This window comes from Peromyscus eremicus, chromosome 3 (genome assembly GCF_949786415.1).
Source record: "Peromyscus eremicus chromosome 3, PerEre_H2_v1, whole genome shotgun sequence".
Lineage (NCBI taxonomy): Eukaryota > Metazoa > Chordata > Mammalia > Rodentia > Cricetidae > Peromyscus > Peromyscus eremicus.
Genome location: NC_081418.1, coordinates 29,545,698 through 29,689,876, shown reverse-complemented (window position 1 = coordinate 29,689,876; position 144,179 = coordinate 29,545,698). Strand labels below are relative to the sequence as shown.

Below are 144,179 nucleotides of genomic sequence, written 5' to 3'. Positions count from 1 at the left end.
GTCAAACAAGGACAAAACTGATTGCTGTCATATTTCTTGGACTGTATCTCTTATTAAAAAGAGTAACTAAAGGAATAATTTTGTCACATAGATAAGGGACAGAGAGAGGCTAGAAATGGGTAAGGAACAGAGATTTTGTAAGCCATTGAATTTAGTTTGGAATTATTTGGTGTTACAATTTCAGAATGGTGTGTGGACTCCTACAATACTCATGAAGAAGTAACTATTGAGTATCCTCTGAAGGCAACAATAAAGGCAGTTAAATGTTTCATTAGATAAAATCAAGCAGTGGAAAGGGGTCAGTGAAGCATGATATAGTGACCAAAGACACACAGGCATGCAGTACAGGTGTGAGTTAGACCAAAGTACTATGATACATGTGCATGAAACATCATGCTAAAAACATAATAAAATTTTAAGTGCAAGAAAAATAAACTTCAAAACGAAAGTGACCTTTTAATTATCACGAATTAAAAATATAAATAGGTTAAAATTTTCTAATCATAGGAAAGAGATTTAGGAAATGAATAAAAGACTCTCTACTCTGGTGCTTTTGATCCGGAGGCACAAATGAAGTGACAATTCTAGGATGGAAAAAGATAGTCTATGCAGATATAGTAAATGAAAGAAATCAGGGGGCAAAGAAGGACATTGTATGTGAATAAAGTATGCGATTCAGCGAAAGGTTAACTGATAATAAACATTTATATCAATGTGCTGATAAAACATCAATATATGAACAAAATGTGATAAGAGGAAGTTGGGACTTCAGTACCCTAGTCCCCATAATGCAGAGAAGAGCCAGACAGAGGTGAGTGATGGGGACTTCATACAAAAAAAACCAGCTGGTCCGAGCATGCATGCAGCTCACTACCAAATAACAGATGGTCCAATCAGTGGTGTTAGCAAAGCAAAACAAGCTTTTAGCTTTCATTCTGAGGTAACTGTCACCACAGGCTTTATTTCATGGTTTCTATTATGTTGAGCTGGTTTTCTTTTCCCAATTTGTTGAGTGTTTTTATAATGAAAGGGTGATGTATTTTGTCAAAAGTTTAATATGTGGGTATTGAAATAGTTATGTGGGTATTTTCCGTCTTCCCATCAATGTGGTATAAAATATTGGTTGGTTTTTCATGCTTTTTACCATCTTTGCATTTCAGAAATAAAGCATGCTCTGTCCTCCTCTCTCATGTCCTGCTGGCTTCATTAGCACAGACTTTGTGGGTAATGCTGAATTAGTATGCAGAGGAATCCTCACCTGCAGGTTCCCATTTTTTAGTACCTCGGTTTCTCCTTACCAGGATAATGCTGGCCTAATGCACTCAATCAAGACGGGCCATTTTCTCTTCAATTTTTTGGGAAACTTAAGGAACAGCTGTTGTTAAGCCTTCTTTAAATGTTTGATGGAATTAGCCTGTGAGGGGCTGGGGAGACGACTCAGTGGTTACGAGCACATGCTGCTTTTTCGGAGTACTGGAGTGTGGATCCTGGCATCCATATTGTCTGTCTCATGGCGGCTTTAACTCTGGATCCAGGAGATCTGATGCCCTCTTTTGGTTCTGTGGACACATGCACACACGTGGCACACACAGAGATACACACAAATAAAAATAAAAATCGATCATTGTTGAAAAAAAGAATTATTCAGTGCAGCCTTCAGGTCCAGAGCTTCCCCCCCCCCCCCCCCGTGGATATTTTAACACTGAAACATTGTCACATGTTGTTGCTCTACTCAGATTCTCTACTTCTTCATGAATTTATCTTGGTAGGTTCTATATTTCTAGGATATTTTTCATTTTGTTTAGATTATCTAATTTTATAGTATAAATATTTCTGCTACCTATGCATTCTTTTTATTTCTGTAAAAAATCAGTGTTAATGTTAATGCTTTTATTTATGACTTGGATAATTTGTGTTTTTTTTCTTTTTCTCTTAGTCCATCTAACTAAATATTTGTCAGTTTTGTTATTCTTTCCAAAGAATCAGCTTTCTGTTTCATTGCCATTTATCTACTGTTTATCTGTTTTTTATTTAATTTACCTCTATTCTGATCTGTATCATTCTCTTTCTTTTGCTAGTTATGGCTTTGATTTACTTTTGGTTTTCTGTTTTTTCAAGTCAGATTGTTGGTCTAAAATCATTCTTTTTTGTTTTTGTGTAAACATATGTAACTATAAATTCCTTTCTGAACAGTGACCTGGGCTTTCTTCTGCAATCATCTCTAAGTAGTTATTTAAATTTCTCTTTAATTGCTTCTCTGGGCTATCCTTTTTTAATGACTATTAATTTCCCCAGTTTTATACATTTTCCCACTTGTCAATTCTTTGTTTATTTATTTATTTTACTTTGTAGGGATCACTAGGCATTTACTATGCAATTTGATTTTAAAATCTATTGAGACTTAATTTTTAGACTAATTGCCCATAGTATTCAGTATAACTATTATTGGTTTGCGGAGTCAGACTTGAATTTCTTGTTTTAGAATCACAAAAAATGATGAACAATGATTAAAAGGCATGTGCCATCTTATTCTGAATAAGACAGTCCCAGTGATTTCTTTTTCCAATTCTAGAGATTGAACCTAGTCTCACAAATACTAGGCAGATGATCTGCCATTGAGATATATCCACAGTTCTGAAAGCATTCATTCTAAATGGGAAGGAGGCAAGGATATTGCTTCTTCCATTTTTCCCCTTCAGTACAATACAGAAAGTTAGAGCTGGATCTTTGGTCAGTAAAGGGAAATAGAAATCATATAAATTCAATGGGAAGAATTTGTTTGCAGATGATATCATCATGCATATAAAAATCTCTAATAAGTACACACACACACATGCACACACATACACATACACATACACACACATATACATACACATACACATACATATATATAGACACACACACACAAGCAAATACATGCCCAGCTAGCTCAGTCGGTAGAGTATGAGACTCTTATTCTCAGGCTTGTGGGTTCAAGCCCATGTTGGGTGCCAGATGAAGCATTTATCTAATTATTCTTTATCAATGAAAACTCTGGAGTCAGAACCTGAATGATCAGAGAAGGAGCAGAGAAGTGACCAGTGACTCCCCCCTCTCTCTCGTTCCTCAATTCAAAAAGGCCGAGACCCTCCCTAAGTCCCATCCTACTACTCCCCATGTCTCTCTTTCTGTCCTCAGTCCTCCAAAACCTCTATGGTTAATTTTGGTTAGCTAGTAGCTAGCTCCAACCTCTGATTCAAAGTAAACTTTGTCAGTCTCAGGAGCATCAGAATGTGATCAAAATATCACACAACAGAATTCATTGAAGCTGTAGGCTATAACATCAACACACAAAAAAAACCCAATGCATTTTAATATGCTTACACTGATCAACCTGAAAACAAACTTATGAAGACAGCTTCTTTTAAAATAAAACATATTAGAATACTTAAGAGTTAACCTGGACAAGGAGGTGAAAGAATAGCAAAAACTATAACATAGCGCTGAAAGAAATGAAAAGAATACATAATCAACTGAAAGCACATCCCCTGTTCATGGAGTAGAAATCCTAATATTGTTAAAATGTCCATACAACCCACAGATTATACAGATTAATGCATTCAAAATCCTTACACATATGATAAAAAAATTTTGACAGAAAAATACCATTCAGTGGTCAAAACTGTATTTTTCATAAATGATATTGGGAAAACTATACATCCATATGCAAAAGAATGAAGCTAAAATATTACCTAATACCATATAAAAAGTAACCCAAAATAGACAGTCCTAAATGTAAGATCTAAACCTTTAAAACCTAGAAGAAAATAGCAAAAGGTTCATGAGATTGAACTTCTCAGTGATTTTTGGATATTACAATAAATGACAGGTCGCAAAAGATAAAAATGAACACATTATCCTCATGAGAATGTTTAAAAAAAAAACACAGTTTCAACCGAATAAAATGACAGTGTTCAGAATGAGAAAACCTAGTTGCAAACCATGAACCTTATAAAAGACTAATTTCCTGCACACAGAGGAAATGCTACTCAACAACAAAACGGGTTTGAAAATAGGTGAAGCACTTGAACACATTCTCCACATGTATATGCATACAAATGGTTAGTAAACACATGAACAGGTGCTCAGTAGCCTAAGCATTTAGAGAAAGAAAAGCAAAGCTATTGAGTCAGTACTTAGTACCCAGTAGAACACTGAGTATCAAACAACAAGGAAAACAAATCAGAAAATGAATGTTTCCAAGGATATAGAATGCTAAGTGGGACAGCCACTGTAAACAACAGTGTGACAGATATTCAAAAGAAAAAAACTAAAGCTAGAGCTGCCGTACAATCCTTCACACTTCTGTATATAAAGCCAAAAACGTTTTAATCTGAGTCTCTCAGATAGCAGAACTATTTACAGTAGTAAAATATTTACAATATTACAATTGTAAAATATTTACAACAGTAAAACACACATGGAAGCAGCCTGGGTGTTTGTGAATCGATGGGAGAGTAAGTGAAGTGTGATCTGGACAACTGAATATTTATTCAGCCTTCAACAAAATTAGTTGGACATTAAAACATAAATGAATCTTGAATATGTTATGCTAATTAAAATAATCTAGTCATGAAAAGACATTACTTCATGATTCTGTTTATTTGAAGTACCAGATTATTCAAAACCATAAAGACAGAAATTAGAATAGTGACACCAGGCATTAGATTAGGCATTTGGGGGAGGAGGGATGGAGTTATGCTTAATGGACATAGAGTTGCAGTTTTACAAGGTATAAGAGTTACAGAGAGGGATGGTGGTGATGGTTGAGCATTTTAAATACATGCTTACTGATGAATTGTAAACATAAAATATTTTATGTTATATATATTTTTTCACTACAGCAAAAATATTAGGAATAATAAAACAGGTTCTAGGAAGTGTAAACAAAGAAACTAGAAAGATGAAAAATCAAAGATCTAACAGAAGAAAATCATCCAGTGTTGAATAAAGACCCAGCCTGCCATTTGAGAAAGCCTATACGGTACTAAATGAGATAAGTGAGAACTAACCCTACCGAGAGTGATTCTAATGAAATTTCAGACATTTGAAGATCACAACAGTATGGCAAGAATGATGTTCGTGTGTGTGTGTGTGTGTGTGTGTGTGTGTGTGTGTGTGTGTGTGTATGGCAGATAAAATTACTAAGTGACATTGTGAACCTTTATTTTCTAGCACCCATGAATCAAGTGCAGACGAGGTTTTAAAAATTACTTCTAGATGTACAGTAACTTGTAAACACCATCAGGTTCCTCCATTAACTCTGGGGTAAGCATTGTTTTCCCATGGGAGCTGTTCTTAAAGGGGGAAGCAGTGCTGTGGCCCTGAGTAGTAAAACACAACCTTGCTTCTGGAAAATTAAGGCTTCTATCGAGAAGAGGCCATGGAATGAGGGTGGGGGCTATTGTGAGACAAGAGAGAAAAAAAAAAAGAGGCTTCATCCATTATTGACCAAAGAAGACAGTAAGCTGTAGAAGAGTTAGAAGAAGGAGATACACACACTCATGAGCACACACAGGAAGCCACATTCAGGAGAGTCATGGACACAGCAGCCATGTGTACACCTAAGCACCTCGAAGTGGAACAAGCAATCCTACTTAAATTTGACTAATCAGAAAATGGAAGAGCAAGTATATCAGTCAGCATGTTAATTAAAGGGGAAAAATGGACACTAATAATAGCACAAACCAGGGAAACAGATAAGTAGGAGAGAGTGGGACAAGGAAGCAACTTCTAATATCATTCCTTTTGAAAATAATAATACTTTAAGTAACTTGCTCTGGGTTTTGCCCACCACATCTTCATTCATTATGGGATTCTGTTGCCTAGTGACGAGAGAACATATGTACACTACCCCCAGAGGAAGCCATCTAGATGACTTCAGGACTGGTATTGTCTGTCTGGATAGGGGCTTAGACATAGGACGCTGTTTTTTATTATGCTTTTGTGGATCATTTATCAATGGACGGCAACCCAGGGCCTGTGTGGCTTGTTTTTCTCTTTGGATATTGGCAAATCCATTTGTCTGATAATTTACTCAACATTTCAAGATCTTTATGCGTTTTGATTCCTTAATAATAGAATATATATATTTTATCTGCGTTTTCCAAAAATTATGTGACAGTTGGGGACAGGCCCATTACTAGTCAACTTCTTTCTCCTATCCCACACTGATTGCTTAGGTGTGGGTGATTGAATGGCATTTTGACACACAGGCAGCTTTGGAAAATGGAAAAAACACATGCCTGAGAGGAAAAGGGAGCCACTACAAACAGGAAGTGCTTGTGAATGCCTCAGCTATAACATTCCTCCCCCGAAACTCTTGTCCAGTTTAAACAATACGTCATCTAAAACACGGACCACAAAAAGAGGCATTGAAAGGAGAACTGCTCAGGGAAAACCAAATCAGAGGAAAAGCAAAATGGCTTCCTTAAACAGAGAGACTTGCCATTCCGGCCGTGCATGGCTGTGTTCTGTGAAGTATCCTAGTCTGAGCCCTGAGCCCTTATACTTACCTGTGCTCAGAAAAGTGTCTGCTGACTTGAAATGTAAGATAGCTTGTAATGGAGACTTTGCAGTCAATATATCCACTGCACTCCTGACACTCATTAACTTTTTGTTCCTATACTGACCATCTGTTTGGACATTACAATACATTGGAGTCAACTGGATGGGGCAATAGAATAGGAAATGTGGCTTATTAAAACGATGTGAACTTTGTACATGAAGACACAGAGGAGACTGGCTAATCCAGATCAATGACCTTTTCCATAATTCTGTCTGATTCCTCTAAGTTTCTAGCCAGATATGGTCTGGCTTTGCACGGGTCTGTGATCCAGCATTTGGAGGCAGAGGCAGAAGAACGATAATTGCGAGGCCACCTTGGGCCATGTAGTGAGACTCTTTCCAAAAACAGAAAGAAAAGGGGGAGCAGGCTGGAGGTATGAATGTTTCATAAACATTCATAAACAGGTATTTCAGAGCACATTTTGTTCCTCTACTAGTGTCAAAAGTGTACAATCACAACAGCACTTTTGACTTCATTTGAACACATTTTTTTTTTCTTTCCTAACAACTCCAGTTTCAGGGTATTCTCCTCCTACTGGCTCACCTGACATAGGTATGAATCTGTGAAGGAACTTGGACACATTTGACTCTTTCCACACAAACTTTCTGTTCACTAGAACAAGGTGGCCTGCCAGGGCTAGTGGACACAATGAGGTGACTCACTCACAGCATTTTTTTCCCATTTATTTCTAAACAAGTTAAGTGCAAAGACATTTGATAGTTGCGATATTAGCAACCGTGTTATCAGCTCATGGAGAGGCAGTCCCTCTTCCTTCCTCCCCTCCCTGGTCTCCCCCCCAAATCACACAACCTTCACCCAAGAGAAACAATCCACAATCTTTTCAAAGATAAGCTTTCGGTTTGAATGTTGCCATTTCGTTTTGAGAAGTATGGGATCTGAAGTGTCTTGCCAAAGTGTTGCTAAAATTCTTTCTTGGCCATTACTATGTAGGAATGGGAAGTTTCTGAGTGTACCCAGCCATAGGAATTCAAATGTAGTTTAAATTAAAGCCTGAACTGATGGTTTTGGTCTCAGTAACACAAGGAAGTGTGTCAGGATCCAGAACCAGCTTAACATTTAGTTGACATGGTAAAATACGTCCAAGTGTGTGCATCAATGAGATGTAAATGAGTAAATGAGAAATCAAGCCTTATTTCTTCCGTAAGTGACTTGAGAAAAGTGGACTACCATAAACTACTGCAATAGAGCACCATAGCTTATTATTATTTTCAAATTACACCAGCAAGATTAATGATACTATCTTTGCAGTTCTGAATGTGACTTTATTAAAAAATATAAACTGAAGGAAAAGGAGAGAAAATAGTACATATTTTCCACATTGGAAATATTTATTTTATGATATTTATTTTAAAAATCCATACAATATAGTCTGATCATGTTTTGCCCCTCCCCCAACTCCTCCCAGTTACCCCCCACATCACCACACGCCCGACTCCATGACCTTGTTTTCTCTCTTGAAACAAACATACAAACAAACCACAGCAACAAAAAAGAAACCCACGTATACACAAACACAAGAATGGAAACCAAAACATATAAGCAAAGACCAATAAGACAAAAAATTCCCAAAGGAAGCAGTTTGAGACACAAAGTCTGCAAAAACACCACTGAGTTCATTTTGTATAGGCTGTCCACCACTGGGCATGGGTCCTACCTGAAGCATGGTTCCCATCCCAGGGAGACCATAGAAGAAAACCAGTATTTCTTTTGCAAGTGGGTACTAATTGCAGATAGCTTCTTGGTTAGGAATGGGAGTCTGTGTCCATTTCCCCCCTTTCAATGTTGGGGTCTAGTCTGGCTTGAACCCTTGCAGGCCCTGTGTATGCTGCCAAAGTCTCTACAAATTCATAAGCATGTCAGTCTTATTGCATCTGGGGGACACTATTTCCTTGATGTTTTCTATCCCCTCTGACACTTAACAATATTTCCACCTTCTCTTCCACATAGATCACTGAGCCTTCAGGGTAGGGTCATTTATATATTCATGTGTGTGTGTGTGTGTGTGTGTGTGTGTGTGTGTGTGTGTGTGTGTGTGTCATGTATGCAAGTACTTGCAGAAGCCAGTAGGGGGCATCAGATCCCCAGAAATTGGAGTGACAGGCACTTATGAGCCATTTAATGTGGGTTCTGGGAACAAAATTCAGTCCTTTGTCAGAGCACCAGTGTTCTGTGAACCAATGAGTCATTCTTCAGCCACATAATGTTTTTTTTAAATGAAAATTCCTTTGTTACATGCTTATGACTCAGATGGCAAGCAATATGCAATTGTTATATATTTCATGGTTTTTACCTTTTATCTGTCCAACTGTTTTAGTATATTTTGTGCAAAATACCCAAAGTTAGGTAAATTACAAATAAGAGAGGCTAGCCGGGCGGTGGTGGCGCACGCCTTTAATCCCAGCACTCGGGAGGCAGAGCCAGGCGGATCTCTGTGAGTTCGAGGCCAGCCTGGGCTACCAAGTGAGTTCCAGGAAAGGCGCAAAGCTACACAGAGAAACCCTGTCTTAAAAAAAACAAAAAAAAAAAAAAAAAAAAAAAAAAAACAAATAAGAGAGGCTTATTGTGGCACTTTGTTGTATGTACTTTGTTGTATCTAAGATTAAAATCGTATTTTACTTGTATCCAGTGATAGACTCAAACTGTGTCATATCACAGCAGAGAAGCAAAAAGAGGAGAGTTTAAGAGATCGGCTGAAGGATAGGATCAATTTAGAACAATTTAGTCATCCAAAAAGCAATTCAGCACAACAGTCTTAACTCACTCATGGTATAGATAACGTAGTTTCAATTGAACTGACTTGGTCTTGTGAGGAAGACATTTATTTGGGCTGGGGATAGGGATGCAGCTCAGTCGACAGTGTGTTTGCCCAGCGTACGGGAAACCTGGTTTAATTGCTTGCACTAAATATACACATTGCGGTGGCAGATGTCTGTCATCCCAGTGTTCTGAGAGTAGAGGCAGGAGGATATGGTGGGAATTTTGATTGGATTGTGACACTCCAAGACTGTTAAATAAAGTTTGCCTTAAATCAAGGAGAGGATCTAGCAATTAGCTGATGAGAATTGGCCATAGAGAAGCCAGTAATTTGGATAGAGAAGACGCACAGGAAGGAAAGGATCGGGACTTGAGTTTCAGTTTGGGGGACTAGTGAAGGGACACATCTCTTGCTGGGTCTTTGGCCAAAAGGCAAAGTCAGCTGGTTGCTTCTTGGCTTTTCTGATCTAGCAGGTTTTCACTCCCACATCTGACTTCGAAGTCAGAATGATAGAGGCTTAGTTTATACCTGCATGTTGTGGACACAGCAGGGCCTGGGCAGTGGGACTGGAAGGTCCTCCTGGCTGTGGCCTAAGTGGCCTGGCAGGGACATTGACTGCTGGGCCATGGGGCCGCAGATGATAATTAAAATATCAGTAGATTCATGTTCAGCCGCTAAGCTGACAGACAACATCAGGAGGAGCAAGTAATTGTCCAAGGTCATCCTCAACTATGTAGTGAGTTTGAGTATGAGACCCCGCCTGTGGTGGGCACTATTAAGAGGTGCGACCTTGTTGGAGTGGGTGTGGCCTTGTTGGAGGAAGTGTGTCAATGGGAGTGAGTAGGCTTTGAGATTTCCGAAGCTCAAACCAGGCCCAGTGGCTCATTCTTTGTTTTTACTGCTACCGATCCAGATAAGAACCTTCAGTTACTTCTCCAGCACCACGTCTGCTTGCAGGCTGCCATGTTTGATAATGGACTGAACCTCTGAACTATAAACCAGCCCCAATGAAATGCTTGCCATTACAGGAGTTGCTGGTGCCATAATGTCTCTTCACAGCAATAGAACACTAAGACACTGTCTCAACAAAACACGAAAGAAAAGAAACATACCTTGACTTGCAGAGTAGGCATGGCAGCTCCCCTCTGTAACTCTATCACTCAAAAGGTTGAAAAGGTTGAGATGGAATTGTCATGAGTTTGAGAATAGCCTAGGCTAGAAATTGAGCTCCAGGCCAGGCTGGGCTACAGCATGACACCATGTCTCAAAAACAAACAAACAAACATACAAACAAGGAACAACAAAGAAAGGAGAGAGACTGACCCACTTTTGAGGGTATCACAACCGAATCCACAGCCTACTTATATCCCAGAGGCCCCGCTCCGAACACTGACACACTGGGAATCAAATTTCAGTGTGAGTTCTAGAAGGGACAATCATATCACAACCACAGCACCAGGCCAAACCAACTTGCCATGTCTACTGGAAGCCAGAGGAGGCTGTGCATGTGAAAAGTGACATCTGTCACTGCTGGGCCAAGGTAGTTAAAGACCTAGCAGAGCTCTTCCTCTCTTCCTACCTTCTCTTTACATTGAATGTTGATACCCAAGGCTGCCTTGAAAGCTGAGGATAGCAGTGCTATTGATTGGCCTAGGTCTGAATGTATGAGAAAGATATGAGACAAGACAGATATCATACATCCCAGCTCCATGGTTGGCTACGTTCAACTGTTAGGATTTGTTGTTATTGTTACAACAGCTGTGTTCCTAAAATGAAGTCCATTTCTTGTTTCTTTCATAGTAACTGTTACTTGTAGAAAGTCTTAACTACCTTTACATTTAGGAAGGTTTAAAAAGATAAAACTTAAATTACAGCTGTGCATAGTTGAAAAGAAAATGTGAAAGTGGCATTAACAAAGTCTTTTTGACATTTGTCTTTTAGTACTTGTAAGCATGTCATGTTTTCAGTGTTTTACTCTTGTAACTCTAGCTAAAATATTGTCTTATGGGTAGATTTAACACATTAGAAGTGTTTCACATGAGGCACCAAAATACATTGGTTTGAACGAATTAATAATAACCTTCCAGTCACCAACAATGTGTCAGTGGTGCATAAAGGACAGAAATCCAAGCGTTTCTCCTCAGGGTCCTTTGACCAAGTGGAAGTTCCGACTTCAGTTCTCTCCTTCACTCCCCCTGTGTCTGTGTCTTCCATTGTCCCTGGCTGCTGTATGAGTCTGAATCTGTGCCTGCCTGATGGCTGCCTTGTGAATCTCTGCCTGTGTCTCTGAGTGTTTGTGTGTCTGTCCCTGTGCTTCTCTAATAAAGGACCTTGTTTATTGAACAGCACAGAAAACGTCACATGGACAAGGGAAGAGGGATACTTTAAAGGCATCTTTAACAGTGTTTTATGAGGGATTAAGTTGCTGACCCCCAACTGACCTAGATAACAAACAAACACCATCAAGCAATATCCAAACACTGTTTCCAGTGTTCATCATGGATATATACTTTATAAGGCTGCTTTTGGCCTATTTCCAGTTTTCAGTAAAAGATTGTCATAACACACATATAAACACACATTCATTGCTCTGGGTTTGGAGCATGGAGGGGTACATAACTTAAGGTTATAGCTATGCATTAGCTTAGGTTATAAAAGTTGATTGCATGAGAAATCCAAGGCAAGTAAAGTTGGTTGTTACATTGTTCTCTTAAAGGCAGGTTAAACAAAGAGTTCGAATACACAGTAGGATACAAGTCCTAAGTCTTAAGTGACCTCAGGGTGTATTACTAACTCTGGCTGTGAAATCCAGCAAACATTCCAGTCTCTTAGAATATGAGATATTTTTATCATAATGCATTCCCACACTTTTATCTTTGTCACACATGAGCACAACATGCTCTTGCCAACTCTGATGAGTGTGAACTAAGTAACATCTCTCCATCAATCGAAAGGCCTTTCACAACTCATTGCTTGCACACATGCAAGAGGACAAATGCATGGGCTCACAGTGAAGTCTCGTCAGTGTGATCCATATGTTTATTTATTAATAGAATCCCACAAAACACACCCTTTAAACGGAAGGAATCTGCATCATTCTTTTCTCACCAAATTTGTCTCAAGTAATTTAAGTAGTTTAGCTACAAATATGGCTGGTGTTCTAGGCAATAATTTGTCAGGTTAACAGTAGAGCTCATTTTCTTATTTTTAAAAATAAGACTTTAAAAAAAACTTATTTTTTTTTTAAAAAAGCCTCATTTTTATCTTAGACATTTGTGTCTTTCGCCTTTGGGCCGGCTGGCTTTTATGTCAATTCGACACAAGTTAGCAGTCTTTATCATAAATGTCCCAAGTATCCCATCAGGTTTTGATTTGGTCTCTAAGCTTTTATACCTACACTTTAAAGACACAGTTATGAAGCAAAAACCCGTGAGTACATTAGCAACTCTACTGAATTTGCACAGAGACACACTTTTACAGGAGTATAAGGTCTAATTTTGGGTGTGGAAGATGATGAGTCACTCCCGTGCCTCCTGATTTTAGGAACTTCAGTGACTGCTGGCTGAAGCCACCAATAGGGAGTGTGGGCAGAACCAGCCTGGGGACGGTGCATGGGGGATTTTACCAACCCATTGGCAGACTTGAGCGTGTAACCTGGGTATACCTGACTTACACTCATTTTATTTTGCCACAGAGGCCTAAGATAAGACCCTGGTTGGGGTTACTAATGTGGCATCACCTGACTCAGGTCTGCAGGCCTCAGCACCTACATCTCCCTTCATTTTTCCAAATGCTGCACAAAGGTCACAATTTTGTGAAAGCTGACCGAAATTAACTGCTGAATGTTAGGTGGAGACTGGCTCAGATGCTGTGTGTAGTAGGAGGTATCACTTCTTCCAAGAGAAAGTTGGCTGGGGTTGCTAATTTATGTGCTTTGAAGCTATTTGGAGAAGCAAAATAAATTTCTTTCATCTTTGGCTCTAAGAGATAAAAACCCATCTGCAAGCTTTCTAGCCTCGTGTGAGAGATGCCATGGTATGGATCTTTCTAGGTTTTGTTTTCATACCTACCTGGCAAATGCTACTATACTTCTGCTGTCATGGTGATGCCTCACTTCTCCTAGTTTTATAGGTTTATCTAATCCAAGCTGGATGGAGATATATTATAAACATGTAGTAGTTTAACTCAATTGTTACCAAATTTCACTAAGGAGAATATGCTTGAGATGCACCCTGTGCCATTTATAACTGCAGGTGATGTCTTCATTAGCTGACTCTCCATCACCTCATATACAACACATCCAAACTCTGGTCAACACCAAAAGCTAATTCCCAGTGAGTCTCAACTTCTGTTTAGTCCTCTTTCCTTAAATGTGGGTAGAATCCATGGCTTGCTAAGAACCAGTAAAATATGGAATAGATGGTGGCATTTCAGACTTTCATGTGAGTTATATATTCAGCCAAGGAAGTGAAGCTCACTATCTTTATAGGGTGTGTGTGTGTGTGTGTGTGTGTGTGTGTGTGTGTGTGTGTGTGTGTGTTGTATCTGTATACCTGTGTATGCAGGTGTACTCCCCTCTGTAAATATGCATGTGGAGGCCAGATTCAAAGTTCTGGTATCTTCCTTCGTCTCTCCTACTTTGTTTTTTGGGACAGGGTATCTCAGACTTAGAGCTCACTGTTTTGGCTAGACTGGTTGACCAGTTAGTCCTCTTGTATCTACCTCCCCAACACAGGGCTATAGGAATATGCCACCATGGCTGTATTTTATGTCAGTGCTGAGGATCTGAGCTCCAGTCTCAAGCTTGTGCAGCAAACTCACTGAGCCATCTCCCTAGCTCCATCACTGTCTTAGTTAGGGGTTCTATTGCTGTGAAGAGACACCATGACAATAGCAACTCTTTTTTTTTTAAATAACTTTTTACTTAAATTTTTTTCTTTTTTTTTTAACATATCAACCCCTGTTCCCCCTCTCTCTTCTTCTCCCGTTCCCCCTCACCTAACCCCATCCCACCCCATCCCCTCCTCATAGAGGGTAAGGCCTCCTTTGGGTAGTCAACACAGGCTGGCATACCAAGTTGGGGCTGGACCTAGCCTCTCCCCCCTGCATCAAGGCTGAGTAAGGTGCCATACCATAGGGAACAGGCTCTAAAAAGCCAGTTCGCATACCTGGGATAAGTCCTGGTCCCATTGCCAGGGGGCCCACAAACACATCAAGCCATGCAACTTTCACCCATATTCAGAGGGCCTAGTTTGATCCCATGCAGGCTCCCCAGCTGTCAGTCATGAGTCCATGAGCTCCCACTACCTTGGATCAGCTATTTCTGTGGTTTTTCCCATCATGATTCTGAATCCCCTTGTTCCTATAATACTTCCTCCATCTCTTCAACTAAACTCCAGGATCTTGGCCAAGTGCTTGGCTGTGGGTCTCTGCATCTGCTTCTATCAGTCACTGGATGTAGGTTCTATGATGACAATTAGGGTAGACACCAATCTGAGTGCAGGAGAAGGCTAGTTCAAGCACCCAGCAACTCTTATAAAGGAAAAATAATTAATTTGGGTGGCTTACATTTTCAGAGGCTCAGTCCATTATCATTATGGTGTGACATAGTGGCATGCAGGCAGACAAGGTGCAGGAGGAGTAGCCAAGTGTCCTACATCTTGGCTTGCAGGCAACAGGAAGTAGACTGACTATCATACTGAGTGAAGCTTGAGCAAAAGAGACTTCAAAGACAACCCCCATGACACATTTCCTCCAACAAAGCCACACCTACTTCAACAAGGCCACACCTACTTCAACAAGGCCACACCTACTTCAACAAGGCCACACCTCCTAATAGTGCTACTCCTTTTGGGAGCCACTTTCTTTCAAACCGTCACAGTTACTGTCTTAAGTGCACAAGACTCAGTGTTAGCAAACTGTGCCTGGAGAGTCTCCTACTGGCCTTGACAAAGAACATCACCGTGTTATATATGAATTCCGATAGCTAGGGGCTAAGTGGTAAGTAACTACATCAAAGACCTAAAGATTTCTTTCAGTCATCAATCAAGTGAGAAATCAAGATCTTTGGTCATACTTCCACAAAGAAATGAATTCTGGGGAATGTTGTTCTTCCTGAGCCAGCCTTCCAGATAAGGTTGCAGCCCAGCTGACACCTTGTTTACAATCTGTGTCCCCACAAAGACCACAGTGGAGCTGCCCCAGACCTTGTTCTGTAGTGTAATGGCAAGACAGGAAAGGCAGAGCATTTTAAACTGCTGCGTTTCTGGTGACAGGTGGCCCAGCACATAAAGCAAACGGACAAACCGAAAGGACATCAATTCTTCGTTGGGTACAACCTTTGTACCACACAGGTTCCTTCCAGTGAAGTTCATTATTTCCCAGAGTCAAGCAGTTACCAAACCCTGCCAGTTCGGCATCTTAGCCATTTCCTGTATGAGTCCACTTTTTTGTGTCTTTTTGCATTTTTCTGGTTTATTTTGTCATCATTTCTCACCTGGACTGCCATAAGTCTTTTCCATCCTGCTCAAATCCTTCTCTTCAGGCAGCAGTCCTACGAAGTAAATGCCACAGAAGACGCTTCATACAAGGAAGGCAGTTTGCTCTTTGGGTCAAACATGCATGATCAATGTATAGTAAACATGTGCTTATGAAGTGCTGAAAGCAGACCAGAATGTTGAAAATTGACTTGAGAATCATAAAAGTCTGCTAAGTTTTGGTTCAGACTATAAAGGGGGTCTAATAAACATTTTTCCATTAAAAGAGTTTTCAAAGTTCATTTCAGTGTGGATTTGGAGTATAAGCAGAGTAATCATGTTTCTCCTTCAAGGTTCCCCTTTAACCTACAAACCATCCTGGCTGAGGCTCTAAATTAAGCTGGGTGCTGGATGCAGTAGTAGTTTATACAGGAGACCGAGAATACTACCTACTAGTTTTCAGGAGACTGAGAACACTACATCAGGCAGGTTTCCTATCTTGAGTCCCTGCCACGTACCTCCCTTTTAAAAGTAATTATCCTAGCTGAGAGTCATCTGAGAGAAGTCTTGATTGAGGAATTGACGAGAGCAGTTTGGCTTGGTGGGAATGCCTGTGGAGGATTATCTGGATTATTACTTGATGTAGGAGGGCCCGATCCACTGTGTGACACCATCTCTGGGCACACAGTCCTGGGCTGCATAAGAAAGCTGGCTGAGCGTAAGTCTGTGAGCAAACCAGAGAAGGAGACATCAGCAGGCTTCCTCCATGGTTCCTGCCTTCAGGTCCCTGCCCCGATTTACCTCCATGGTGGGTTGTGACCTGTAAGTGTAAGCCAGATAAATCATTTCCTCTCCTAGTTGCTTCTGGTCTGAGTGTTTTGTCTTAGCCGCAGAATGAAAAGTAGAACAATAATGAATGGATAGGAAATCTGCTGCTGTGGTTAAACCACGGCAGTTTGCTGTGCCCTTTCACCCTGGCTGTGAATCTTAAAGGGAGCTCAACCCCACGTGTTTCCTGTTAGTTTGCTCATGAAATATCTGAAAGTTTTGCAACAACCATTCAAATCCAAAAACTTACATGCCCCCTTTCCTCCTCCTCCTCCACTTCCCCCTCTCCCAGTCCCCCAACCCCTCTCATAATTGCATGTTAGAAAAGGGAGTTAATGAGATAGGTAAAGAAGTGAAAGGGGGAATTTGGAGTCAGAATCAGGACCGTAGGGACACCTATCAAAAACGGAAAAATTCATAAAACCATCAAACTAAACTGTGTGAAGTCTGTTTTGCATAAATATACATTTTTATTCACAGCACAGCTTAAGGTCTCTTGTTGAAACTCATCTCTCGCTACAAAAAATATCCACATGCTTCATAAGCATAGCACCTTGTAATACTTGATTTTAAATGGCTCGCATTTTATTTCTAGCTTATAGTAGAAATTATTTTAAGTGTTTGGCTACATACCATTAAATATTATAGGATATTTCCCTATTACATGACTCATAATGAACAAATGTTATTTTAAAATATTATTAAACATATACAATAATATCATCTAGTGGACAAAGTTGAAAGCTGATGAGTATATATAAAAATAAAAATTCATAGCATGTTAGAATTGCAGACCAACTGCAAGTGATTTGATTTGTATAGACAGACACACAAACTAATGATGACAGATGATGATCACAAATTATTTTGTACTATTTTGGCTGAGTTCAGCATCTCAAATCACAATGCAGAATGCCAGGGTGCCTAGAGTTCAGGACGTGGTCTTCTCATGCCTCACTGACCCTATTACAGGTTGAATTTGGTTCAGACTTATCCCATTACATGTCATGTCTGAGCAAAATGATAGATTGTATGCACTTTGAGTACTTAAAATGATGAAATGGAATTGTCTCACAAAACATTATTTCTCAGCCCTCCAAAACTGAATGTTAGGCTACACTCAGGATTTGAACATGTACATCTCAGTTCACAGCCTCTGCCCACAGTCTGGAGTATCGCCAACATATTAACTCCTTCTTAACACGGGACAAAGGACCTCAACTCCATCATGGCATAATTAACTTGAAGTCAAATTCATGCTTACTCCATCCTAGGAAGGGCTGGGCTTTTCTAGAATGCTTTCAATTCCTCTGGGAAGTATGTTTATTTTGGGGTTGGAGCAGATGCATTTCTGTAGTTGAAAAACACCTTGCCAAGAAGCTAGAGTCTGAAATCTAGCCATCTTAATAAGAAAATCAAACTAGCGATGTAAGTTATCGACCATCTGTTAGTGCTTTTATGGAGAACATTATTGTCTGGTGTAGGAGGGAAAAAAATAATGAAATTAAAGATGTCACCCAGTACTGAGATCCTGTAATTTTAAACCTCAGATTTATTTGTTTTGTGCAATGTATTGTAGTTTATTTTGGACTAGCTGTGTGTCGTTATGCATATATTTGTGTCACTTGAGCTGCATAGGGCTTTACAAGGCTATTCCTCTAAGCAACACCGTTTCTGACACCAATTCCCAGTGCTCAGCATGTAAGTACATGAGGTGGGAGGGTGCAATGTAGTGAACATGTCTTCCAAGTCAGGTTGTAAACAATGACTACAATAAAAACCTTCAGAGAGTGGAGAGATGGCAGCCTTAATTCCCCCTAAGGTGAAAAGGACGGATCTAAGGGTTTATGCAGTGAGGGAATTGTGACAACAGACACTAGACACCCAAAAGGTGCTTGGGTAGACAGCTTCCGGAAAAAGGCAACCCAGGAAAGAGAAGGTAGGGGATGTTAGCACAAGCTTACAGTTAGTCCCCTACAAGTGGAAAACTCCTCTTGTCACTCCACAGGCTTGGACTTGGTAGTTCCAGATTCCCAATTGCAAGAGTATCCCTGGTTAGCTTGGCTGCTTACTTCTCATTACAGGTCCTGAAGCTGTTTTCATTAGGTAAAAAGATTAACAGATTGTCAAGTTCAGCTCTTAATCCACTCACCCCTGCAGCAAATATAAAGACTTACAAAGGGTAAGAGTCAGTTTCAAATAACACAGAGGAAAATGTTAACCTCGGAAATAAATAGACAGCCTTTCCTTTCCCTTCTTTCTTCTCTCTCTCTCTCTCTCTCTCTCTCTCTCTCTCTCTCTCTCTCTCTCTCTCTCTCTCTCTCTCTCTCTCTCCACATGTGCCTGCATGCACAGGGCAGCCAGAGGTCAACCCTGGGTGTTATTCCTCAGGAGCAGCTCACTCTGTGTGTGTGTGTGTGTGTGTGTGTGTGTGTGTGTGTGTGCATGTTCAGGTGTGTGCTCACATAGATATTAAGGTACAAGTGTGAGTGCATGCGTTTGGAGTCTAAAGGTTGGAGTCAGATGTTTTCCTCAGTCACTTTTTTTTTTTAAAGTCAGAGACTATCACTAAGCATGGAGCTCACTGATTGAGCAAGGTTTGTGGGCCATTGAACTACAGGGGTTTGCCTCACCCCATCTACCAGTGTTGGAATTATAGGCATGTGCTGCAGCATTTAGCTTTTTACATGGGTCCTGGGGGTTCAAACTCAGGTCCTCAAGCTTGCATGGCAAGCTCTATACTGACTGAGCCATTTCTCAAGTCCCCATCTTGATTACTGGAGCAGAGTTCAATAATCTCTGTTTCAGCTGGTGAACCCCAGGGAGTCTCCTCCTCCTCCACCTCCCAGCACTGGGATTGCAAAGCCCACACTATGCTGAGCTTGTACATGATTTAGAGGACCATACTACAGCCCTCAGGGTTCTATGGCAAGCTCTTTACCAACTGAGATATCTCCAAGGCTTCACAAAAATATAATTGCTTTCTTGAATATCGTTTTGTAATCATTGGTACAAGGTAGACTATTGTTTAGTCAGAAAAAAAAATTAAGAGTAGTGCCCACCAGTTTCTCATGTACCTTAGGGGCAAACTGGCTTCTGTGGTTCCAACAGGCCTTGTATGACCCTATTAGGAGATGTTTCAAAGGCGTTTCTTAGCATTTTGAACAAAATATTTGTGCTCCCTACTGAAAATAGTTTAATATTAAGTCCCAAAGGAATTCTGTCTGTCTCATAAAGTTGCTTTCAGAGTTTTCTGCTTTTGGCCCTTCCTCTTCCAAATACTGGATACATAAATTCAAAGTCAAAGTCAAAATTGTGTCTCCAAATTCAAATTGGAAATATGTTGCATTTATCTTTTAAAATAGGAGACTTCTACCTAAATCTTTCATTAGAGAATATTGTACTACATCAAAGCAATCCTTAAACCCAACAATGTATTACCAGTTCATCACTCCACGTTTCCTATGCAGCTTGGTTTCCCTTTTTGTGTGTTCAGACCTCCACAGGCACTCTCTTTACTTCATCAGCTTCCTAGTCAGAGAGAGGTCATGCTCCCTGACTCTCGAGAGTGTGCCCTCCCTCAGATTTCAGCTGCACAGATTTCACCAGCTGTCCAGCAAATCACTTGCCCACCACAGCAGTTTGTAACATAGGCTCACAGTAGCAACTCCCAAACAGAACTACTCGGGTGAATGCATGAGATGCTGAACATGCAACCTGCAGGATAGCACCAGCATGTGCAATGGGTGCAGGAACTGTCAGCAACTCTTACTTTAATTAATTATTTGCATCTTGGTAAGGAAATCATATTTTTCTCTTTTTTTTAACCTGTATTAATATTATTTTCTTGATTTTATAAACTTTATCATAAAAAGCTTGTAAAAAAATAAAAACATCACACACTAAAAATAACCAGACCTAAAGTCTTTACAACCCAATCGACTTCCATACAGTTCAAATAGGCATTCAGAATGGAAGCTGTGGGGCTTCACACTGACTTTTACACCTTCTAAGTCTATCTTAGATTTTGTTTTCAGTGGTGGATAAGTGCATAAGGTATACTGGGTACACATTTTTTAAAATAGCATCTTGCTTTTACTTAATCAGACATAGCTATTATACAAATAGTGATATAGCCCAAATGTCAATTTGTGAGTGAGCTCCAGACACAGTGAGGTCATTGTCTGGTGAGTGCCAGATAATGTTGATGGTAATCTAAGCATGTTAGGGACTTCAAAGTGGAAATAGATAGCATCAGTCAGAACTGGTTGCTATGTAGTATAATATCAAATGTGATCCATAAAATTCTCTGGATAAATGCATGGTTATAGTATATTATGAACTCGAGCACTTCTTTCCATGTATTAACAATTCATTAAGATTGGTAAATATAAACAAGATGGATATTGCAGTTGAGAGTGTTTGACTTTTTTTGACCCTCTGACTAATTCAGAGATTTCATTCATCGTACATTTCATTCATGCACATCACAACTGATGTACATGAAGTGAAGTAGGAACCCTGAGGTTTTCAGTCTTTCCTGGGCCACTCCCATCACTGTTTAGCATATAGCATTGTATCCCAACTCCTACCAATCTTGTCTCCCTTCCTTCCTTCATCAGCTGCTTCATTTCTTTGTCTTCTTTTATGTCTGGACCCTGCCTTTCCTAGGCTGTCCTCTTAGAACAGTTCCGTGGAGAGTTTTCTTGTCAAGTCCACTCTATACATTGCCAAGTTCCAAGTCATTCTTCACCTTTGGCTCAGCTATTGCTGGGTCCTGGTGCAATGATCTGTTTCTCTCCCCCCACCCCATTCTCTCAGTCTCTCTGTATGTCTCTTTCCTAGTCTCCCTCTCTCTCTTTCTCTTCCTCTTTCAGTCTCTCCTTCTCTCTCTTGTTCTCTCAGTTCTCTCTGTGTGTCTCTCCCAGTCTTGCAGTCTCCCTCTCCCTCTCTCTCTCCCATCTTCACCTCTGTTCAGGCCTTTGGTTTTAAATATCTTTATATAGATGACCCTAAACCTTCAACACTGACATTTCCATGAACTTTACATATGTATAGACAACTGATAACATACAATAGCCTTATGTCTAACTAAATACAAAAATTTAGAAAGGAATATCGAACTTACCTTGTGCATAATAGGACTCTCAGTTTTGGGGACATTTCTCTAGCTTAGAATACGTGAATATATTCTCGTTGTCAACAGACCAAATTGACCAATTTGGAGTTAACCTGTTATTTTACTTTTCTTTTATATTTTACATTTTTATCAATTATTACCATCCCTACTTCCTAGATACATACAGAAGTGCTCCCTACCATCTTCACGATTACCACATAAGCCCATGCCATGGTCTCCTTTCACCTAGGTTGTGAAAATAGCCTCTAGATTTCTCTCTATTGGCCTAAATAATACTACGATTCTTATTATCGCTAATTAACTTTGTTATGGTTCTTTAATGTTGATCTGTCACATTGAGAAAGAACACAGGCAAGTTATCAGCAGCTGAATACCAGGAAGTCCAGATAATTATTCTTTAGGAAAAGATAGAGGTGGAATTTTGATGTGAGTTTTGCGTGTGGATAAAAGATGAGATCATGATGTACTTTGGGGTCTCAATTTGCTAATGGGTTAGGTGGATCCAGAGGAATGCTAAGTGAGACCTAATGGCCTGTGAGCTAGCTAGGAGACCCTCTGGTCCCACAGATGGGAGCAGACACTGTTCTGGGGGTTGTGAAAGCTTATCTAGGCACGTGGTATAAATGATATACCTTTTGTCTTTCAGTGCTGGGAATCAAACGTAGGGCTTTAAAACTACTACTGAACACATCCTATTTCACCACCACTGAGCAATACTCACAGGCTAATTGTGTGTGCTCACAGTTTCATGTGCAGGTGTGTGTGTACCTGTGTGCGCATGCGTGTGGAGGTCAGAGCTCAATCTTGGGTGTAGTTCCTTAGGAAACAGCCACCCTAGTTTTTCAGATAATGGGTCTCATTGGTTGGCTTGGAGCTTGCTGGTTAGTCTAGGCCCTCTGCTGATTAGTCTAGGCTGGCTCACTAGTGAGTCCCAAGGATCTGAGTGTCTCCACCTCCCCAGTGCTGAGATCACAAGTGTGGCGTTATGTCTAGCCTTTTTTTTTTTATGTGAGTTTTGGGGATTAAGCTCAAGTCTCGTGCTGTGTGACAGGAGTTTTGGATACCAAGCCACCTCTCCAGCCCTTGCATATCTTTTATTGCACACGTTATCTTCAATTTCTATAAAAGTTTTGTATACATATTTTGTTGAGTTTATCCCTCTTTAGTATTTTTATTTTCTATTTTCTCATACATTCATTCCATGATAGCTTCCTACATAAAAAAAAAATGTACTTGGGTCATTTAAGTCTAAATGGAGCTATTTTAAACTTCTAATTTTTCATCAGAGAGCACCAGAATTGAAAGCTATGATTGACATGTACACAGTGAGCTTTTATAGTGAAAGTTTGCTTAAGTCATTTGCTGGTTCTTAGGACTCTTGCAGATCCTTTGGGGTATTTTGTACTTGGAGAGTCTAGGGACAGACAGACAGCGGCATCCTTGTTTGGTGTTTGCTCACGTGTTTACTCATTTTCCTTTTGACTTCCTGCCCTCCCACTCTGCTCCAGATACCCATGCTGCTCTCCAGTCTCAAGGCATAGCATTTCACTAAGTCAGGTGACCAACAGACTTCTGTGCCTTGTTGTTAACAGATTCCTTGATAGGATTAAGGAACTTTACTTTTGTCCTAGATTGCCAGAATGGGTGCCTCCTACCATGAAGAGATGCAGGCTTTGACCAGTTTTGTTTCCATGTTTAGATGACCATGTTTTAAAAATATGACGTTGCATTGATTTTTAATCTTTTAAATGTATTTACTCTTATTTGAATTATTTTTTCTTTAAACCACACTTAAATTGATTTTTAGATTTTTCTACCTTACCCACATTTCTGTAACAAACTTCATTTACTCATGATGTGATATTCTTTCTATTCACTGTTCGATTCTATTTGCTAAGGGTTTCGCAGTGGTTTGTCAAACTCATCAATAGAGGCAGGGCTCTTCCAGCTGTCTGGTTTACTCCGAGAGTCCTCACTCTCACTGCCCCAGCCCTCCTTCTCTGCCACAAAACTTGACTGCTCCAGGTCCTAGAAGACGGAACAGCTCATTTCTCACTTGCTCCAAGTTCTCCCTGCAGTTGTCTCCTCCTTCCAAGATTTTCTCCCCTGTTCTCTCATTATTCTGTAGATGTGCGTCACTGATTGCATTACCCTGTGTTAGAATTTCCCCTTTGTAGATCATGTTTTCCCAAGAGACAATGGAAAGATCAATGTTTTTCTTGCTGGGCACAGCGGCATATGTCTGTATGCTCAACACATGGAAGACCAAGAGAGGAGGGCCTCAAGTTGGAGGCCAGACTGGGCTACATAGTCAGAGACCTTGTCTCAGAAAAATAATACAACTTTGTTTTGCTTACTAACATATCTTGGTACTGGTACAAAGAAAGCATAGATTTTTATATGTGTACACCCATTATGCACATATACATTTTAGTTATTTAAATATGCATGCACATATCTATATATACATATTTATGTTATATATTCATACATTTACATATATACATACACTTTACACATATAAGCATTAGTCTATTTTTATCAGTCTATGTTTATTACTGTCTGGGCTTAACCTTCAGAGATTGAGAAAACATTTGGAAAATCTTTTTTGAGCTCATGAAGTTAACTGCTTCGAGGAAAGCCGTGCTGAGATTGATGCCAGTGTCACGTTTTTCTAGGACTTAGTTGCCTACTGCAAAGCAAGAGACTTATTAAGCTTGTTGGAATGATAGTGCCATCTGTACACTCGTGCACAAGTGTCTTGTTTTCTTCCTTATTTCTCTGGGTCGCCTCTAGAATCTGTCTTTATAAAAAACAGGCTATATTCCTGGGCACATTTTAACACCACAATTAGTCATGGACCTGGTGACTCATCAGGTTGGCTTCTAAAGCAAAGGCAGCCTTGCCCTTCCTAAGCATTGACTGTTGGCAAGTGTCTTTCCTTCTCTGAATCAGATGTGTATTTGTTTGAGTAATCAAGAAAGAACTGTCTGTCTTGTGACCTTAGAGGTTGGTGAAAGGGAGCAACTGAGTGTTTTTGGCATAGGCAAGTTAGCAGAACAATGCAAATCTGTAAAGCAGAAAGCTTCTCTGTTAGCTGCTTCCTCTGGGTAGACGTGAATGTCACACAAGCCTCTGATTGCCAGCAGGCTTTTTCATCCTCGAAGAAAACTATTTTAATATAAGCAAAAATGGATTTCAGATCTTATAAAAAAGCCATTCTCAAGCGCTCTCTGTGCTCATTTGTTAAGTGCTCTGTCTTCTATGAGGAAAGGCAGGTCTTTGCCAAATGAGCGTTTTGAATCCTACTGTGATAATAGTCAGTGAGATGCAGCTTCACAGCATGGATCCCGCTGGGGAAAAGCTCACCCTCTAACCTAGCTAGGGAATGAATGAATCAGACCAATGCAAATTAGGTGAGGCCAGGAGAGATGGTTGCTGAAGCCATTTCAAAGACAAGTGAGTCCAGGAACTTTGAATGAGATGACAGATCTGAGAACAATAGAGCAAAGGGACTCTGGCAAAAGCAAAGGATTCACTTTACAATGAATTCCCTCCTTCTATTTGTCAGTTAGTCAACGGGTTACAGAAGCCATCATTTGAAGAAAGTTCAAAGGTTGAATTTTAAGGATGTTTTACTAGATTAGTTACAAGATGGTCTCTGTCTCTCATATACATACACACAGAGAGACACACTTGTGCACATACACAGAGACACATGTGTACACACACACCAAGATAGAAAGAGAAAGAATTTTTTATCATTATAACTATGTAGACTGTCATGAAAAGATTAAATAGAGGTACAAATCATAATGCAGAGAAACAGATAAGCAGATTCCTCTCCCTTGGATGGATATCTTTTGATTTGGTGCCTTTTATTTTGAAATCTCTAGAACAAATCTCCATTTTTTTTTTCTCATGCCTGGTTAAGTCAGCTCTATGATTATACACCTTCTTCAACTCCTCTTCCCAAGTGATCCCACTCTAGATATGACTTAGGGTTAGTTATGTGTGGCACTCTGATGTCTTCTTAAAGGAAATTTATTTTGAAAGTAAAGTCTCTCATAAAAAAAAAATAAACAGGATAATGCACTATGCAAATATGAGAGTCTGAGCAATATTGGACACCACCAATGTCAAATGTCAAATGACAGATGAATTTTCTCACTGCATAGAGAGATATTGGTTAATACATATGGGTGACTGCTGGTTTGGATTAAGTTCCTACACTGGCCAAGAAGATCAGACTACACCAGAGTTGAGGACTTCTGCTAGATAATGAAGTTGAAAGAGAACTAATTTTCAAAATAAACAAGCAACCCCAGAGCTTCCTAGCATCCAATCAGAAGATTCTAGCCAACCATGAGTGTAGGACACTCCCCTCTTTACCAACCCAAAAAGGAAAACAACCATTCCTGTTACTGTTTCTTTCAGCCATTTCTGCCAAAAAAGCTTCCTTCTTCTGCTGAACTCATTGGAACACCTACATCTCCAGGAAGGGTTGAGCCTAATTCATGAGTTACCAATAATAGCAGAAGAGATTCCCAACTCAATCTGAGAAAAGTCAGACTAAGAGTTTTAAATAATTAAGTTCAGGACTACTAACTACTTGAGTGGGTACTTAGAAATTCCTCATGGAAAAGAAAACACAAATGGCCAATGTTGGAAACAGAAGTTAATGTTATAAAAGAAACCAACAAAAATCAAGTTTCTTTGTGGTGATATTGTGTTCCCCAAAATATTGTGCACCCTAATAAACTTATCTGGGGTCAGAGAACAGAACAACCATTAGATACAGAGGCCAGAAAATGGTGGCACACACGCCTTTAATCCTAGCATTCCAGAGGCAGAGATCCGTCTGGATCTCTGTGATTTCAAAGCCACAATGGAAATAGCCAGGCATGATAACAAGAGCCTTTAATACCAGGAAGTGATGGCAGGAAGCAGAAAGGTATTTAAGGTGTGAGGATGAGGAAGTAGGCCTGGTTAAGCTTTTAGGCTTTTGAGCAGCAGTTCAGCTGAGATCCATTCGGATGAGGACACAGAGGCTTCCAGTCTGAGGAAACAGGATCAGTTGAGGAATTGGCAGAGTGAGGTAGCTGTGGCTTGTTCTGCTTCTCTGCTCATTCAGCATTCACCCCAATAACTAGCACTGGGTTTGTTTTTATTAATAAGCCCTTTTAAGATTTGTGCTACATTTCTTTCTACCCCCCAACATGAGAGACTCTCCTTTGTTCAGGCCTCCTGATCCTATGAGATCAGGTCAGCCTCAGCTCCAGTCACCAGGTATCCTTTGTCTCTGTAGGGACTGCCTCGGGAAATCTTGGGACTCTTTGACACCGTGGATCTCTGCCTGGGACCTACTACATTGACTATCTTATGGGGAGTGGGGGTTAGAGGGCAATATGGTTGCCACTTGAAGGTCACATTTTTCCTTTTATAAGGTGACTGATTGAACTCACCTTCTAAACTTCAATAGCTTCTGAGCTCAGATATGAAAGAGGATATTTACTCGTGGATTCTGCTAAGGCTCCAGTGGTTGACTAAGACATAAAACTGGAGAGCTGAAAGAAGTATGCCTAAGTACCCATTACATAGATCTATTAAATAGAATCTGATTTCTGGACAGGGAGATAAACCAACTAATTTTAAACGTATTTGTTTGCATTGATGTGTGGGCCAGACTCAGCACAGAGGGAGCACAGGGCTCCACTGCATGAGTATTGCCCAACCAGAAAAGAACTAGCACTTCCAGAAAATGCCCAAAGAAGAAAAGAATTCTGAATTATGTTCCTCTCACTCCTGCACACAGTGGGCATTATGAAGCAGAGGTAGATTAGTTAGGTGTAGGAAAAGGGCAAACTGCACAAGGGGTGGACTTCCATGCCACACTGAAATGTAGTACAGGAGGACACCATTTGGTGGCCCAAACAGTAAACAAGTGCCAACCCAAAATGAGAGGAGCCCAATTAAGCCTGTGGAGACAATTGCTCATTGTCCTTTGCTTAAAGACAATGGCAGCTCCATATCACTAGCCTTGTAGAATTGCTACTCCCATGATGCATCTGATGCCATGACACCCAGAAAACCCAATACAAAAACAAGGGGGAGTGGACCCTATTCTGGGGAAGGTCTGACCCATTCCTGGAATCATTGGCCATTTTTCCTGCTTTAAGTCTGTTAAGCTTACCCATAAAACATCCCAGTAGTCGCCCCACAAAATCCCAGTAGTCTCTCTCTTTTGGCAAGTCTTAACTCACTCCATGAGTGTTTGCCATCCCTCTGCAAAAAGCATCCAATTCTTAGTTTGCCTGATCTTTGAAATGTCTCCCTGATGGTGACAAGAACCTAGGTAGAAATCTCAGCCTGCTCTTTCTCTAAGACCTCCCAAGCCATTATCACCAGCAACAAAGCTGTAGAGTGAAATACGATTCTAGACTATGAGTAATTAATTCCAAGATCTAAATCAGGACCAATCACTCCACATCATGACAATGTAATGAGGCTATGCTTGAAAAGATTCCCAGTGATCCATAGGAGAGAAGGTTCTCTATGGGAGCAAGAGAGTTTCCAATAGGGAAGAAAGAGGGTAAATATAAGACCTAGAGGATCCCAACATCCACATATTCATATATATCTGCACACATGAGCACGTGCATGCACACACACACACACACACACACACACACACAAATGGCAAGTGACAAATTCAAATTCTTCCATAGGTTTTGTGGTAAGCATGAATCCTCCTCCCACAACCCATAGAACTGGCCAGTTCTGACTTGGCTCCTGCTGAGGGCTTTCTGTAACTCCCTAATTTCCCATTCCTCAGTAGTCTTGCATGATCTCCTCCCAAATTTGGAGTGGGTCAATGTTTAATTACTTGGATCTCTGTAGATAGACCTGTGTTTGAAAACCATCTCACCAATATAGTATTTCAGCTATTTTGTCTAAGTCTCTCCTAATCTTATTTTTTTCATGGATAATACCTAGTAAATGATTGTACACAATCCATAGGCTTGTTGGGAACAGGAACCAGGCAAAATAACATACGCAGTACCATTGGCACATCAAAATCACACAGTGAAGGGTGGTTATGATTAGCGGGCCAGTGGTTCTCGTGCTCTAGCACAGTCCCACCTCCTGCATCTCAAATGCATGTCTGGGTCTGTTTTAGTGTAGGCTTATGACCTGGAAGTTGAGTGTCCAATGCCTTGCACCTGTCACGAAGCCCCATCCGTGTTTGTTGAATCACTTCAAGGAGTAAGCTTACTCAGTTCTCCACTACAAATGGTCTGTGGTCAAACTCAGGAGACTGTGTGCTAGAGAAGAAACTGCCCAAGTTGAACTGCCACTGCTTTTTCTGTAAAAACATCTAAAATAGGAGAGCCTGTGATCTCCCCTGAGAACAGCCTGCTGTCAACATTCCCACAAAATCAAATGCACACCTCTTCTTTAAAATAGAAGCCTACACCGAATGTTTTGTAGCAGTGGAGAGAGAAGACTTCTGCTTTATGTAAAATCTCCTCACGTGTACACAAGCATTTGCACCAGCTGGGCTTCCACCCTTCTCTTAGCAAAACAAAGTTACTTCCTAAACCATTTAAAATGGCCTTTGCTCTCAAATGTCTAATAGTTGTGGTCCTATTAACATACAGAGTCACAAAAAATGAAAATAGTTAATCAAATATGTAAGTCTCAGAGCTAGTATATTTAACAGGTGAAGGATGACCATCTAAAAATAGCCTAATATTTCTGAGGAGTTACAATTATTCAAAAATAGTGCTTTAAAACAATATTTTGTAGGGAAGTAAAATCTTAGCATTTTATCCAAATGTGCTAGTTAGTCTTTCTTAATAAAATAATGTTTTTTCCAAGTGGTTGAAACATTCATTAAAGTGAGTAATAACTTTATTTTTTTTTTACTTTGACACATATACGAATTACATTTCTAAAGATATGGCCCAAGAAGAATTATCAGTAGTTTTATCATAACATGATGTCAGGTAGTGAGAAGCTGGAGATAGCCTGAACTTTAGCATTATGGAAAAGGTTGTAAGGTGATTTATCTTAGAAAATTCTTCTACAAAAATCCATAAACAGGAATACATGTATAAATTTTGAATACACACATAAAATATTATTTTAAACATTATTTTTGGTATGATAAAATATTCATGATATAATAGAAAATGTTAAGTAAATTATCAGATTGAATATTAAAATTAAAAAGATTCATGAGATTCTAAAATAACATTTCAATAAATATACTGCTGTAGGCATTTGTCATGTATGTAATTTTGTGTGGTGGAAGATTAAGATTTAATGGTACATACTGCACTGATACCCAGTAAAATCCAGACTTTCTAAAAAGCTCTGGTGGTAAGGTTCCGAACCTGAGTGACCCTCCTTATCATAGGCATCAGGCAAAATGCATGCTGATCCCTGAAGAATCAGTGCTTTCAGAATCCTGAATCCAGAAGAATCCCTGCTTCAGTTCTCTGACATCCCATCAGATAATCAAACATGTTGAGCCAGCCCCCCCATAAGAAGGAATACCACCTCTCTTTGGGTACTACAAATCCTACCTCCCACAGCCTCTACTTGCTCACTCTGCTTGCAGGTGCAGCCCACCACATGGTCTCTGGGGTGTGCTGGCTCCCTTCACCCAGCTCTTCTCTGTGCCCAGGTATTTTATAAACTGCTGTTATTTCAGTCTCCCTAAAGCAGAAGTGATAGGAATCCCTCTGTCACTAGTGAGAAGATGGGAGGCCACCAGGAACCACTCTAAGTCAGTAAATTCCCTCTTTATATTTGGTGAACTTCTCACCAAGATATAAAGCATCACAGTCCAAGGACTTGCCTGCCTTCAAAAAGTGTTTTCCCGAGAACAAGGTCCCTTTGCAAGCAGCTCCAATAGGAGACAGTCAACCGCCACTGTCCTCAGGAGTGTTCCTCGAAGGTCTTGGGTGGTAGTGGTTTTACAGGGGGGCAACAGTTATTCTATTTTGCCCCTAAATCATGGTGGAAACACATCTGTGAAAGCTGTGATGTGGTTGATATATTGTGCACCCCAATAAACTTATCTGGGGTCAGAGAACAGAACAGCTACTAGATATAGAGGCCAGAAAATGGTGGCACACATGCCTTTAATCCTAGCATTCCAGATCAGAGATCCTGTGAGTTCAAGGCCACATTGGAAACAGCTAGGCATGATAACAAGAGCCTTTAATCCAGGAAGTGATGGCAGGAAGCCAGAAAGTTATATGAGGCGTGAAAACTAGAAAACTAGTCGGTTAAGCTTTCAGGCTTCCGAGAAGCAGTTCAGCTGAGATCCATCTGGATGAGGACACAGAGGCTTCCAGTCTGAGGAAACAGGATCAGTTGAGGAATTGCGAAGTGAGGTGGCTGTGGCTTGTTCTGCTTCTCTGATCTTCCAGCGTTGACCCCAGTACCTGGCTCCAGGTTTGTTTTTATTAATAAGACCTGTTAAGTAAGATACTTGCTACACTGTGATGCCATAATGGAGATGTGGTGGCTCTTCTGACTTGACAGTGTTTGGAACTAGCAAGCTTCTCACACTGGATCTTTGACCTACACAGATCCTGGGAAGCCCAGGATGCATTTCTGGATTCAAGTCCCTATGTGAAGTCGTGTGAACTGGTTCTGTTGTCTACAGTTTAGTACTCGGATGAAAATCACAAATGATATCAGAAGTATCAAGCATTTAGACTCGTAAAGAAACAGAAATCTTCCCTTATCTGCCCAGCTTCTGCCTGAGAGTCTAGAGAATTAAACTGTTACCAGATAAGACATTTTGCCAGCCCATGTGAAGAGCAGCAAAACAGTAAGTTAAGGCTTAACTTGAGTGGTTCTCAATCTTTGGGTAGTGATCCCTTTGGCATTTCCATTTCTATCTCCAGAAATATTTACATTATGATTCATAGCAGTAACAAAATTACAGCTATGAAGTAGCAAAGAAAATAATGTTTTGGTCGGGGGTCACCACCTGTATTAAACATGCGGAAGTGTATTAAAGGGCCACAGCATTAGGGAGGTTGAGAACCACTGCTGTAGCAGGCTAAAGAACAGAGCAAAGGCCAGTGCTCTGAATCAGTAGGGTGTGCGTGGGGAATGTAAGTCTGTGGGGTCAGCTGCTTGGTTCCAGGTGCACTAAAGACTTCACAGAAAGACAACACACCCAACCCTAGCATGCCTACAGGAGCAGGTATTTCCTGGATCCTACGAAAAGGACTTAGAAAATGCCAAATTTGAACTGGAACAGGAATAGTTGAATATTAAACTGAAAACTGTGTCCTCTGAGTCAACAAACTGAGAAAGTCAATTGAACTCGGACTTCTCGTGCTCATGTGACAAATCAGGGCGTCCTTTGAGCAAGGGGAGGAGTCTGTGCATGAAATGGCCCATGAAACCCCAGTTGTTCAGAGTTCCCACCGTCATCCCTGTCTCGAGCCTCTCTTGCCCCCCAGTTGGCCTGGAGGTTTATAATCTCAGCTTGGGAAAGGCAAAGGAAACCTCTCTCCATGCCGGCCCACACCATCTCTCCCGGCTGTCAGTGTGAGCAGAGTTATACGATAGCATACCTCTGTTAATAAAACAGGGGAGTAAAAGCTTACAGAACAGAGGGTTTGAGATGTTTGTTGACTTGTGGCAAAGGCCTAGGTAACATATGAAGGAATATATTCCGGAGGTGAAAGATAGAATGAAGAGACAGAATTTTAGATGAAGCTGAGTAGCCTGATTTAAAACACTAATTGACTTTCTCTAACCCGACATCCTAACCCAAATATGTGGAGATGGTATTAACTATGAAGATAATGAGAGTTACCCAGGACCTACATTCTAAATTAATATGGAAGGTCGTAGCTCAGCCCCTCGCTGTAATGTAGAGGTTGAGTGTTGATGTTAGGCAGCAAAGAGTTAATTGCTCACTCATTTTTAATTTTCTTCCTAATTCCTTGTGTGTGTGTGTGTGTGTGTGTGTGTGTGTGTGTGTGTGTGTGTGTGTGGTTTCTAACCTATATTTGAGGCTGACCTATATTTGCAGAATGCCTTTTCTATATTTTGGGAACCCATACCTGTGTTTTTGAGTCTTCCTTCAGGTAGAGTTTAGATAGGCTGTAGGAGTTGATGTATGAAAATCATTAGCTCAATTTAAGCATTACTTTGAGAAAAGATGTAATATCGAGAGTCTTCCCCGCCTTGTGTATGGATTTACTCTCATTTGAGAATATGATTTGAAATCTGCGGTTTTCTTTATAAATCAAAAGATTAAATGGAGCTAGCAGAAGAGGAATGTAAATTGTTCGTAAAGTTGGGTCAGCTTTTGAGAAAATAGTGGATAGGACAGGTATGGGGATGACAGGATGAGAAATGGTTATTGGAGACACAACTACCTCTACATAGGTTCAACTAAGTTTTAAAATTTTATTTCTATTGGCACTTCTTTTTCTTAGAATTTTATAATACTATCAGTTTATCTTAGCATTCCTGTATAGAAGCAGCTGAAGGGACTTTGTTTATTCTGTAGCCAGATGTAAAAAGTTGGGAGTTAGTGGTGTTAGTAGCAATCCATAAACTAGATGGCTAAGAGGGCTGGAGCCCTGAGAGGGAGTGGAGGCTTATGTAACTCAATGCCCTTTCAAGCTCGCTTCTGCTCAGACCTTGGAAGGAATCATTTTGTTTTAATTAGAGAAGCCAACACCTATAAAAGGAGATGAATTTAATTAATGTTCGTCAGAAAGTATCCAGACAGTGTGTATAAAAGGTAAGCACAAAAGTTCCTGGTGAGTCATGTGCAGGCTACAAAACCAGACTGAAGGGGTCAGTGAGTGGGATGTCCAAATTTGACTGAGCATGGGACTGCATCAGGAGAAACCTTAGTTAATAAATGAGCAAACTTGTGAGGTTTTACAAAGTGAGGATGCAGGGATGACACCCAAAATGAAAACCAGCTCTGGCTGCGTCCGGCCACCTGTGTTTACCCCTCTCGTCATCACAGATCCCCTCATTCATAACCACAATCTCAAGATCCATTTCATCAGGGTTGTGATCACATAGTATGGAAATCATATTAATTTTGACTCTTTTCAACTGGATCTGAAGGGAACCAAACATTATATGTTCTTAGGTGTCTGCCTCCTTCAATTCAATGTATTTTGTGAAATTTGTCTATAGTATTGCTTGAAATCGCAATCATTTATTTTAGTTCCTGTAATGTTTTGAAATGTGCACTATTGGATTGTGTATCCTACCGTTGATTTTCATTTTCTGCAGTTCTCTGCAATCTGGCGTATTCTGCATCATGCTGCCACAAGCATGCTACAAACACATTTCTGTTAAGGATGTGTGTAGGAAGAGACTTGTTTGTTCAAATGCAAGTTAAGCTTTATTAGGAATTCTGTGTTTAATTTTTAAGTGTTATATTTCAAGCAAGATATGTGAACATATATATTCTCTCAGACTGCAAAGGAAAGCAATTTGGGTATTTTCCAAAGTGATAGTATGATGTTATTCATGATTAAAGTACTTCTTAATAAAGTTGGTTTTATATAGCTTATCTATTATGAGCAGTTTAAAATATTTTCCTTTGTCTTTTGATTTACACAACCTTTGGTAGCTTCAGTTACCATAAGGTGACATATGGATGACTACATTCTTAACAGACACAAAAATTGATTTAAAAAAGACCTCCCATAATCCTTTCATAATTTGGAGATCTCACTCATTAACTAGACACATGTTATATAGTGAGGTTGACTAGACAGTAAGGTATATGGTTGTGTGACCCGATTTTATTGGCTAGCAAATGTGTATATTTGAACACTTCCAAAGTGAAAAGTTTCATTTTGGGTTTTGATTTGTGCCAAAAGGGATGAATTTTGTGTATTATTTCTCAGTCAAGAGCCATTATTTAAAACGCAAGCTTGTTTCTTTTCATCCGTATTGCATGGCTTTTTTATGGGGTTGTTTCTCCTAGGCATTTCTTTCTCACCCTCATCACTCGGCATGGTGTTTATTAAACTCTCCCAGCATGTATGTGCTGTCATGTGATGCACAGCAGAGGATCCCTGTTTTCAAAGAGCAGGTGCACAGCTGAAGTGTGCTTGCAGCCAGAGCTGAATGTCTTACTTGGACCACTTTGTCCCCATTTTTTTTTTTCAGCAGAATTCTGTGTTCAGGAAATTTATTCCGTAACCCCACCTTCCTTCTAGAGACAGGTTAGGTACCAACTTTTAAATCCCATGCTCTTAAGGTTTATTTAGCGTATCCCTTACCATCCAGTGTGTGCTCCCTACACTGTAGATCTCTTCATGTTTTCGTCCTCCTCATTCCACTACCACACTCAGCCTTTTTTGACCCAAATTAAAACCTATTTCTTAGACTTTCTCCCGCAGGGACTCTTACATGGGTCCTTTGCTAGCACTCACTGGCCATGATATTGACTTGCCACCCGGACTTGTCCTACATTGTGTTAGTAGTCCTTATCCATGTATCATCCCAAATACATTACAGGTGTAATTAGTGCAAAATATAGGCCTTGTTTATAGACCTGCGTCTTCTATATCCCCTACTGCCAGCAGTAAAGTTTCATTGAGGGTTGCTCTATTCTTATTTTTAAAAGAACACAAATATGTCCGCACAGTCGCCGTATTGTTACCATGTATTTATATGTATATATGTATATATGGATTTAGTAGCAGTTGTAGTTTATATTCCATGATACTGAGCTAAGATAAGGGAATATGGGATAGGGGTATCCCATCCTGGAGATAGAAAATGTTTTGGGTATGACATAACAATTGATATGAGGGGAAAATACATTTTCCTAATGTGTGAATTCAAAATTCCACAGTCTCTTGCCAGGTGTTACCAAACTTTGGTTCAGTTTCAATAGTTCTGTTAGAGCCAAATTCTCAGTGCACACTAAGATAAGAGTAATACAAGACCTAACTGTATAATTACAGCAACCACACAGGCTTCTTAAACAAAACAAGTGAGGTGCCCAAGGAGTCACATTCATGGTCGGGATAAAACTTGGTGCTGTGATAAATTACAATCTCACCTTGACTCTGAGTAACAGACGATCACAGATTATTTCAAAGTCAGTGAACTTTATATAAGATGGCATTTTGCTTAAAATCAAATTTTATGGTTAAATATTTGTGACCCTCAGACCTTTAAAAGTGCATACTCATTTCCTAGATTTTAAGAGGCACATTATTTTCTTTCTTTTCAGTACAGATGTGGGGAGGACTGGAGGCTCTTAATATTAAGAATAGAAGGTAAGTTTTAGTTAAAGTAAGTTCAGTCTTAACTACATGGAGAGACACAGCCATGGTTCTGCTAGCTTCCCACCTTGTCATGCACTTCCAACGAGATTCATGAGCTAATAAAAGATTCTGAGAAAAAAATCTCTACCATTTGTTCTGATTTTCCCACGGATCAGAGGGGCCTGTTTGCTTCATGGTTATACTTAAACAAAAATTATGGAAAGGCCTTGTTCTGGACTGAACTCCTGTACTGTATGCCAACAGACCAGACCAAAAGGAGTCACTCTTGAGAAATGTCACATCAAACTAAAACCTCAAGGAAGCAGATAGATGAGAGGGAATGCTTTTTCAGGAAGCTGGAAACTGGAGTCTAATAAAGAAGTGATCGCTGATTTTAGCCCTACAGGAAAGCGTCATCAGAACCTGACCCCATTGATATTTTCTTACTGTACTGTTGCATTGCTTACGTCTTACACACATACTGTTCAGTTATTGGCAGTGGACCTCCCATTCTATTGTATAGTATGGAGACTACCGTAATTAATTAGTCTTCAATAAGCTTACAGCTGGATCCAATTGGGAAGGTGTTTGCTGAGTATCCAGGACCTATGTCAAAAACAAACAACAGAAACAGGCACAGTGACACTGAAGTGACTTCAGTGCTGAGGTCACAGATACAGAAAGATCCTGGGAACTTGCTGGCCAGCTAGTCTAATCAAATAACTGAGCTTCCTGTCCTGTGAGTGACAATGTCTCAAAAAATAGAAGGTGGAGAGTGATCAGGTAAGAACTATAGCATTGATCTCTGGTTTTCACATACACTCAACATACAAATGTGTGCACAAACATGAACCACCCCCGACACACTAAAATCTATTAGAGATAAAATTGAATTTGTTATATTTTCTTCAGATGTTACTCTGGGTTACAAGTAAAACATTCTATAACATGGATTTTAAAGGATTCAAGAAACTTGACAAAATAATCCATTTCTACATGATCCACACATTTCTTTTTACTATATACAGTAGTTTCTTTACACATCCCTGCATCAGAATACCAGGCAGAAACAAAGTACATGGGGAAGAACTTAACTTTGCCCGGAGTTTCATCCCATCATGGAGGAGAAGGCATGGCAGAGCAGAGCCCTTCATGTCATGAAAGACAAGCAGAGAGAGGGAGAATGTCAGTGCTCTAACGATCTTTCCCTTTTTTTTCCCTTTCAGCCACACCTGTCCCGAAGATCTTCTACCCATATTCAGGGTGGATCGCTTCAATTTAGTTAATTCTCTCTGAGAACACCCTCACAGACACACCCCTGGGTGTGCCTCACCAATCTCTTAGGAACTAGGTGATTGTAAATCCAATCATGCTGGCAATGATGATTAGCTTCCTACTTTGGCAATAAGGTCAGAGAGAAGCCTACAGGTATCCATTCATGTATTACCTACTGACCAAGAGAAGCTTCTGAGATGGTCAGTGGTATATATACCAAAGGCTGGAGTTGTAGACTAATCGTCTAAATGAGAAGAGTACTCTGTGCTACTTTATGTGACACCTCCAGACCTTCACAAAAAATGGAAAGTGCTGCAGAGAATTCAGGGTTCTGAGCCCTTATTGGTAGTACTAGGGAAAACCAGTTTTGATCTATTAATTGTGTATCTTTAGTGTGAAGTGCAATAGTCTATCCATTTTAGACCAGGCTTGCTATTAATGCTGAAATACTAAAATCTACTATTATCTACTACTAGTTACTTTTCTCATTGCTTTGACAAACTACCTGACACAATCAGCTTAAGGGAGCAGAGGGTTACCTTGGCTAACAGTTTCAGAGGTAACAGTGCATCATGGGAAGGAAGGTACAGCATTGGCTAAGTCTATCCTTGTGGTAACTTCAGCCAGTTTGTCACATTATGGCAGCTAACCAAGAAGTAGAGACTACAGACCAGAACCAGAGACAAATAGAACCTGCACATTACACTTCCACTGACCCACTTCCGCTGGGGAGGCCATGTATTTCACAGATTCCACCATCTCATCCAACTGCACCATGAGTTGGGAAACAAGAATTCAAATGGATGGACTTCATGGGACTTTTCAGAGTCAAGCCATAACACATACTTATACTACATTTTTATCTTCTGGACAACATATCTCACTGTCTGCCCCAATTATCTAATAACTACTGTCCTTAATCTGGTCTTTTGTTGCTAACTCAACACCTGGCTACCCAGGGTGGGCTGTTTGAAGTCTGACTCATTCAACTAATATTTCCTGAGCAACTGGAAGAAGCCAGCCCCTGGCTGGTTGCTAAGGTTATAGAGCTAAATAGCATTGCCTCTCCCCAGTAGTATTTACAGTCTATTAGTTTGGAAATGGCACTCTGTTCCTTTTTCTTTACACATTTCTTAATACTTAAAAATGATACTTTTAGCAATGAAGTGAAGTCAGGCACAGAAAATGCAGAACATTCGACCTGAACAAGACAAGACAGAATGACATCACACGTCACATTCAAATTTGTCTGGATTTAAAAAAACAAACTTTAGTTTGCATTAGATTTTGGTCAGCAATTTCTGAGATTCTATGGGATTCTCAGTTCCACCTTAAAAGTGGGACAAGTCCTATCATGTATTGCCCACCTTCCCCTCAGGGACGCTGTATTTGTCTATTAGTCCTACTTTCCAGTATGAAGAAAGCATTCTCTTAGGTCTCTAAACACTTCTTTGTTGAGTTTGATGCTATATTGACTGACCCCGTTTTAGTTTCTTATTCCTTCCCGTCACCTCCCACAGTTCCATGTTTTGTTCTGGTTTTTTTTTGTTTTGTTTTGTTTTTTTATCATTTGTCTCCTACTTTTTTACCATTCTCCAATAAAGTTGGACTTTTCTACTGACTGCTTCCAGGCTATAGTTTTTAAAACATCAACCACTACTTCCTTATTTATGTTTTCTTCTGGAAAGAAAAGTAAAGTTAATAAAAACTCCCAGAGGAGGCAGGTCCATTATCTTGTAGACTGTGACAACAGAGTGTATAATCTTGGGACGCTGACCCGAAGTCACCCCAGTATCTGGGATTCACATGTACATAGTATGGTCATTCAGCGTCCAGGCTGGAATCAAAGCCACAGTGAACCCAAACCATGTCCTACTGATTAGCTTTGCATCACTACAATGGAATACTTGGCACAAGAAATGTGAGAACAGCAAGAGTGATATTTAGCTTACAGTTTTGGAAGTTCAAAGTCCAAATGGCATGGGGCAGGCTGTAGAGCAAGGCTCAGCCTTTGCTCAATCATCTCATGGCTTGGATAACACTTGTGGAGAAAGTGTGTAAAACAAACAAGTACTTCTGGGTTGAACTAGAATCAGATGGGCTAGGAAAAGCCAAAGGCTTGATCCTTTGATCACAATTGCCTCATACAAACTCAAGTCACCAGATGAAAACTACATTCCATGGCCCTAATGACCTAAAGATTTCCCACTAGGCCCTTTTGAAATTGCTAGTGGTGGCTGTTTATGTATTTATATGCATACGAGTGTGTACAAGTATTTGTGCATGTTCATGTGTGTGCATTTGCATCTGAAGGCCAGAGGTCAGCTTTAGGAGTCATTCCTCAGGAGACATCCACCTTGCACTTTGTTTTTTGCTTGTTTGTTCTTGGAGAGGATCTCTCACTGGGACTGGGCTCACTGATTAGGCTAGAGTGGCTGGCCAGAAAGATCCAGGGATCTGCCTGTCTCAGGCTCTGAGCACTGGGATTATGAGTACATGCCACCACCCCCAGCTTTTCACATGGGTTCCTCAAACTCTAGACTAGAGTGCCTCAGACCCTAGTCCTTGTGGTCTCATGGCAATCATTTCACTGAGCTATCTCCTCAGCCCTGAGGTTCCACCTTTTAAATGGCCCACATTACCTGCCAATGCCTACGCTGTGGAAACCATGTCTCTAGTCACAATGGTCTTGGAAAACAGCCAAGCCATATCCATATGAAAACTAAAGTAGTGAGGGGCTGTCACTTTGAAGAGACCAAGTAAAAGTCATAATGGAGAGTTTTTTTTAATTTCTAGAAAAAAGCAAAATAGAACATGGGAAGTAGAAGGGAGCTACGTTTTCTTATGAATTAACAAGCACTGGTGAAAAGTTTGAGTAGGAATCACGTGGTTTCGACTGCCAGCTTTTCCTTGACTACAGGATCATTTGTTCCTTTATCCTCTGAGCCCTTTCCAGGGGACTTGGAAGAAAATAAAATGTAATCCACGGAAATATAACTGTAGATTTCTATTTATACTTCTAAGTGCTAAAATAAGTCCATATTTCATGAAATTAAATGGGAATGTTTCCCCATTGAATATAAGGATGATCCTAGCAATATTCAGCTTATTCCAGATGGCTGTTTAATGAGGTAGAAACCGGGGGAGTTGCTCAACATCCCTTTACTTGTACGGGGGGGGGGGGGGGGGGGGCATACATGTATTGTTCGGGTCTGTGGTTGGATTGACGTGATCACATGTATAAGCTGATACTTAGCGGTGTTTTGCACTTAGTTTTAAGTACACTTTACACGTACTCATTAGTGGCAGTGATCTTGTAAATATCCTTTGGCAATGGAGTCATCTTCTACTGAGAGTTCTTCACATCTTGTCTCTAAGCCTCCTACAGCTAAGGGAGGACATCAGGACAGCTCTCCCATACAGTATCCAAGTGCTAAAATATCCTCCTCCATCATCATTTCACTCTCCCCCACCTTCTGCCTATCATTTGCAACACCCTTTATTGAGATTCTAGTTGGAGTATAAGATAGAAGCAATCCAATTAAATTAACTCATGTGAAAGCTTGAAGTACTCAGAAATACTTGTCTCTTTCAAAGAATATGTGTTAAATGTAACTCAAATTTGGAAAAATCAGAAAGTATAAAGAAAGAATGAACTGTTTCTAGGGGGTAGTCAAGAAACAAGACAGACTAGAATCAGAATTTTTTTTTTTTAAAGTTGAAATATTCAGACTGGGTGATTTCACAGCATGTCAGACCTGTGCTATCTTAGCCAGGGAAATTAACACTTCTGGTAACTCTTTCAGTTCTAAAACTTACAAAATAAAATGGAGGATTTGTGTGTGTGTGTGTGTGTGTGTGTGTGTGTGTGGTGTATGTACTTGCTCATGTGTGTGCAAGCTTTCACTAAGATTTCCATTCATGGTGCTCATGCACACTTGTGTGGAGGCTGATGCTAGTGTTAGGAGTCCTTGTCAGTTACTCTCACTCTATTTTTTTTTATTTTTTTATTTTTATTTTTTATTTTTTTTTATTTTTTATTTTTTGGTTTTTCGAGACAGGGTTTCTCTGTGTAGCTTTGCGCCTTTCCTGGAACTCACTTGGTAGTCCAGGCTGGCCTCGAACTCACAGAGATCCGCCTGGCTCTGCCTCCCGAGTGCTGGGATTAAAGGCGTGCGCCACCACCGCCCGGCTCACTTTATTTTTTTTTTGAGATGAGGTCTCTCGCTGAATCCACAATTTGACTGGCTATAAGTTTTTATGGCTTCTCTTTGATGGTCTTTTTACCTATCCAGAAATTCCCTTGTGTAGGGTTTTTGCAGCTTCCCAAGTAGGATCATGAGAAATTCAACACTTTCACTGGCCTCTGTGGAACGCACAGTTCTATGGACAGAAAGCAGCAGCTGTAGCCACTGGAAATCTCCAAGGGATGTCTGAAGTCTAGCTCCAGAGGATATGACAGGGTTCTGCTCTGATACTCTGAAAGCCTTTCTTGCCCAACTAAGGTGACAGGGAAACTCTCCCTCATAGTTGGAGGATAAGAGCGGAGGGCTGTAGGCATACAAAGTCTGGAGGGCAAACTCTGAGGTTTCCAGGTTCTTCTACCCAGGAACAGGGAATTGGACCAGGGACATAGAAACAGTGATAGAAATAGATACCTTTATTGAGAAAAGGAACATTCTAGTGTAGAAGCAGGCTATGGAGCTGGGGAAGGTTAGAAATTCTAATGATCCTCAGCCACAAGAGCACTAAGTCTTTATGAGTCAACTACATAGGACCTTCATTCTCTCCTATTAGGAGATCACAGAGTTTTGATTCCTTTGCTTTTGTTTTTGTTTTTCCTCATTCTCTTAATCTTCCTTGTTGCACAATGAGAAGAGTTTCCATTCTTTGGGCCAGCTAGCATGTTGCCCATGTTCATCCTGATCCCCTGCTCTGCTGACCCTCCTGATACAGAAATGGAGACACACATTGGTTTAACAACTTCTGCAGCCTCTTTATTCATCAGACTCATGTGCACTTACATTGAGGTGAGTAAATGAAAAACCACTTTCCTTTTAAATGTTCCCACATACATCATCACTTTCCTTCATCACTGAAGTTATGCGACCTAAGGGGAAACACCTACCTTTCGCAATGCTTGAGGCTGATGGTAGACAACTGTAATCCTGTTAGGAATCCAAAGTAACAAATGCCAAATTAGAAGTAAAAATAAATGTATAATAAGAAAATTAAAAGGGAATAAGAACTAGCTACAAACTTTAAGAGCTTAGAAACATTATGAACTTTAGAAAACTACGAGAACATAATACTTTCATTTGCTAACTCTCTGACACTCCTACTTTTTCTCATAATTTTTGTTTGCCCATTTTTTTTTACCTCTTCATGGGCTAGTGATTTAGAAACGTAGAAATGGTAGCTGTAATAGATATATGAAGAAAAAAATTCAATTTTTCTCTGATATAGTGAATGAAAATGTTGCTTCTCTCATTACTTTGGAAACTCTTTCTTCCTTTCCACCTTGCTATTTGGACTACAGCGTAAACCTTTGAGATTATTGTAAAATTTTGGGAAATAGCTATTAAAATTCTTCCATATGCAAGCCATAATATCGCAAGATGTTTCAAGTTACTCAGTGACTCTTATTAAGCTTGAATTTAATTGACATGTGTAGACTTAGAGACAATAAAAAAAAACCCTCAGGGACAGGCTTGCAATACTTCTCAGTAGAAACTTTAAATAACATTAACTTAAAAGAATAACAGATAACAGTTGAGTTCTTGTGTGCCTGATACCTTCTTTTTAAAGATTTTTACTTCAGATGGGCAGAGATAAGAGAGACACAGGAATGCTGGTTAGTATTTGCTTCTTCATTTTCGATTGGCATAGTAATTTGGGGGCTCTTTTCTTTTTCTTTCCTTATCTTACACAAAGGTCTTTGGTGGGCCTATTTCAAGTAGGTCAAGTCCAGATCTCTGACTGGACTCATAAGCTCGTTATAAAAAATGCACCCTGCACACACAAATGTGTTCCAAAAAGTATCCTTGTAGACAGAGACTGCTTCCCAACCCTTCTCTCTCTCCAGCCAAACCAGGGAATTGTGAGTATGGGCTTTGAAAACTACTCATAAGTAGTGGGTAGAACCTTGGAACAACCTTTAAGTAGTTGTCAAGAGTTCATCAAATAGAGAACATATTGGAAAATATTTTGAGAAAAACCATCATGCTACAACAGATTATATATATATATAGTATGTAGACAAGAAGCCTTTGATACTATAAATAATACATTTTATGTGGCTATTAGTGGTTTAGAGTTTTTCCCATGTTTATCTTCCAAAAACTCACCTTGTCTCTGCCACAGCCAACAGCTCTATTATGAGTAAGGATGAATTTATTGGTCACATTTTAGCCAGTTAATGTCTTATCCCTTTTTAACTCCTGCTCTACAGATAGTTCATAACACCACATACTCTTTACATCCAGCACAACAATCCAAATAGCACTGAACCATATTGAAGTGAGTCCCGATATAGTTCATTCTGCTAGGGTCAATTATTTCCAACCTCAGATTCCAAATTCTTGGACATATTCATGAGGAGAATTTAGAGGTGTGTGTGTGTGTGTGTGTGTGTGTGTGTGTGTGTGTGTGTGTGTGAATGCACTTGTGCAAATGTGGAAGCCAGAGGTTGATGTCCTCTCCTATCACTCTCCACTTTATTGTTTTAGACAGGCTCTCTATGGTTCTACTGAGCTGTCCATCTAATGAGCTGACTAGTGATCTCCAGGGATCCCTGCCTCCTCTCGCACCCACACCCCTTTCAGGCCTTTGATACTGGGCCCAGCTTTCAGAATTCCTTTCATCCTTTTACTGAAACAAATACATTTGAAGTCTCCCAGTAAATTTTTATATAAAGCCATCTTTTTATTCTCCAGATATTCAAGAAACTTCGTGTCCATGCTCAGTAGCTAAGATAATTCCTTGACAGTTTTTTTGTTTGTTTGTTTTGGTTTTTTTGGGTGTTTTGTTTTGTTTTGTTTTGTTTTGTTTTGTTTTGAGACAGGGTTTCTCTGTGTAGTTTTGGTGCCTGTTCTGGATCTTGCTCTGTAGACCAAGGAGGCCTCAAACTCACAGAGATCCATCCGCCTGGCCCTGCCTCCCAAGTGCTGGGATTAAAGGCATGGACCACTACCACCTGGCCTTTGCTAGTTTTAAAGGCTTGAATTCCTTCCCTTGATGTCAATGAAACATTGCTTTGCAAATCTACCATCGTTTTTCTCCTGTGAAAGACAATTGAAGATATGATATATAATGATTTTATTTTGCCTTTTTATGTGTCACATGCACGTGCACATGTGTGTGTATGTGTGTGCGCACATGGAAGTAAGAAGAAAAATGGTCAGACTCTTGTTCTCCTTCCATGACATGGGCCCTGTGGAATAGGGAACAACTCAGGTCCAACTCAAGTCATCTGGCTTCTACCTTCTGAGAGATCTCACCAGCCTGATATCTCTGTTGTAATCTTTAAAAATAAATCTACAACTATTTCTTACACACATTTCCAACTCTGCAAAAGGTTAGTGCTAAACAAAGAACCATGCAGCTGTGAATGATACAGTCAAACAAAGGGAGCTGTGAAGCCCTACCATGCAGGTTCCCACTGCCAGGATCCTGGAAGCCAAGGCTCCAGAAACTGCAACTGGGCTAGTGTGTCTTTGAGCTGTGCTGTAGAGGCACAGGGCACAACCCACTGTGACAAAGACCGGAAGGTGACTGTGAGTGAGGCCCTTCCTGAGAGCCACCAAAATGAGAGCACAGTGGAAATAAAAATCATTGTCCCCTAGGTGGAGGAGGAAGAGAGGGCTGGAACCCACGGGAATAGCTTTAACTTCTCCTAACACCTAACAAAACGAAAGAGGAAGAAGAAACTCCCCAGCAGCCACATAACAAGAGGATGACGGTACAACCTCTGTCCATCAAGTTGAAAAGTGATAGTGTAAGAGACAATAATTCTAAAAATAAATCCTCTCAGAAAATAGCCATCACTCCTCCGTCTGTTAACACAACCATAGATGGTTTCTTCTAGTCCTCCAAGTCGAAGCTCAGGGCCTCAGAAATTCCTGCCTGGGCCTCTGTGTTCTGGCTTCTACACCTCTGACCTTAGTGCCGTCCATTCTTCTCATCTACTCCTCACTAGTCACCTTGGCCTGTTCACTCTGAACTCTCACAGTCTGGGTCTTATGTATGCTCTGTTCCTCATTCATTATAGTCTTATCTCCCCAAAAGCTGATACACATGGGTTCCGTCTTGGGTCTGTGCTGTTTGCTGCTCTAAACTGAACAGAGTGGGTGATACCAACTGAGACTCTACTGAATGAGTGAATGGATTCTGTTGTGGCACTGTGTTATAGCCCTAATCTTATCTTTCAGAAAAGCTTAACCAGTGTAGCAGTTCCACAAATGATGACTGACACCCTTCAGTAACATGTCCCAGAAAGAGATGTGGACTGACAAGATACCCCAGGAGAGTTTTGCTAGGGCCTCATGCCAACACATGCAGAGCTGGAGAAGTTTGCAAGAGTTGAATATACAACAAATCCATCTCCCTAAAGAGCTCTATAGATGAGGACCATGGCAAACAGAAGATGAAATGAAGAACTCAGTCTGGAAGAAGATAATTTTACGACAGTGGTTTAAATTTTATTATTTGTAAAATATAATTAAAAAAAGAATATGGCATAAAATAATAGACTAACATTAAGAAGAAAATTACAAAGCCAAATAAGCAAAGTTTTAAGCAGAACAATATTGTATAAAAAGGTGAGAAAAGCAAAATCAAGAATGTATATAGTACAAAAACTCAACTCTGGTATGCTGGAACAGTTTTGGATAACCAGAATGCCCATAGGCTTAAAACAATGGAGCAATGATAATAGGTGTGGAGACTGCACAGATACCTTAGCAACTTGACATGTAATCTCTGTCTCTCTGCCTCTCTGTCTCTCTGTCTCTCTCTGTCTCTCTCTGTCTCTCTCTGTCTCTCTCTGTCTCTCTCTCCCCCCCCCCCCCCCGCTGAACTACATCCTTAGCACTGAGCTTAATAATATTGAGTCTCTGACATAGTTCTTTTTGAGAATCAACAAGCGTTTTGAGAAATTTCCTGCAGTCCACGGAAGTGACCGTTGGCTCTCTATGGTTCCTTCCTCTGAGCTCTATGAGCCAGCACTCAATTATTGACCCCTTGTCTCCACAATCTCTCTTTCCTGAACATGCCCTTGGAGTTGTTATCTCCTGTAAGATATAACTGGATGTAAAACTAAGTATACATATTTTATTTGGTTCAGAGAGATCACATTGGCCATCTAAATGGGTAGTCTTCCAAGATCATGCTAAGATGGACTTGTATTACCTGGTCTTCTGGTAAGAGCTGCTTCTTAGGTGACCTCTGTTCGGTTAAAATTGTTCAGAAGAGGCCATACTGGGAAACGACACTTCCTCAAAGCTTTGTTGCAAATCACACACACTGAACATTTTAACACACTGTACAGAGTGAACTTTTCTGCTGTATGGTTTTAATTTGGATTGGATGGTGGTGTGCATGGATCTGCACACTATGTCATATCCATACGTAGCATAAGCATTCTTGACTTCAGCTTACACATTCAAGGAACCAAGGGAAGGATTTTTTTCAGAGGAAGACCTGTAGTCATAAGGTATTGAAAACTGTTACAAAGAAAATACTAAAATATACAGTTGATATTTTAAAATTAGGTAGTAAACAGCTTTTTCAAAAACTCTTGAACTACAATGATGGCTGGCATATGGATTCCACTGGTCTTGAAACAGATCAGGAGATGATGACACAGTTTTCCTGGGTGGATGGAGTTAGTTTTCTTCTTCATAAGGCACATGCCAACATATGACAAAATTCAAGATGTTTTCATTGCTCCATTTTATAGATGGATAAGCAAGGCTCAAAAGGAATAGGACCTCATCCAAGATCATTTCTAAAGAAGCAGTCATAATCAAACCCAGGCAGCACAGCCAGATACTCATCTTGATATAATTTGATCAGCATCTAAATTCAGTAAAGACAGCAGAAGAGTTGCTCTGCTTTACTCCAATAATTGCTCCAAGAAGTGGAAATAAATTGTGCATGAGATGTTTACATGCTAATGTGAGTCACAGACGGGTGGTAAGGTATCTCTGGCATTTTGCAACAAATGATTCATGCAAGAATATCCACCACTTGGCCTTGGAAAAAGTGGAAACTGCCTATGTACACAAGATAGAGATAATATTTATTTCAACAAAACACTTCGAGTCTGTTCAATTTTGTACCCAGGGAGTTTGGAAAATCGGACATTTGCTTAGCTTAGCTAGTGCAATCTACTTTGGCATTAATGCTCACTCCCTTTCTAATGAAATTAGTTTTAGGTAAAAGGGCAGTCTGTATTAAATCAAGTGTTTTCAGTGTAGTGTTGTTTATCTTAATCAAACTTGTATCCAAATTGGCTCCTGGAGTAAAAGTCCTTGTAGATCACGAAGTTTAGGAAAGTTGAAAAAATAAGGGTGATTTTTCTCAGAGAATTTTAAATCCTAACCTGATAAGTTATCACTTTCAATTGATGTTGAGACCACATACTAACTTCCCTTCCCTTCCATTTGTGTCTAGAACAGCAAATTGTAGTTATTGGACCCTAATAACCACTGCATTGAGAATAAGTTTCTTAATAGATTGGAATATTTTATACAAATAAATACGTGTCTCTTGTGTCAGCTCCGTTTTCAGGAGAGGCTAGCTCATTTTTAAAAGTGTAGTAAAGCCATATGCCCCATGGAGCCTTGACTAAGACTGGCGGTTTGTTGTGGAAGGCAGTTTGAACGAAAAGATGCCATCTCATTAAAACCATTAGCAAGGAGAGGGTATCAATGTAAAGATGTCTGTGAAAATCTCAGACTTCAACACCCCTTCTTTCATGAACTCTGGCCATGCTTTCCCGGCATGCCTCCCTCAGTACGACATGGCACTCAGAAGAAACACATCCAGACACAGCTAGTTTTCCCCCCTCAGATTCATGTCTCCAGGCCTGTCCACTTTGTTTCTGAACCCAGCACTGCAAGTGGAAGTGACAGAATCATCATGTTTTGTACTTGTTGATTTAATTCTTAAATAAATCTTAGGGCTGGAGAGATGGCTCTGAAGTTAAGAGCACTTACTGTCTCGTGAAGGACCAGTTCCCAGAGCCCATATCAGGTGGCCAGCTCATACCATGAGTAACTCCAGGTGTAGGAGATCTGATACTTTCTGGCTTCCACAGACACTTGCATGTGTGTAGTACACATCTCGTACAGGCAAAAATGCATACACACATAAAATAAACATTTAAAAAAGATAAACACCTACAATGTCACAATGGGGTTGCTCAGTTACTCTTTTTTTTTTAAAGAAATGCCAAAAGTGTAGAAAAATTACAGAAGAAAAAAAAAGCATACTAAAATTTTCCATTCAACTCTCACCAAAAATTGTCACTTGTTATTTATTTATTTGAGACAGGGGCTCATGTGTAACCCTGGCTGGCCTGGAACTCTCTATTTAGACCAGGCTGGCCTCAAACACAAAGACCTGCATACCTCTGTGTGGTAATGCAATATTACAAAAATATCTCTTATTCTAAGAAACTGGAACTTTTGCTGAATATCACAGCCATAGTTAGTAATACAACTTGAGGTCACTTCAGACTTGAGACTGCTACCCTACTATGTACTCAGCTTGAGTTTTTAACCTGACTTTAAGAGAACAATGTAGCAACCAACCTCAGTTGCCTTGTATTTCTCATGTAATAAACTTTTACAACTTAAGTTAATTTCTTAGATAAAACCTTAAATTATATATTCTTCCATATGCTGTGGGATAATGCCCTTGTATACTGGTTTAATAAAATGCTGATTGGCCAGTAGCCAGGCAGGAAGTATAGATGGGGCAAACAGATGAGGAGAATTCTGGGAAGAGGAATGGCTGAGTCAGGAGTCTCCAGCCAGACACAGAGGAAGCAAGATGATAAGGCAGAGTTGAGAAAAGGTACCAAGCCATGTGGCTATACATAGATAAAAATCATGGGTTCATTTAAGTGTAAGAGCTAGTTAGTAATAAGCCTGAGCTAATGGCCAAGCAGCTCTAATTAATATAAGCCTCTGTGTGTTTACTTGGGGGATGCAAGTGGGAGAGATTTGTCCTGACCACCGGCCAGCTGGAACACAGGAAAACTTCCAACTACATCCATGCCCAACCCAGAGTAAAAATGCATGTGTATCATTTGCTAAAAGCAGCAAATACAGAGGTGGAAAGCAATCTTTTAAAATGGATGTCCACCATATGTGTTGAACACAACATTAGATATTGGCTGATAAATACTGGTGTTTGTAATACTGCTCATTATCTAGGTCAGTTGGAGGCAGTGACTTAATCCCTTGTAAAAACTCTGTTAAACATTTCTGTGAAGTGTTCCATTCTTTTTCCATGTGATACTTTCTATATCATTCAACAAAGACCTTTGTTAGGAACAGACACACAGAGACATATAGAGACAAACACAGAGGCAGATATAAGGACAGGGACAGAGAGATTCACAAGACAGCCTTCTTCAGGAAGGCACAGATTCAGACTCATATAACAGAAAAAGGACAGAAGACACAGGGAACATGAAGTAGATAATTCAAATCTGGACTTTCTCTTAGTTAAATGATTCCAAGAGGAAGTTCTTTTATTTCTTTTCCTTAATGTGACATTGATGCATTACTGGTGACTCAGAGTTAATCACTAATGTGATTAATTTATCCACCTCTGTCTCCTGAGTGCTGGGATTAAAGGCAGGACCACAAATCCTGGTCTTAACCAGATTTTAAAATTCCATGTTTTAACATACCATGTTTACCTTATTATTGTCTTTCTCTCTTCCTGGAAATTTGCCACATGAAATATGTAGTATACATTTATATGTGTATATATTGCACATTTCTGTTCTGTTTGAGAGATTTTATAAACTTTATGCTCCACTTATTACTTAACTCTTTTGTTGCTACTTTCCAAGAATAACAACATCCTCTAAAATTAATATAGTAAAACGACTGTAATATAAAACTGACATTATCAAACTCATACGACCTATTTTAAAATATTATAATCTTCTTCAATGTCTACTGCAGCACATATTTTGCAGGTGTAAGATGCCATGAAGAACCACACCTGTACTTAGTTTTCCCATTTCTTTGTCCCCCTACTTCTTGAACCTTCCTTGGCTTTCACTACATCAATATTTCTTAAGAGTATAACCCATTGAATTCTTTTTTTTTTTTTCAGAATGCTTTCCAAGTAAATGTTAGCTTACACCTATAGTTCATAGTTTGTAGTGGTGTGATGACCTTGTCAATGCACCATATTGAGAGCTCCTTTGCCATCAGTTTGTCTCAGTACCACAATGATGTTATTTTTGATGACTTCATTACTTCATCACTTATATTCCCATTCAACTCTCCATTCTCCATTAATTAACCATTTAGTCCTATGAATTCTGAAAATGTATCAAATTCAGACTTTCTATGCCATTCACATGGGCTTTCCCTAGACTTCCACTTCCCAACTTAGTCTTCCAAGTCCCCTTTTAGCCTTGCCAAACTTGAATTTCTGAAATTCAAACCTTCCTGAGACTTTCCTCTCCCTTTAGTGAATATGATCTTCAGTTTTACTCTGTTGTTTACAGTACCATACATGCTACACTAATGCTTCATGATAACCTGTACAGGAAGGTCAATTAAGCATGGGGAGCTGTCATTATTATAATACCTTGCATTACATATTAGACACAGAAATAATATGGACAATACACTCAGAATTTCTTAAACGAGCTTGAGAAAAAAACTTTCCTTGTCAGTTTACTGTAAGTAACTTAGAAATAAGTCAATCAGTGAAGCCTTTGTAAAGTAAAGCCATTCTGTGAAGGACCCTTTGGAAAGCACAACTATGCAGCTGCACTGCCGACGATGTCTTCCTCATGCATTCTCTTCTTCACCAGCTCAAAGGCTGTTCCTCTCCCTGCATTGCTCCTTCTCTTCCTTCAGTCAAATTACTCCTCCTCTTGGGTTACATGCACACTCAAGTCTTGTTACTGAACACATAATGCTTCTGTTTGCATGACTGTGATGCCAGCATGTCCACTGTGCTGCGTCCTTCCTTCTGGTCACTCAGACTCCTGTTTATGGATCCAGTTCCAACATTGTTTTTCCATTTGATGTCTCTTTCTTTCTTTCTTTTTTTTTCTTTCTTCCTTCCTTCCTTCCTTTCTTTCTTTCTTTCTTTTTTTCTTTCTTTCTTTCTTTCTTTCTTTCTTTCTTCCTTCCTTCCTTCCTTCCTTCCTTCCTTTCTTTCTTTCTTTCTTTCTTTCTTTCTTTCTTTCTTTCTTTTTTCGTCCTTTCTTCCTTCCTTCCTTCCTTTCTTTCCTTTTCATTCTTTCTTTCCTTCTTCTGAGGATTCATGTGTTGTCTAAGTCTATTGAGACTAATATAACTAAATGTCATAGACTGGTAGGCTTATAAAACATGGAAATTTAGTTCTCACAGTTCTGAAGCTGAAAGCACAAAATTAAGGTGCCAGAAGTCTCCAAGTCTGATAAGGGTCTACTTCCTCATTGACAGCCAACTTTCCTACTCAGTAGCAGATGACCTCTTAGGTCTCCTTTGTAAGAATGATGAAGTCTGCATTCCCATAACCTCTTACTCCTCTAGGAGAGACAATGTTAGCACAAGAATTAGACAGGATAGAAGCAGTAAGACAATATTCCATGATGATTAATTGATTATATATCTGCTTCTTTCACCAAATGCTAAGTGTCTTGAGCTCATAAGCTTGGTGTACACCATACAAATGTTTATAGCTAAAGTTTTCCTGGTTCTGTTCAGGTCCTGCGGCTCTGCAGCTGGCCACTTGGACCCAAGTAAACACACAGAGACTTATATTACTTATAAACTGTATGGCCATGGAAGGCTTCTTGCTACTTGTTCTTATATCTTAAATAACCCATTTCTATTAATCTATAAGTTGCCACATGGCTTGTGGCTTACCAGTACTTTTACATCTCACTTCCTCTGTTTCTGGCTGGCGACTCCTCTGACTCAGCCTTCCTGTTCCCAGAATTCTCCTCTCTGCTTATCCTGCCTATACTATACTTCCTGCCTGCCAACTAGCCAATCAGCATTTTATTTATCAATCAATCAGAGCAACACATTCACAGCATACAGAAAGACATCCCAAGCATATGTTATCACAGTTCTTAAAACTCTGAGAGCCCTGTTGGTTAAAGAAATGAATAAACACAGAGCTGATATTTTCTACTTGCCATCAGAGTGCTATCTGATGGGTCTGTTGATATCAGTTATACCTGGTGATGTCACATTATTGGCTCTGAAGGGATGTTCTAATAAAGTCAGCATTATAATTACGTGAAGATTGCTTTTCATGTCTCTCTTCACATACCACTTGGGTACCTTTTGAAATATTTGTTACAAGTGAGGAGAGGGAAAGAACTTGACTTTTTCCTTTGAATAATAACCCAAACCAGTAGGCATCATGCATACTTCCTTCTCAAAAACATTGTAAAATTCATAAATTAAGAGGGCATGTTCACAAGGTGTGGTGGCACATGACGTTAATCCCATCACTTGTGAGGCAGAGACAGGCAGGTCTCTATAAGTCCAGGCCAGCCTGCTCTACAGAGCAAGTTCCAGAACAGCCAAGGCTACACAGAGAAACCCTGTCTTAAAAAACAAATAGAAAAAAAAGAAAAGAAAGAAAAAAGGGGGTATGTTTATATTATTGCTTGACAATGAGAGAGAAATTTATGGCATGTGTACATTCTACATTTCTGAAAAACTAGTAATTCTCTATGATTTGGTAGAATATGTGACTTCATTGCACTTATCTTTTTAGAGAAACTTTTAATGTTATAGCCACAAATTTTCTGCTTTCTTGCTCATTCAAAATGCCTTCATTATGTATTTTTAAACTTTCAGACATGTTAGTATTCATGAAATTCAAAAGCGAAAATAGCAACATTCGAAAAGCACAATGTTTCTATTTCCTCTGAAATGAAATTTCAAACATGATGGCTAGTCATAATTGACTTTGCTGCATAAGGGCACGTTGCTGATCAACAAACTGGCATTTCCAGCTTAGGGAAACCTGTAAAGAACTTGGTTGGGAACGATGTTCTCACATCTGTCTATGACTTTCATAAACAGCCCTCATCTTGTAAGAGTCTTAGCTTTTTGCTGTTGAAGCTATGATTCATTTGACCTTTAGATTTGTTCAAGAAAATTAGCTTAAAGTTTTGTCTATGGTACCTGTGTGTTCTCATGGCACATCTTTCCACTTTAATGCACCACTGACCTGTTTCTATTGTCTCTGTCAGAAAGCTAGATCATTTAAAGGGGTCAAAAATTAGCTATTTTCTAATCAGTAACCTCAGAGCATTAGCTTAGCAGCTCAGTTCCTGCCCTGTCTCCAGACAATGTTTGAGGAACGGACTTTTCCACAGCATATTTTTTTTTATTGCCCTCTATTCTTAAAAATGACTTTGAGCCGGGTGGTGGTGGCACACGCCTTTAATCCTAGCACTTGGGAAGCAGAGCCAGGCAGATCTTTGTGAGTTCGAGGCCAGCCTGGTTTACAGAGCGAGATCTAGGAAAGGCGCAAAGCTACACAGAGAAACCCTGTCTTGAAAAACCAAAAAAAAAAAGACTTTGACATCAACTGTTGAACTAAACTTTAGGTTTGTCTTCTATTTAAATGCATCTCATATAGATTATGGGGCATGGCTAGGGTATATTATGCAACCTCCTTGTCAACTGTAATTCATAAGAAAAGCCCTTTCACTGGCTGCCAACAACTGAGGACCTTGACATACCAAGATATGAGGGATCACAGATCTAGAGTGAGCTTGGACCTGGCAGGAATACAGTGCGCATTCCAGGTCGGCAAAAAAAGCAGTTTACAGTTGCAAGGCAAAGAGAAGCTCTTGTTACCAAAGAACAGTTGGGAAGGTTGATAAATGTGTGATAAAAGCATCCCCAAATGCAACACTCCACTTGGTGTGTGTGTGTGTGTGTGTGTGTGTGTGTGTGTGTGTGTGTTTGTATCTGTCTGTCTATCTCTTTCCTTCCCAAACCCTTTCTTTCATTTTCTTCCTTTCTCTTTCTCTAAAATTTGAAGCACTTCACTGTTCTGAAACTCCTTGCCCCTTGTTAAATGACAAGCCAGTGAAATTCTCTGCAGCACCATACTACTGATCCAACACTCCAATCTCAGTTCAATTTAGGATGCCGAAGTATGTGGTGGCTTGAATCAGCATTACCATACAAGGCAGCTTTGAATTCCTCATGGTAACCTTTTATTACTGTTTTTAAGTCTCCAAGCACTGCCAAACATCTTGAGCTTTGTGGAATGATTATAAACTTTATAAAGATAAACCTTTGATTCCACTTCGAAATGCTGCTGCAGGATGCCAAAATTATATAAAATTGCATATATTTCAAAATCAAAGACCTGTAAAACTATTTGGATCGTTCCGTCTTAGAAAAAAATGTCGGTGCCATTGGGCAGTTGACGGACGGGCATCGCTGCCACAGTCGTGCCGGCTTTCAGATTAAAAAAAAAAAGAATGGCAACTCTCTGGAACTTCTTGGGCTGCAGAGCTAGCTTGCAGTCCAGGCTGGCTTCTTTCAGATTCCTTGGCTATTTAGAAAACTTCCCGTTTACAATCTCTGAAACATTTGTTAGAAACACTTCATAATTCGAGTGTTTTCCTTGGCACCTCAGCAGAGGGCTTCTTGCTTTCAGCTCACAATCGGAGGAGTTTTGCTGGAACGGCAGGCATTCTGTCTGTAGCAAGCTGCTGACCTCCCCACCGGGAATGAACCCACAGTGCAGCAAATCCTCAAGGATGTGGACTTTCCCCATGAGGGCCGGTTAAAGGTTCTTAGAGGAGACTGTCGATGAGAGGGAAATGAGCAAACCCCACTGCTTTTACGTGGTGCTGACACAGTGTTCTTCTGTAGTGTCTGTGAAAGGGAAGAAGTTGGCCATGGATGCTCAGCAAGCCACTATGGCATGGTGAGCAGGGCTCAGGCTTTGGGGCTGGTTGCTACAGTCCCAATTCTAGCCGTTTAGTTTGCAGGCCTGGCTGTGGCCAAATGGTATCATCCCTTTATCCCCAGTTACTTTCTTGTAAAAGGATGTGACGAAAAGACTTATCTCAAAGCCTTCTTGTGAGGATTAAGTGGTCAGTTCAAAGAACAGTCTGGAACTTCTGCTCAAAAGAACATTAAGGCCTCAACAATTCTCGCTCATATAAACCCTCCTCATTCTCGCTAATTGGACTCCCAGAGATCCACCCGGGGCCTAGTCATGGATCTCTGCATCCAGATCCCTCAGTAGTTGGATGGGGTTTCTAGCACGACAATTAGGGTGTTTGGCCATCCCATCACCAGAGTAGGTCAGTTCGGGCTGTCTCTCGACCATTGCCAGCAGTCTGTTGTGGGGGTATCTTTGTGGATTTCTGTGGGCCTCACTAGCACTTTGCTTCTTCCTATTCTCATGTGGTCTTCATTTACCATGGTCTCCTATTCCTTGTTCTCCCTCTCTGTTGTTGATCCAGCTGGGATCTCCCACTCACCCAAGCTCTCTTTCCCTCGACCCTCGCCCTTCACTACCCCCACTCATGTCCAGGCTGTTCATGGAGATCTCATTCCATTTCTCTGTCATTGGGCGATCCCCGTGTCTTTCTTAGGGTCCTGTTTTCCAGGTAGCCTCCCTGGTGATGTGAGTAGCAGTCCAGTCATCCTCGTTCCACATCTAGTATCCTGCTATGAGTGAGTACATACCATGTTTGTCTTTCTGAGTCTGGGTTACCTCACTCAGGATGATTTTTTCTAGATCCATCCATTTGTCTGCAAACCTCATGGTGTCATTGTTTTTCTCTGCTGAGTAGTATTCCATTGTGTATATGTACCACATTTTGTTTATCCATTCTTCAGTTGAAGGGCATCAAGGTTGGATAAAGCACAGGGACAAATAGCCAAATGAACGGAAACACATGAACTATGAACCAATGGCTGAGGGGTCACCAACTGGATCAGGCCCTCTGAGTGGGTGAGACAGTTGATTGGCCTGATCTGTTTGGGAGGCATCCAGGCAGTGGGACCAGGTCTTGTGCTCATTGCATGAGTCGGCTGTTTGAAACATGGGGCCTATGCAGGATCGCTTGGTTCGGCCTGGGAGGAGGGGACTGGACCTACCTGGACTGAGTCTACCAGGTTGATCTCAGTCTGCGGGGAAGGCTTTGCCCTGGAGGAGATGGGAATGGGGGGCAGACTGGTGGGAAGGTGAGGGGGGCGGGAGGGGGAAGAACAACGAAATCCGTGGCTGATATGTAGAACTAAATTGTATTGCAAAATAAAAATTTAAAAAAAAAAAGAACATTAAGACAATTTCAGAAAGGAAAGAAAGACTTAAAGTGAATTTTGTTCATGAAAAGTTTGGTCAAATTTGCTTTCATAGGATATACCATGCTCCAAATCTCACACACACACACACACACACACACACACACACACACACGCCAATGTATACATGCCCACACTTGCATACACACTAGCACAAACACATATACAAATGCATGTACCCAGGCACATGTACACACATGTGTTCATACATACAGGCATACATATGCATGAACATACACACACACATGCATAGACGCATACACACAAATACAGACACACACAACCACCTGTACCCATGTATACGTTTACAAATACACACATGGGCAAATATGCACATAAGTACATAAAAAGTCATTCTAATGCTATTCACGCACCCTTTGTTAAAATCTATAAGTCTTGTGCTCACTTTGGCAGCACATAAACTAAAATTGAAATAATACAAGGAAGATTAGCATGGCCCCTGCGCAAGGAGGACAAGCAAATTCATAAAGCATTCCATATTTTTTAAAATCTAAAAGAAATGGACAATTTCTAAGTAGATACCACTTACCAAAGTCAAAACAAGATCAGATAAACAATTTAAACAGACCTATAACCCCCAAGACAATAGAAGCAGTCATTAAAAGTCTCCCAACCGATAAAAGCCCCAGGGCCAAGTGGTTTTAACTCAGAATTCTACCAGAATTTCAAAAAAGAGCTAATACCAACACTCCTCAAATTATTCCACAAAATAGAAACAGAAGGAACATTGCCAAATTCTTTTTATGAGGCCACAATTACCTTGATACCCAAACCATGCAAAGACTCAACAAAGAAAGAGAATTACAGACCAATCTCCCTCATGAACATTGATGCAAAAATACTCAATAAAATACTGGCAGATTGAATCCAAGAACATATTTAAAAAAATCATTCACCATGATCAAGTAGGCTTCATCCCAGAGATGCAGGGATGGCTCAGTTTACAATAAATAAACAAACAAACAAACAAATAAATAAATAAATAAATAAACTGTCAGTATAATCCATCATATAAACAAACTGGAAAAAAAAGTATGATCATCTCACTAGATGCTGAAAAAGCCTTTGAAAAAAATCCAGCACCCCTTCATGGTAAAGGTCTTGGAGAGATCAGGGATACAAGGACATACCTAAACATAATAGAGGCAATTTACAGCAAGCTAATATCAAATTAAATGGAGAGAAACTTAAAGTAATTCCAAATCAGGAATAAGACAAGACTGTCCACTCTCCCCATATCTATTCAATATAGTACTTGAAGTTTTAGCTAGAGCAATAAAACATCTAAAGTAGATCAAGGGGATACAAATTGGAAAGGAAGAAGTCCAAGTATTGCTATTTGCAGATGGTAAGATAATATACATAAGTGACCCCAAAAATTCTACTGGAGAACTCTTACAGTTAATAAACACCTTTAGCAAAGAAGCTGGGTACAAAATTATCTTTAAAAAATCAGTAGCCCGCCGGGCAGTGGTGGCACACGTCTCTAATCCCAGCAGTCGGGAGGCAGAGCCAGGTGGATCTCTGTGAGTTTGAGGCCAGCCTGGTCTACAGAACAAGATCCAAGACAGGCACCAAAACTACACAGAGAAACCTTGTCTTGAAAAACAAAACAAAACAAAACAAAACAAAAAATCAGTACCCTACTATACACAAACAATAAATGGGTTGAGAAAAAAATATCAACACCCTTCACGATAGCCACGAACAATATAAAGTATCTTAGGTTAACTCTAACCAAGCAAGTGAAAGACCTGTATGAAAGAATTTCGTCTTTGAAGAAAGAAATTAGAAAAGATATCAGAAGATGGAAAGATTGTCCCATACTCATGGATCCATAGGATTAATAAAGAAAAAATGACCATATTACCAAAAGCAATCTGCAGATTCAATACTGTTGTTGGTTGTGTTTTTATTCTTATACTCTTTGAGGGGCCTGTCACCCAGCTCCCAAATAATCACATGGAGGCTTATTCTTACTTATGAATGCCCAGCGTTAGCTTGGCTTATTTCTAGCCAGCTTTTCTTAACTTAAATTATCCTATCTATCTTTTGCCTCTGGGCTTTTGTCTTTCTCTATGCTAAATATCTTTCTTTACTTCTTACTCCATGGCTGGCTGTATAGCTGTGTAGCTGGGTGGCTGGCCCCTGATGATCTCCTCTCCTCCTTTTACACCCTGAACTTCTCTTCCCAGATTTGTTTTCCTATTTATTCTCTGTACCTGCCAGCCCTGCCTATCTTTTCTCCTGCCTGAGCTGTTAAGCTCTTTATTAGATCAATCAGGTGTTTTATACAGGCAAAGTAATGTAGCTTCACAGAGTTAAACAAATGCAACATAAAAGAATGCAACCCATCTTTGCATCATTAAACAAATGCTCCACAATATAAACAAATGTAATATATGTTCAACAAATATAACATAAAACATTACAATTCCCATCAAAATTTCATCACATTTCTTTACAGACCTTGAAAGAACAATACTCAACTTCATATGGAAAAACAAAAAACCCAGGACAGCTAAAATGGTCCTATACAATAAAAGAACTGGAGGTCTCATCATCTGCCATCCTCTATTTCAAGCTGCAATAGTAATAAAAACTATATAGTGCCGGGCGGTGGTGGCGCGCGCCTTTAATCTCAGCACTTGGGAGGCAGAGCCAGGCGGATCTCTGTGAGTTCGAGGCCAGCCTGGACTACCAAGTGAGTCCCAGGAAAGGCGCAAAGCTACACAGAGAAACCCTGTCTCGAAAAACCAAAAAAAAAAAAAAAACCAAAAAAAAAAAAAAACAACTATATAGTATTGGCATAAAATAGACAGGTTGATCAATGTAATTGAGTTGAACACCCACGTGTAAATCCACACACCTATGAACACCTGATTTTTGACAAAGAAGCCAAAATTATACAACATAAAAAAGAAAATATCTTCAACAAATGGTGCTGGTCTAATTGGATACCAGCATGTCGAAGAATGCAAATGAATCCATATCTATCACTCTTTACAAAACTCAAGTCCGAGTGGATCAAAGACCTCAACATACATCTAGTTACACTGAACCTGGTAGAAGAGAAAGTGGGGAACAGCCTCTAATACATTGGTACAGGAGACACCTTCCTGAACAGAACACCAATAGTGCTGAGACTAAGGTTGACAGTTAATAAATGGGACCTCATGAAACTGAAGAGCTTCTGTAAGGCAAAAGACATTATCAAATGGACAAAATGACAGCCTACAGAATGGGAAAAGGTCTTCACCAAACCCACATCTGACAGAAGTCTGATATCCAAAATACATAAAGAACTCAAGAAACTAGACATCAAAAAACCAAATAAGCCAGTTTAAAAATGGAGTACAGATTTAAACAGAGAGTTCTTAGGAATCTCAAATGGATGAGAAGCACTTAAGGAGATGTTCATCATCTTTAGCCATCAGAGAAATGCATATCAAAATGACTCTTTCAGAATGGCTGAGATCAAAACCACAAATGACAGCTCATGCTGGCCAGGATATGGAGCAAAGAGAACACTTCTCCATTGCTGGTGGGAGTACAAACATGTATAGCCACTTTGGAAGTAAATAATATAGGTTTCTCAGAAAACTGGGAATTGATCTACCTCAAGACCTAGCTATACCACTCTTGGGCATATACCCAAAAGGTGCTCCATCATACCACAAGGACTCTTGCCCAGCTATGTTCATAGTAGCTTTATTCATTGTCTTAGGGTTTCTATTGCCGCAACAAAACACTGTGAACAAAAGGCAACTTGGGAAAGAAATGTTTTATTTAGCTTATACTTCCATACTGCTATTCATCATGGAAGGAAGTCAAGGACAAAAATTCAAACAGGGCAGGAACCTGGAGGCAGAAGCTGAATCACAGGCCATGGAGGGGAGCTGGCTTGCTTCTCCTGGCTTGTTCAGCCTGCTTTCTTATAAAACCCAGAATCACTATCCCAGGGATAGCACCACCCACCAAGGGCTGGGTTCTCCCCCTTTGATCACTAATTGAGAAAATACCTTACAGCTGGATCTCATGGAGGCATTTTCTTAACTGAGGCTCCTTTCTCTCTGATGACTCTAGCTTGTGTCAAGTTGACATACAAAATCAGCCAGTACAACTGACCCCTATCAATTTGACACAAACACACACATCAGTATTAAGCCACAACCCTTCCTTTCTTATTTATCCCACAGGATCTTAGATAACCTTAAAAGTACCAGAGTCTTTACAAATTCAAACATATTCAAATTTCAGTCCCTTTAAAATAGCCAATCTCTTTAAAAATCCAAGTCTCTCAACTATAGGCTTCAGTTAAAAAACTCTCTTACTTCAAGAGGGAAAAATCAGGGCACAGTCACAATTACATCAAAGCAAAACAAAATTTCACCATCCACTGTCTGGGATTCACTCATGATCTTCTGGATCCCTCCAAAGAACTTGGGTTCTCTGTGCTCTCAGGAAACACTGCCCAGAAGATTTCACCTCAATAATGCTGGTCTCTTCTAATTTCTTAGCTCTAACCGACCAGTATTGCAAAGCAAAATTTTGCTTTAATAGTTCTTGTATCTTGTTAATCACTGGTTAGCTGATTCTTCAGCCCCAGCTAATCAGAACCACAGGATCTTAATTCAAAATAACAAATGGCCCCGATAGAATCATTAAATTTCCCTCTGAAACTTCACAAGCCAGGCTTCCTATATTGCTCTCAACATTTCTTATCTTCCAAGCTCCCACAGAATATCCCACAGATCTTTTAACACTCAATGGTTCTTCTAGCCCAAAGTTCTTAAACAATCCTCCCCAAAACAAGGTTAGGTCTGTCACAGCAATATCCCACTATACTGGTACCAATTTCTGTCTTAGTTAGGGTTTCTATTGCTATGAAGAGACATCATGGCCACGCCAACTCTAATAAAGGAAAACATTTAATTGGGGTGGCTCACTTACAGTTCAGAGGTTCAGACCATTATTATCATGGTGGGACATGGCAGCATGCAGACAGACATGGTACTGGAGAAGTATCTGAGAGTCCTATATCTTGCAGGCAACAGGAAGTGATCTGAGACACTTGGTGTGGCTTGAGCATATATGAGACCTCAAAGCCCACCTCCACAGTGACACACTTCCTCCAACAAGGCCACACCCACTCCAACAAAGCCATACCTCCTAATAGTGTCACTCCCTTTGGGATCCATTTTCTTCCAACATACCACATTCTACTCTCTGGCCCCCAAAGGCTTGCAGCCATATTATAATACAAAAATACATTCAGTCCAACTTCAAAAGTCTCCATAAGCTATCACAGTCTCATCAATTTTTAAAAATCCAAAGTCCAAAGTCTCTTCTAAGATTTATGCAACCTTTTAACTGTAATACCCTACAAAATCAAAATCAAAAAGCAGATCACATACTTCCAACATATAATGGCACAGGGTATATATTACCATTCCAAAACATAGGGAAAGGACCATAGCAAGGAAATACTGGACCAAAGCAAGACTGAAAACCAGCTAGGCAAACTCCAAACTCTACAGCTCCAGGTCTGATGTCAAAATACTTTTCAGATCTCCAACTCCTTTCAGCTTTGTTGAAGACAACATACTTCTTTCTCTTGGGCTATTTCCACTCCTTGTTAGCAGCTTTCCTCGGCAGGTATCCCATGATTCTGGCATCTCTAACATCTCAGGGTCCTCAAGGCATTCCAGGCTTCACCTTCACAGCTTCACATAATGGCCTCTCTAGGCCTCCATCAGGGACGCCTCTGACGCAGCAGCTTTCCTTAATCACAGGGTAAATTCCATAACCCCTTTCTTCTATCCTTAACTCGAAAGCCAGAACCACAGGGCTGAAGCTGCCAAGTTCTGCTGCTTGCTGGGGCTAGAACATGGCCCCCTTGTTCAATTACATCTTCACAGGCTTTCTGTTTTCCACCTTCCCTGCCTAAGCCTGGTTGTCCTGAAATTGAATCTGTAGACCAGGCTGGCCTCAAACTCAAAGATCCACCAGCCTCTGCCTTCCAAGTACTGGGATTAAAGGCATGCTTCACCACATCAGACTCTAAGCTTTTCTTTAGTTCCTTTTCACAAGTTGGAAATTTATCTGGGTAGGATCTTGCCCTGAGGTCACCACTCCCTTGACTCCATTTCTTATTCTGTTTGTCTCCTCAAATACAGGACTTAGCGCCATTCTACTCCCTGGAGCTCCCTTTCTCCTCAAATATTTTTCTTTGCTCAGCTTGCTCCTTTTTATTATGTCTTCATTAGAGTTAACACTAGTAACCACACAATAGAGTCTATACTAAGCTGTTTTGAGATTTCCTCTGCCAAAGGAATTAATCCAAAACTCTTCACTTAGCCCCAGGTACACTTTTTGGACAAGAGTAAAAGGCAGCCATATTCATCACCAAAATATCACAAGAATGATTTCTAGGCAACATATTAAAACTCTTCTCCTCTGAAATCTAATGAGTCACCACCACCCACCCAGTTCAAATCACCCTCAGCACCACTACCTTCCATACTCCTACTGGTATGCCAATTAGCAGTGTTTAGAGCATCCCACTGCTTTCCTAACCCAAACTTCCGAAATTCAAATTCCTCTAAACAAAAACATGGTCAGGTCTGTCACAGCAATACTCAACTTCTGGTACCAATTTGTCTTAGGGTTTCAGTTGCTGTGACAAAACACCATGACCAAAAGTCAAGATGGGGAGGAAAGGGTTTATTTGGCTTACACTTCCACACTGCTGTTCATCACTGAAAGAAGTCAAGGACAAAAATTCAAACAGGGCAGGAACCTGGAGGCAGGAGCTGATGCAGAGGGCATGGAGGAGTGCTGCTTCCCCTGGCTTACTCAGCCTGCTTTCTTATAAAACCCAGGACCACTGTCCCAGAGATGGCACCACCCCCATGGGCTGAGCCCTTCCCCTTTGATCACTAATTGAGAAAATACCTTACAGCTGGATCTCATGGAGGCATTCTCTAAACTGAGGTTCCTTCCTCTGATGATTCTAGCTTGTGTCATATTGACACACAAAACCAGCCAGTATATCCATAATAGCCAGAACCTGGGAACAATCTAGATGTCCCTCAACTGAATAATGGATAAAGAAAACATAATAATTTGAGTATTACTCAGCTGTTAAAAACAATGACATTGGGCTGGAGAGATGGTTAAGAGCACTGGCTGCTCCTCCAGAGGACTGGGTTCAATTCCCAGCACCCACGTGGCAGCTCAAAACTGTCTGTAACTCTGGTTCCAGGGGTTCTGACACCCCCACACAGACATACATGCAGGCAAGAGAAAAAGATAAAAAAATAAAGAAACAAAAACAAAACAAAACAAAGAAAAACAACCAATGACATCATGAAATTTGCTGGGAAATGGATGGAACCAGAAAAGATTAAACTGAATGAGGTAACCCAGACCCAGAAAGACAAACTTGGTATGTACTCACTCATGAGTGGATATTAGCTGTAAAGTAAAGGAGAATCAGGCTATAATCCACAGCCCCAGGGAAGCTAAGTAACAAGGGGGGCTTAAGCGGTAGGGGTGGGGAGGTAGGGGGTGGAGGGTAGAGTGGGGGGGGGTGCATGAATCTCCCTGGGAAGGAAAATAGAGTGGACATTGGCAGTGCATGTGGGGGAGTGGAGATCTGAGATGGGGTGAGGTAGGAATGGGGACAGGAGAGATTAAGTGTGGGGAGGATGGAGGGAGAGAGGACTGGAATCTGGGAGCGTCTCTGTAAGGAGCTGGAAACCTAGTGTAATGGAAACTCCCAGGAATCTGTGAGGATGACCCTAGCTGAGACTTCTAGCAAGAAGGGATTCAGAGCCTGCCCTGGCCTTCTCCTGAACCAGGCAAGACTCCAGGGGAGGGACTGGGACACCCACGGAACCACAAACCTTTTGACCTACAATTTGTCCTGCCTACAAGATGTGCTGGGATAAAGATGGTACAGAAATTGTGGGAGTGACCAATTAATGACTGGGACAGCTGGAGACCCTTACCCTGAGAGAGAGTTCACCCCTGAAGGCTAAGATCCAGAGGTGGCATACCCCAGAGACCTAGGATAGAATCAACCAGGACTGGCAAAAAATAAAACAAGTCAGTGAAATGATTCTTAATGATATGCTGCTATACACATAGATTGGTGCCTAGCCCAATTGTCATCAGAGAGGCTTCATCCACCAACTGATGGAAACAGATGCAGAGACCCACAGACAAACATTAGGCAGACCTCAGAATCCTTTGGAAAGGAAGGAGGAAGGATTGTAGGAGCCAGACGGCTCAAGAACACCACAAGAAAACCCACAGACTCAACTAACCTGGGCTTATAGGAGCTCACAGAGACTGAACTGACAATCAGGGAGCCTTCATGGGACTGACCTAGGCCCTCTGCATGTATGTTACAGTTGTGTAGTCTTTATAAGTCTTCTTATAATACTCCCAACAGTAGAAGAAGAGGCTGTCTCTGGCTTGGTTGCCTGCTTTTGAGACCCTTCCCTCCTATTGGATTGTCTCATCCAGCCTTAATAGAAGAGGAGGAGCCTAGTCTCACTGCAAATTGATATGCCTGGCTGGCTGATAGCCACAGGAGGCCTGCCTGTATCTGAAGAGAAAAAGAGGAGAAGGAGTGGATGAGGACGGGATAGGTGAGTGGTGGAGACTGGGAGGAGAGAAGGGAGGGAAACTTTTGTTGGGATGTAAAAACAAAAACAACAACAAATCTATAAGTCTTCTAAGAAGGTTTGTAAGACTTTCCAAAAAAAAAAAAAATCACTTGATGCCCAAGTGATAGTTTTATTTATAAGAAAAAAGGGTTGTCTTCAACCATGAAGAGATAGCAGTCCCAAACGAGATAGCAATCCCAAACTTGGCGAGTGAAGAGGTGTCATAGATTACCTTTCCGAAAGTGCCAAGTTTTACAAAGTCATGGAGATATAAAGGATGTAAGTATTTAGGAATGTAGATGACAATGTGTATGTATGGAAGGGTTGGAGGAGGCTGGATTGTGCTTGATGCTCCAAGAAGGGGTATAGAAATGCTATTTTCTTCCTGTACTTTGGCCAAGTAGCAAAGATTGGATCAGAACAAGAGCTCCTAAACTGTGGATTCATAGCATCAGCGCCAGCTTCTTCCAGAAGCTTGTTAGGATGTGAATCCTTGGGCCATATGCAAGATTTACTGGATCAGAAAGTTTGAGAAATGGGATCCAGTTATTCATATTTTAGGAATCCTCCAAGTAGTTTTGATGCTTACTCTAGTTAGAGAACCATTGGATTAGATCAAGAGTGAAAGTGAGCACAGGAAGCCCAGAAAGGGATTTACAGTGAACCTCACGAGAGCTGTTGGTTCAGAAATGATGTGCTGGCTATGCTGATGGAGACCTTAGGCACAAGCAAATACAAATAAGTGTTTCAGATAGCAAGGTAGTCCACATGGTAAGAACGCCTGGGAACAGGTTGCACTGTTTTGTGGGTATAGGGTGTAGGGTGTGATAAAATAGCAATGGCCTGTGGCTTAGAAACTGACTTAGAAAAGACTCAAGAAGGAGGAATGAGATAGTGGGAAGAGCAAGCCAGAGTCCAGTAACTAACCACCTTGAAGATGTCACAATGTCTCTTATTCTGAAGTCACATATTTGCTGTCCATTTAAGTGAATTCTTGCCTAAGAATTGTGTTCCCAAATGATGTTGCTGCCTTATCCTACAAGCCAACACAGTCCTCAAACTTCAGAAACATGTATGCAAGCACACCTTCTAGATGAAGACTTAATCTAAATAATTACCATAGCCATCTCTGTGGATTGAAAATGCAAGAGTCTGGCCCTGTCCCTCAAAGTGTGGCCCCGCCCCTTGCCTGCTGCTGCACCTGGAGAGAGGGGAGGTCCAGCCAAGATTGGGCTGACCAACTTCCCTACCACCCAGGTCCAGATCCAGGGCCTTGGGTTGGCACACTCCAACACCTACCCCACCTATGAGCTGCTGGAGCACTGTGAAGGGGCTGGCCCTGTGGAACTATAGCCACAGGATCTCCATGGCTCAGGGCAACAGCAGGATATCCAAGAGGAGTCTTGGTGAGGGTCTACTATGGATGGCATAGCAAAAGCCAGAGGCTCTGAACCAGACCAATGACTCATTGAAATGAAAGCTGTTAGGGCAAAAGGGCGTACTGCATGGTGCTACATCCATACCGCAACACCCAATGCCACTAAGACAAATGAGTATGTGATGGAGAGGCAGGGAAGATGGTGGAGCATAATGGTACAAGCACAGCAGTAGCTGTGACTAGTATGAGAGAAGACTGCGATTGATAGAGAAGAGGTTGATGCCAGAGGGGTCAGCGAGATGTACTTTTTTATTCAATCTTAATTTTATTTATTTATTTATTTATTTATTTATTTATTTACTTACTTACTTACTTACTTACTTACTTACTTACTTACTTATTGTTTTCTTTTGCGGGAGAGATTACAAGGGTGGAGTCCCGATATGGAAGGACTGGGAAATGGGTAGGATTGGGGTGCATGATGGGAAATTCCCAAAGAATCAATACAAAAGTTATGTTAAAGAAAAAATTTTAAAAAAGATGCAACAGCCTTTTCTCTTCTTCCTGCTTCAGAAAACTACTTTTGTTGTGGTTGACTATAGACCTAGCCCTCCAGGTATAAATCACGACAGGCTAAGTTAGTCATGAATGTTCTACTTACACTTACCTCTGATGGGATAAACACATGAATCATTTGTAGCCAGGGGAACAGAAAGGTAGGCAAGCCTGCTGGGGAGTTCTGGAAACGATTTTTCCTCTGGTCCAGTGTGTAAAGCATTCATGTTCCCCTTTTCCTCCTTATCATTCATGCTGGTGTCGGGGGACTGGTGCTGAAGAAGTGACAGATCCTCGGATGGAAGGCACCATGGACCACAGCAGAGTGGGCAGATGGCACAGACTTGTCTGAGCCACGTCTGGTTAGCTGACGGTCTCCTGTAGAGATGACTCAGTTGTTCTTAGTTGCTGTCTATGGCATTCCCGATTACTCACCTTTCTCTAGGAAACCACTGGGGAGAACATCAGCAGACCTCTAGCCCTTTTACCCCAGGCATCCAGAGCTTTCAGGCTCATTTGGAAAGCAGACACCCATTCTGCTCTGTTAGTCTCCTCATCTGACCCTCTCCCTTCCTGAACTCTTCCCTCTTGATATTCTAACTGCTGTGAACTGGAGATTCCCATCTACTCAAAACTTCTTCAGTTCTTGGCTGCAATAAACTCCTAGTTATATCTCAATGTCTCTGTTTTACATTTAAATTTTACCTTTATAATACTTTCGAGTAGAGACTATTTTTTTTTCTCCCATGTAGGCAGGTTGGTTGCAGTGCCTGTGAGGTAGGTAGGTAGGTAGGTGCCTTCCTCATGCATTCTCTCTAATTTGTACTTACTCCCTTTTGTTTTTGACAGTCACAGTCTTTGAAAGTGTGGTACAGAGCCTCAGGCTTTAACATCTGTTTCTTTTCCAATCATTCAAATCCATTTTGTTTTGAATGTTTAAAAATTATTATTGTTGCCTGGTGGTGGTGCATGCCTTTAATCCCTGCACTGAGGAGGAAGAGGCAGGTGGATCTCCATGAGTCCGAGGCCAGCCTGGTCTACAGAGTGAGTCCTAGGACAGTCAGGGCTACACAGAGAAACTCTGTCTCAGGAAAAAGAAATGTGTTAAATAAGAGTTCCAATGATATGCTCCCAGTGAAAGGGTGAACTGATTAGATAAAGCTCTTTAAGCATTTTATAAGTGCATGAGACAGAAAAAGACTCTTCATCAAGCTAGAATGTTTGTTAGATTGTGTGATATAAACCCCATTTAACTGAGAGAAGTGGTTCTTGGCATATGTGTTTCCATTTTTTATCAAATTCCAGAACATTCCTTCATAGTCTTTGATAACTTTTGTTCCTAGCTTATTCTTTCTTGCTTTTTTGTTGTTGTTGTTGTTGTTGTTGTCAGTGATGACCTCAATATACTCAGGGATGTTCAAGCAACAATTGTGCCTGTTTTTTTTGTTTTTCCTGTCTTCCTAAAAATCCAATACTCCTGCCCTCCATCCTATCCACCTGTAACAGGAGACGATATTCAATGGTTTTTTGCCAGGTGTCTGTTTTGACTCCTAAACCTAGATTTCTTTTGCACTATACCATGGCATCCCAGTTCTCGGTCAGACGGTATTTATGGAGATTGATTCCAACATGTCTACATACAATAGTGGCTGACTCTAGCAACGGTGACTGGGTATAAGGTGCTTTTGTTATTGGGTGAAGGTCAAGATATCCTGGGGAAATGCAGCATTGAGGAAAAATCAATAGCAGCCTTTATAAATGTCATTTAAAATGCCATTCAAAACAAGTAGAAAGGTTAATGGTATTTTGTTTTGAGTGTTTCAAAATATATTATCAGATTAAATAGAAGCTACAATGACATGCTCCCCATGAAAGGACAGAATAATTAGCCACAGGTATTTAGGCATCTGGTAAATATATGAATAAAAAAAAAGATTCTATTAATCAAATCAGAATGCCTGTGAGGTTGTGTGCTAAAACCCTTATCTATATAACCCAGGGAAACGGGCCTTTTTCATATGTGGGAGCACTCAGTTAAGTCAAGATTTAACATTGAGCACTTGGATCAGCAGTGCTCAGGACAGGCAGAGGGTAACAGATAAGAAATGGCTACCAAGTAATTTTTTTTTTATGGAGCCAGGGACAGTGATAAGTTCTCTAAGGAGTTAAGGACAAACTCAGAAGACAAGTTCAGATATGCCAGGGCATTTTGAAACAAGGGCTTAAAACTGTTCTTGGGTGGTGGTGTATCTTTGGTAACCATGGTGAAGTTGGAAGAGCTCAAACACTACGTGTTACAAATTGCTTAAGGATGACTCAATATTGAATCTCTTGCCTCTGGTGAAATTCATCTGAGACACTTGAGTCAATTTGGAAATATATGCTTAGAGACTTCAGTCACTGGGGTTCAGTTAGAGCTTATGAAAGAAAAGACAGTCTGAACTGGGCAGTGGTGGTGCACGCCTTTAATTCCAGCACTTAGGAGGCAGAGGCAGGTGGAGCTCCGTGAGTTCGAGGCCAGCCTGGTCTACAGAACTAGTTCTGGGACAGCTAGGACTGTTACACAGAGAAACTGTCTCGGAAAAACCATAAAAGGTAAAAATGACATGTCTCAAATGTGAAGACCAACATGCCACTAGAGCAACTTGGATGTCTTAAGTGGAATTGAATAACAAAATTCCATCAGTTTCTCAAAATCACAATTTTATCCAAGGTTACGTGGATGTGTGGATTCCGTGAAGGAGTTTGTGATCAACTCCTTTTGGGTGGTCTGAGCCTCCAGGGAGAGTATTAAGTGTATCATTTGACTATCCTTCATAAACTGATGCTGCTATTTCAGCATCTTCTTTTGAATTTCCTGGACCTCAAGAAGTTTCTCCCTTCTCTTCCCTCATTGAACCCTCTGCTCCCGAGTTCCTACTGCTGTTTAGGGGACTAGAAAACAAGGGTCACTGTCATGTCTTTTAATAACCAACATAGTGGCTTCTGTGGAGCATGAGGACATCTCTGGTTGTACCCTAAGTATCAGCAATGATTCTATGCTCTTTTCTAGTGAGGATTTTGCTACTGTTAACAGCAGTGATGTGGTTGTTAAATTCATGCCATATCAGAAATAAAAAAAAAAAATCTAAGTTCTGTGTCGGAGAAATGAATTCATATGAGGTTCTAATGAGAAAATTTTTATTATTTTACCAATAAGTAGATAATTAGAATAAAAAATATTCTATATTGTTCACATTTGGAAAAAGAAATGCGCAAATCTATATAAAACTTTTTTTTTTCAGCTTCCAGGGAAGGGCTTAGTGTTGGCATTTGTAGCAAGAGAACTGATAGTTAATGTTCTATTGCTCCAATGGTGATCTTAGGTGACCCCTGTGAAAGGGTCCTAGGGCTCCAGTAGGCCCAAGTGTGGCAAACGTGGCCATGGCAGGCATTGCTCTTCTCCCCCATTCTCTCTTCCTTGTTAAAAACTGTTAGATTACATCTCTAGCCACCAATGTCTATTCCCTATGGCCACTGCCTCCCCTGAGGCTGACTACCAAGGTCCAGCTATCAAAGTATTGAAGTCCAGCAATTAAAAGCCTCTTGTGGCTACCCTAATTAACATGCCCAATCAAAACATACTAACTTAACATGGAGTTTCTCCTTTTACCTTTAGAAACTGCCATTTGCCTATGGACCATGTCTGTCTACTCTCCATCCAGAGGCAGTCCTTTGCCCGTCCAGGCCAAATACCTCCCTTGTTCCTTTCCCCTTCTCCCTCGTCCTCTATCTCCTCTCTCTGTCTCTTATTCCCTTCCCCTCTGTTCCTCTGAGGCAAACCAATCTCCTTTGTGCTGAGAACTTGGTCTTATGGTATCTTGTGCTGATGCTGGTCCTTTCAGGGTGGTGACCCACAGGTTGAGAACCACTGTTCTAGAACATCGGGAAAGGCCCTGGTAAATCTCATTTCAGCTTTCTCAGACTTGTGAGATTTGTTCACTTCTTGAGTTATAGGGTCTTCCCCTCCTTCCTTAAGGGAGTGCTTCTATTCAGAGGAAACGGTTGTGCAGCAGGAAGGGAGCTCATTCCTGAGCACTAGAGGAAAACTAATCTCATAGAATTAGCATCTTATTCTGATAGGATAAAGTACTTTGAACAGCTATTTCTTATAGTCACTTAGGAAGAAGAAACAATTGAAAAACTGCCTCTATAGAATTGGCTGGTGGGCATGTCTCTGAGACGTTTTAATATTCCTATTTTTCTTTTTTTGTGTGTGAGACATTTTGTTAATTGCTAATCGATGTAAAGGGGCCCAGCCCACTGTGGGCAGTGTCCTTCCTAGGCAAGTGTGTCTGAGCTGTATACGAAAGCTAACTGAGCAAGCAAAAGGGAACAAGCCAGCGGGAAGCATTCCTCCATGGTCTGTTTCAGTTCCTGACTCTCGATCCCGGCCTTGGTTTCCCTCAGTAAGGGACTGTAACCTATGCCCCACGGAAGCTGCTTTTAGCCATGGTGTTCCATAGCAACAGAGGTAAACTAACAAGAATGTCCAGGCACCTTGAGAACCTCTTAGCCAAGGAGTCCATGACCTTGTGTTGCAAGGGCAAACTACAACTGTTCTGGGAAGAGCCAGGCTAGTGGATCTTTACTCTTCATTCGTTCCATGAACGACAGGTAATCATTCTCTTAGTGAATGACATGTTAGTGCCAGCCCTATTCTGCCTTAGCTGGAGGCACAGGGACAGCAGGGTAGATTTGGGAACAGTCTGCTGTGATTGTGTGAAGGGGGTTCCATTCAACTTTATTCTCACTCTGCTAATGTCTGGGGAAAGTATTAAACTTTAGAAACAAAATGGACTGGAAAATATGTTACTATTTGAGACAAACCAAGGGGAAGGTAAGTGTAAAGGGCTGGTTACAGGATATTGAATGTAGGGTTGGATTGCTCCTTTCAACACTGTTCTATGTGTTCAAACTCCAAAAGGTACTTTTCATTGTTGGAGACAGCACAATGCAGAGGGAATACAGCGTACTTGTTAAGTACTTATGTACATACTGTGTGTGTGTGTGTGTGTGTGTGTGTATGTGTGTGCGCGCGCAACACATAGAGCAGTGGTATCCAATAGAAAAATAGTAACTGAAAACAAAACAAAGCAAAACAGAAATCAACAAATAAACAAAAACACAAACCAACTGTCGTGAGTATATGTCAGAAAAATTAAAACTACTAAGACAGAAATACTTCAGACTTTGGGGAGGTGGGGGAAGGAGGCAGAATGTGTTTGTGCAGCATGCACAAAATTCTTGAGTTTGGTCAACAGCACAACAGAAACCGGGTTCAGGGTACACTGCTATATAATCCTAGTACTTGGACAAAGAGGCAAAAAGATCAGAAGTTCAAGGTCATCTTTGGCTACATAGTGATTTTGAGGTCATCCTAAGATACATGAGACCCTGTCTCAAAATAAGTTTCAGACTGCAGAAACACACACACACACACACACACACACACACACACACACACACACACACACAAAGTCTGATACCAATCTAGAATCTAGAAAAAAATCTCTAGGAAATTTTAAAAGATCGTATTTATAGCTAGGCATAATGGAGTACACTTGAAATCTTAATGCTTGGGAGGCTAATTAATGCAGGAGAATGGAGAGTCTGAAGCAGGGAGTGGGGATCCTAGTGATATCCCATCTAAAAAGCAAAAAAACAAGAGAAAGAAAGAAGAAAAAAAGAAAATGACCTTCCCAAACAACTGAAAATGCAATACTTGGTGCTCTTTCTAAAGTTTAACTAAAATAACGACACCTTTAATAAAAACGCCTGCATGTCCTCAGAGTTACGATTACAAACAAGTCCTGACTGAGGGCTTCCTGAAACTCGCTCTTTCTCTGCACTGAGAAACCCGGGTCTGTTCTGCGCTGTCAGAAGCGGCCTTTCCTTTTGTCAGGGTTCTTTTTACTCTTGGAGACATCGCCCCCTGCTGTACCAGATACTTAACTGCAAAAAGGATGTGGAAAAAGACTATTGTTAAAGTGAAAGAGACTTTATTTTGAATAACATATATAATTGTCATTCCATTCAATATTTATAGTGCATAGTTATGTATGAAAGCATACAAGGGAAAATGTTAAAAACACCCAGTGATGGGAGTGTACAGGTAAGAAGACAGTCTGTGTCTATAGCAAGCTCAGAGGTAGCGCAAGGGAGTTTCCATCAGATGAGGCTGAAAATCATGCAAAAAATTGAGCCAAAGCATGGCAGGCAAGTGACATCAGCACAAGTTATAATTCCCTGGGTAGGAAATCCATGCATACTCTTTGGATTTCAAAAAAAGCTAAATGAATAGCCTGGTTCTATGTTCTAGACAAAAAAAAAATCTCTAACAGCAAAGTGCACATATTGCTTCACCACATACATATAAAATATTCAAGGCCATAAATGGAAGTCACTAGATGGCAAAGAGAACTCGGAGAGGTAAATACAAGGAAATGCAGTAAGAAAGAGTCCCCTTTGTCTCAAGGAGGAGATGCGAAGGTTTAGGCAGCGGAACACCCACTATGCACCACATGGAGTGTCTGCCAGAAGGACCTCACCGAGCATCACCACACAGTTCCATGAGACAGGCTAAGTGTGGAGTGTCGCGTCAGGCAACATCTAATTAATTTCCTTTACATTTTCCATGTCAAACAAAGTATAGGAGTCAAAACGTTCATCTGTCCCAGGACACTAACTTTCAAGTGACTATATATATAATTTGGCACTAGGGGTAGGCAATTACAAAGATTGATTAAATTCAAGCTTCCAACTCAAAGATTTCATGTGTGGAAATAAAAGCTACAATTCTTTACTGTTTTATTATTATTTTTTAAATCACATGCTTAAAGCAGTAATTTAAAATTAAGACAGACAAAATTCATAAGGTCAAAAAAAAAAAAAAGGAAAATTTTGGACAAAATCTTCTGGTTTGCTCTATAGTTTTTTTTCCTTTTATTATTATTGTTTTTGAATTGCATTTTATTGTGAAATGCAGGCCACTTTGGACAGCTATGGCTCAAGACTGCTCAGTGCTCTTCTCCTAGGACATCATCTTCTTACACTCCATGGAACAGAAAACCATCCCTTCGACAGGCATGAACTTCTGCCCGATAAGACACTTGCTGCAGCAGGAACATAGGAAGCACTCTGTGGACGCATGCCAGCTGAAGTTATTGTAGGTCACTCTCTGCACTTCCGGGTCGATGGCGTTGTGGCATCCTTGACACACCTGTTTGGGAACAGAGCAGGTGGAAGAGGGTTAGAGACCAACCACGTCAGCCACACTGGCCCCCGGGAGCAAACTGAAGCCGAGTCTTCGGATGGTAAGTTTGAAAATGATCTAAAAAATCCACAAGTGACAGTGACATCTTTGTGAATCACTTGAGGCAGCAGGGACCTATATATGTCAAGCAAGGTGAGAAACAGCAGGTAGAGGGCAACAGGGGGAAGATGCTCCTAAGATGTCCCGAGGGTGTTCTAAATTCTGACAGCAAATCCCGAAGCCCTGCATTTGGCTCCAGTCCATGTTACTGGATTTTACAAAAGCAATTAAAAGGAAGTTTATAAGACTGTTTTTCCTCACTCATTAAAGCTCTGAAGGGGCAACATCATATCTATGACACGAACATGTCGTACCTATGACATGGACCCATATGACTACTAATGGCACTAATTTCTAGAGAATAGTAAATTAAAATCATTTTCAAATACTTAAGGATTCCATTAAAAACACTGACATTATTTGAGAATAATGAGTTCACACCATAAACATAACTTCTGGTTAATTAGCCTCCACTCCATCATAAGATCAGTCATTACTCATCTGCCATCTATGCCATGAACGTTAATACTTTCATCCTCTGCACCACTCAGCTTGTGTTTTATGGACAACGTCTCAGGCTGGACTCCAATTCCCAACACTTCTTCCTCCCCCTCCCAGGTGCGGTGGTAGTGGGTGGACACCACCATGCCTGATCCATGCAGTGCTGGGGATCAAGTCCAGGGCTTCATGCATACTACGCAGTCCTGTTCTAACTGAACTCTACTCCCAGGCCACCATTCAGTGCCCTATCGGTGTTATACTCAAATATACAAAGGATGCAAACACATGCACGCATACATACACAGCACAATATTCTTCTAACTGAACAGACACATGAAGAGATCAAACCACCTTCCCCACTGTAGCAGGAATTCACTGACATTTCCAAAGCACTAGAGAGTCCATTTGCACTCTTGTTCATATATGATCTGAATAGATGGGAGACTTCTAAAATCTATATTTTAAAGGAAGTGAAGAACACCATATGACCCTGACCAATCTTAAGCGCCACTTGATTCTTGCTCAGGAGTTACTGGTAGGGGTGGATTTCAATTCTTTGGATGAAAAGCTATCAAAGCATATTTGTGAGTCGATGGGTAAACTGGCTGGGCAGTGAAGTGATCCATATTACATACAAAGCCTCTGAAGTATACTTTCTGTACACTTTAGAGCAACATAGCCTCTTATTAGAGAGACTATAATCTACAGGACATATCACTGCCTCTTGGCTGGGAAACAGGGGCATACTTTCTTTGCACAATCCTGATAGGATTCCTGGATACAACAAACATCAGTGTGAAAACTATAAGTGCACTCCGAGCCCACTGATGCACCATGTAAACAATTGCTTTTGCGTGGACTTTCTGTAGTATAATAACTTGCACAGAATGTTCTAGTTTTCTGTATTTCATATTAGTCTTTCAACACTTTAAAATTGTGTTATAGAGCAGCCACTTCAAAGAGAATGTTTTATTTCCTTATGATCTGCCTCTCCCCCCAGTTTTATAATATTATTTGTGGATACTTTTAATATTAGTTAAAACATACTTTTTCATTTTTAGCATACAGAAGAAGACAAAACAACTATTCAATTATATGCGGAATTAAGGAAATTATGTAGGTCAAAAACTATCAAATGGATGTATGAATGGCATGTTGATTTAGAGCCTATGATTTCATACAGTTTAGTTCCACTAACTCATTTAATCACCACTCACCCTAGAATCTTATATATGACTCCAGATAACACCAGCAGTTCCCTGCTTATTCCAAAAGCTCAAAGCTACATGTGCAGCCAGGGCCTTCAAGGGGACGATACCCTTTACCACAGTGTGCCTGGCAGTGCATTTCCTGTGTTCATAAACCTCATGAAGCACAAAGAGCTATTTCCTTCCATCCCCCTTGCTTCTTTTATTTGTAATGGGCTGTTTGGCAGGTGGGTCCTGTGATCCTCCCAGATGTAAATCCTTGGGAGGCCATGGAATTCTGGGGAGCACATGGAGGTGAACTAGGTATCTGGCCATCTCACACCTCCTTCCAGTTGACATTTATCTCAGAAATCCCTGTTTAGATTGAGAACATTTCTTCAGGTCTAAAAATAATTGTTTTCTCTGTCACTTTTTAAAAAATATTAAAATATCTATCCAAATCAACACTGTAAGTTAAATGAGCTCCAAAGATTTACATCATATTGCATGTAGCATGCTGCGTGTACAACCATTTTTCCTGTTCAGATGAGATAAAGACATCTTGTTTTAATATTAGGTAAAGCCAATGGTTTACTTTACTGAAAAAGTAACTCTTCCAAAAGAAACAGTGGCGTATTATAAAATTAAATGATTTGATATTCTTTTTCAAAACTGTTCCTTTGTTAAATAGATTTACGTGTCTTTACTGATTAGATACAATAATATGGAGGGGGGCTTCAAAAACTGAAAAAACCCTTGACTAAGCAAATAATTATGGGCATCTGTGATGCTGTTCAAATGTTGGGAAGAAAAAAAATCCTTGCCCTCATGGATTTATATTTAATTAAAAAAAAGATCACAATTCTATATAAACTGCACATTATGCTATCATTTTTCTGTAGAGAAAGCTCCCAATATTTTAGGTTATATAATATATTAATACACATAATTATTTAATATCATGTTCCTAAGAGAAGGAGAGTCTAGGGTTAGTCCCAAACAAATGAGAAGTAAGAAAAAAAAAAAGTCAGGTATTCAAGTATTTCCCAAGTGGAGATACTGGAGATAAAGAGATAAAAAGGGAAGCTCTACTTTCCAGCTGCTACACACACACACACACACACACACACACGCACGCACGCACGCACGCACGCACGCACGCACGTGCGCAGGAACATGGAGAGGTTAGCCAGAGAGAAAGGGGCGGAGTAGGGAACCAGAGAAGGTGCTGTGAAAATGAGTCTGGAGAAACACACAGGTAACATATAAAACAAGGAACAGGTGAGAGTGAGCAAAGACAGACATGTAAGAACTGACACAGAAAGTCACAGGCCTTGGGAACGTGTCATCGGGTTAGGTGACTGCAGCAGGCAGGAGACCAGTCAGGAGGGGTGGGTGCACTAAACCACAGCCTGGGGTCCTGTCTGCGTTTTGGGAAGACCATCGGGCATTGTCACGGGAGATGGCTTGTAGAAAGACGACGGTTGATGCAGGGTCTAGTCTGTGATGACAATAACTAAATTTACAAATAAGGAAGTCTGAAGCAGCAGTGGTGAGGATCTGAGGTGGCCTGACAAGGGAAAGTGGACAGAAAATTCATCAGGCAATGAGTCAGACTGAAGATGGGCAGACATCTACACGTGCCTTTTGTCAAAAAACTGTACTTTTAGAACTACATATAGGTACATTTTTCCCCTTACCCAGGAGTTTCCCCTATGTAATAGCTTAGGGGGACCTTAAACTAAAAAACAAAAAAAAAGTAGGAGCCTATCCTTCTCATAAGCCTAAGTCTTCTTCCTGGCTTATGAGCACGACTATATATGGTCATCTTTTCACCCTGTATCTACATTACCATCTCTTGGCCAGCATGAAGCAGCAGCTCTGTGTAACACAATGGATGCAATAAAAAATACACCCCCACAGTAAGCACCTGAATGGTCCACACAATAAATCTAAATATACAGGCCAATTTTTGTTATACTAGATCAATTCCATGAAGGCTTAAGAAACAGTCACTGAAAAATTTCCAGGGAGCAAAACAAGGTCCTAGTGGGTGATTTAGTAATATATACAGAAACCATTTTTTTATTTATTCATTTTAGTATTTTATGTGCATGAGTGCTTTGCTTGCAATATATGTCTGTGCATCATGTCTGAAGAGGCCAGAAGAGGAATCGGAACCCCTGGGACTGGAGGTACAGATGATTGTGAGCTGCCATGTGGGTGCTTAGAATCGAACCTGGGTCCTCTGGAAGAGCAACTCTCCAACTCTCTCTCCTCTCTCTCTCTCTCTCTCTCTCTCTCTCTCTCTGTCTGTCTCTCTCTCTCTGGTTTTTCGAGACAGGGTTTCTCTGTGTAGCTTTGGAGCCTGTCCTGGAGCTCACTTTATAGACCAGGCTGGCCTCAAACTCACAGAGATCCGCCTGCCTCTGCCTCCCGAGTGCTGGGATTAAAGGCGTGTGCCACCACCCGGCGCAACAAGCTCTCTTAATCGCTAAACCAACTCTAAAGCCCCCAGAAACCATTTTAAATGGAATCTGATCTGTAACAATAAAAATAAATCCGTTCCTATTAGGGATTTTTTTAAAGATAGGAATTTATTAGCAAGCATTATGTGAAATCTCCACAGCAAACACAGAGGTAGAATGAGCCGTCTTGAGGTCCTGGCGGTCAACGCACTGACAGCGTTTGAACAGCCTGGTGTTAACAGCCTATGCAGGAACCACATGCTTTCTTTACACAAGGTCGGCTCTTGGCTTCCCACTTTGAGGAAATCCAAAGAGAGGCAGAAACTGAAGTCACCACACAGCCTGAGGCAAGTGGGTCCCCGTGCTTACCACAGCATGGTTCTTCACATAGCAGGGCTTGCACACAGGCTTGTTGTTGACCATCACGTATATTTCTCCCGCCAGGATGTTGTCACAGTCAAAGCAGCAAAAGTGTTTCAGGTGCCAGTTCTGGTTCTCTGCTTGGGTGTACTCATTGCTGAATATCAGCTGGCCAGAGGAGAAAGAACCATCCATTAGGCATCTCTCCTTTATGCACAGTGACAAACCCAGGTTCTTCAGACAGGCATTTAAATCAACAAGAGCAAATGCCTTCTTGGGGCTCAACACTTGAAAATGGTAACATCAGGTTTGAGTTTATTATCAAACGATTATTAACCTTTTGTTTCCAAAAAGTCTTTCATGAGTTTACTCAGGACACCCAGAGTGAAAAGTAACCAGGTTAGTAACCAAGGTAGTGCCTATTGTCTCCTGGATGACTGAGCCACGTGGGGCAGAGGGAGAGGCTACACATGGGTGGCCCTGGAGAACATACCTCATCACAGCCAGCACAGCGGGGCTTCTCACTGTCACAGTAATGTCTGCCACAGTACAGCTTCCCATTCTTCCAGAAGTAAATCATGTCGACCAGGAGCTCACCACAGACGCTACAGATGAAACAAGCCGGGTGCCAGAGTTTATCGTAGCCAGCCCTTTCCGCGTAGATGGCTGGGTCTCCTTCCTTCATGGTCAGTCTGCAGCAGTAACAGGACTAGGGGAGAGAGCCCAGACAACAACCATCAGAGCACTGGCGTCCCAGACCCTTCTTCAGGGCATACCAAGCACCAGCTTCAGGAGAAGCCATTTTTCCAGACATGACAATATGGAATGGACACTTCCGTGAAATGGAAATCCTCAGCTTCTTTCTATCCAACCAATGTCTTTCACCCTATGTACAACACAACACTGTTTCCTGCATGGAAGTCATTCAGGGAAAATAATAGTAGTTTTAACCTTATTTTATGTCAGTTCCCTCAAAAGCAATTATCTAAGAGCTGTTAGTAAACTTTTTGAGGATTAAACTGTATTAATTGATGTGCTAACTGTATCTATGAGAAATGCATTACAGTCAGCTCAGGCCTGATGCTCTATTTCTCTGCATCCTGATTCTTCATTACCTTCAAGTCATTACAAAAGAACTCTCTGAAAGACCTTTAGAAACTCTTGCCAATACAGCTACATAGATCAAGTCTGAATCGAAGTATGGGCTCACAAGCAAAATTAGATTAACCTAAGCATAAGTTCTTCTTATTTATGGGTAAAGATAAGCTCTCTGATGGGATTTGCCGCCTGCTCTGTAAGAGGGAATTCATACTTGTTACTATAAACCCAGTCAAAACCCATGGCTGAGGTCTTAGGGAGGAACTTCCTACCGTTGTTCAGCTGTATGGGTACAGCAGAGGCTACCCTCAGCCTTAATCATGATGAATGCAGAGACTGCTCAGGGAGCTGAGGATACGCGATGATTAGTAAGCGGCTCTAAAGAGATCATTTATAACACTCAGGGACTATCTCAGAAGAGGGGATAGAAAGACTGTAAGAACTGGAAGATAGGGAGAGAAGAGCTGTCTTCAGGGAGTGACTCGGCCATTGCAACCAGGATCTCACAGCAGCAGAGGCTGTATGCACTGGGTCTGTACAAGATTGGGCTAGTCAACAGTCAGTCATGCATTGGGGCGGGCCTCACAGGGCCTCCTTGCTGAGCTATTGGTTACTGATGGATTCTGGGGACGGGCAATCATTGTCTTCATCTGTGTACCCCTGGTGAGACTACTAGGCTCCAGTGCATAGTTCCAATCCCGTGGCCACATAGTCTTGGTTAAACTCAGATCATAAAACAGAAATACATGAATGTGACAAAGAGACAAGGGGGCTTAACAGGAATGGGAGGAAGACAAGAGAGGGATGGGAGCAATCAGTATTATCTACATCTGTGAAATTGTCAAAGCACAAACTGACTCAAATCTGAGAAAGAAACAAAAGCTTCACTAATATGGGGGTTAATAAAAAGTTCAACAGGAGTTGATAGATGCTCCCTTACTCTGATCTACATGTATCACGGTAAGGTACAAAGACTCAATGTATTCTTTGCTAAAGTCAGTTAAAGAAGATGTTAGTGATGTCATCAACATTCAGTGGTACATTGATATTAGTCAATGTTAGGCAATGTAATAAACTAGAGAAACATTAGATATATAAAAGATAACCAGTTAACACAAAAATTATGTTTAAAAACAAATGCTAGGGCTAGAGAGATGTCTCAGCAGTTAAGAGCACCAGGCTGTTCTTCCTGAGGACCTGGGTTCGAGTCCCAGCACCCACATGGTAACTCACAACTGTCTGTATCTCCAGCCCCCGGGCATCTCTTTTAGTCCCCATGGGCAATGCCTGCATGTGGTACACAGACATATGTGCAGGTAAAAATAATTCATACACATAACAAAAACTAAAACACTCAAAAATTTTTTTATAGAAACAGGTGCTAGATTGGTATGCTATATTCAAGTAAGAGGCCAAAATCTAGTGCCAACTACTGTGAACACATAAATTCAAAATTATTCTTCATAATAATCAGAAAATTTGGCTTCAGATAGACATCCCAAACATAGTAACTCTCTAAGGTAAGCTAAACTGAATTTTCACTCTTTTTTTTTTTTTTTTTTGCCCTTACCTGATCCTTTTAGAAATGGAAGAGTGCCCCTCCCCACAAAAAAAAGTTGTAAGAAAGCAAACGATTCACAAACACAACGCAAGCCAACAGTGTAGCTACTCACATATTGGGTCTTCTTGGGCTCGGCAGACTTGTCCTTGGCGACCACAGCTGCTGGGGTGTTTCTATCCCCAGCAGGGCTGTGCATCTTGTCGCCCTGAGCATTCATCTCCGAGGGGAGCTTCACGTCACCGACTCCCAGCGCCTCGCTCTTGTATTTCTTCACGAACTGCTCCATCTCCTTCACCTCTCCAGGCGACAACGCGTGGCACCTCGAAGGGTCCTGGTCGTGCGCAGGGAGCTGCTTCGCCAGCTGCTTCTTCCGGTACTGCGCCCCCTCTGAGCCTGCCACGGGCTGCTTCTCCTCAGGCAGCATCTGCATGTACTGTCTGGCCTGGAGCACAGGGGGACCCGTGTTAAAGAGCGTTATTCAGTCTTTCATAACGCACACCAGAAACAAGTTTACTCAAGAAAGAAGGGAGCTCCATCCTTTTACTGTAAACGTCTAGAGATAGTAAAACATAAAAAATAGGTTTCTCTGAATATAATGAACACATTCTTCTCCATGGAATTTACCCCCTCTGTCCAGTTTTGAAGAACATTTAGATGACTCCTATTTAGTTGTGTGAAATCAACAGATGCGTGGCTGTAAGGAAGATTTTGGGTAAACCATCATGAGTACGGGTGGATCAGGGGCTTTTCCTTCATATACAAACATGATGTGCGAGATTTACTATAAAGACGACGACCTAACTGACCTTCCAATGCTTCATCTTGTTGTCATAATAATGGAAGGAGCTTGATGCAAAAATCACATTTTTTGCCTTTTATAGTAAAAGAAATATAATGTTGGAACATTTTTGTTCAGCTCTAAATAAGTCAGAAATTCTATTATTTATTCTTTCTCATAGACTCTTAGAAAAAGTCTTGAGACTGTACCAGAAAATTGGTTAGATTGATATAAACACCCAACTGTTTTTCCTGATTTTCACAGAATCACTAAAATTGTTAGAACATTTCCTTAAAACATAAGGTAAATTAGACAGTCAAAAAAGTCTATGAGTCATCTAGACTCATATTTTAAAATGTAGTAATAGGAACCTTGCTGTGGGATGTTCTGTATGACAAATGTGTTGCTAATTAGTCAATAAATAAAACACTGATTGGCCATTGGCTAGGCAGGAAGTGTAGGCAGGACAAGGAGGAGAATAAAGCTGGGAAGTGGAAGGCTGAGTCAGAGAGACACTGCCAGCCGCCACGATGAGAAACAGCTTGTGAAGATGCCGGTAAGCCACGAGCCATGTGGCAAGGTATACATTAATGGAAATGGATTAATTTAAGATATAAGCACAGTTAGCAAGAAGCCTGCCACGGCCATACAGTTTGTAACCAATATAAGTCTCTGTGTTTACTTGGTTGGGTCTGAGTGGCTGTGGGACTGGCAGGTGAGAGAGATTTGCCCTGACCGTGGGCCAGGCAGGAAAACTCTAGCTACAGAACCTAAAGTCAGTATAATGAGAACTCAAGAAAAACAAGAGCTGTGTAATGGTTGACTATATCACAAAAGGAACTGCCCTAAATAAATAGTCTAGTAACAACAATAACAACAAAAAGCCTCCTCCTTCATTCTCCCCCCCCCCCCAGTACTTACCAATGCCTGGTTCTGGACGGGGGGAGCCCACTCATAGGTAACAGTGTTGATGGAGACATTCTTCTTGGCAGCAACTGGATTGGTCAATATCATAACATTGCGTTTATACATGGGAATTCCATCTGACTTCAGCTTGGCAATCAGGGTGGTGTACTTGGTGTCTTCAAAGAGTCTTCCCACTTTCCGATCTTCCTCAGTGCTCAAGAGGACATCATGTTCTTCTTGCCCACATTTGCAGTTACGGCATATTTTTCTATAATTTGTGAGAAAGCAGAAAATGACCAACTACACTTAATTGGTGAGAACTATGCATGTGCAGTCCCTTGTGGGTCATAAAATACTTTAAAAGTATTAAATATTATAATATAAAAAAGCAAGTACTTTCTTTCATGGGGAGAAGTGAGTATTCATAAACTTAAGAAAGAAAGACATGTGAAAACACACCCTTTGAAAAATTAGGTTATAACTAAAAAGTGCATGTTTGAGGATAACCCATTTGGTGTTTGTTCCTCACACCTCATTCTCTCAACAAAATAAAAAGAATATATAAAGCTGCCCAAACTATCACAGCAAGAGACTCCATATTCCATTCTTCTTCCGGTAAGCGCCTGAGGGTGACCTGTGAAGATGGTTCGCTACTCTCTTGACCCAAAAAAACCTTACAAACTCATGCAAATTAAGAGGTTCAAATCTTCGTGTTCACTTTAAGAACACCCATGAAACTGCCCAGGCCATCAAGAGTATGCATATCCGGAAAGCCACCAAGTATCTGAAAGATCACTTTAAAGAAGTCTGCCCCTCTGGTGGTATAATGGTGGAGTTGGTAGGTGCGCGCAGGCCCAACAGTGGGGCTGGACACAGGGCCAGTGGCCTAAAAAGAGTGCTAAATTTTTGCCACACATGCTTAAAAATGCAGAGTGATGCCGAACTGAAGGGTTTAGATGCAGCTTTCTCTAGTCATTGAACACATCCAGGGAACAAAGAACGAAAAACGTGCTCACGAATTTACAGAGCTCATGGCCAGATTAACCTATACATGTGCTGCCTGTACCACATGGAGAAGATCCTCACTGAAAAGGAACAAACTGTTCCAAACCAGAAGAGGAGGGTACACAGAAGAAAAATGTATCCCAGAAGAAACTGAAGAAACAAAAACATAGGGCACAGGACTAAATTCAGCATGAAATAAATGCAGATAAAAATAAGACACACAGAGAGAGAGAGAGAGAGAGAGAGAGAGAGAGAGAGAGAGAGAGAGACCCACATTCCATTCATTAACTGTTAATATTTCATTGCCTTTCCCCAAGTTTTTTTTTTTTGTTTGTTTGTTTTTTTGTTTTTGTTTTTTGGGTTTTTTTTTTGTTTTTTTGTTTTTGTTTTTTTTTGTTTTTTTTTGTTTTTTTCGAGACAGGGTTTCTCTGTGTAGCTTTGCGCCTTTTCCTGGAACTCACTTGGTAGCCCAGGCTGGCCTCGAACTCACAGAGATCCGCCTGGCTCTGTCTCCCGAGTGCTGGGATTAAAGGCGTGCGCCACCACCGCCCAGCTCCCCAAGTTTTTTTTAAGTGAGTAGGAGATTCATATACTTGCCCCATAAAAGACCATAATCCTACATTTAGATCTATATAGCCTTCCTCAGTTTCCCTTTCTGCTTCAGGTTCAATTTCCTTTCCTCTAAATCCTCTCTCTTTCCTTTCCATTTTCATATTTTCTTTCCCCATTCCTTCCTTTTATCCCTCTTATTTTTTCAAACACTTGCCCACTAACTGCCATGTATTCTTTTATGTATAAGAGAAAAATGGCCTGGTGTTAGTTTCTGGCCAGCCAAGGCTATATATTGACACCACGACTCCAAAATAAGACAAATAAGTCAATGATCCTCTGTTTGTGGGAGTTTAAGAACACAACCCTGTTCCACCCATCTCTCTAGCATCAGACATTCACTCATGCAACCTACATGCCTGTCCACGTGTGAAGCAGTGTGCTTGAGACCAGGACCCAATGAAAGCCACAGATCTAACCTTTTTGTTTTTGTTTTTGTTTTTTTGTCTTTCGAGACAGGGTTTCTCTGTGTAACAGCCCTGGATGTCCTAGAACTCAGTCTGTAGACCAGCCTGGCCTCAAACTCACAGAGATCCACGTTCCTCTGCCTCCCCAGTGCTGGAATTGACCTAAAATCTACTTCCTGGTGAGATGATTACACAGACACACACAGACATATTTTAAATTGCATTTGTGTTAGGAACGAAAAAAACAGGCTACCAGGACAGTAGAATTTTTACTTCAACCTGGTAAGGAAAGGATTCCCAAAGAAAGTGGTATTTAAGTTTAGACCTGAAAGCTGCCTAAACCATAAGTGTGGGGGTGTGTAAGTATGTGTTTGTGGATGGGGAAAGGAGAAGAAAAGGCTCCCAACATATGAATAGAAGGAGGACTATTTGCAGTGGCACTAAATTAGGAAAGAGATATTCACATAGGTCCCATACCAGATAAAGCTGGTAGTGAGTGAGAATTGATGAGGCTAGAGAGCAAGAAAGGCATGAGACACCTGCAGACACATCATGCAGAGTCTGACCTTCAGTATAATAGCATTTATGAGTCACTGAATCATAGAAAATTAGAAATGTGAACAGATCTACTGTTTTAAATATCACACAGCCTACCATGCAGAGACCGGCTTAGGGATGAAACATACTTGAAGATTACATATTAATTATGTGTCAAGTTAGCAGGGTGTGGTTTTTAATAGCAGTGGCACTATGGCTACTTTTAATGTAATTCGCATGTTTGGTGGTCTGTGCTGCGGTCCGGGTAAGATATACTACAGGTGGAATTAGGGCATTAGACAGTGGACTCAAAAAGGAGAGATTTCAGATCTTCTCACAAGCAAATCTAACTAAGCTTTGTGACTTAGGCTTAGTGATACACTCCCAAACAAACAAACAAACAAACAAATAAACAAACACATGTATTTTGGTAATGAACAAGGTAGTAAGATGAAGGTTTAATTTATCAAGATTAAAAATACAAGAGAAATAGATTTGAGGTAAGGGGTGGGGAAAGTTGAAATGATGGATGTCTTCAAAAATAAACTATTGTGGTATTTGGATTGCCTGTGATATGAGATAATGATATCAAGTAGACTGGAAGACACGACAATGTGGTGACAACTATTCCCGTAAAACAAAACACAACAAAACCCTCAAATCTTGAGATTCAGGGAGCAATACTTAATAATGAGTTGTGTCAACCACCTTCATCTCCTGGGGAAAGCATGGCATGAAAGGCTGAGGACCAGAGGGTGTCTGGCAAAGGACCAAATTGGGAAGGGTGACAGAGAAGGAAAGAGACAGGGGACTCTGTGATATTAAAGTTTTAAGCTCGGATGGAAACACAGGGCAATGGAGTTGAGCACTTCAAAAAGCATTCTGTAACCTTTGATTGCTCAGGAGGTCAACACAGATGCAAATTAGCATTAGATACTATTAAATGTGAGCTAAATTACATAGATCACTAACAAAACAACTTTAGAGCTTTGATGCTCATAACAGAAAGGACAAAAGGACATTTACTGGGTAAAGTATTCCACCCAGGAAATTGTGGGAAAAGGTCAAATAACTCTAAACCACAAGGAATAAAAGTAAGAATGACAGGGGAAACTAATCATGTGAATGCCCACTTTTCATTACTGGAAGCACTCAACATCTCTCTTGATCACTACTGGTGACTCAGGGGCTGATGCTGCCCCTTTCCCCTCACAATCCGATATTTATGAGAGGGAATGAGGTGAGCTGGGAAAGGAGTGTGCTGTAGGGATGTGAACCACAGCTTGTTTTCATTCTCTTAACAAGGTCTTTCTGTTGTTTGTTTGTTTTTAATAATACGTAGCATGACTGTCAAAAAAAAAAAAAAAAAAGAAAGAAGAAGAATCAGGAGGAAAACCACAAAACACCCAACTCCAATTCACCAAACACTGAGCATACATTTTATAGTTAGTATATTAATTTTAAGATTTGAAGCTAGAAACTAACCCTGCTCTCTCCACTTCTATTCATACTTTCCTGTAGGCACTGTTCAGAGCAGTAAGAAAGAAAAAAAAAATCAATGAAAATACAATAAGGATTCACCAGAAAGAAAGCATTCTGGGGTGATGTCCTGATGTGATTACTGGTCACATAAAGGCTCAAAGCATTAGCATGAAGAAGATTTTAGCAGGTTTTCTGATTTAAAGTTAATATTTTACACTAGAACCAGAAAAAATGAAGCACTAAAAGTTAAATGGATATCTTTGCCAAATAACAAATTCTTAAATAATATGTTTTATTATTATTAAATAATAATAAAACTCTTTCTAGTACATAAACTGAAAACACTAGGTATCCCGTGGAGAAAAGAAGAGATGAAGAGAGGAAGAAGAAAGGGAGGGGAGAGGGAGGGGCGAGAGAAAAAGAGGGGGCAGCTATGGGGGATGAACATGCACATCGCTTTTCTTGTACACATACTGGCCAGGAAACTTTATTTGGTAAAAATCTGTGGAGAATTAATGTATTTTATTATAGCTATAAAAGATCCTTTCTTCTATCTGGTTATCTCATACCCCCATCTAGTGGAAAGGATTAGATCACCCTTCTACAGTGTGGCCTTTACTGGCCTGCAGTTACCCAAGGAAATTATCTACAAAACTATCACATGGTACTTAGATCAAGGTTACAATTATACCTTCTGGAGAGGGAATGAGGTAGGGGAAGAATTTAGTCCTCAAGACAGGTAAACAGACCTTTATAAGGCCAGGGACTATGGTGTGCATCCTAGCAATCAGCAAGGTGGCTGCTTACAGGAACACGCACAGAAGGTGACTCTGAGTTTAGATTTGGTGACCTAGGTTTGCACTGGTAAATATGTGTACCATAAAATAAGGAGTTTGGTTTTTTTGTTTTTAATGACAATAAAAGTCATAATAAGGGAAATGAAACTTGATGGTTTGTAAACATGAGTTTTAGCAAACTGTCGGTACAGTTACATTTACTATGAAAATCCTAAGTACAAAGGCTCAGTGACCAATAACACTAGACCTATGTCTATAGTAGTTTTATTACATGGCTTGGTCATCCTTTGGAGGATTCCTTTTATAGTGAAGGCTTCTTCCTACCAACCCCTTTACCTACCCACTATACCTCTAACAAGCAAATCACATCAGGTTAAACGACATGCCAACAGCCATGCTGAACAAGGAAAGAAATCAAGTGTTGCATTATCCCAGCTCCTCAGCTTTCTAAGTGGAGAAATCCTATTATTGATTTATGAACAGTTTTAAATTGTGACGGTGTCTAGCTCTTCTGTATTCCCACTCCCACAGGGATCAGTTTGGGACTGAACACCTTCTCCGCTGAACCACCATCACCACAGCCGTGGGAGTGAGCACATCCTCCCAGCGCTCTCCTCAACACCAGCAAGCCACCTTCACTTATAAAACCTGGGCAGCTGCCAGGATCTGGACATTGTGGAGGTCTGTGCTGCACTAGTTAAAAATTATTCTTAAATCATTTCGTAATAATTCTTATAACTTAGCCTACAGTGTCAGATACACACACCCACCCACACACACACACACTAATATATAGAACAAACCCAGACTCCAGATTTAATATTTCATGGAATAACTTAAGAGTTCTTTACTTAAGTCCAAGGAAGAAAGAATGAAATTTCTAAAGGCTTAACAAAGAAAAACACAGAAATTTACTGTTTCAAGAGGAAAGCAGTCAAGAAACTCCAATTCTCCCTCCTGGGAGAGAAATGGTTTTTGTATCACGATTCATAAAAATGATTATTTTTCCATCGCAAGTAGCGGAATCTGGAGAGCTCTGGCGTACTGCCAGCTGTCCTGGTGATCTAAAACAAGGCTATGCCACTGCTACAAACTGTAATTTAAAAGGCTGGAAGCTACCTTTTGTAACAGGGATATACATATATGGGCAGGAGTGTGGGCCTCTATTACAGAATTCAACACAAGGGTTACTCCATTTATGTTGGGGAGTCTTCAAGTTTCTACCAGCTTTAAATCAATCAGAAATTCTGCAACATGTCCATGACGATGAAGTAATTTCATCTTTTATGAAATGTAACTATTTTAACATAGGTAAGGCAAGAGTGTAATTCCATTGCTTATATGATGAGTGAGTGGTTATGGTTGTAATGGTCTTACTATGTATTCAGTATGAAAAAAAAATTGGCTACAAATGTTTTAAAATCTTGGAATTGCACCAGACATTTCATAAACACTTCTATCTGCATTTTACTGAAAGTGTGTCTCATAAACAGTTCTAGTTGGATAGATGGCAGCTTTCTTAACCTCTGATTTTCCTCTAGTCTTGGAATCTCCAGCACACTGAAGAAGGGACGAGATCTCAGAAAAAGGACGTCATTGTTCTCAGGGATATCTGTGCCACTAAAATCACACTTCAGAGCAGACAGCCTGGTGAAGCTCACTTGTCTGGTTGTGAAAGTGAGCAAGTGTTCCACTTTCTAACGTGGCCTGAGGAAAGATGGTTAGGAGGACTTTGCCAAGCTTTGGGTTCAAGGTCAGCTCCGCCTCTGTAAGCCTTGACGTTGGTGAGATATTTATTTACTTTCCTAAGAATGCTTCCTCACATAAAACAATGGGTGTTAGAGACATTAAGAAGACTCAGGACCATAAAATGCTGTGATAGGCAGAATCTAAGGTTGCCCCTATGACTTTCACACGTTGTATGTGTCTCATAAATAAGATTTATAGTTGGTAAATGGGGGGAGTGGTATCCACATGGACTTACTTTAATCACTCAAGCCCTTGAAAAGGAATGGAAAGAGAAGTCAGAGAGACTAGAGACCCAGCAAGGGTTCTAAGTACTGTTGATTGAAGATGGAAGTGACTGTGTGTCAAGGTATGTGTGTGGCTTCCAAAGACAGCAGCGATCTCATTGGAAAGGCAGAGAGAAGACAGGGACCTCAGTTATCCAACAGCAACGAAAATCAGATTCTGCAGACAGCAGGAATGAGCAAATAGATTAACACACACACACACACACACACACACACACACACACACACACACACACGCCAACACTTTGATATTGGCCTTCTGAGATGCCATGAACAGAGTCGGCTGGGTTGCCCCTTCTCCCTCCTCCTAAATGTAAGAACAGAGGCTCAGTTAACTCATAGACAGTGTTTCTACCTGCTCAGTTTGTAGTGTAAGAACAGAGGCTCAGTTAACTCATAGATAGTGTTTCTACCTGCTCAGTTTGTAGTAAGCGCTTTCACAGAAAAGAAAACCACCACATGTGTGGTATATAGAAATGTTTCATAAATTATATATATATTAAAAACTCATTGGCACTCATGAGTCATTATAACGTTTTTCAAATTTTGCTATTTAAATGAGGTTTTATAAGCGGACCTGGAAGTTTCCCTCTGAACTTCTATAAGTACAAAAATTTATTTTTTAGTTTTCTATAACTTTTGTGACACATTCCCAACTTCCATCCACCTCTCTGGATCCACGCTCCACCCGCAGCCCTCTGTGCTGTGCCAAGATGCTGCCTATAAAAGGTGGGCTCCCTCGTCCTCAGCAATGGGGCAATGGGAGGCACTAGCCAGAGGCTTAAGGGTGAAGCAGAGGGAAGCTGGAATGCTCTGCAGTATTCCAGAGAAATGATCTCTAACTTAGGAATGTGTGGAAGCACAGGAAGAAGGGGCCCCAGATCACATTGCCCCCCTCTAATCCATATGCTGAGCTCCCATTGCCCCACAGAAGCATGGTTAAAAATTAAAGCATCCAGGGGGTAACTAAGGATCAATGAGGTCATATAGAAAGAGTCCTAATCTGATAGGATTGGAGGCCATACATAATACATGGATAACCCTATCCCATGTGTGTGTGTGTGGGGGGGGTGCACGCACATGCACAGGCCATGAGAATGCACAGTGAGGACGTGATTGCCTACAACTCAGAAAGCAGACCCTTGACAGACTTTGCAGCTTTCACAACGGCTGCAGAAATGCATTTGTACTTAACCCACTAAATCTGAGGTGTTTTGTTATAGCAGTTGGAGTTAACTAATACAGTGGACAACAGTAGTGCATGATCTAAGAATTCCTGTTTCTAGTGCTAGGAGGTAGTATCTTCTCGTGTGGTAAGAAATTCAGAGAATTTTGGGAAATAACATGGAACGGAGTACATGATGCTTAGAAGGAGAGAGAGAAAGGCTGGATAAAAAGTGAAGACCAACAAAGACCAACAGAGGTCTGCCAACAAAGGCCAAAGAATGTGATGAGAGGAACAGGTCCAGTGTGCATGGAGGGGTTTTAAACAGTTAAGAAGTACCTATCAAAAACCGTTTTCAACATACTATGGCTACGGGGAGGCTGCACTGGTGAAGAGGTATAGACTCTGAATCCTAAATGTCAAGATTGACTTGTGAGGTGATTCAGTAGCTGGGGAGCCCATGACTCTGGTCTGCAGATGGCGTCTTTGTTTGTACTTAGGACCGTGGGTCTGAAATATGTTATTATGACTATACCAAAAGGGGGCTAGAGAGATGACTCAGTGGTTAAGAGCAGTAGCTGCTCTTCCAGAGGGCAAAGGTTCAGTTCCCAGCATCCACATGGTCGCTAACAATTGTCTGTAACCCCTAACAACCTTACACCCTCGTCAGGCTTCGGAGGGCACCAACCACACATGTGGCATACAGACATACATGCGGGCAAAATATCCACACACATAAAAAAAATAAAACATTTAAACATACATTTAAAAATACTGAAAACTAGCTGCACCCAGAGGTCAATGGCATCTGCCTCTGGTCTTCCAGTTATGGAAGTTGGGGAATGATGAGAGATCCTAGCGGAGAAATGTGTCTGGAACCCTGCCAGGAGGATGACAGCATTACTAAGAAATATCATCTGGAGGGACCATACAAGCACCAGCTGGGTTGGAGGCCAACTACTAATATTTACGATGCTTGGACTCCAAGACTGTGGCTAGTTTATCAAAGCAGCCTGTGTGATAAAACTAAAGAAAGAACGGGTTTTCATGCCATGAAGGTCGGCTCTTGCCTGGCCAATGTTTTAACAATTTGAAAATACCAGATGATAACAACCTGCAGGAGAGAAATGATGCAGACAAAGAAGTTACTCTAAACTAACCTGATTTACAGGAAAGAAAATATCTCTTAGGTATGAGTTTGAAAAATCTCAAGAGCAGTTTATAGAACTGCATAGCTAAAAGGATTATTTTAAGATTGAAAACACTGTGTCCAGCAGAGGGCGATATGTCCCTCTACAAAGTCAACTGGAGACTCACAGGAAAGTGGTGATGGCAGTAAGGAGAAATGGTCACCCCAGTAACTTCTGGTTCCTCATCCTCGGGTTCACTAAAGGGACAATGTCAAACAAACAAACAAACAAACAAACAAACAAACAAACATCTGTTGTTCTTCCCCAAACAATACAGCAGAGCAACTAGTCACAGAATTTACCGTGTGTTTAGATACTGTAAGAAATCTGAAGAAGCGTATGGATAGAACGCAAGCAAACACCAGAGGTTTATGATGAGATCTGAGCATGTGTGATTCTGGCTCTCCAGTGGTACCAGGAGATAACCTCTAATCCTGAGAAACTGTTTTCTGTTCAATGATATTACCTTGTATTTCCATACAGGCATGACAGCTATTAAAGTCTGGGATTTACAAACTCAATAGAAAATTCTAAACTCTTTGAAAATGAACAACAAAAATAAAGAACCAAACCAATGCATCTGAAAATAGTGAGGTTTCTGTTGCCATCACTTTTTAAGACATTTTTTCTATTACCTATGGCTTATTAAATATGCAAGCCTTTAAAGGAGACAAATATGCCAGATTTTATTATGTCTCTCTTCAGCTTACACTGTATACAGACATAATGGATGCTGGAATTTTTTATTCGAGTGTTCTATGGCAATCTGAAGCATGGAAGTAGTCGTTAAATGAAATTCAGTATGGACTGGGCCTACAGCTCAATGGGAGAATGTTTGCCTTGCATACCCGAGGCTCTGGGCTCAATCCTCAGTACTTAAAAAGAAAAAACTGCCACAGGACAACCATTATCCACTGTATAACTGGTTTTTATTTCTCTTGACACTATTATGCTGACTCTAGCTTCCTGCATGCATGTGGAAGAACTTTTATGTTCTTTGAAAGAACAGGTTTCCGTTTTTAGATTTATAGGCTACAAATAAGATCTACCCAAAGAAACATTTTTGATCCATTACTTCTATCCTGCAGATACCTGGCACTTCATTCAAAAATTGGCAACAAATTACTTCTTTTAAAAGTTTCAAGTTCCTGAAAGTTTCTCAGTAAGAAATTTACCCCTGAGGGAGGGTTTTAAGAACTAAACTTAGTGTCATTTCCTGACAACTAGAATATGAACATGTAAGTGATGCACAGAGACTGCCTTGCAAAGGCAGGTAGGAGCTGTGTGGAATTAACAATTAGTAACAAGTTAATTAGCAGTCCTGGGGGGAGGGAGTACCACAAACTCCTCTGCACTCAGAGAGGGTGTATTCAGTATTGGGGGGGTGGTGCATAAAACACCTGAAAGATAGCAAATAAATCAAGCATCTCTACGTACAGCTATTATCGCCCAACCCACTCTGCCACACTTCATGATAGGAACGTCGAAGAGTTTCCCTCTTATTAGCGCCTTAGGGAACGGAAGCCCCACAACTGCAGACAGAAGCAGCTGCTAAAGAGCTTGTCGGAGAGCGCCAGCACGCTGTCCAAGGGGCCCTGCCCGAGAGCCTAAAAGGCTGACGACACTGAGGTTTCCAGAGCTCACCTCCAGAAGTGCAGTTCAAACCCTTCACAGTTCTCTTTGCATCTTAGACAGGGGGCTCCAAATCCTTGTTCATGACCCAAGCCCATCTGTGAAGGGGGAGAAACAAACGGAATCTATTATTATGACATTTTCAAAAACTTAAAAATTCAATCAACCACACTTTTAATTCCGCTTAACACTCTTGCTGATGCAAGTCTTTTTTTTTTTTTTTTAAAGATTTATTTATTATGTATACAGTGTTCTGCCTGCATGTACACCTGCAGGCCAGATGGGGGCACCAGATCTCATTATAGATGGTCGTGAGCCACCATGTGGTTGCTGGGAATCGAACTCAGGACCTCTGGAAGAGCAGTTAGTGCTCTTAACCGCTGAGCCATCTCTCCAGCCCCGATGCAAGTCTTAAACAAATCTTTTATGAGCTTCACATTGTTTAGCCAACAAAGGCAGCGGATCCGTAAATGGAAGCTGCAAGTACACACAGAGCATACTTTATATTCTCATTGCTTTTATCACGAAAGGAAAAGAGGCAAATACAACTTTATGGAAGACTACAAATACCGAAAGTCACAGACATCATAAATTTATGTCTCTGCCCATTATGTGCCCTGCATACCTCAAGTACAGGGAGCACTCAAAGGGCAGAGACTAGACAGCAAACAACTGTGCGAAAGAGTTTAATTATAACATTATTTTATATTGAGAAAATGCAATCAAAGCAACTGCAAATATTTATTGAATACCAGAAACAGTATTCTAGTATATTTATTATCTAATTAAAATCTTACAAAACCTCATAAAACACTTATGACGCAGACACTACTGTACTCTGTTCTTTTTCTTTCCTTATTTTTTTTTCCTTTTTGGTTTTTCAAGGGAAGGTTTCCTTGTGTAGGCTTGGCTGTCCTGGAACTTGCTCTGTAGACCAGGCTGGCCTTGAACTCACAGAGATCTCCCGGCCTCTGAGGAGTGCTGGCATGAAAGGTCTGAGTCACTACCACCCCGCTGGCTATCTGTTCTTTAAAGATTTCATTGAAACCCAAAAAGGTTTTAGAACTTGCTCAGGATCAAAATGTTAATACATTGTGGAACTGACCTGGAAACCTCCTCGTTGGAGGACTCGCTCTCATAGTACCCCAAAGTGTTATGAAGGCTGCCAAGGGAGAAAAGCAATCAGTGGGCTTATCCAACCATAAATCTAGATTTCGCAATGACCAGCCTGGTGAGATAACCGTGATGGTGCAGTAATGGTACTTTCATTTGAGGGGTAATGAACAGCTGTCTACTTGGACTTAAGACCTGCCCAGTGGGTAGAGATTTATGCCTGGTACTGTAAACCGAACAATTATCTACAGCTAAGAGGTCATGGATGCTAGAGAAGAACCTATACTGCCAGTTTCCTAGACCAGTATAATATCTAACTGTAGTCTAAACACATAACCTTATACCTGTGGACAATGTATCTCTAACGCCTCATCAAAGAAATGTCTTCTTGTAGTAGATAAAAAACTATTATGGAAAGCCACAACTGGTCAAAATGTAGAGAACAACTGACTATGGGGTACCCAAGTCCAGCGATACATCTACAAAACGGCTCAGGGATCATCGCAGGAGGGATGGGATACCATAAGAGCCAGAGGACCAGATGCTTGCTGCTAGTTAGTACCATTTCGATATGAACGGGAAGCTGCATCCATGAATGCTCAAAAATATGGTTTCCCAAACAAGACATGCTAAACAAGAGACCCTTGGACTCATAAGAACACTAAGTTACCTGTGCTCACATGTAGTAGTAATGAAGCCCTTATCTGGGATTCATCTAAATAATGACAGAACTGAATTGGACTGACACTAACTTCTTTTTCTGAACACACATACTTTCATCTTTTGTGAGTGCCCAGACTAAGTGAAAGCACCAAAAAATGTCACTGACAAGGAATTAAGTAAATCAGAGTGGGAAGAGGTCACACCAGCATATATTGTGTCCTTCTGTGATCCAAGGGAAGAAGTCCTAATTAAAAACAAAACACAAATAAAGACACCACCTAGTTTTCAAAATCATTGCTATCGACTGAAGCCACAAGACAGAATTTCGAGCTGGCATTGAACTTTTTTTGCCTATGACAGCAATTATTTTACATTTCCACATGTTGGGCTACAAAACTTAAACCTCACTGACACCCAGATGAAGATCTCTATCTTATGCTACATCATTGGGTAGAAATTTCTATAGTCGAACCCTCTTTTTCAACCTCGATTGTGATAAACAAACACAATACCACTCCAAGAAAAGGCATCACTGAGTCACACTCTCATCCCCTGTTCAGTAGATGCACCCGCTTCTAGACTGAGTTCTAATCTGGAATACAGTTCTAAAACCCAATACAATAACATCGTCTAGAGAAGACATAGCTCTACATGTGTGTGCCAAATTTCTTCTGCTCTGCTCCTAACTGAGGCTTCTGGTAATCTGTCAGTCTCCTCTCCAGAGTCAAGCATATCCCAGAAGAAGGAAAGCATACTGATTCTACTTTGTAGAGCCAGACACACACAACCCAACCCTGAGCTCTTTAAGGTTCATTCCCATATCTTTTAACACACAGTGTCAGAGGACCTGGGGTTCCCCAACTCCTTTGAATTTCAGTTCAACAGTCCTAGTTGTTCTAAATCTCCAGCAATTTCTCTCTCTCCTTTACTCCATGGTCGGGATTCCCTGAAATCTAAGACCCAGAATCCTCACCACACTTCTTCCCTTCTCTTTACCCCCAGCATGGACCACCCCAATTAGGCAGACTCCTTTTCATAAAAGAAATGATGGTTATTTTTGGACACCCAAGTCTTACAAGCTATTTTCTGTACAGTTCTCTGTTCTTGAGAACTCTTGGTGAGGAATTGTAGGGAAGGTGATATCTATTACTAGGGATGCAGGGCTATGTAGGATGGGGTAGAAGAGTAGAAAGGGAGGCCTAGGTGGTGTTAACTCCTTGTCAGCCAAGGCAAACTGGCTGCTTAGACAATTGAAAGCCAGACCCTTGGACTCATATGAACTCTAAGATTCGTGTGATTATAAATGGTAGTGACATAAGAGTTCGCTTCACCAGTTAATAGGAAAAAGATGAAAACTGCATTGTTATAAATGTTAGAGAACTAACAAAACAGAGAACTGTGAACCTGAAGAAAGACCATCGAAGAAGAGTCAAGAAAATTGTGATCTGGTCCCAGTGTCAGCTACATTTAAGGATTTTTGAAATCAATTTTCTCCTTTGGGTTTTGTCTCGATAAGGAAAGAATTGAATCAGACTGACTCCAACTTTTTTTTAATTCTAAAATTATGATTGTAAATCATATGTTGGGTAACTTTATCTTCTTTTATCCACTTGTCAACCTGTCAAAGCTAGACTGCTAAATATAAAATGACCACTTGAGAAAGGCAGTGTATTATCAGCTCATACGAGCCAGTCATTTGAACCTCAGTCTGTAACGTGTGCATAGGGCACAAGCAACTCTGGTTGTGAATGACTCTGCCCAGATCTGTTGTGCATTGTTATTTCACCAGCTGTGTGTGATGGCCTTCTCTGCAGATCAACAACTGGTACCTAAAAAACACATGGTTTTCATAAGCACCCAAGTTCTGACGCTGTCTACTTCATATAATTTTAGCAACACATTCTGGCCATTGTCAATAGAAGGATATGACAGATTAATTTTTCTTCTTTATTGTGCAAGAAAACAGGTCGTCTGGATTGACTATATTTGGAGAAATCATAGCTGGGCTTTGAGAATACCCATCAAGGTCCCCTGAAAGAATAATAGTCACTCTATAGTCATTATCTTGAAATACTAGTCCCAAAATGTCTTTTTACATAAACATAACTGTAGGCTCCAGAAACTCAGCTTACAGTTCCATGACCTGAGTCTCCAAGCCCCTCTTCGCTCTGTTTATTTTAGAGTTAGAAATGGAAACGGCATCATTTCTTCATCATCATAATGTCAAGAAACCAGATATGTTGGCAACGTTTCAGGTGACCCTCTCGATCCAGAGCAGAGGGATCACATGTCAGATACTTGAAAGAGAATGGGGGGAAAGAGGAAGGGGAATAAAACATCTGGTATTTCAAACACGGTCTGAGCTGATCTGGAGACAATTTGGATCTGGACGATATTATACAGTATTCAGGGTGAGATCATGGGAGTTGTGCCGACTTATAACCAAATTTCCCTGTGGAGCAAGTATTACTGAGATGGTTTAATCACCTTGGAATGAAGTTTCCTGAGGAAAATGATATGAGATGCACTTATTCTGTATTCTCTTCTGTGTGTGCATATATTCACTCTCATATAGGACACATACGTGCAAGTGTATACAGACACACATCTATATATGTGTATGTATTTACATATAATCACAGACAAATGAATACCATTTCTAAACAACGCTTCTCATAGAAATGAAGTAGTTTCTGTGAAGTTCCCCCCGCTTCCAATCAATAAGTCTTGACTCATCTCTGATACAGGTCTTAAAATGGAATTGTTCAGATCATTGCCTGCTCCCCAATCTCTACCAAGATATGTATGTATGCATATATATGTGTGTATGTATATATATATATACACAAAAGAAAGGGGAAGAGGTGAGTTTAGTCAAAGGCTGACCTAAAACAGGAAGAGAAACACCCTTCAACATTTATATACTTTGCCAACTTTCAAAGGTAAGAAAACAGATGAATTATCTCTAGTAAAACCTCTAGGTTTACCTTTTTTTTTTTTATTTAGAAGATCAAAACTTCCTCTCTCACCCATTTCAAAATAGATGAGAGAGAGACTAAAGAGAAGGTTGTGACCATTTGCCTCATCACCTCACTGAGGGCCCGAAGTCTTCTCGATCCTTGGCAGGTATGCTTATTGGGTGCCGCGCCCTAAACACGCCAGGTAGCTCCCTCATCTGCAGCCAGTGTTCCTGTTCAGACTCTCCTCATGGCCATGGAGACCCACACTCTAACGGGTCCCTCCCCTGTGTGTCATCCTGCTGTTTCAAAAATTAATTCACCATTCATGCTCCCCTTGCCAGACACTTTTAATGAGATAATGAATTCCTCTTTTCTCCGATGTCAGAGGAGTTACTTCCAAACCCGCCACTGCCTCCTTTCTCCCATTTCCTCTCCGGTTTCCCCCCTGTAGCTGTGATCCCAGGAGCGCTGCCCCTTGTCTAGGTCTCCATTCTTTCTCTACATCTGTCCACATCTCTCTCCCCCGAGTCTACAGGCCCAATGTTAATGTCTGTTACTCAGAGAAGCTTTCTTCAACTATTCCCTGTTTATTCTCCCCTGATTCCTACATGTCTTGGTAGAAATCTTCCTATTTAGTGCTTCACTGTACTGTGACTATTGACACATCAATTTACTGTGAGCTGCTGACCATGACCCTGAAATTCTAGCAATGCCAGAAGGTTTTACTTATTTAATTGCTTTAATCAAGTGCTCTTTAACACAGCATCTTGTTGCAGGGATTTTGATCGCTCTGTGACACTGAGGCTGTTAAATAAAGTTTACCTGGATTCGGGGGCGGAGCTAGCGACTAGATCACTGGAATTGGCCTTAGAGAAGCCAGTAATTTGGATAGAGAAGCCACACAGCAAGGGAAGGGCGGGGACGAGGTTGGCGGTCTTTTTGGTTTTGGGGTTAGTGAAGGGGCACTTCTCTTGCTGGGTCTCCAGCTAAAAGGCAAGGTCAGCTGGTTGCTTCTTTGTTTCTCTGATCTAGCAGGTTTTCACCCCCACATCTGACTTCCCAGTCTTTGTTAGTAAATAGAAAGATACTTAATTTAAATCTACATATTGCCACCTGAATGGAAGGCCCCCACAAGCCACAGCCTGAGTGCCCTGGCAGGACACTGACTGCCAGGCCTTGTGGCCGCAGACAATAATTAAAGTATCAGTAGATACATGTGCAGCTGCTAAGCTGACAGAAAAACATCAGTATCTTACCCCCTACAAACTTCCACCATTTTCAAAAGAATGGCCCTGGAAGGGATTGTCCCAGTAACAGCAACAGCCCATGCTTACTGAATGCTCATACTGCCCGGCATGGTTCTGTCTCCCACGAATCAACTTGTTTGATCCTTGTAACAGTCTTAAAGAGTATGTTCAGTAGAACTGATGCCCACATTTACATCCAAATGACAAAGTGCTTTGTGATGGAGGCATACTATAAATATGGGTACAAGGAGTGATTATTGGCACCATGCTTCCTTTTTACTGACTTATTTTGTGTTTTGTATCAAATCTCTTTAGTCAAATGGTCACACTAAAACAGAATTTTGTTTCTCCCTTACAAATAATTTCCTTCTCAATATGTTAGTAATTCACTTTGTCAGGACCAGGAAAATCTTTCCAAAGTCAGAACAGATGATAACTGTTTTTTTTTTTTTTTTTTGAATTCTGAAAATCCCATTCTCCTTCTCAAACATATACAAGCTTATACAATTGTACATATACATACACACATAGTTATAAACATTTATAAAATACTATATAAAATACCAGGCTTGATTGGTAGGAAACTACAGTGACATATTTATGAGAAAATCTCCACAATTCTATATATAAAACACATGAGGGTTTTCTTTTAAGAACACAAAGAAAAAGGGTCTCTATAGACTTTCTCACAGAAAAAAGAAACAGACACAGGACCTCAGTCCTTTGAGGATGTTACTACGTGACTAAAATTAGGGACTACTTATGGCCAATCATTCTTATATGTAGAGTGTTAATTGAGCATTCAAAAGCCAGTTTAGCCATTAGTATAGTATTATGGACAATGTAATTTAGGTTTTACCTATTTCAGGTGAACAGTTAATAGAAAAATTGTAATCTATCTCCTTAGTTTAAGCAGGTTCCTTAGGAACACGGTGAGTGACGACTGTTCCTCTTTGAGTAAGCTTCACCAGGAAAAAGCCTCCCCTGAATCTGTTACTTCGAGAAAACCCAATGCAAGCTGTAAAGATGTCACAGTTAATAGGCTACGATTGTTGCTGAAATTACTTCTTAATTAAGACTGGTTTCACTGAAGGACTCTGCAGTGACATGAGCTTAAGCAACATGTCCTCAAAACCTCCTCTTTCTTCGCTATAAAAGGGAGTTTCAGAACCTGAGTCCCAAAGGTATCTGTGGGAGTTCCTTTAAAGAATGTGATTGTAGCAAACATTCCTAATTTGGCCTTGTGTCAGGCACTACCTTCACAGCTGGGTCCAAAGAGGGGTCACATAGACAGAAGTACACTAAGACACTCTGAAGACACTGTACCCCAGAATCGGAAGTGCCACCATTCTTGGCATGTGCAAGGTCTGGAGCATAACTGCTCCAGGAGTACTCCACCAAAACACATTAGTAGAGCAGGGGAAGGTGACCACACAGTCAACGGACTTACTGACCCTTGTTCCCTGCTCGTCTGGTTGGAGTGTATGTAGGAATAAGGAAAGTACAGGCATGTTTTCACAGTAATGAAAGGCTTGCAGAAATGGCCGAGAAAGCTGTAGGGGACGCTGCCCAAGGAAGCTGGGAAATCTGAAGTCAGAGTAAGGCCCAGAGGAGAAGGTACAAGGAATAGGGGGAGGGACTGACATGCAGAAGAAGAATATGCTCTCACAGAAGTCAGGGAACTCAGACAGCAGGAGAGGAGAGGACTGACTGAAGAAGGCTTCCCACTGGCAGTCCTCGTGGCTGCTAATTTACTTAGTGCCCAGACTTTCCACAGCATCCCTTACTCTGGAAAACAAATCAAAACTGAATACAGTGTGCCACAACTAATGTAGACCTGTTATCTAACTTTTGATGGGTTAGAGAACTGTTTGAGGTTTGGGGCATGGCTCAGTGGTAGTGTGGGAGTTAAGCTCTGAGTTTCTTCCTAATGCAAGAGCAAAGGGAATGAGCGAGAAGGCTTTGGCTCACCATGTACTGTATTCAGTATTTAAATACTGTTGCAGGAGGACTTCTCCACTAAAGAAAACACATAGGCAGCATTCACGTTGCTTAATGGTTCAAGAAAATTAGGACATTTTTAAAGCATTCATATACTTTCTATTTATAACTACAATCAAATTTCAATTGCATGCTATTTCAATTTCCCTTTGTCTTGGGAGAACAAGCAAAGAAACTAAGGTTAAGTAATTAGTGGGCCCATTCCCAAGTCACCAAGGTTACAGAAGCTATGGTCCACTCACTTTGACTCTTTCCTACGTACAAAACTACAGACTGAAAGGCACTTCAGAATGAGGGAAGCCACGAAGACGCTTGTCACTACAGGACAGTGACAAGACTCCATTCCAGCAATAAACAGGTGCCATGATGTGGTGTCTAAAAACCTAAAAATCCACCCACCCCCGTAAAGACAGTTGTTTATTCTGTCCTTTCTGACCATGATACTCTATTCATGCTTCAACATTTGTCTGAGCTGGGGTCAGCTGGCTGCACCAGTAGCCAGCCATGCTTCTGTTCAGTTCTGGACAAGTGGCTCAGGGTAGCATCTCATTTTCCTCCAGGCTGGCCTGGGCTACTTCCCAGATAGGAGTAGGGCTCCAAGGAATCAGGGAGAGACAGGCAAGGTCCCTTGAAGTCCAAGCCCGGAACTGACATGCACATGCAATATACCTTATTGGGCCAAAGAAGTCACATGACAGTACAGACTGAAGGGGGGACGGGCAGATTGAATTTACGGGAAGGAACTGCAAAGTGCTATGGAATTCTTACAAGTAACCGAAGAAACTGAAGATCCTAATTAAAAAGACATGCCATTTCCCTATCCTGACACTTGACACTGTGGAATCAATGGTTCATTTTGAGAACTTAACCTAGCTTTGAAAAGAAAAACAATTCAGTTCAGAAATGTGACATATCCCAGGTTACTAGCTTTAACGGAGTCTTTCTTCGCATTCAGGAAAGCGCCACCTCGCAGTAATTTGCTGTGAGCACGTCATCACAGAATTCTTGATGATCCCATCGGGTGTTTATTAAACGGTGTGATGATTTCTGTGTGGTTTTCATCCCTCTAGATTGGAATTTTTTACGATGGTGATGATGATATAATTGTTTGTTTTCTACGTGTAGGTTCCAGACATAGTGCTTCAAATGTTCGTTTCACTTATGCTGGCATCCTCAGTAACTGAGAGACTTGAGGATGAGGCTACAGTAGGGTGTAGAGGGTTAAGTAACATTGCCAGCGACATACAGTTGGAGGGAATTAGCACCAAGAATTGATGCCAGGATACACTACGAGCACTGATACAACTCTGGCTCTCTAGACCTTTACTTATTAGCGCTAAGAGCCATCTAAGCATCCTTATCAAAGAATTTTGGACTACTAGCAGTTCACAGAGTAATCAAAACCAAAGAAGTTAAAAAACAAACAAACAAACAACAACAACAACAAAAACCTGTCCAGATTAAGAGGCAAGTATCAAAGCTGGGATTCAAATGTCCCAGTGGGAACAGCAAGCTCTGAGGGGCTTCCTTCAAAGCCCCCATGTTCGAGAAGAGCATGGTGGTGGGCAATGTTCTGACTGAATTCTGACTGAATTCATTTGGTCCACAGAAGTCACAAGAAAACATTCTACTGCCTTATCTGTGATGTCTTGAAGAATGTGGAGGTGGGGTAAATGTGTCTAGCTTCCTTCCCCCCACCCCTTACCTTGGGCCTCTTTCTCTTTGGACAACTTTGCATCCTATCGGCACTGACATATTCTAATCCTTGCACCACAGCTTGAACATTTCTGTAGCATACTTTGAATTTGTTGTTATATTTAAAAGGTCAGACTTTGTAACCTCTCTTAAAAACCTCAGGCAATTTGGCATTTTCCACAGAAATAAGTTCTGCATTTCCTCAGGCAATGTAGAAGTAACATAGCCTGGCTGAGAGGAATTTGGAGGGATCTGTGTCTCAAAGCCAGCAGAAAAGTGGGAGGATTAAACACAGGCCCTCTGAAGATCAAGTAAAACACACTGCAACATTCCTCATTTTTTCACAGCCTTTTAGCAGGCCCAAAGACTACCTGCCCTCTACTGTTCCAACCCTTTGCTACAAGTACTCGATTTAAGTGAGATAGATCAGAAGGTGCCAACCCTCTTTAAGGATATTTAGTCAGAAGTTAAGGATTGTTAGATAAAGTTCACTGAAAAAGAAGATTAATTTTGTGTAAGATCTTTGTTATGCATAGTCCCTCATGTTCTTCCTCATTATGAGTAAGGCTGTTGGGCAACTCTGTTCCTTGATGGCTACTTGGCTGACAGCTGTCACATACTTTCCATACCTCTAGCCTCACTGGTGGCGGGTACAGAACTGAGTGAGTAACCCAGGTGGGATAGAGGTGAAGGCCAGCTAGGGATGTGTGGCCGCGCTTTCCATTGTTCCCGAGCCTGCCTGGACTGTGGATGAGCTTGCTGGTGTTCCAGGAGCTCCGCAGCAGAGGGCAGCCCCATCATGCTCAGGGGACAGCGGAGGTATTCAACTCCCATTCAAACCCATGGGAAGTTCCTTGAATGACTGTCATGATGGGTGTGGCTATTTTGAAAGCTAGACATAGCATGGTAGAGGACATCTGTGACTCCAGGACATGGAAAGTAGAGGCAGGAGGTTGTGTGTATTCCTGTTATTGCAGTCCTCTTCAAAATGTGGCAGTTGGCAAACCATGACTCACCAGCCCATCTGAGACATAGACGGAAGAGAGCGTGAGGTCATCATTGTTAACACAGGAAGCTCAAGGCCAGCTCGGGCTACATAAGACTGTCTCAAAAAAAATATGCATAGTGGTTCATATCTGTAATCCTAGAACTTGGAAGGCTAAAGCAGGTTGACTACCACAAGTTCAAGGCTAGTTTGGGCTATGTAAGTCATTTTTAGGCTAGTTTGCACTAGAGCGAGACCCTATCTCATAAAAACTAGACATATATACAAACACATATCCTCATGGCCTCTCACCAAGACTGCAATGATAACACAGAGAAATCAAACCTATCAAGGCAAACACACATGTTATTCTAAATACATGGGGCATTGCAACTCTCATGGCTGCCTGTCAACTTCACCTTTGTTTCAGGAGACTTTGATTATGTCATGAAAGCTTCCAGTGAGCCTGCTGTGAATCCTGGGTATCCCCCCGTAAGTTCCTCCTTTGCCTGGGCAGAGAACCTAGCCCATCCATGACAGTGCATGTGCAGGATTTGCTCACTTTTTCCTTCCCCTGCAGCAGGCCAGGAGCAATCCAGGAGAACGTCCGTACATTACCCACTGATGCAGCAGCCCTGACTCCAATAAAGCCACATTAAGAGTGTTTGGTGGCCACTCACTCGTGGTCTTTACTACAGGTAAAATGCACTACATTAGCAACTCAACCAGCTTGTGGCCCCAGGCATCCCCAGCAACAATTTGAGAGCGGCTCAAGGGTTACAGACAAGGAGAGAGAAAAAACACAAAGAACCCAGCCTAAGAAGAGCCACAGAGAGCTGTGGCTATGGAGGTGAGGGAATTGTAAAGAGCTAAAAGTGTAGAAGAGCTATAGCCACCGGGAAAGTTCTAGAAAGCCCCTGGAAGTTACTACGTTGGCTGCTGAGGAGCTGTTAGGCTCCTTCCTAGATGTTTGCTCCATGTCATTGCTGGACCCGTGGCAGAGCTCTCATACTCACGTGTAAGGTTGAGGATCCTAACATCCCAGGGTCAGAGATGCTGACCCTAAGTCCCACTTTGGGCATTCATCTTTGCAGAGCAAACAAACCCTTAGTTGACTGGAGGTATCACGAAGACAAAAGCTTGTGGTAGGCTGATGCCAACCCACAGCGGTGAGCCGAGTCCCGCCAACACCAGCTAGCCCACAATGTGGAATGTCCTCCTTTTACAAGCAGATTGAAAGAACTTACCCAACATGAATCAGGGTTAAAGCAAAGGGACAGAGATCCACAGCAGTGGGCGGGGCTGCTTCAGTAGCTCAGCTTCCCATTTCCTCAATTAAAACCTGACCTTGGGAAAACTACCAACTGCTGAGGCTGTCATGCTCTTGGCTTAGCTTCAGAAGGGTCAAAGAGGAGCTGGGAACGTGTGAACTCCAAGCAAGGATGTACCTACCGACTTTTCACCACCCAGCACCTTGGTTTCATGCCATGTAGCCTGCCTGTGAGATGCCTTGTTTGCCTAGTGAAGTTTTGTTTCTTGTCCAGGAATTGGTTCCTCCATAGACCACTCCCAGTCTACCCAATTAAAGTGCATTACTAAGCCGGGCGGTGGTGGCGCACGCCTTTAATCCCAGCACTCGGGAGGCAGAGCCAGGCGGATCTCTGTGAGTTTGAGGCCAGCCTGGACTACCAAGTGAGTGCCAGGAAAGGCGCAAAACTACACAGAGAAACCCTGTCTCAAAAAGTTCATTACTTTTGCCCAGGGACTCAATAACGGTTGCTTGCATTCCTATTACTGCAAGGCTCTTCAAAAATATGGCAGTTGGCAAACCATGACTCACCAGTCCAGACCGAGACATATAAAGAAGCAAGTGTGAGCAACAGGAGCCATTATAAGCCTTTGACAACTTAAAAAAAAAACCACCAAAAAAAACCCTCAGTTTTTTTGTTTGTTTGTTTTTTTATTTTAGTAACTCATTTTTGCTGTTTTCAGGAAATTAGCCTATGGTAGATTTTTTAAGTTGTTCCTTACCAGATGAAAAGAAACAATATTATTAAATTTACATGTCTGTCTTGCCTCCTTCCTTCTCATTCCAGCCACCCCGCTCCTTTTTTTTCTTACCAATGCTGACACCATAGTATTCTAGACGACATAAGCTCAAAGCAATATGGGTAGAAATCCAGTTTGGAGTCTGTCATCCTAAATGTAAACCACTTTAAATATTCTTTATGTAAAACAAAGCATAACTTTCTGCTGAGTCCCAGTTACTTTTATTGCAGGCCAGAACCTCATAAAAGGAAAAAAACCAGACATCCTACCATTGTGACTCATTGTACCAGGCTGCCACGATGATGTGCCCATATAAAACCAAAAGTCTACCTTAATATCTGCATCACCATTTTGCAATGAAACCGTATCACGGTCGCATCAGACACAGCAAAAAAAAAGTTCCCGTGGCTTTGTCTTATTAGTGACCTCCTCACCAAAGCATTCTAGGCTTCCAGCCCAGTTTTCTGTGTTCAGCTCACCACTGTTCAGATAAGAAGAGGCAATAAACTCCCGGAAACTCCTTTTTATAGTTTTCTTAAGGTAGTCAGAATGTTACTATGGTAAATACACGCTCAATCACTCCAGGTCTGAGGATGAGTCAGAGTGCTTCAGCGACAAAGAATTCCTCCAGTAGTAGCCTTACCTCACTGAGCAGGCAGATCTCTGCAGCCCCCAAGGGCTGGCTTCTGGCCAAACACTCTCTACCCTTAAGTCTCACCCCAGCCCAGCCCAACCCCATCCTCAGCAGACTGGGGGAGGATCAGAGAAACTGGAGATGGTAAACTATCCCTTTTACTTTGGGGACCAAATAAAAGCAGCAAGAGCTAGAACATTGTGATCTCATATACCCTTTTATCTTGCTAGGCAATTATTTAAACAGGAAGTTAGGTGAGTGTGAAACTCAGAAAATAAAAAGATGCACCTCCTTCGGATCAGACTCTGGTTGTTTTATAGGACAAGCTAAAGCTGGGTGGTTGGAAAAACTTAATCTTTGTTTCGGCCTCTAACACAGGGCATAAGTGCATATTTATTCTAAGACCAGTGACACTCTTTTCTTTAAAATCTTGCAAATGCTGCTTTTCAACCTGTTTTAAATTTGATTATTCTTGTTTCTCCATTTTTGTGTTTTTTTTTGAGGTTTCTTTAATCACAACCAATATAATTTCCCTGAACATTTCACTATCTTATAAAAATGAGTTTCCTATATGCTTTGAACATTAATGATCTAATAAAATCATTAAAAAAAAAATCAAAGTATCGCTGCGCAGTGGTGGTGCACCCTTTCAGTCCCAGCACATGGAGGGGGGTGGAATCTCTGAGTTTGAGGCTAGCCTGATCTACAGAGTGAGTTCCAGGATAGCCAGGGCTACACAAAGAAACCCTGTCTTAAAACAAAGCAAAACAAAACAAAACAAAAAATAAAAAAAACATAGTATTAGTTACCATGGCAGTAGTTGCTAAACAAAACTTTCTGAGCACAGCAAGCAGGAATCCAAGGCTGACTTCTGCAGGGCGTTTGTAATCATGAAGACTAAGTGTGGCCACTTGAGAGGTCCAAGGATGCAATGACCATTGCTTCATTTTATCATGGTTAGTTCCACACTTCAGTATATAAAATCGCTTTTGCATTTTCTCCCCCGGTGGCCATTATTGAAGATAAAGGAAATGAGAATTCCAAAGTTGGCAAGATTAATGATGCTGAAGACTCACCACCCAAACTTCCCACCAGGTTAGAAATCCAGTATACTGCTAACCTGCCAAGGTACCTCTGGATGTTGTAATCTTAGCTCTGCTGATTTTCATCTATCATTTACTTTTAGGTATTTGTTTCTGTTCTAACACTCTATTCTTTTCATTACTATAGTACCACATCCTGCACCAGTCATAGATAGATAGATACATCTTTCTTTCCTTATTTATTTATTTATTTATTTATTTATTTATTTATTTATTTATTTATTTATTTATTTATCCTGAGACAGGGTTTCCCTGTGCAACAGTCCTGGAACTCGGTCTGTAGATCAGGCTTGCCTTGACCTCACTGAGACCTGCCTGCCTCTGCCTCCCAAATGTTGGGATTAAAGGCGTGCATCACCACAGCCTAGCCAGATATCTTTTTTTTTTTTTTGGGGGGGGGGGTGCGTTTCAAGTCAGGATTTCTCTGTGTAGCTTTGGAGCCTATCCTGGAACTCGCTCTGTAGACCAGGCTGGCCTCGAACTCACAGAGATCCGCCTGCCTCTGTTTCCCGAGTGCTGGAATTAAAGGCGTGCACCACCGCCGCCTGGCCAGATAACATTTAAAGAAGAGCTTTTAAGAGGCAAGTCTTGTTTGAGAGACATGACAATTAAAAACAGTGAGTGATCCTTTGCTTTTCATTTCTCCATACACTAAGGAAAACAACACTTCACATGTGAGCTCAATTGTCCCATGCAACTAGCTTCCCTGTGGAATTCACAGATGTATAAAACAGTTATACACTATACCACTTCCTGTGTACATGTGTATATGTATTTACATGCACATTTGTGGTCTGTGTGATTTATAAGGGCCATGGGACACTGTACTTGGTAGACTGTTACCATAACTTTTTATAGTCAGAGCCATGGGACTCAGAACCTTCGGAATAATCTCTTTCACTTACTGAGTTTTTTTCAAACATGGAAATTGAGATCCAAGGTGGCCAACATAATAAAAATAGTAGAACTACTACAGCCTAGTATGATGTGAAAGGATGCTGATAAAAATAAGGGAGAAAGTATGGATACATGGGTGATCTGTCCAGACACAGACATGTCCTGAACATTACTGACCTTTCCGAAATTCTAAGCAAACTGTGCAGTTCGCTTTGTATAAAGAACTTGTATTCCAATTATCAGGTAGCCAATTACTATTCTATTCTCAGAGAAAGAACACCAAGAGTAGCACTAAGAGAGCCCTACTAAGTAATCTTTGCCACACAGTGATGGCCCCTAATATTAATTCCATTCTGATAATTTCCATAACAAGTTCAAGAGACAGCTCACCATTTTGATGTTTCTCACTGCTTTTTAACGCAAGTTTTTGTAAGCAGGAGGGAAATGAACATTAATAGCTTCCTCAGCATGAGGAGTGCCCTGGTATGCTCATTTGTTTTGGTTTCTGCTCTGCTGTTACCTGTTTGGTCCACTATGTCTGTGAAACTCGGGGCATTTGCCATTGGAAAAAGCATTTCCAACCCACAGAGTGTGGAGACTTCTACTACATGTGAAGTTCAGAAGGCAGAACACTTCCAGAGCTCACCAGGACCCCTGCAGATCCAGATGCTATGACTGACAACCTAAAGCAGAGACTCCAACACAGGCTCGAGACTGCTCGGGATCACATTACTCTTAGCTCCCAAAACAAACTGAGAAGTTGGAAGAATTCTAAAGGATATGGTAAGGAATGCTATTGGAGTTTTTTTGCCTGTAAAAGTCTCCCAGAAATTCCTTTTCATGAGCTTTTTACTTGCGTAGACTTCTATCTGGCAACCAGCACTAATGGGTATGCAGCAAACATGAACTTAAGCACATAACCTGAAAACCAGTGGGACAGATGGTAATTTTATTGGTATAGAAATCACTTCTTCAAATATAATTGTTTTTCCCCCAAGAGACAGAGTTTCTTTGTGTAAACCTTACTGTCCTCGAACTGGCTCTGTAGACTATGCTGGCCTCGAACTCAAAGAGATCTTCCTGCCTCTACCTCCCGAGTGCTAGAATTAAAGGCGTGTGCCACTGCTGCCAAGCCAAATATAATTTTTTTAAATAAGCAAGTAAAATTGTTCAAATGCATCATACTTTATTTGTATGATATAATTACTTCAACACAGTGAATAAATTGGGTAACAGAAGACTCACAAGGTAGGTGGTATAATAAAAGAAACATGAATTCTCAGGATTATGGTTCAAGTTCTTAGTAAGGTTCTTCAGTTGCAGATTAAGTAATCTGTGCTGAGGTTTCTTAGTCCTCAAAGTGGGACTATGGCCCTCATAAGACTTTTGAACAACAATCAAAGTAGTCAAGTATTATAAAATGTAAATGTGTCTCTCAAGCTTAAAATCTAGGTGAAAAGGTGAAGCTCCAAATGTATTTGCAATCTACAGTGACTATCTTAAGAGTTACAGAAACAATCTTTGGGAATTTAGAGTCAATGCTTTTCTTTGTAGGTAGGAACACGGGGGTGGGGGTGGGGGGCATGTTTCTAGAAGAGGGTGGGTTAGTTACAATAAGACAGACCTTGAAGAATGCATAAGATTTAGTATTGGACTTGGAATATGACCACTGTACAAGCAATATTATTCAGTATGGAGTACATAATTGTGACTATTAGTGTTCACTGTCTTGTTCCCACCTTGACACACCATTTCCCTATGCTTGTATCTAGACTGTATAAATGCAAAGAGGAGCTGAACAGCAGTGTGTATTCATGGCTCTGTTTCCTGATTGTGGATTTACTATAACCAACTCCATCAAGCTCCAAATACCTTGACTTCCCCGCCACGATGAATTGTACTCTTGTGCTATGAGCTAGAATAAATCCTTTCTGCTATATTACTTTTGTTGGAGCATTTTACCACAGCAAGAGGAAAAGAAACAAGAGCTTAGCGGGAGCACTTTCCTTTCTTCTGTGGGTTCTGAGTCAAAGCATCTCCCTTTAAAGACAAGCTCTCTCTTCACAAAGACTCTTGAAGAAAATGTCTTTCCAGTGCTTCGTGAACAAAAACTCCTGGAAACAAGTTGTGTCTGCAGAAAGTGATGGTCTGAGGAGAATGCTGGTACTATGGAGAGATTGGAATGGTGAAGGCCCAGAAGCTAATTAATTACCTTATCTTGGGCTAGTTCTAGCCTTCTGGAACAGTCAGTCCCAGCCCATCTGAGTCTGCACTAACGTCTATTAGACAGAAACCTCTTGGAATCTATTAACTTAGCAGATGACTAGCTTCCACCAGCCCAAAATCTAGGAATGTCATCAGACGGCATCTTGCATGTTGGGCCGACAGAAACCTCCCAACATCATGAAATCAGATGGCATCTTGCATGTGGGGCCTACAGAAAACCTCCCAACATCGTGAAATCAGATGGCATCTTGCATGTTGGGCCTACAGAAACCTCCCAACATCATGAAATCAGACAGCATCTTGCATGTTGGGCCGACAGAAACCTCCCCCATCTTGACATGATTGCATCTCTGATGTATTTTAAACTTGCCTCGATTCATGACTTTCTTTGCACTGTAAAGTTATAAAATGTCATGAAACTGCTCCCACGGTGGAACATGACATATAGGATAACTTACATCTGTGTTCCTGGGCCATGGTCACTCAAAATGGCTCCAGAATAAACTCACTCTCTCCCCCCTCCCCCCACTCCTTTCTTTCTGGGTGAGGGGTAGTTTTTCTGTCAACAGTTTCCTACACCAAGAAAGGCTTCATGCAGAAAAGTTAGATTTGAGGACCCAGATTCCCACATACTTGCTTTTTTCACTTAACTAAGGGGCTACCTAGGAGAAAACGCTCATTCTCATTTCCAATGCAATAATCTTTGTGATGCTGAATCTTTTCCAACTCCAGTCACTTGAACTTACTATCCACTTTTGGGTAATAATTAAAGTTTTTTAAACAAATCTGAATGCAGAGAAAGACTTTCTTGTTGTTGTTGTTAATGGCCTTCCACATTTAAGATGCATCTCGTTCTTTTTAAAGTAAAGTTAAAAAACAAAGAATTTCAAGAAAAGTATGTAAGATGTTAGGATAGAGTTTCAAAATGAGATCTACAAAACACAGTAAAATAAAGCCTGGCAGCAATTCTAGGCAGTACAATGGAAGTCACTGGAGTCTCTGTCTTCAGTATATTTTGAAGAACAAAAGTTGATTTTCTCAGAGAGAGGAGCGCCAAGGGAAAACATCTGGTGATGGGCCATGATTTACCATGAAAACGAGACTGTTTCTACCTCTCAGAGCCAGTGTTTACTTTTGCAATCAGATGCAGATTTTTACTCACACAAAGTAAAAGGGATGCAAGACGCAGGAGCAGGGTCCAGCTGAGTGCTTCAGGACAGGGCATGAACATAAAAGTCAAATTCTCATCTAAAATATTGTTAAGACAAAACTCTGTGTAGACAGACCAGCTTCCACATCCTAGCAACAGCTCACTTGCTTCAAACAAAACAAAATACAGCAAAACAGCAATTATGAAACCCAGAGTGCCTGTGATAGTGGTGTGCAACTGTTAATCAACCCAAGGGCAAGTTCATGAAGAAATCTCTCCCTTTATAAACCAAAGACTCTTAGAATAGTACAACCCAAATAGGTCACTGAAAGGTAAAGACTGCCCTCTTTAATCCTTTTTACAGGAAATGGTAATGGGAAATAAATAACATTTTTCCAACTGCCTGGGGAAAATTCTTTTTGTAGTCAGCAATGAAATGGAAGGGCTTTGAGAGGGAAAAATACCACACTTCTTAAGCTACTACAAGTCAAGTTGATTTTTACTTAAATGCCTCTATTTCCATTTCCAAACTGCCTTTGCTTTGGAAGTACATTCAAACAATGGCTTTTCTTGTGTAACTGAAGAAGATCTGACAATTATCTAGACAATGAGGGGACAAGCCTTCATGATGAGTCAGAGAATCTTGTAATACTTCTTTAAGTGTGTTAGGAAGAGATTTCTAAATAAAGCAATTCTTAAACATCTGTTTCTTTTGAGATAATGGCTTCAAGGGTAAAATGGACTCCCAGAATCTTTAAAGTGTTTTGCACTGGGGAACCTTTCAGCCAATCCACTACAAGGAACAGCTTAGGAAAGTAAATCCCATGGTTGGCAGTCAAATGAGACACTGTTGGGGTGTCTGAGTCATCTACTGACAGAGGACCCTCTGAGCATCACCGGGAGTGACAACATCGTAAAATAGGATTTATTGATGTTACTTCATTTTCTTTAAATTTCTGAAATCTTTGTTCTTGAGATGGGATGCAAAGGAGTAAGCTAACAGACGGTTAAGGAACTTGGGTGGAAAGATGTCCTTTTAAAGTAAAAGGAGAATGGAGGAGGATAGTTATGCCACATTTCAAAAGAATTATTTATTATAACCCAGACATCAGGAAAGTGCTTATAAATATCTGCATTTGTTAAATCCCTTGCTAGCAGAAATCACTCTTAACTTTAGACTTTCCTTCAAGAATTATTGTCTCAAAGAGGTTTGTTTTTTTTAATAGAATAGCTTAAAAAATAGTCTTTCGGTCCACAGTAAAACTGAGCAGAAGCACAGTTCCCCCATGGTCTTTGTCTCCACATGCCCAGCACGCCCCCTCATTATCAACCTTGTGCTTCAGAAATGGCCACTTATGAGACACACTGGCACAATACTATTGCCAAAGTTCAGATTCCACAGTAGGGGTCACTTCTGGTATCTTATATCCTGTGGGGTTTGACAAATATATACCAGGGCAGTATTACACACACCAGGATCATTATCCTAGCAGTCCTCTGATTTGCCTATGCATCCTTCTCTACCTTCAAAGAATTCCCACTTTTGAATATTTGAAAAGAATAATTTTCAAATCAGTATTTCTAAACAAAAACAAATGCCTGAAGTAGTTCTTACATTAAAACTCAATGAGTTCAGTGTTAAGACTACACAGCCCATAAATGTTTGCTAAGTGGGAAGCATGGTTAACCAGAAAACATGTTGAGAGAATCAGTATCAAACAGGAAGAGACAAGAACGTATTTTATATTTCCTGTTCTTGACTTCCCTTCTGGGAGCTGATTTTAATCAGAAGGGACCAAGGAGTGCTTCCTAGGTTCAAAGGTTCAAATTTTTATTCGTCAACCGCTTCCTACCCTCATACTTCATATTTGCATACAATTTTAGAAATTCAATTCTGGACACAAAATAGAAATTCCCTTTTAGAAGATGAACCAGCAAATGTAAGGAAGCAAGAGAAGAAAGTTTTCTCAACTTTTCTTTCTTACTCTGCACAACTTCCTTCCCTATTTGATAAATGACCACTAGCTGAAATTTACTTCAAAGTAAACAGCCGCAATTCCCAGGAACAAGACCTTTAAGGTCGAATGTTACAATAGAACGTGACGTCAGCGTTCTTTTGAGTCATAGTCTGGTCCCCACCCCTTTCTCCCAGGCGACCTGAGAGACTCCCCAGAATCTCAGAGCTCCTCAGGTAGGGCTATTAGCCCGGACACCAGGAACAGTGGTGATGAGGGTGTTCCCCAGCACCCGCAACAGCCGCTGCTGGCCGCTGGCTGCAAACATTTTGAGAACCATCTCCGCAAGGAGACAGTTATTTTGGCACTCAGGCCATCAGTGAAACACACACACTCCCCTCAAAGTCATCACTTCAGAAGTTATCAGCAGGCGCGGGTGTGAAGGAAGTGTCACTAGTCAGCAGCCACTTTAGAGAGCCTGGGGCAGCCAGGCTGAGGGGTTGGAGATCGGGACTGTCAGAGCCACAGCACTGAACCACACCGGCTCCCCAGAGCGCAGCTTCCCCAGACAGGAAGCGGTGTCAGTCACCGTCTCGCCCAGACCTCACCCTGGGCTTTGGAGAAGGCGTGGCTGAAAGGTTTTCCGGAAAGTTTCAGGCGCGGTGACAACGGGTCGCAGGGTCCCGCCCCACCGCGACAGTCACTCAAGGGTCCGGGGTCCGCGGGGTCGTCCTCTCCCGGCACCTACCGGGATGTGGGCCGCGAACACAGGGCAGCTCCCGCGCCCAGGTGAGGCGACCGCGCCCGCCGCCCGCGCCACTCACCTTCTTCATTTTGGTTTCCAGGTCCATGCTGGGCGTCGGAGGGACTCGGTCCCGCGTCCGCGATCTCCGCTGCGGGGACACGGGCGCCGACGCCGCAGCCGCTCACCCCGCGCCCTCGAACTTCCGCAGCCCGGTTCGGCTGCGGCTGGGACCTGGAACAAAGAGGCCCCGGCAGCCAATGGCAGCGGGGCAGCGCCGGGAAGCCACCAATCAGCGCGCGCCGCACGCACCTTCGCGGCCAGAGCACGGCGCTGGCAAGGTGAGGGGCGGGGCCGCGAGGGGGCGGGGCCCTGCCGAGTGCCCCAGGGTACGTGGACTCAGTTTCTCCAAAGCCTTAGCCCCAGGGCTGGTGTGGCAGGTTTGATTCCAGGTGAAGGCCAGGTCCAGACCTTTCCATTTCGGTGGGTTGTACTTGTGTGTCGCCGGGACTTTTGATTCAGGTCAAGAGGAGTGGTCCTCCCAATACCAACTTCTTGGGTGGTTGTTAGGGCAAAGAGGAGCCATGGAACTCCTTAGGCATCCTAGGGATGAACTTCAAGTCCTGATTTCACTATGGAATTGTGGAGATGTCCGTTTCTCAAATGCTTTTCTCCAGAGTCCCGAACACTGCCAAAGAATCTTCTCTGACATCCTTAATGCCAATGGAGACTGCTACATTGTTTTGTGAGCCAAGTGAGGCTCACAGGAACTTCTGCAGAAGTAAGTGCTCTATTTGTTTGGGAAACAGAAACTTGCCTTTTGTGCCAAGTGTAATAAGGCAAGGCAGCTCTTGCTTCTCAGTGAAGTCGTGTTACAAATACCAGTCTCATAGAAGCCTGGGCCACCGGAACCCAGTCCATTTCATACCCTCATTCAAGAGCAATTGCAATGAAGATCCTCAGGTTGGAGAGACGTGGGTTGGGGGGTAGAGGCATCTAGGGATCAATCCACTTCACATTTTGCAGGAAACTGAAGGCCCCCAAATGCAGCCATAGCATGTTGGGGACAGAGCTCGCTCTTAAGTCACAGTAACTTCTCCAGGATGTGGAACTGAGGAAAAGAAGCGTTTTGATTTCGGCAAATAAGCGTTTTCTTTTGGGGGGGGAAAAGTGGGTCTGTGTGTGAGCATGTGCACTTGTAAGTGCAGGTTCACTTAGAGTCCAGAAGAATGGGTAGGATCTTCTGGGGTTGGAGTTACAGGCCGCTGTGAGCCTCCTGAGTTGAGCTTTGGACACTGAAATCAGGTCCTCTGCAAGAGCAGGAGGAGCCTTAACAACTGAACCTTCTCTCCAGCCCCAAGCAAATTTCTTCAGTTCCTACTCATAGTAGAAAGTGTTAATGGTTAGGTGTCAGATAGTCCCCTAACCTGGCATCTACAACACACACACACACACACACACACACACACACACACACACACACCTACCTCTCTAAATGGACATTCGATATTAAATATAAAATCTCCATACAATGCAGGCACTTGGGTCCAGATGTCATTTCATTTTACCTCTGGAAATTTGGCAACTATAACACTTCAAAATTCACTTTAGCTAACACTCTCTACGCTTTGTTTTACTTGACAACTTGCTAATAGTTCTTAGCAGAGCACTGAGGTAACAGAGTATGTTTTCCGTATCTGGAAACGGAATGGCCAAAATAGATTGTGATCACTTTTTTCTTTTTATTCAGTCGAAGTAAAGCATTCTAAGTCATTTTCCCAAACTACAAAACAGATGTGGGCCTGGAAAAGTCTGCCCCTTGTAAGTGCTAACGCACTCTGATGAGGTCTAGCAATAATAACGTCTCTGCTTTTCCAGAAAGCTTAACAGATAGAAGATGTCCAGTAGACCAGTTTAAAAGAAGGCACTAAGCAAATGTTGTGACATAAACTTGGGGCCCATTTTTGTGAAATAACAGAGATGACACCAAGAAAAATGATATGGAAGTGTTTTTTTAATTATTACTATTATTTTTAACCATCAAATTTTGGCTTTCTCCTTCTCTTCCTTGCAAGCCCTCATGGTGTCACTATGCGTGGATAGCATTAGCAAGGATGGCACTGGAGTTCAGTGCTTTCTGACGGGACTTTCCATCCTGCCAACTCTAGATTATTGTAAATCATTGGTAGGTGGTTTATAGAAAACAAAATGAGGTAGATCAATGTTAGGAGAATTGGACTGAAGTCTGTAATCGGTTCTTTGAGTGTTAAACAGCAGAAATGTCAAGGAGCTGGAACTGGCATGGTTTGATGAATGGTACAGTTGGTGGCCGAGGACAGGCATTTCTAGCATGATCATCTCCGTGGAAAATTCAGAGAAAAAGAATATACAGGACAGGGCAGGGCTTTACATACCTGTGCATTTCTCACTGAAGAGATGGACAGGTAAAAGGTATGGAAATTGGGATGTTGAAGTGGAGCACCAAAATATAAAGTTTAGAGTTAAGGCCTGTGCTGGAATGGTGACTAAGGTAAGTAACATCCTGTCTGGGTTAATTAAAAGCCGTAGGTGGAAAGAACAACAGCTTGGGGATAGTAAAATAGAAGATATGGAAGACAACCAATAAGCCAGGACCAGCACAGAAAGGAAAGGAAAAGCTAGGCAAAGAACACCCAGAAGGTGAAGGAATCAAATCCATACAACCAAGAGAGGAAATTCAGGGAGGGTTAGCCAACAATGGGAAATTATAGAGAAGGATCCAGTGTGAGGTGCACGTAACAAACTTCATTGATAACTTCTGGGAAGTGCACTGCTGGTGAACTGTGGGGCAGATATTATTGAATTGTAGCTCCCTCTGTGCCTACTGAAGTTCTGTGGTTAATGTTTGCCTTGGCTCCACCACAAAAACGCATGGAAAATCAGCCAAATGCATGACCTTCTCTGGCAGAGGAGAAATCAATCAAATAGAGAAGTCAAAATACTGGGATTTGAAATTCTATCCTTGGAAAAATAAGCAAATATTCTAGATTTTACAAACACACACACTAAAAAGTTCTTTATGCAAGCCAAATGTAGTGTGTTTCCGCTTAAACTTAGTGGTTATCTCATTCCAGTCTCTGATGAGGGAAGTGGCTGAACGATTCTTGTACCTTTGTGCTGTTATGGGAGGGTTGCACTGAGCAATGTAAGCATGCCTGAGATGTTTCCTTTGTCCTTAAGTTGTGTATAGATTAGCAATGCATTTGACAGACAGAGAGGAAAGCTTGTAGGAGTCAGAAAGCTGCGTAGGTTGAGGGAGCACAAGCAAGGTCAAGGGAGAGGGTGCTATGGGTGTTTGCCAAAGCTTCCCAGAGGTGCATTCCCTGGCTGAAGATTAATAAGCGATTTTTAACAATGCTTTTATTAGTTCTTTGAGACTGTGATATAATGTATTGTGAACATACTCATGCCCCCTTCTGTAACAGCTCTTTCTTTGGACCACCAGCTCCTGAATAATGACACGGAGACTTTTTATTAATTATGAAAGCTTGACCTTAGCTTAGGCTTGTTCCCAACTAGCCCTTAGTACGTAAATTAGCACATTTATATTAATCTCTGTTCTGCCACGTGGCCTGTTACCTCTCAAAAGTACCAGACATCCAACTTCCTTTGTGTTTGGCTGGCCAATCTCCCATCTCAGATTCTTTCCCCACCTTCCTAACTCTGCGTGGAAATCCCTCCTACCCTCTCCTGCCTAGCTCTTGGCCATTCTGCTCTTTTTTAAACCAATCCAAAGGTGTCTTAGGAGGGCGAGGTAAAACAGTGACACATCATTACACAGTACACAGAAAGATTATCCCAACATCCTTCCCCAACCCCTCTCCCATTACCCAATACTGGCTTCACCTTCTCCATCTCCATTGGGTCCAGTTTGTTTGCCAGCTAGTCTCGAAAATGGGGCCCTGGCATGTGGTAGACCTACCAGGGGTCAGATCATTGAAGAAAATGGACTTTTCCTCTCTCAGAAGCTATCAAATACCAATAGTTCCTCAGCTAGTGGTGGAATGTCCCTCCCTACTGTCCCGTGCTGGGATTTTATTTAGTTGGAGCTTATGTTGTAATTAAACCCTTTTTGATTGCAAGTACAGAAACCCAGGTAAGCTAGTTTGATAACTTAAAATCAAGATGGCATTGTATTATCGGGAGATAGGTTTCTTACAAAACTCAATGGCTACATGTATCTGGGAGTAGATGCAGGCACTGTATGACCTCAGGAATAGAAAGCACCGCTTTTCTCTGGGGACATATGGACTCTCATCTCGCTGCTTTTCCTACATCAGCTTTGGGTCTTTTTCTTCTAAAACCGTCTTCTGTACATCCCAGCATCTAAGCAGGCAGCCTCAGCTCTCACACTGATATCTTCTCAGTTTAAACAAAAGACCCAGAATGGGATTCCAAACCAGGCAATAGAAAGACTCTTGTTTTCCTAACTTGGGGGACTTTAGACGTCTGATCCAATCAGCTTGGGCCGATGCCAGGACACACCAACTGAAGCCCCAAAGAAAGATCTCGCAGAAAGGAAGGGTGGAGAATTTCCCCAAGACCTCCAAAGACAAACCGATAGAAGGGAAGGTTGATGAAGTGGTGCTAGCTGAATTCTACATGATCTAGGATGAGGGCCAAATGAGGCAGTGATGGCACGGGAGAGTTCGAAAGACTTGCTGGTGATGCTCCAGAGGAGGTACTGTTGGGCTTAGGAGGACAAGAAATCCGTAAGGGCTCCTCACGTCTTAGGACTGTGCTGTGTTGCAGGTGTGGAGATCTAACACCTTCCTTCTGTGTGAAACAGAAGCGGACAAGGAAGCACGCTTGAGAAGGGCAATGTGTTACCCTTCTCAAGACAGGTACCAACTTTTCAAGGCCAGTGGAATCTGGTTCTAGGAACCAAAAGAAAGGTGTGGGGCTAATACAGATGATGTGTACACAGGCCTACATGAACAAAAATATATCCATATGGGGCTGGAGAGATGGAACAGTGACTGAGAGAACTTGCTGCTCTTCAGAGGACCCAACTTTGGTTCCAACACCTGCTCACAACTACTCCACCCACAAGTACATATAATAATGTACATATTAAACACACTGTAAATATAAAAAAGAATTCTTGGAAAGTTGTCTGAATTAAATGAGGTGAGATTTCAAGATAATGATAACTACATCTCTCTCCTCCATTGTTAGCACGGACTCTGTAAGCCTCCAGAGAGAAGTTAATCATTGCTTAACACTTGTTACAAGAATGCTTCTGTGAGCCTGGTATGGCTATTATGACTCATTAGCAGCTCGAATAACATTACAGGTTGACTGTAGGAGAAATACTGCAATAGAAATCAGGCACCAATATTTCTCAGAACAAACCATCATGTGGAATGCTTTTTAAACTGCCCAAACACTGGAGCTTGGCTCGGAGTAATGGATGGACCACATAGTAGATTTAGCACAGCTAGGAAACTATGATACTCAGGGATTTTGGTAACAGTTACATCATAGGAACAAGGGGGAACATGGAATTGTCTATCCAATATTCTCATAAGCATGAAAAAAATACCATGCACAGAGAAGGGTCATGAAAGAACCATAGAAAATGTCAGCAGTGATTTGTCTTTGATGAATGAATGGCCATTCTTTCTTCCTTTAAAAACATATTCCATGGCATATATGATTTATTCCTTAATGGTAAAACTTTATCTTGATAATATATGCTCTAAAGAATTTGAGGAAGACAGTCCAGCAGCAGTGTAATTGTTAATCTATTTGAAAACATATATTAGCAAAACCAGTGCAAAAATAGATCGACTAGTTAGCAAAAGTCCAGGGGCAATCTATAGTAAAAGCAGGTAAGAAATGATTTCACAAACAGCAAAACTCAAGAGATGAGGCCAAAGCATCCGGAGTCATGGGACATAGATAAGCAATTCTTCGGTGGGGGAGGGGAGGAAATTATAGAACAGTGGCCGGTGGACAGGGTAACTGGAATGTTCTCTGGTCTGTTACTATGAAGAATTTCAGGCCATTTTTTTTTCCCTAGGCAGCTGAAATTTCAAGAGGTTGAAGGCATCTCACCCTTGTACTATCTCAAAAGTAATGGCTAGGACTCAGGACTGACTGACTGACTGACTGACTCTCTCCCTCCTGAATAAAGATCCATAATAGGAAACTACTTCCTGAGTGGTCAACAGTGAGCACTAGACAAGAGACAATGAAGAAAATATTACCTGGTTGGTAGGCACTAACTGCATGTGGCTATTTAAAGAGTGTTTATAAATTTACATTTTACCCTCTTAGTAACACTAGCCATATTTCATGTGCTTAGCTAGGAGGAAAACGGGAGGGTTTGGGGGGGGGGCCCAAACACAGCTGTATTTCTCAACACTTCATAAAAACTAAGACTAGGGCTCTGTGAAGTCAGCAAAATTTTTCTAAACCTTGTCTGATTGCAAACAAAAACAATGAGTAATGTGTGAAAATGAGCTGCAGTAAGTTCTGAGGGCAAAATCCAAAGAAATTCATCAAAAGAAAAGACAAAAGAAAAACAGATCAGAAAAATATTCCTACAGATGAGGAATGCACAACAAAACAACGAGCTGTGATTTTAATTTAAAACAGTTTTTACATTTACTTACGTATTAGCTTGTGGGGATGGAGTGGGCATGAGTGCACAGGTAAGTGTAAGTGTGGACAAGGTCATAGGACTACTTGTTGGAGTCTGTTCTGTCCTTCCATCTCAGAGGTGCCTGGGATTGAGCTCTGGTCTTGGGACTTGGCAGTAAGTGTCTTTTCCTGATGAGCCATTTTCCCAGCCTGTAATCCATTACTGTAAACAAGACCAAAGAAATGGAAAGCTTGATATATGTAAAGAATTGTTGAATTGTAACTATAAAACCTCAGGCATTATGTGACAGAATATTATTTTAACTTGGCAAAGATTTGTTACATTTGTTTATGCTGCAGAATATTGCTTTAACTGCGTAAAGGTGTGTTACATTGGTTTCTGCTGCCTTCGTTAATGATGTAAAGATGTGTTACATTTGTACGTTTATTTAATTATGTAAAGATGTATGAATGATTCACCTTGACTGCCTAAGGCACCTGATTGGTCTAATAAAAAGTTAAACTGCCAATAGCTACACAGGAGAGTGATAGGTGGGGCTGGTGGGAAGAGAGAATAAGTAGGAGGAGAAATCTAGACTTGAGATAAAAAGGAGGAGAAAACAAGGGAGAAAGAGAGCTGCCAGCCAGCCATGGAGAGACAGCAAAAGTAAGATATACAGAAGAAAAGAAAGGTAAAAAGCCCCAAGGCTGTAGCTGGGCGGTGGTGGTGCACGCCTTTAATCCCAGCACTCAGGAGGCAGAGCCAGTCGGATCTCTGTGAGTTCGAGGCCAGCCTGGGCTACCACGTGAGTTCCAGGAAAGGCGCAAAGCTACACAGAGAAACCCTGTCTCGAAAAACCAAAAAAAAAAAAAAAAAAAAAAAAAAAAAAAAAAAAAAAAAAAGCCCCAAGGCAAAACATAGATAAAGAGAAATAGGTTAAGTTATAAGAGCTAGCAAAAAATGAGCATGAGGTAACTCCGAGCATTCATAATGAGTAAGAAGTCTCTGTATCTTGATTTGGGAGCTGGGTGGCCACCCCAAAAGAAAAAGCTTGGTACAGCATAAAGTGATAGAACTCAGGGGAAAAAAAATTAAAGATAAATAATATTATGTAAATGGAGAATATTGTGAAAAGTTTACAAGAATAAAAAAAATCTTTTATTTTCCTGCTTCTCCCTCTCAAGAGGCTGGAGTTCCTGGAGTTACAGACCTGTACTACCACACCCAGGACAAAAAAAAAGTGTATATACAAATGAATTTGTATAAGGCTAGAGTATTCTAGAGAATGTAACAGATACTGAAAAAAAGATGATGAGGTAAAAATGAAAGGTGTTGGACATGATCAGAATTGCAGGAGAAGAAAACCAAACCAAAAGAACAAATATCCCAAACATAAATCAAGAAAGCTTCACTAAATAATAAAAATAAGATCATTTAAAACTAGATGTTGTTGGACTAGTACAATAAATAAACATAAGTATTAACTCAGAAAAACCAGCACAAAGAGACATCCAAGGGGGATGTCTCTTTGAACAGTGGGGAAAATAAATTATTTGAATGTCTGGATAGTTTGGAAAAAAAAAGCATTTGATTTATAGTAGAATGGAAACTATCATCAGTCTACTCTACAGCAACCCCCAACAGCAGAAGAAAATAATAAGATATTCAAGCAAAATATTGTGAACTCAGCATGGTTATGAACTTATGTCCTGACAATATAGATGGCCAACACAGCAAGTGGGAATACACAACACAGCAAGTGGGAATACAGTATATAGAATTTTAACTGAGTTTTTAGTATTCATGTTGTTGATAGCATAGATCTGTTATTATATGTGCAACATAAAATAAAACATGTAGATATGGGATCATGTAATTTTATCATTTACTGCAACTTTAAGAAATGGGATCCTGCAGATGATGTTGGTGTATACCTTTAATTCCAGCATTCAGGAGCCAGAAGCAGAGGGAGGTGGATCTCTGTGAGTCCAAGGCCAGCCTGGTCTACAGAGTGAGTTCCAAGACAGCCAGGGCTTCACAGAAAAACCCTGTCTTGAAAAAAAAAACAAAAAACAACAAAAAAAAAAAAAAGAAAGAAAGAGGAAAGAAAAGAAAAGAAAAAAAATAGAATTCTACATACTTCAATCCACAGACCTAGGGAGGCTAAGTAACAAGGAGGGCTCAAGAGCGGGCTTATGGATCTCTCTGAGAAGGGGAAATAGAATAGATTTCTCTGGTGGACTGTGGGAGAGTACTGGAAGAGATGACTGGAATTGCGGGGCATTTTGCGGGTGTTGTAGAATGGAAATTCCCTGGAATCTATGAGCTTGACCTCATTGAAGACTCATAGTAATGGGTGTTATGAAGCCTGAACCAGCCATCTCCTATAACCAGGCCAAACTTCCAGTGAAGGGAATGGGACACCGAGTCAGCCACAAAATCTTCAACCTACAATTTGTCCTGCCTGAAAGTGTGCTGGGATAATGGTGGCACAGAATTTGTGGGAGTGGCCAACCAATGACTGGTCCAACTTGAGGCCCACCCCAGGAGAGAGAGCCTGCACCTGTCACTGCCTGAATTGTCAGAAACCAGAGGCTGGACAGCCCAGCGACCTAGGATAGAACCAAACATGACTGGTTTAAAAAAAAAAAAAGTCAATGAAATGGTTCCTAATGATATTTTACTACGCTCATAGATCAGAGCCTAGCATGATTGTCATCAGAGAGGCTTCATCCAGCAACTGATGGGAGCAGATGCAGAGGCCCAAAGCAAAACACTAGGTGCAGCTTGGGGAATCCTGCAGAGAAGGGCAAGGAAGGATTGTAGGCACCACAGTGGTCAAAGATACTGCAAGGAAACATAGAATCAAGTAACCAGGGATCATGGGGACTCACAGAAACTGAACCTACAATTGGGAAACCTGCATGGTGTGGGGCATACATGGGCTGCAAAGAGGGTGCTGAAAGAAATTTAGATAAATAGAGCTTAAGCTTTAAGCTGTTTGTGCAGAGAGTGGATACAAATGGTACCAGAGGAAGTTAGTTTACTGTTTGTGCAGAGAATAGATACAAAGGATGGCTAAGAGGAAGTTAGCTTGGGTTGTTTGTATGGAGATTAGAGACAAATAATGAGAGGAAGTCAGCTCAAGTTATTTATGCTAAAAACAGGAGATGATGTCAGGGCATAAACAACTTGTAAATAGGGTGATCTTTAAAATGATTGGTTGGTTCCTTCATCCCCTCCTAGGGTTCTGAGGTTTTCTGGTATAAAAGAGGCTTACTGCCCATCAATAAACGAGTTCTTGCTTGACTTGACTCCCCGATGCATCTGATTGTCTCCGGGTAAGAGGGAGGCTGGGGAACGGGCAAGCGGCACTGCACTTACTTGCCTTTCCTTGGTTCCAGGCCACCTCTTCACAGGTGACCTAAGTTCCTGGTGGGGCAGGTCCCCACAGCATGGGTATAAGCTGGGTTCTCTGCATATATGTTGTGGTTGTGTAGCTTGCTTGTCTAGTGGAACTCTTAATGGTGGGAACAGGGCCTATCTCTGACTCTTTTGCCTGCTTTTGGGACACTTTTCCTCCAGCTGGGTTGCCTTGTCCAGCAGGATACACCTAGTCTTATTATAATTTGATATAGGATGTTTGGTTGATATCCGTGGGAGGCCCTGCCCTTTTCTGAAGGGAAGTGGGGAGAGTGGATCTGGGGGAGAGGGGAGGGACTAGAAGGAGACAAAGGAGTGGAAACTGCCATTGTGATATAATATATGATAGAAGAATACATGAAAAAGAAAAAGAAAGAAATGGGATTCTATGTATGAATTTAAAAAGAAAAGGAAAATCAATATCCTAAGAGTAAAATAGTTTAGCTTTTTACTATTATTAACTAACTTATCTGATGTATACTAGTTGTATTCCCACAAAAGGCTTACAAACAATAACCTACTAGTAATAAATATCCCTAGTGCACAGACTATGAATTTGAAATACAATGTTTCAGTAAATGAAACCTAGAACTTCTTGGAAAAATGACTGGCCCCAGCAGAAAGTATCCAGGATAAGCTGAAGATATTTCATAGAAGAGAGAGCCGTAAAAACTTTCTGGGGTCATTTCAAAAGAAGTCAGAAGTGGGAGGCTGGAGAGATGGCTCAGCAGTTAAGAATGCTTGTTCAGCAATCATAAGGAGCAGAGTTCAGATCATAGCCCTCAGCTAACAAGTCCAGGGGCACCATAACTGCTTACATAGCTCCAGGTCTGAGGAGAGTGGAGACAGGAGGATTCCAGGGGCCTGTGGCTTCTAGCCAAACTGAAAACGGGAGCCCAGGAGCCCAGGAGCCCTGTGTTCAAGGATGAAACCCTGCCTCAAAGAATTAGGCAAAGGGATAGGGGATAACACAAGACACTCTCTTACAGCCTTTGTGTACGGACATAGTGCACCTACATACATGTGAAAGTATATTCATGCAAACATACACACAATATAAATACACTAAAAGTAAAATCAGAAGCCAGCTAGAAGTGTCTTCTACAGGCCAAAAGGGATCAGTTTGATCTTTAATAATGATTATGATTTTAATAATAATAGTTATTATTATTAATGATATTAATTATAGCAGATTGAAATTCATCAAATATTTTTCAATTCATTATATATAGATAAATAATGTTACATATATATATATATATATTTATATTTATATATCTTGATGAACCACCTTTAGAGAATGCTAGGGAACCCAATAATCATTTAAAGAAACAAGTAAAGACCATTAACTCAGGACTTATCCAGCCTTTCTGAAATTTTCAATAATCTATAAAACTAAAGATTAAAAAGTGTGTCAGGAGATTCTAAACTAATAATGAAGGGATAGAATATCATCATTCCATAACATACAGTGAGTAAGATGCATCACCACTGACTGCTACCATCACAAAAGAGATAAACATGTTATGTGCCTAACACCCTCCCTAAGGGCTCCCAGAAGGATAACATCTAAATCTGGTCTAGTCTTCTTTTCCAGCTTCTACTTAGTAGTAAATAACTTGGATACAAGAATATATTGTCCTGAATAACGAATGTCAAAGCAGCAAAATCTTGACTGGGGGAAATTCTAACAAACAGATGAATCAGAGTTTCAATGGAAATATTATGAGGGGAAAAACAGATGGAGGGAGTCCACCTATAGATTAAAAGACTTAAGACAGCATATCTTTATTAATAGTTAGGGTTTCTATTGCTGTGAGGCAACACCATGACCATAGCAACTTTTATAAAGGAAAAATATTTAATTGGGGTGTCTTACATTGTCAAAGGTTCAGCCCATTATCATCAAGGTGGGACATGGCAGCATGTAGGCAGACATGGTATTGGCTACATCTTGATATGCAGGCAACAGGAAGTGGTCTGACTCATTGGGCATGGCTTGAGCATATATGAGACCTCAAGCTCAGTGACACACTTCCTCCAACAAAACCACACCTACTCCAACAAGACCACAACTCCTAATAGTGCCACTCTCTTTGGGAGCCATTTTCTTGCAAGCCACCACATTCGACTCCCAATCCCACAAAGGCTTATCATAATGCAAAAAGTACCTTTAGTCTGACTACAAAAGTCACCATAGTCTATAACAGTCTCAAACTTATTAAAAAGTCTAAATAAAGTTCAAAGTCTCTGAGATTCATACAATCTTGTTAACTGGAATCTCCTATAAAATCAAAACCAAAAAACAAATCACATACCTCGAACACATAAAGGCACAGGATATATATTACCATTCCAAAACATAGGAAAGGAAGCATAGTGAGGAAATACTGAAACAAAACAAGACCAAAAACCAGCTTGGCAAACTCCAAACTGTATCTCCGTGTCTGTTGTCAAAATACTCTTCAGATCTCCAACTCCTTTTAGCTTTGTTGACTGAAACACACTTTTTTCTCTTGGATTGGTTCCGCTGCCTATTGACAGGTCTCCTTAACAAGAATCCCATGGCTCTGGCATCTCCAACATCTTGGGGTCTCCAAGCAATTCAGTCTTTAACTTCACAGCTTTACACAATGGCCTCTGTAGGCCCCATTTAGCGACACCCCTGACACATGCCTGGCCTCGGCAGCTTTCCTTAGTCATAGAGGAAGATTCCATAATGCCTTTCTTCTATATTTGACTCTAAAACCAGGACCATGGCTGAAGCTGCCAAGTTCTGCTGCTTACTGGGCCTGGAACAGGGCTACTTCATTCAATGACATCTTCACCAGCCGTCTGTCCTTTACTGCCTAAGCTTGGCTGTCCAGGAACTGGACCTGTAGACCAGGCTGGCCTCAAACTCAGAGATCAGCCTGCCTCTGCCTTCTAAATTCTTGGATTAAAGAAATGTACCACCATGCTCTGTTTTCCTTTAATTCCTTTCACAAATTGGAAATTTAGCTGGGTGGGATTTTACCCTGAGGTCACCACTCCCTTTATTCCATTTCTCAATCTGTTTATCTCCTTGAATACAGGACTTAGCTCCATTCCACTTCCTGGTGCTCCTTTTCTCCTCAAATATTTTTCTGTGCTCAGCTTGCTCCTTTTCATTATATGTCTTCACCACAAAACAATCTATACTAGGCCATTTTGAGATTTCCTCTGCCAAGGGAATAAATCCAAACTCTTCACTTTAGCTTCAGGCAAACTTTTCGGACAAGGTAAAAAAAGCAGCCTCATTCTTAACCAAGATATCAGAAGAATGATTTCTAGGCAACATACTAAAATTCTTCTCCTTTGAAACCTCTTGAGCCAGCTCCCAATCAGTTCAAATCACTATCAGTACCATTGTCTTCCATGCTTCTACTAGTATGGCCCATTAAGTTTAAAGCATTCCACTACTTTCCTAACCCAAAGTACCTAAGTCCAATTCATCCAAACAAAACCATGGCCAGGCCTATCACAGCAATAATCTAGTCCCTGGTTCCAACTTCTGTCCTAGTTAGGGTTTCTATTGCTGTGAGGCAACACCATGACCACAGCAACTCTTACAAAGGAAAAACATTTAATTGAGGTGGCTTACATTTTCAGAGTTTCAGTCCATTATTGTTGTGGTGAAACATGGCAGTGTGAAGGTAAATATAGTGCTGGCTACATCTTGATAAGCAGGCAACAGGAAGTAGTCAGTCTCACTGGGTATGGCTTGAGCATATATGAGCCTGCAAATCCCGCCTCCACAGTGACACACTTCCTCCAACAAGATCACACTTCCTAATAGTGCCACTCCCTTTGGGGGTCATTTTCTTTCAAACAACTACGTAGCATTTCACTTGTTTGTGATGGACAACACTAAGAATAGGTCATACTGCATAGGAACATTCATCTGAGCTGTGAAACTAAAAGAAAACGCATGCTAACCATTACCACAAAAATGAGGGTGACAATTTTCTATGGAGGCAAGAGTTGGTGATGAATGGGGTGGAATACAATAATAGGATTCCTTTAGTACCTGCCAAAGTCCTCAGAATGAGAGGTCCAGAATGGTTAGTGGGAAACTGAAGCAGATAATAACTAGTGCCATTTATGTCCATTCCCTGATGTACACTTTATTCTATGAATACATTTCCAAAATGTCTCTCCTCTACCTTTTCAAAATATATCAGTCTTATGATTAAATAAAACTCCTGCACCCTGCTCTAAATCCAAGCTATCTGGATGACAAAAATTCATTTGATTCATGTTTGACTCAATTCTTTTCTATGTAATGTCACACACTTTTAATCCTAGCACTTAGGAGGCAGAGACATGTGACTTTCTGAGTTCAAGACCATATTGGTCAACACAGACTGTTCCAAGACAGCCCAGTTACACAGAGAAACACTATTGCTAAAAAACCAAAACCAAAACCAAAATAAACAACAAAAGCAAACTAACAAACAAAAAACAAAACTAACCAAACAAAAACATTCCATTCATTTTTATTGTATGTGTGATTTGGGGGGAAGGGGTATTGGTGTGTGTGCCACTCTGTGCTTGTGCAGGTCCAAGGTCAATTTACAGGAGTCTCTTCTCTCTCTGAGGTGGAACTCAGGTCACCAGGTTTGGTGGCAAGCTGCTTTACCCAGTGAGCCATCTCTCTGTCCCCTAATAATTGGCTAAATGATTAAATATATAACAATACTCAATTTAGAATGGATTGTGATTGTTTATACTAGGAATGCCAGAACAAATGACTACAAATTGAGTAGCTTAAAACAACAGAAATGCATTTTCTCCCAGTTCTGGAAACTGGAAACACAAACATCAAAGTGTTAAAAGAACCATGCTTTCTCTGAAGATTCCAGGAAGGAATTATCCCTTAGTGTTCCTGGTTTTGGGTATCTTTTGGCAATCCTTGCCATTCTCTGGCATCCCTCCAATTTGTCCCTCCCCCATTACATGGTCATCTTCTCTTTGTGTATGCTTATGGTCAAATCTCTTTCCTCTCTTTAAAAAGACACGAGTCATTGGCCTTAGGGCCCACCCACATCTCTATGACTTCATCCTAACTAAGTATATCTGAGAAAACTACTTCCAGATAAGGTCACATTCTGAAGTTCTGGATTGTTATGAACTTTGGAGGTTACTGTTTTACCTACTGCAAGTGAACTGGCTGCTGTTGGGTAGAACAATAAGGAGGCCAGACAAAAGAAAGCTCAATATAAAAAACCAGAAATGGTAGGTTCTGTTTTACATTGTCCTACAGCAAAATTACACCCTGGAAGAATGGGAACAGCAGAACTAGCTTACACTTAGTGGAGCTGATTCCTTGATCTTCTGTTCTAGATACAATGGCTTTTTACTCAGAAGTTTTTTGGGGGTTGATTGGTTTGTTTTTCCTTATGTGTTGTCTTCTATGATAATCTTCCACAGAGGAATCATTTGAGATTTTCTTCATGGAAAGAAGTTCATTTGGAGGATAAAATATTTGGGATGCTATAGGGAAATGATCTATTTTCTTCTTTGTCTGGACTTGAAGCCTACAATAACTGTCTGTCATTTTTTATTTCAGGGAAAACTTTAATCAGTATGCTTTGAAACACTTGACATTTATTGTAGAAGACTATCCTGTGTATAGTGGAATGTGTAACAATATCTCAGAAGTCAACTTACCAGACGCCAGTAGCATCATACCCTAGTTATGACAACTAAAATTGTCTTCAGATATTGCCAAATGCCTTCTGGGAAGCAAAATCATTTCCAGTTGCAAATCATTGTTGTACAGGATTCTATAAACTTCTGTCTGTTTTTGTATTATCAGTTGCCTTCAAACAGTAGACTAAAACAACCAAAAACCATCTGTCTTGTTCACAAATCTTCAGTGAAAAAGGAAAGGGAAGGATGCCTTGTCTGTTCACGCACTAGCTAATGGCTCTATTGAGATGCCGCACAAGGGCACTGCGTGGCTGGCATGTGATGCGGGAGTCACAGTGGCTTTCTTCTGTGAGGTTCCTAAGGGTTGCTGGGCTTTTTTCACAGCATGGTGACTGGGTTTCAAAAGAAAACATCCCACGTAAGTGAAGTGGAATTCATGATACACTAGTGGTCTGCTCCCCCCACCCCATATTGCCTCATCTATCCTGTTTATTGTTTGAGATAATCATAATGATCTGCCCGTGTTCAAGGGGAGAAGACAAAGTCCCCCCACCTCAGTTTGATGAACGTCAAAGAGAAAAGAGTGTGAGGAATGGGAGAAATGTGACCTTTTGCCTCCTCAACTGTAAACACAGACGCTCACATTCTTTCTGAATGTCAAATACAGTAACATTTCTGTCCTATGCTCCTTAAGTTTCTGCATCCCAAATTCTAATATGTAACATCTAAGTCAAGCCTAGGTGTAGATAATCCTCAGGTGTGGTTAATTAGCTGAGGCCCTCAGAATATGATTCTTGATTGGAAAGGCTCTGTATTAAAAGGGAAAGTCATCCATCCTTTACACACACACACACACATTCCATTGAGACAGTTCTAGAATCTGCTTGCAAAAGTGGGTACAGCAGTCACTGCTCTGTTGCAGTTCTGAAATCCAGCAAACAATGTGCTGCTTTCTTAACTAGCACCTTTTCCTGCTCCTTAGATAGTGTCAACCTGCTGGCCTGTTTTTTGTTCTTTTAACTGAAAAAAATGTTTTTTCATACAATATATTCTGATCATGGTTTCTCCTCCCTCAGCTTCTCCCAGATCCTCCCCATTTCCCCTACCCATCCAATTCCAGGCCTTTTGTCTCTCTCCTTAAAAAACAAACAGGCAAAAAATGAAGTAGAATAAAAAAATAAACAGGAGAAAAAGAAAAAAGGATAAAGAAAACCCATAAACACACACACATATGCACATAAAACAAAACCCATAAAAACACAAAATCAGAAACCATAATATATAAGCAAAGGACCAGTAAAAAAAAAACAGTAAAAAAAATCCCAGATAAAGGAATATGAGACAAAAAGTCTACAAAAATATCACTGAGTTCATTTTGTGTTGGCCATCTACTACTGGGTACGGGCCTCTTAAGTACAGTTAATATACCCATTGAGATTCCATTGGAGAAAGCTAATTCCTTTGCAAGCAGTTGTCTGTTGGAGATATCTTCTTGGTTTGGGATGGGAAGTCTTGTCTACCTCCCCGTCTCAGCACTGGGACCAGTCCGGCTTTAACCTGGGTAGGCCTTGTGTGTGCTGCCACGGTTTCTGTGAGGTCATGTGTGCATTAGTCCTGTTGTGTTTGGAAAGCACAGTTCCCTTGGTGGCATCCATCCCTCTGGCTCTTGCAATCTTTCTGCCTCCTCTTCTGCATAGTTCTTGCTTCTTCTCTCTGAATCATTCTTTTTCTATCAAAAGTACTCCATTTCTCATTCTCTTACCTCCTGACTTCAGAAGTCAGGGGTTTAAAGTCCTCTTCGTTTCATATTGATGTAGTCCCTTTCATCCTTTGTTATTATAATTACTTCACCTTGGGGATTTCTTGTGTATTTGTGTATAGCTAATTCTACTGGGTCCAAGTCACAGCCACAAGTCTCTCTCAGATTATCTTTTTCTAGCTTCTGTTTCCAGTGCGACACTTTCACGGATTAGCACATTTAATACGCTTGGAAATCCTTTTTCTTTCAGATCATCTATGAAGCACACTCTTAGGGTCCTTGGAATGCCTTCTCTCTCAGTTACATTGTGTTAATACTGGGTTAGATATTGCTTGCTTCTTACTGAAGGCATTTAGCTAACATCTTGGATTGATTTCATTCTGAAGTCATTTTTCAATTCCTAACTTAAAAGACATTTGCCATACGGAAATTTTGAGTATAAGAAACAGAAAATCCAAAACTCCAAACACTAACCAACGCAACAACAACAAAAAAGCTGGGTAGTGGTGGTGTACATCTTTAATCCCAGGACGCCGGAGGCAGAGGCAGGTGGATCTCTGTGTGTTTAAGGCCAACCTGAGAGTGAGTTCCAGAACAACCAGGGCTACACAGAGAAACCTTGTCTTGAAAAACAAAACAGAAACAACAAAAAAAAAGAAAAAGAAAGAACGAAACAGAAAGTAGTATTCTATTTTAAGCAGTTCATTCTTTAATTTTTCTCTCTTTTCACATTTTATCACAGGTGGTGAGAATCAGCCAGGTGACACACTGTGTGTAATAGTAAAATTCTGGGCATATTTTTTTTTATCATGGGTGTCACTGTGGACAACAGTCACTGCACACTGATTGTGGCTGTCTAACATTCCTGTCCTTTCCCAGCTCCTTGTGATATTTCCCAGACTCTACGCTCCCACTGACAGTCCTAAAGCTTGTTTAGACTTCCGTATAGAGTTCTCAAGGCCCTCTGGGACTCTTCTCAGTCCTGCCCATTGCCCTCTGTTTGTTTACTGGGCAGCACCTTAATTCTAGTACCCCAAGTGTAGTTGACCTTTTAGAGCAGTGGCTCTCAATCTTCCTGATGCTGCGACCCTTTAGAACAGTTCTTCATGTTGTGGTGACCCTCAACTACAAAAGTATTTCATTGACACTTTGTAAATGTAGTTTTTCTACTGCTATGAATCATAATATAAATGTCTGATATACAGGATATCTGATATGTGATCCCCCAAAGGAGTCACGACCCACAGGTTGAGAACCACTGCTCTAATGCTTATGACAAATCACCCCAAAGCCAGTGGCATAAAACAGCCACATGAGAAAGCTTAGAAATTGTGTGGGCCAGGAATTAGGACAGAGCATAGTGGAAAGTAATCTTCTCTGATACATGGAGCCTCAGCCAGAAGTCTTAAAGGCTGGGAATGTCTCAGGCATCTGGCTGGGGCCCAAATCAACTAGTGGTGGCTTTACATATCTGCTTGATGTTGGCTGTTGATCAGGACCATTGACAAGAATCTCTGTAAGTGTTCTTTTTTCATGAACCAATTTGAACCTACTCACAATGTGGTATCTGGGTTATAAGAGTACATATTTTGGAGAGAAAGGTGGAAGTTTTTGTCACTTTTATGAACTAGATTTGTGTGCCATAGGTTAACTTACAGACTTTGGGTATTTAGACCCTGTATATCCCAAATCAAAGATAACCTTTTGACTGCTTCTAGAAGACAACCTGTAAACCCTCAGAACACCCTCCCTGACAAGAGCCTATGCCATACCACATAATATATACTAACAATGTGAAAACAGGATATCAGTTTGACATTTTGAGTGATGAAGGACTGAATGAGTTTGGTCATAAAGGTATGAATGAAAATCTTGGCCAGCAAAGCTCAAGTGAGCTTCCTGGTTAGCAGTGTATTGGCAGAATAGTGACATATCGTGGCTGAGAGAACTGAACGTTGTATACATAGCTCTACCAGGACAGATGGTGGGATGCTTGTGCCTGTTCTCTCTCTGATTCCAACACGGACCTTTGCTAATTTTAATCTATGTCCTTCACTATAAAAGCCATAAATGACTGTAAAACCATTTCTGAATGTTGTTGGTCCAGCTACTGAATCCTTTTTTGGATCTCACAGACTTCTTGGGAACCTTAGACAGAAGAAAAACCTGCTTCTGTTCTAGGGTTTTAGAAGAATGACTTGAAACCTAGTTGAGAAAGTCCATTCCCTCACTGGTTGGGCAATAATTATTGGGAGGTGCATTCACAAATCTAGTTGGTGATGGTTATTGTGTGTTCTTTCTACCTGAAATGGTTTAAACATTAGGATATCATGGTAGCCGGGTTCTAAGACATGCCTAGAAAGCAAGGTGAAAGTGCAGAGCATCTTCTGAACTGGCTTCATCAAGCTCCACTTAGAATCAAAGAGACCACAGACCACACTGTGCAGTAGGAGAAGCATCAATATCATAATATAAAAATGCATGACGGGAGATATTTTGATAACTATTTTATTCTATGTGTGTGAAGTAGAATTCTTGTATTACTAGACTCAATCTCATAGGAGCAAGCTTGTGTCTTTATATCCATCTTCACTTTAAGTACTTTGAAAACTGAAGTCACTGTCACAGACTGAGGTAATGAAGACTTCACCATGTCCCTTGGCTGACCCTTTTTTTTAAATTGAGGACTTTTTGAAATGGAACTAGGCAGAATTTGATGACTCATACACCTCCGATTCTTGAAGAGCCACGTACTACATTAGTATAGGACAGTATTCAGCCTTTATAATTCAGCAGGATGCATGACTTTCAATCCTCCATTAACTTGAATTTCTGGCCATAGGTGGAAAGGGCTTCTCCTAATGAAACTGTTGATCACCTGAATGGCTTTTCTTTTTAACGAGTATGCTTGTAATCCTAGCTCTTCTTGATCTCGTAACCTGTGGATGGCTGTAAGAAGTCACCAGCACATTCTACACCCTGGCTCTAGGTATAGAGTGCTCCCGAGTCACAGCTCTGGTACACAGCCTGTGTCCTAAAGGAAGACCGGAATGAGATTTAACTCACTTAGTCTTTCAACAGGTTATTATCTCCTGGAAGTGGCCTGCCCCGTCCACATGTTAAGGTCTCTACTTTGCAAAACTCTGATTTCTGATGTCTCATTGCGTGTGTCCGGGGCACAATTTGAACTGACTTAAGGCAGCTGAGTGAGGTTTTACCAGCTGCGTGTACCAATGAAAGCAGCTGCAGACACCAGAGGAGACTTGAACAACAATACAACTCACTGATTTTTTTTTCTGTCCCTACCACCTATTTGCTGCAATCTTGCGCTCTTCTCCTAGAACAGAGGCCCTGTGTCACAGGAGAAAGGGCTACCGACAGTTCTAGGTCACCTCTTCCCTAAGCAGACAGAAGCTCCGTCCCACATTCAAGTCTGAAACCTCCTGGTAATGATCTGAGATCCACCAGTTTCTCAGCAAGCGCAGAGGCCACTGGTACTGTGAGTTACTCCTGTCCTTTATAACCTTAAGGCAAATGGTGGCTTAAAATCCCCATTTTCTACTCTAAGAACAAAATCCTTTTGTTTGTTTTGGTTGAGAAGACTCCACACTACTGCACCAAAAATATGCTAAGGTTTATTTGTAATATGAACCTAGAGCGAGAAATAATTCTTTTTAAATTGCTAGTTAGATTAGAAGCAATGTTTAAAAAAAGCAAAAAGGAATAATGTCTATTTCTCTTAAAAGTTAATATTAAATATTAATAATAATAGTCAATAAATATTAATAACAATGGTCTTCTTTTTAGTAAACAATGTGAAAAATAGAATTATAAAATAAAACTATGAGACATACTTTGGGGATTACTGAGGCAATTGGCTAGGAATTCCTGTGTGTCCTAGAAGTACTCATTATTTTTAAAACAAATATTTTCTTGTGGGCAAGTGGGGTGAGTGCTTAGTAATATTTGTGGAATTATTGTCTACAACCCCGTGCTCCCTGGGTAGAATAATATCTGTTATAAATAAGTAATGAGGGGTTTTGAAAGTTTTATTCAGTAATCAAAGTGGCTATGGAAATATTTTGAATAAACAAAACATGCAAATTTAAACAAAGTCACCAAGTCTTACATTATCTTAACTATTGTAGCAATTTATTTTCTGAATAATGTAATTGTAGTTCTTCCTGTAGGAAAACAGTAAGTACAGTGAAACAGCATATAGAAATAAAATCTGGCTTGAATGTACATACATGATGGATGATGTTGCTTCAAGACTCAAAACTCATGAATATTTCAGGTCTATATTAATTGTAACACAAACCCTTGCCTTAAGTGTCTATGGCACTTATAGAAAAATAGTAATTTTACTTTGCAACAGAAAATTCTTCTATCTATGAAATTATCATATAATAAATTTTCTTACTTTAAAAAGATGTCATTTTAAACACTGCCTTTCGTGAGAGAACAGTATGTTATTGTTAATAGAAAATACTTTCAAGATTGCCTCTTAACTATATATAAATTTGAGTCTCTGGAAAGCTTCAAAGTGAACAAAAGTTGCTAATTTATTTATCATAAGTTTCATTAGTTCTAAAAGGGGACAGCTCCAGCCTATTGGTGACCATTTTAGTGTAGCTCTTAATATAATAGTTGGGCAAGAAAGGAAATCAATTATAGTTCAGGAGGAGATGTGGATTCCATCCACTTAAAACTCAGGCTTTTAATCCCTGAAACCTTTCTGGGAATGTACTTTGAAAGGCATAACATTTGCCTCTACCATACAAGGATGTAAAAACTTGTATGGCCCTGTCATTTAAACATCTGAATTTGTCAATATAATGATGTGAAAGATATGCCAAATAAGGCCAATATGTTCTTTTGGGATCACTGAAAAGTAAATTGCACGACAAATTTCTCATCATATTGCATGTTTTGATTTATTACAGAAGTTGTATCACTGTTCATGCATACCCAGTGCTCCAAAATATCAAAAATAAGTGAGTTCATTGATTTGGATGATTCTTTTCTTTTTTTGTGTGTTAAGGCTTAGTGTCTGTGTAACTTTGCAGATAGTAAGAAATATGTGTGCAATTTATTTTATCTTCTTGGTTCTATTTTTGGTGAATTCATTAATAAAAAACAAATAACCAATTTGATGTTGCATTTCTTGGCCCATAGCAAGATGCTAATTACATTAAAATTAATTTTTATGTACATCATATCATTTCATTTTCTCCTGAGAAATTATTCCTTTCCTAGTGAAATGTGTCATGAAGCCCAAAAATGTTAACATTGTCTTCTTTCTCTGATTATCTAGAGGGAAAAGAATAAGTAAGAAGTAGGAAATAGTTAAGTAATAATTCAATTACTCAGTTAAAGCATAGTGATAAATAGCAGGTGTTATAGACATTAAGATAAGGCATGTGTAAGCATGTTGATGTATGTTCTATTCATTATAAGAAAACATCAGAAGTGACTAAATTGCTCATTATCATCAAGAGAGGATAAATATGTCCTTTGATTCATACATTAGAATTCACCATTATATATATATGTAACTATATATATATATATATATATATATATATATATATATATATATATATAGAGAGAGAGAGAGAGAGAGAGAGAGAGAAATATTTAGTTATAGCTCTATGTATTAGCATTGATGAACATCGGCTGTCCTGGTAGTTTTGGTCAACTCAGCCCAAGCTAAGTCATCTAGGAAGAAGAAATCTCAACTGATAAAATGCCTCCATCAGATTGGCCATAGTCAACTCTGTGGAGGTGTTTTTTTAATGATTGATGTGGAAGGATCCAGCCCACTGTGAATGGTGCCATCTGGGCAGGTCATGACATTGTATAAAAAAGTCAACTGAGCAAGCCATGGAGAGCAAGGCAGTAAGCAGTGTTTCTCCGTGACAACTGCTTCAGTTCCTGCTTACAGATTTCTACCTGAGCTCCCGTCCTGGCTTTTTTTGAAGATGTACTGTACTTAGAAGTGTCAGATGAAATGAACCCTTTCTTCCTGAGTTGCTTTTATTCATGTGTTTATCACAGTAACAAAGAGCAAACTAGGACACACATATACTATAGGGCACCCAGATAGTTCTATCTATAAAATGATGCAATTTGATCCTTTCTTTATCCCATACACCAATATAAACTCATCAATTTAAATGAAATCCTTTAAGTACTAGATTAAGCAAAAAATAAAAACATTTCTTTTTAAAAATAGATCTGAAAAGTTCTAAATTTCTTTGAGAAATGCAGGAGCTATTCTCAAGTTAACAAAATTGATTACATTAAAAAAAACTTATGCAAAACTACCATTAGCAATGTCAAAAGACAAGCAAATCAGAAAGGAGGTAATTCTTCAGAACTAAGCAGCTAGAAATTAATCTTTAAAGGTATCGTTAACCCAAGAGAAAATTGTGCAAAGACATGGAAAGCTAGTTTGTAATAAGGCCATGACTTCTTTTACAACAAAAGAATTACATATTAAACTATGGTGATTTTCACATTTCTCAACTGTGAGGTTAGTAACACTCAAAGTTTAGTGACACTCAGGGGAAAGAGCCACTCATCTATCCATCATCAGAGTACGAGGTAGCAGATTCTTGATGAACGGCAATTTGTGACTATGGAAATTACAAATAGGTTTCCCTTTTGATTCAGTGATCCTATACAAAGAGTTTATCCTACAGAAATCCATACCCATATAAATAATGGCATCTATCATCCTTGCAATCTTCTATTCGTTACCGGGATCCACCCCCAGCAGTGGATGGGTCCTGCAGAGGGTATAAGGAGTCAGTGTGGGAAGGAAGTGAGCCAGGCCATGGTGGTTGGGAGAACCTTGCAGCCTGACTGACTAGCAAACAGAGTGTTTCTTTATTTATACAGAATTTAGTAAGCGGGGATACATCCATAATGTTCTAAAACATAGATCATATCATTTTTGGTTTTGGACTTCCCTTTGCTCATCTTTTAGTCATTGTTAATAAACTATGACAGAACAGAGTTATCATTTCCAACCATTTTCCTTCAAGTTTTGACATCATTGGTAAACAGAGTTTTCATTCTTATTCATTAACCCCAGAACCCAATTTTGGAGAATCTAGAGGCATATGACAGCCTGTTCTCAGGCTGATAGCTTTTGTTGCTTCAAGGACACTAGACCAAAACAAAAATCTTGAACCACCCTGGCATTTTGCCATGTTCCAAGAAATGTATTATTAACTCTTAGTGGTCAGAGTGCCTAGGAAAAATCCTCAGGCCAAAGCTGCTGCAGTTATTATTCAAATTCTGGCATAATACAATCGATGTTCACATTTATATCTTTATAAAGTTTGTCTATATGTCTAATCCTGGCATTCTGTTGTTCCTTGGTCATATGACATTATGGCTCTGCATGAGCTAACTTTTCTAAGAGAGAGAGGTCCTGACATCTCATACTTTTTATCATCTTTCCACTCCATACTTTGCTCATCATTATGTCTCTATGTAGGGCAGAATTGTGTGCCATGTAGTTGTCTGAGTGTAAGTGGGAAGAGTCTTGCAATCTGAACTGTGGCCAACTCCTCTAGCCCACTGAATCTTGTTGACCATTTTGAATTTACATTGTTTTGAGTATCTTGTTCCTATGTAAGTACAAGGACAGATGTTTCAAGAATGCCTCATAGCCTCATGAAGAGACCTCTGGCTTATTTAAGTGTCACAACCTCCAAAGCATAAGGGAGACCTTCAAGTAGATAAGGATATCTCCCTAAAAGCAGGGGAAATAGTATGTTCAGGAAGCTTAGAAGCAACATTTCTGAGAGAAGGTATAAATGATTCATAAGGAATTTTCCATCAATCTAATATCCCCACATTGTACAGTATTAAAAGTGCCCCAAGTATGCAACAGGTGGAGATGAAAACCAAAGGTGGCTTGGTGGCCACTATGTGGCTCAGTTTTGCTGAATCTTTATCAAGCAGCTGTGCTGGCTTTATGATTTCTGCCATTTCATTCAGATATGGCTGTGCCAATTCATAATAGGGAATAGCCAATTGTCTCTTAGTAGAGGACTTGTCATAGAGATTTGATTTATATCATAGGATGTTACACAGTTATAAAAAGAAAATGGGGCTGGGAAATGGCTCAGTAGATCTCTACTGCTCCTGGAAAAGCAGATAGGTATGATGGCCTACCTGCAATCCTAACACTTGGGAGGTGAAAACAGGAGATCCCTGGAACAAGCTGACTAGCAAAACTATCTAAAACAGCTAGCTTTGTGTTTAGCAAGAGATCTTGCCTCAACATACAAGGCAGAGAGCAATTGAGGAGGATACTCAATGTCAACCTTGGACAGCCACAAGCATGTGCACAAATGAGCATGTGAACTTTCACATACATGTGCACTTACATGCATGTAAATATACATACATATGAGCACTCCATATATGCAAAAAGTAGGAAAATGCTAAGTATAAGGAATTGGGTAGGATAAAATCAGATAATATTATTTATTTTTTGAAGGAGAAAAATAACATAGATAAGATGTAAAAGTACATTTTGTGAAAACACTGAAGGATATTCCTGGATGATCAGTTGGATAGATAAGGTAGTCATGAGTAATAGACAAACAGATTAATAAAGTTTGATTATAGAGGGAATTAGAGTTTATCTGAAAAGTCAATAACTGTATCTTAGGGTTTCTATTACTTTGAGGAGACACCATGACCGTGGCAACTCTTATTAGAGAAAACATTTAATTGGGGCTGGCTTACAGTTTCAGATGTTTAGTCTGTTGTGGAATATTTGTTTAACTAGGCAAAGATATGTTACGTTGTTTATGTTGCATTTGTTAGACTATGTAAAGATGTGTTGCATTTGGGTTAACTAAATAAAATTAACCTGGGCTCAGAGAGGCAGGATTAGCAAGTAGTTAACAGGAAGCAGCAGGGTGGAGGTTAATGTGGTTTTTTTTTAGTTGGGGCAGTAAAGAAGGGAGTGGCTTCCAGGGGATGCCAGCAAGAGAGAAATTTAGTTGCTATTCTAACTCTCTGAGCTCGCAGGTTTTTGCTGTAGCCTAAGAACTTTGAGTTTTATTAGAAAGATAAAGATTTAGTTAAAGCTATCTTTAGTGGCTGCAACAGAACCATTGTCTGGGAGAACAGAATTTCCCCCAAGCTACAGCCTGAGAAGCCCAGCTGATGGTAGTTTAAAGCACTGTGATGAAGGTAAAACATTATTTTGACATTATGACCACACTGACTGAGTGTTCACATCAGCTGGCCTGGGCCTCTGCACTAGAGCATTCACAGCAGGTGGCTGCCACTTGCTGGGACTCTGAAAATCAGGATTGTGTTTGGAAAGTGGGAAAGGGGCTTGACTTTGCTGCCACAATACGGACAAACAGAAAAGTCAGCAGATTTGGTGAGATACCTGGGAAATCCTTTAAGAGAGATCTTTCCAGTGTTAAGAATGGAGAACATCTCAATGCAGGGTGCTAGAATCCATATAGTGCTACTGGGGATAGTTTGATGGAAAATGTAAATGAGGGGATAAATGACATAGCTGGGACTGACATAATGTTGATTGCAATTACTATCAGTTTGGTAATTAATATTTTCTCCTTGTTTTTTTTTTTTTTGAGATAGAGTTTCTCTGTGTAGTTTTAGTGCCTGTCCTGGATCTTGATCTGTAGACCAGGCTGGCCTTGAACTCACAGAGATCTGCCTGGCTCTGCCTCCTGAGTGCTGGGATTAAAGGTGTGCGCCACCACTGCCTGGCCTAATATTTTCTCCTTAAAAGAGTTGTTTGATAACTGTACCAAATAAGATAATTTGATTGATAAGACACAAGCTTTAGAGAGAATTACTAGTGATAATACACCAGCCTTAGAGAAACCTACTAATGAAAATGAGAAAAATATTCACACACAGACAGAGGAATTTAGAGTAGAACCTACTGCACCACTGCATTATGAAACTGAAGAGGAACAGCCTGAGGTTATTAGATCATCAACCTTAATATATCTAGTTACCCTACAAGAATCACCACAAGATGATAGGAACCCCCAAAGTTATGCAGAAGTTAATTGGAATCCTGTAGAAATATTAGATTTGAGAAGATCTGAGGAAGCAGTCATTTCATATGGTATGCATTCCCCATTTGTAAAACAAATGTTATATTCACGGGCAATTAGGAACAGAACTATTCCACAAGACTTGAAGGATTTAGTTACAGCAATATTGGAAGCTGGTCCTCAGTTACAATGGAGAACATGGTGGAGATAGGAAGCTAGGACCATGGAACAATGAGTTAGGACTAGAGCTCATGAGATTTCCCAAGACCAAATTCTCAGTGAGGGTCAGTATGCTGATTTGGAAAGATAGGCTATATTTGAAGATCATAATCTGGTGCTATGCCATATAGCAGCTTTGAATGCTTGGGCCAGCATTGAAGAATCAGGAAAAAGGACTGAGCCATTTACTAAAATTATACAAGGCCCACAAGAAGACTTCACTGATTTTTTTTTTACAAAGATTAACATCAGCTGTAAATAGAATGATATGAAATCCAGATTTTAGACAAATATTAATTGAATATTTGACTTTTGAAATGCTAGTTC

General features: G+C 40.8%; 1 protein-coding gene, 1 non-coding gene and 1 pseudogene across 2 annotated transcripts; 2 read left to right on the top strand and 1 right to left on the bottom strand.

Annotated features, from left to right (window-relative positions):
• The first annotated feature begins 57,353 nt into the window (after positions 1–57,353).
• Positions 57,354–57,460, top strand: LOC131907609 (U6 spliceosomal RNA). The gene has a single exon (XR_009378498.1). It is a non-coding gene; the product is annotated as a U6 spliceosomal RNA (small nuclear RNA).
• Positions 57,461–73,608: 16,148 nt separating this feature from the next.
• Positions 73,609–116,313, bottom strand: Tes (testin LIM domain protein). The gene is made up of 7 exons (XM_059257393.1): positions 116,160–116,313; positions 94,670–94,755; positions 83,816–84,068; positions 82,229–82,558; positions 79,951–80,166; positions 79,467–79,625; positions 73,609–74,848 (listed from the first exon to the last, which is right to left on the bottom strand). Exons 1-7 carry the CDS (start codon positions 116,184–116,186, stop codon positions 74,660–74,662), a joined length of 1,260 nt encoding a protein of 419 aa, XP_059113376.1. The 5' UTR covers positions 116,187–116,313; the 3' UTR covers positions 73,609–74,659.
• On the top strand, positions 84,443–84,988 carry LOC131906686 (large ribosomal subunit protein uL22-like; annotated as a pseudogene).
• Positions 116,314–144,179: the final 27,866 nt, after the last annotated feature.

What these genes read in the sequence shown, in the direction of transcription:
- Tes (XM_059257393.1), bottom strand. Translation starts at nt 116,186, where the DNA reads ATGGACCTGGAAACCAAAATGAAGAAG. An exon ending in TTTGAACTGCACTTCTGGAG is followed by an intron (nt 84,069 to 94,669) that starts GTGAGCTCTGGA and finishes CACAAATTATAG; the next exon opens with AAAAATATGCCGTAACTGCA. An exon ending in AGCCCAAGAAGACCCAATAT is followed by an intron (nt 80,167 to 82,228) that starts GTGAGTAGCTAC and finishes TCTCTCCCCTAG; the next exon opens with TCCTGTTACTGCTGCAGACT.